Source organism: Thermobia domestica, chromosome 2 (assembly GCF_964235325.1).
Source record: "Thermobia domestica chromosome 2, izTheDome1.hap1.1, whole genome shotgun sequence".
Taxonomy (NCBI): Eukaryota; Metazoa; Arthropoda; class Insecta; order Zygentoma; family Lepismatidae; genus Thermobia; species Thermobia domestica.
The window spans coordinates 209,896,950-210,041,128 of NC_137455.1; positions in this window are offsets into that span (position 1 = coordinate 209,896,950).

The window sequence follows — 144,179 nt, forward strand, 5'->3', positions numbered from 1 at the left end:
GGTAGCAACATATCCGAGTGATTAGTACGTTCTATTGAAGTTACCATAACTAAAGCAAAGTATGAAAAGGCAATTATCAAACTCAAATTGGTCTCTCTGCGATAAAAGAAACGTAAAGTTTCTTTCCTAAATTGCACAAAGACTAATTAAATGTTCGAGCATTGTCGGAGCTATTAAATAATATGAATAAAATATGATATAGCCGCTCTTGGAGATGAGGACTACCTTTAAATAAAATGGAATCCCCCTTGTTAATTATGTCACATTTTCATTTCATATTAAACTGCATGGTACAGGAAACAATTATTCTTACATCTCCTCTGCAACTTGAGATCATTACCAGAAATATTTCATTAACGATTTTCTTTCTTGGGATTCCATTACATTAATCTCCTTTGTTCCCGTTTGCCCATTTCACTCAGAAAAAGGGAAAGATAATTATCAGTATCATGGAAGTATTGAGTTAATTAAGATATTGCCTTAATTAATTGCTATATTAACTTCATAGTATTTATTGGATTTTATTTAATTTATTATTTTAAATACTTATCTTTCATCATTTTGAAAAGTATTTTGTTTAACTAAACATGTGCAGTATTTTCTAATAAAAAATTAAAAAGTGGACTGCTTGTTAAAATACTCATTAAATGTTACATTATGGAAGATGAGTGTTATTTTAAAAATTTAAATATAACTGAATGTAGCAATATATATATATGTATGTATTAAAGAAAGCAATACAACGTTTATGATTACGGTTCAACTTAAAATAAAATCCAATTATTGCTAGGTTTAGTATTAAATTATCAACGGAATTTTGCATCTTCTTATAATATATTTAACGACTAAATGAAAGCACATTTATGAATCAATGACAATACTAGTATATAAAACGATAATGGTGATACAACTGTAATTAAAATTCGCGTTGGTGGATACAAGTACAAACGGAATATCAAATTAGATCGAAATTCATTATTAGTACTCAATTTGAATATCAACGGGGCGCGAGTCATGATGAAATTGAAGGATCTTATGAAAATATTCGTCATACTCGATGTTCATGGAACATGGAATTCGTGAAAAGTACACCGAAATAAAATATAGGCTATGCCATATATCGAGAAGCATAAACGATGGTATGATATATAGTGTAAACACATAAATGAACATAGAAAAGGGAATAAATCAAAATGGATTTCAAATTGAAACACTATAAAAAAAATACGAGAATATTAAATTTGAAGCTAATACTTTCAGGAGCAAGTGAGAAAAATATAGTACGGATAAGATCGTCAAAATACATTGCTGAACGTTAAGAATATAACATTAAGGAAAAAAGAACAGATAGTATCTGCAAATGTGGCAGACAGATAACGTACAACACAAATGTGAAATGATTATACTTACCGTTCTTTGTGGGTGCGATCGATATATTAGCATAAAATTTTTCCACTATGGATGTAAATAGCAGTTTATTTGCAAATGAGAATGCGTATATATATATATATATATATATATATATATATGTGTGTGTGTGTGTGTGTGTGTGTATGTGTGTGTGTGTGTGTGTGTGTGTGTGTGTGTGTGTGCCTGTATGCAAACATTTTAATTTTTTGCTCAACTGGATGTAAGTCTGAACTAAAAGGCCTATGGCGACGCTTGTGTATATATTCTAATACCCAACTTTGCTTATATTAATAATTAGCATGTTTTGAACTACTGGAAAAATTAAAAGTAACATTTTCTACACCTAAACCTGATAAGTGGAATCACAGGGACTGCCAAGCTAATGCCACTTACAGAGATATCTCACTTATCTAGTTCCTTACACAGTAGATTGAAATAGCAATATCGGACTTACACAGCCAATGTTGAACAAAAGATTCCTAGTAATACAGGCTTATTAATTATAAAGTTCCCACCTAGCTAGATTTGACTCTAATTGATACATTTATTTCGATACATTTTGTATGAAATAAAATTAATAATAAATTTTGGACACAGATGATAGTATCAACTTTAGATAAGACATTCATTAGATGCACTTTAGGCATACATAAAATAACACTTTTAGTTACTTACGATCTTACTGCTCGTTGCAGTTCTTTGGTAATACTTATGATATGAACACATCACTAGTTGGTGCGCGACAACTTGATTGCAACTATTTCTCACGTTCGTAGAGTTACATTTTACTTATATTTCATTTGTTTTTTTTCTAGAGTTACCTGTCATGCCTTTACACTTTTTAACAAAATAATTTCATATCAATATTTCCAATAGATCGCAATATTCAGCTATTGAAATTACTGAAGTATTTCCTACAACATTATGGTTTAGTGAATTGAACGTTCATTGAATTCCTTTTATGAAAATGCATAGTAGACTGACAAGGGATGTAGTGAGAGCGTCACCACAGCCTATTTATGTTCGGCAAAATTTAAGCACTGACCAGAATCGTCACACAATTAAAGACTATGTAATGTAAATGGAACATAAAAACAAATAAAGAAAGCAAAACGAGGAGGAAATAATATTAATAAAATAATCGCTAAAAGAATATAAATTAAGAGTTAAAGACATATGCAGGGACGTACAAAGGGGAGTGGGTCCTGGAGGTTGTGCTCTCCGAAAGGTTGACTTTTCCGTAAATTCAGTCTAATTTTATGGATGATTTTCCAAATTTTAATATAATTACCCTTATGTTAAAGGAATCCATGAAATAAATTCCTGTGTACGTACTTGAACATAAGTATACATACTTAGAACACAGCAGAAGGACATACATTAAAACCAAATTGACGTAGCTTATACAAGAACCACAATATACAAATATATCTACACTATTATATAAAACCATGTGACTCATCGTCTCTCAGGTCATAATACAATAGTTGGAGGCGTGAGGCTTAGAGGGAAAATCGATGTAACGAAAACAAAAGATATGAAAGATTTTTGAATGGGGAGGAAATAATCCTAATATGTATTCTAAAAGGGGAGGAGATTTTTTTTGCTAAGAATAGTGTATTTCGCATGTCCCTAAATCTGGAATGCTAAATCTGGGCATATAAACTACACTACAAAAAAATGAACAAGCTTTTTAGTAGTCTTTAATAAATACGCAGATAGAGGAGGAAAGGGAGCAATTTCTTTAATATTCAAATTTGCCACTATTTATTAAGAAAATGCCTAATGTAAGAATTCCAGGAGGTTAAATGTGTAAAATTCAGTATTTGATCTCTTAACAAATAATAAAGAAATTTGTGTTTCAGCGCTTTTGTTGTAAAATTTTGCTCCTAAAGAGGAAAGGGGAGAAATTCCTATAATAGTATATTAGAATTTAAGCTACTTATTAAGGAAATGCCCAAAGTAAGAATTATTTGTGATATTAGGTATTTGAACTCTGAAATAAAAATAAGGGACTTTTTGTTTCAGCGTTTTAAAAAATTCTTGCTGAAGTTTGAAGGGGACAATTCGTGGAATATTGAATTCCTATGTTAAAATGCCTAACGTTAGGATTCATTTAAGTTGGAAATGTGAAATTTATATTTGAACTCTCAAGTAAAATTAAGGAAATGCATGTTTGTGTTTTGGAAAATTATGCTCCCAAGAGGAGAAAAGAGTGACAATTTCTAAAATATTAAAATTTTGGATTGTTTATCAGCAAACCTCCAATAAAAATGGTTGGAGGTGTGAAATTCAGTCTTTGGGATTTTAATTAAAAATAAAGGAATACATGTTCCAGCATTTTGGAAATGACGCTCTGAAGTGGGAAAAGGGTTTAATTTCTATGATATTAAAATTTCCGAATCTCTTTGGGAAAAGGCCGAATCTTAGGATTTGCTTAAGCTGGGGGTCTGAAATGTGGTACAGAAACTCTTATTTATCTCAGAAATCAGGTACTATGTGTCTCAGCGTTGAAGAAAATTCCGGTCTTAAGAATGAAAGGGAAGCAATCTATACTTCCATATAGGGCTATCATACATAACGGTTTAGTTGGGACAGTCTAGAATTCATAGAATCGATTCTCCTCTTCTGAAGCAATTGTTCGGAACTCCAAATGTCCCAGTTTCCCTCGAAACCATAAGTTAAGAAGGCTATTTTTTTTAAAACAGGACGTACTTTTATTGGTAATCGATAATCAACTGATATGAATAATCTACACTTTCAGTCAACAAGATTGTACGTCTGTACATCTCTACAATGTGTATTCAACTTCAGATCTTTAGATTCCCGAAATTACTTCTTCCTTTTTACTGTCTTAGTGAACATTTGAACCCTTTTTCTTCCCTTCTAGCTCAAGTATTAGCAACCGCTAAAATACACACTTTGTTATTTTAAATGAAGAGTCCAAACATTAAATATAACCGTACCGGATTTCGACATGTGAGCATTTAATTATAATAATTGTAAGCCCCCACCTCTCTTTTTCCCTATATCTCTTCTACTCTCCGAGGACAAATATTAAAAAAAAATGCTAAAACACGTGTTAAATTATTCTAAATAGAAATTACAAATACCACATTTCACGTCTCTAACTTTGAGGAATTCCGAGGCATGGCCATCTTATAATAATAATAATAATAATAATAATAATAATAATAATAATAATAACACTGTTCTACAAAAAAAATAAAAAAGTTATATTTCTGGGTAACAAACTAGTGATTCTGAAAGGATTTTCACTCCTGAATTCAAATCTGATTTTAGTTTTTCTGCATTAGGGATAGTTTTGGAGTATTCAGCACGTAATGTTTGTGTTTGTAATCATCATCATCATCATCATAGGTATTCTGCCTTTATTAACAGGTCACTTGCCGCAGCTGAGAAGCTTCCATGCTCCACGGTCCTCCGCTAACATTCTCGTCTTAGCGTATGATCTTTCTGTTTTAATATCATCCATTTTTTGTAGTCTCTTTCGCCAACTCCCTCTCTTTCCCGCCACCATACCCTCTAGGACGTCCCTCATGATACAATCTCTTCTTAGGCAATGTCCCAACCAGTGTCTCTTCCTCTTCCTAATAATATCTTAAAGTGTTCTTTTCTCACCCACCATTTCTAACACTCTCTCATTCGTTTTCCGCTCGACCCAACTAATTCTTTCCATTCTTCTCCACACCCACATTTTGAAGGCTTCCAGTCGATTTTCATCACCTTTACGTAATGTCCACGTTTCCGCCCCATACAGTACAACACTCCACACGAAGCATTTTATGAGTCTTTTTCTCAACTCTTTGTTCAAGGTCCCACAAAACAGACTTTTCTTTCTTTTAAAGGCTTCTTTCGCCATTCCTATCCTTGCTTTTATTTCACGTTCGCATTTCATGTCATTACTAAGAACACTACCCAGGTATCGAAAACTATTCACTTGTTCTATTTTCTCCCCTCCTATTTTTATATTTGACACAGACCCCTTCGTTCCAATCACCATGGCTTTTGTCTTTCTAACATTTATTTTCATCCCATATTCTTCAAAGCCCTTTCTCATTTTTTCTAAAATTTTATTGATTTTCTTTTCAGATTCTGCAACAAGCGCCATATCGTCTGCAAATCTTATGCATCTAATCATTCTACCTCCTACCGAAATGCCATCATCATCATGTAGGCTCTTTTTCACTATTTCTTCTAGATAGACATTAAATAGTGTTGGCGAGAGGCAGCATCCTTGTCGAACTACCCTTCCAATTGCACTCTCTTCCGTCAGTTCTTCCCCTATCCTAACACTTACTTGTTGGTTCATGTATAAGTTTCTTGTGAGTCTTCTATCTTTCCATTCCAACCCTATCTTTGTTAGACTCCCAACAACAATTCCCAATTCACGCGGTCAAAAGCCTTTTCTAGATCAATAAATACAACATACACCTCTTTCCCTTTTTCTATAAATCTTTCACCGATCACCCTTAATAATCCAATAGCATCTCTTGTGCCCTTGCCTCTTCTGAACCCGAACTGCTCTTCCTCAACATCTTTATTTGTTCTTCCATATAACCTTGTGTTCAGTATTCGGAGCAGAATTTTAGCTGCATGAGATATGAGACTAATAGTTCTATAATCCTCACATCTCTTTGGGTTCGATTTCTTAGCCATCGGTATCATGATCGTTTTCAGAAAATCTCTTGGCCATTCTCCTGTTTCATATATTTCATTGCATAGTCGCCACAATTCTTTCTTTCCCTTTCTCCTATATTTTTAATGAATTCAATTGGTATGTTATCTATTCCTGTTGCCTTTCCATTCCTAATCTCGGATATAGCCTTTTCAAACTCATCCCGAAGAATACTAAATCCTTTACCATCCTCGCCTACTTCATTTTCCACTTCAACATTTAGGCTACACGGTCTATCCCTACTATCATATAAGTCTTCAACGTATTCTTTCCACCTTCCTATGACCTCATTTCTCTCGCTGACTACCTTCCCATTCTTATTTTCTACTGCCATCATAGTACTCCCTTGTTTCCTCCGAAATTCCATAGATTTCACCTCCTTGTACATCTTTTCATATTTCCCAACTCTTTCTAAGTCTTCTATGTCCTCGCATTTTCTTTTGTAAAACTCTTCCCTCGCTTTGTCTGTTTCTCTTCGTAATTCATTATTTAACTTTCTGTACATCTTTCTGCCCTCTTCTGTATCAACCTGTTTCCACATCTTACTCTCCCTCATTTTCTGCAACATCTGCTCCGTAACCCATGGTTTCTTTGCAGTTTTTGTTCGCGGTAACCTACTGTTTCTTCTGCAGCCTGCTGTAAGCAACGTTTAATATGTTCCCACCGTGCGTTACTACCTGCGCCTATCCTTTCCTCGTTTGAACATTTTTCTTCGAATTTTTCAGCGAAAAGATTTCTTATTTCCTCGTTTTTCAACTTTTCAGTATTCAACACTTTGTTACCTACTTTTCTTCTACTTTACATCTACTTTGGCCAGCACAAGATTATGATCAGAGAAAATATCAGCTCCGGGAAGGGTCTTCGCGTTCTTTAAGCTATTCCGATACCTGTCCTGAATCATAACATAGTCTATCTGATATCTTCCGCCGTCTATTGGTGATTTCCATGTATATCTTCTTCTCTTGTGCTGATTGAACCAAGTGTTCCCAATTACTAGTGAACTCTGTCTACAGAAAATCACCAGTCCCTCTCCCCTTTCATTTCTTTCGCCTAAACCATATTTGCCTACGACACTACCTTCCTGTTTTTCTCCCACAACTGCATTGAAATCTCCCATTAGAATTATGCATGCACCCTTCTTCTCCCTATCTATAATTTCTTCTATTTTCTCATAATTTTCCTCTACTTCTTCATTTGCATGCGAAGTCGTCGGTGCATATGTCTGTATCACCACTAGATCCTTCGTTTTCCCTTTAAGTCTTAACATCATAACTCTATCATCAATAAATTCTACTTTCACTACCTTCTCCTTTAAGCGCTTTCCAAGAATTATTCCTACGCCATTATGACCGCCCTTTTAATTACCTGAGTAAAACATTCTATACCCTTCGCTGTTCAATACCCCATTACCTTCCCATCTAACTTCACAAACTCCTACCAAATCTAAATTATTTTGTTTCATTTCTTCTTTAAGATTTTCTAATTTTCCTCCCTGTAACATAGTACGTACGTTCCATGTCCCTATCCTAAACCTTTTGCTCTTCCTTGTCTTTCTTTCTCTGTTTGTCTTTCCCCCAATATTACTTTCTCGTCCAATAGTCCTTCCCAAGCCATCCCCCTCCCGGAGATCCGAATGGGGTATATTTTACCTCCGGAACTACATTTTGGCCTGCGAAAGACCATTGTTCAGTGTGTTTGTAAAGCATTACTATATATTGTTGACACTATATATTACATAGAATTGTAGGTATGCGAAACAGCTGTCGACCGTACATAATGGTTTACTTTTTTTCTTTTGTACTGAGTGTATCTCTTGTATCTAATGATACACCAGCAATAGTCTGCCAGCATGGTGGGCATCCACTTCCCTTCATAGCGTTTTTCAATGGTGGATATATCTTTATGAAATGTTTCTCCGTGTTCATCGGAAATGTCACAGCAATTACTGGGGAAGCAATCCAGATGTGAGACCATGATATGCACCTTCAAGGATATTTTGCTTTTTTTTCTGCTAAATCCTGATAAGCTGCAAGCATTTCATCCACCATTTTCTTGTATTTAGGGTCCCGTCTTCTCCCAAGAAAGTTTTGGGTTACTTTCGTAAAACTCGTCCATGCGCGCTTTTCTTTCTCTGTGAGACATGCCTCAAAACCTCTATCTTTCTGCAGTTCTGGTATCTGCGGATCTACAAACACGCCCTCTCTTATTTTTGCAGCTGACAGTCGAGGAAATTTGTCAGGAAGATATGCAAAAGCTGGCCCATTGGGATCCATTGCCTTCACAAGCTGTTTAATAAGCCCAAGTTTTATATGTAGGGGTGGAACAAGAATATTTCTAGGATCTACAAGACTGTCCCGCTGCACATTCTTTTCACCAACTGTCCAATTGCGTTTAGGCCACTCCTTTTTCACATAGTAGGAAGTTCTTTCTCGACTATTCCATTCACACAAAAAGCATGCATACTTCGTGTAACCTTGTTGCATCCCTAATAATAATGCTATTACCTTGAAGTCACAACACAACTTCCACTTATGTTCACTGTACTTAATAAAGGTCAATATCTTTCTGAAAATTTCATAACTCTCTTTGGTAAAAGTGGCATATGCAACTGGGATTGAAGGCAGTTTATTCCCGATATGCAGCAATACACCTTTTAAGCTATTCTTCGAAGCATTCAAAAATAATCTCTATTCACCAGGTTCGTATGTTGTGCAAGGCTGTCACTAATCCATGAACATCATTGCAGAATGTCACGGAATTATCACTGGCAAAACAAGACCCAAAAGCACGTTCTCTGTAACTGAAGGTTATGTTGGTTGTTTCGTGAAGGTTATATTCCTGTAACCTGGTGCCTAACAATTCTGCTTTCTGTTTACTGAATCCTAAGTCTCGCACTAAATCATTTAAATCATCCTGCTGTAATACACGTGGCGTGGGCATACTTGTGCCTTGATACGGGGGATTCCTTCTTTTTTCCGGAGATGTAAGTTCTGTAGTGCTACTTACTTCACTATCACTCATCTCTTCTATATCTGTGAGCCTTGAAGGAACTGGTAAAGCTTCAGAATGTGCCACAGGTCATCTTGCTGACGGCAGATCCGGATCAACAATATGTTTTTTTGATTTGCTGTTCGTGAATCCCTGAATTTTGGTTAAGCAGAAATAACAGTCTGTCAAATGGTCCCTTGGTTCCCTCCAAACCATCGGCACAGCAAATAATGAAACATTTTTTCCTTTCCACCACTTAATTGATTTACAATAACATGTAGCACAACACATATTAGGTGACCACTTCTTATCAAAATCAACCAGCTCCGACGCCAGAGCGCTGCTTATATGCTCTCTTGATGATGGGTGTGATTTTCTTCTTGTTCCTCACGAAGGTGAACTCGCCACAAACATAACAGAAGTTGTTAGCTGCGAACTTACAACCACGAGTGCGAGGCATTTTTTTTCCTTCACTTAAATTCAAACAAAATGAATCCACAGCATTCAGTTTACATACAGTAAGTAGTACTAACACCCGATTAAATAACAGATTCACACGCTCAGTTTAACTCACAAACTACTCCCACATCACATTGCAACAACAAAACACTGTCGGGCAAGTTTTGCCAACCTCTGGAAAATGAAAGCTGTCAATGTTGCAAGGTCTTACTTTCCAAATTTCCTTTTGCCACCATATACTGTGTTTGGCATGTATATGAATATATGTAGTACATGAATGAATTACTCGTAAACTATCCCTGACGGATCAAATCGGATGTCTCATTTGAACTTCCATGTCACATTCCTTTCATAGTACAAAATTTCATTTCAGAAATACAACCCTTGTAAAACAGTGTAATAATAATAATAATAATAATAATAATAATAATAATAATAATAATAATAATAATAATAATAATAATAATAATAATAATAATAATAACAATAGTAATAATAATAATAATAATAATAATAATAATAATAATAATAATAATAATAATAATAATAATAATTGTAATCCCACCCCTTTTTTCTCTACTGAATCCACTTTCTCTTCTAGGTCAAACATGAAAAAAAACGCTGAAAGACTTGTCTTATTATTTTAAACGAGGACTTTCTATACTAAATTTTATGTTTCTAAACTTAATAGATTTCGAGTTATGGACTGTTACTATAACAACCATAATCCCTTACCCTTTTGTATCCACCCACTTTTCTTATTTTGTAGGTGTCGAATTATTTTAATTAGAAATTCAAATACCGAATTTCTTGTCTCTTACTTTAGTAGATTCCGAGATATAGTTATAACTGAAACCACCACTTCCTTTTCCTTCTCATCTCCATTCCTTACCTTCTACTTCAAAGATGAAATAAACACTCGGAAACACATGTCTAACTATTTTAAAAGAAAACTAAACATACCAAATTTTATGTTTCTAATTCTCAGAAATTCCGAGATATAGACATTTTAATATAGTAATTGCTACCCCTGTTTCCCTCTTCGACGTCAAATTCGGAAAAATCCTTTCTTAGTGGTATCGTGCCTCCCAAATCCTATATATCGTCCAAATTTGAAGTTTCTGGCCTAAGCAATTTGGCCTGAGCGTTGATCAGTCAGTCACTCAGTCATTCAGAAATTCCTTTATCTATCTATCTAGATAGATAGGTTTCAATGGGGCAGAATGGATGAGTGCGCGGTGATCCGAAATACCTACTGATACTAGAGAAATTACAACGTGTCCCCAACTTTTAAAAAAATAATACATCATAAGCTTACATATGTTCACTTCTTTGTCCAAACAAAAATCGTGGCTATGCTAGTGAATATCTAATAATTTATTTAACATTATTCTAACTAATCATTGGCGGTATTGGATATTACTAATCCAGTAACAAGTTTTAGTATTATAGGAATAATTTCTTAACATTCACTATGTTACAGCAAAATTCTAATTTCAGAAAACAAATCACCGAGAACAATATATATTGCATGTGCCCTTTAGGCTAAATGTGTCAGATGAATAATGAAAGCATGGTTGGAATAATAACGTGGGAATAAACGAGAGAACAAACTGTAATATATTTTGATTGGTCTGCTGAAATTAGAATTTTATTGTAATACAATGAATGTTGAAAAATTATTGCATAGTTCTGAAACTTTTAATTGGATTACTAACATCCCGTAGCATGGAAAAGACCTGATAATGTAAGAAATTAGAAGAGCAATTATGACAGTTTAGCACGAATATTTTTTGTCTCGTATATATATATATATTTTTTAATCCTGGCCGCAGGCAACGTATGGTTTACAGGTGTTGGATGGATGAGGAAAGTGAATAGCTGCGTCAGCTTCAAGGCAAGTTCTGCAGAAATGAAAGTGTTCAAAATGGAGACGAGCCGCCGCAGGATTGGCTGATTTTCAAAACGTGGATGCAACAAGTTGAGGGAGATGGGGAAAGAGAGAATACAAGGGGAATAGCTCGTGGTCCAGGAATCGCTATTCTACCTCTATCTCCGCATCCCTACAACGTCCAAAAACTATCGATTTAAGGCTGTTGGGGGAGACTCGACCTAAAACACGCACCCAGCCAGGAACAATGACCTCCATATTCGCTAGTTCCCCCGATGGGACCCCACAATCGTTGGCTCTGCACCTTCTTTTTATTACGAAAATACTAATGCTTTCAATCAAATCGTTTTATCTTAGTCTTTTTCTTCCTACGCCATTCAATTTCTTTGATACTCTCTTGACGTCAAAAGTAAATTACTCTCATTTTTCTTTCAACTTCATTGTTAGTTCAGACTTGAGGCATCGTTACAGAAAATCTGTCAGAATGTGCGTTACATTACGAGAAGATAGATTCCTTTATTATATGAAAAAATGAGATATGATTTACATATTTAGAAACCCATAAAGTATAATTTTTCTCTATATACGGAGGTGAAAGAACTCAGGATATAAAACTTCCTATAAACGTGTTTAATACTAATAGATCCCTGATTCTAAACATGATAATATTTCTTGTTCAGAAATTGAAATGGTTTTAACTCTGAACACAATAGGTCTGTGATAGAAAGCACACCTTTGTACAGGGCCACCCATAAAAGAAAGAGAGACAATAATCACGAATGCTACATTAATTGGACTTTTTTTTTTTTTAAAAAAAAGGAATCAAACTTGGAACTCCCTCACAGAAAATTTGTCTGAGGGCCATGCAATCTGTGGACGTCTCTGGTTTGGAGTGCAGCTTTGCAGTTCAAATTCTAATTTGTCATATAAGTTTGAGGTGGTCAACGATAGTGTATGTGTAGTTGTGTCGAAATATTCTCATTTTTTTATATTTTATCATTCCATCGTCATTGATTAGAAGAGCTTACATGAATGTAAATTCCCTGCTTCGATTCTCGCTCACACCAAGTGAAATTTGTTGTGGACTAAAAGGGTGCGTGGGTTTTTCCGGTTCTCCCGTTTCCTCACACTTTCTTCATTCCACCATTACATTAATTTCTCATAATTACTGTCTCGTTTAGCCTAACTGGCATAAACGTAAGACGTAAAACTGAAAGATTTCATTTCAATGTAAATATCATAAAGCACGTGAAGACAAATATCATTTTAAATCATTATAGTAGTTCTAGATATAGTGTCAAGCGTGCTCGATTGAAAAAGTCAAGAATATACCACAAGAAGGAAGTTTTGAATGGAAGACGACTAGGGCATTTTATTAAGTACAGCCTTAAAATCCTCATATAGGGGAGAAATATGGAAAAACTTCAATAAAAGAATATGATGAATATGATATTAAAAGATATGTATTTCATTATATAACTCATTTCTATTTCTTTACTAATTTATTTATCTGGTTTTACATAACAAAATTGCTGAAAAGTATATACCTAGGTATATATGTTAAGTATCCGTTTATTGAGCACCCTATATCATTGACATTTAATATTACGTTTGAATAATATGGAGTTTATTGTTAACCATATTAAATATTATGTGACATCATGTATTGCGTGTCACTCCTGAGACTAAGATTAATCTATTAACACCTGATTCACCGAACTATATCAAGTCATTTAGGTTTGATGTGGGAATTACGAAATTTGCAATTATAATCCCTTTTTTCAGCTTCACCACCGTCACTAAAAAATACTATTACAAATCATTCGACTTGTCAACGAGTTTTTCATCAGGCTGAATACATATTTGTTGAAGGATGGGCTAAATAAACTTTCCAGATGAGCTAATGCTATTCAGGAGGAGGGGGGTGCTAAGACCTGGTACACGTTTTTCCGATCATCAACAACACCATCGTCATAGGTATTCTGCTATTATTGGTAAGTCACTTGCCGGACTGAAAAGTTTCCATGCTCCACTGTATTCAGCTAACCTCTTACTCTTCAGGTACAACTTTTCCGTTTTGATACCGTCCATCAATTGTAGCCTCCTTTGCCCCCCTCCATTTATGGCATCCCCAAAATCTATTTAATAACGAAAATATTGTGAATAAATATTCCTTTATATAAGATATTTACATAAATATTCCTTTATAATCCTTTATATAAATATTCCTATAAGATATTTACAAGTAATATGTGCTTCACTGTTAGGATAAATAAAATGACAACGGATACGAACTGCTACTAAACGGTTTATATATGCTCTTATACAGTATATAAATTGATAATAATAATAATAAACAACTATTTTTGCAGATTAAAAACTATCAACTGCATCAGATTAAGAACGAACGACATACTTGTTAACACGTCTTAAAAAATTAGTTTCTCTCAATTTTCTCGAAAACTACACACATGAGTTCATCTCAAGCACGTTTTTTGTTTATTTCGATGTGGTCTATCGACTGGTATGTCTTGCCTGGGATAATATCATAGTTAAAGTAAATAAGAATATAAGATGATCATAATTTTGGACTATATCCATTTCGTTAGTGTCGTAATGAAATGTTTTTGTATATTTCAGAATCAGGTTCCTCTTACTAAATAACACTATTATCGTGCAGTGTAGGTTTAGGAAAAAGAAATTTGTTTTTATCGATATGTTTCGAAAACTACGCACGAGAATTCAAAATCTCCATATCATTTTATTCACCTAAATGAAATCTATCGATTGTTATATGTTTCATTTTTGAACTTTTGTTTCGTTAAACCATAATAGACTTCTTTTGTTTAATATCCAATACTTACTGTGCGATCGTTTCACGAATACCAACCTGTTAGGAGTCGTAAAGATACATTTTCTAGTTTTCCAGAAAATATACTAGCCTCTTAAAAGCTCACTTTATCGTTAACTTATTTCATGAATGCGAGTCTAAAAGTAAAATTACATTTATACAACACAAATCAGAAATTAAAATACAGTAGTTGGAGAAAAATATACCGTGAAATATCTAAATACTTACTTTTACAAAACGGCAGAATTTTTTGTGATCATTTATCAGAAGAAAGAAAATCCGAATATTCCATGTGTAATGGCTAGTTTCATCACAAAAGCTTTTTCTCTGACATGCTCCCTCTCAGATGATAGGGAGTGTACTCTTTTTCGTAAGGGGGCGCGGTGGCTCAGTGGTAGAGCATTCACCTCTGGTGCTTGGGGTCCGTCGTTCGATCCCAGCTCGCGCCGTGTGGACTTTGTGGTGGACAAACACCGTGCTCGTGTGTTTTCTCGGGGTTATCCCGTTTCCTCCCACTTTCTTCATTCCACCATTTCATTCATTTCTCATTATCACCGTATGCTTTAGCCTAACCGGCATAATAGTGGGACGTAAAACTCAAAGATTTCATTTCATTTCTATTTAGTAACGGTTTATATACTGCACATTCCATGAGAGATTCTTTTTAATTGTTTTATATTGCAGATATTCTAATAATTTATTAAGTACACTGTTTCCGTATATATTATCATACTTTTAATATATATATATATATATATATATATATATATATATATATATATAGCTTGCATTGTATTTCTAACTATGACATTACGAAATTTGATTACTCTGTAAAATTTTATCCGTCGTTTCTAATTTTGGAAAAAATACACTAACATTCGCGAAAATCAAATTAACATTACCAAAAGTTACAAGATATTGGTGTAATCTTGAATGTTAGAAGAATGTAATTCACTGTTAAGAGTGTCTGTGTCACTGTAAGAAGACATGATCTGACATTTAAGAGAGCACATTTCTTTCGTATAAAGTACATAAATATAGCTATAAACATCTGTCCCAGTAGAAATATGAATTACAATTAGCAAGAAACGACATAACTTGTAGTGCTACCAAAGTTCGTTTTTGTCGATTTTTTAAAACTGCACATTATAGCATTAAGAATGTAATTCAGTTATGCTCAATGTGATTTATGAAACTGATACATGTCTTATCATTGGATAATATTTTAATTAAGTGGAAAATAAGGTTAAGAGTTAATTATAATTTTGGACAATATTTCACTAAGCATACTACGTACGGTTATTTGCTAAGTCTCATTATGAAGAGCGTCATGAGAGTATTCTTCAGTATCAGTCTCATGTTAACAGGTTTAGTGATTTTGTTCAACACCGCTTTTTAGATTTGGGAATAATTTATTCCTCAATTCCCTAGAAAACAACGCATGAGCTTTACACTAACATAATTTTGTTCTAATCAGTAAGATCTCTCTCTTGGTATGTGATCTTAAGTCAATATGCTTTCATTAATCATTAACTATATTGTAGAATTTCTCTGGAATAATAATTCGCATAGCTTCTGAATCTTGGTTGGTGGTACTTTTCAAGGTGCGTGTAAGTTTAACTATCCTGGAATTAGGGACATATTACTGGGATCCTGTGACTTTCTTCGGCAGTGATTATTTCAGGGTGTGACCTGGGAAGGAAACTATTTTCTTGAGCTACCAAATTCACAACTCGGAGTGTGTCGCCAATTGCTTTCACAGTACTACTTTCATTCCATATATCATCATCATCATCATCATAGGTATTCTGCCTTTATTGGCAGGTCTCTTGCCGCAGCTGAGAAGCTTCCATGCTCCACGGTCCTCCGCTAACCTTTTCGTCTTCGCGTATGATCTTTCTGTTTTAATATCATCCATTAATTGTAGTCTCCTTCGCCCCCTCCCTCTCTTTCCCGCCACCATACCCTCTAGGATGTCCCTCATGATACAATCTCTTCTTAGACAATGTCCCAACCAGTTTCTATTCCTCTTCCTAATAATATCTAGAAGTGTTCTTTTCTCACCCACCATTTCTAACACTCTCTCATTCGTTTTCCGCTCGACCCAACTAATTCTTTCCATTCTTCTCCACACCCACATTTCGAAGGCTTTCAGTCGATTTTCGTCACCTTTACGTAATGTCCACGTTTCCACCCCATACAGTACAACACTCCACACGAAGCATTTTATGAGTCTTTTTCTCAACTCTTTGTTCAAGGTCCCACAAAACAGACTTTTCTTTCTTTTAAAGGCTTCTTTCGCCATTCCTATCCTTGCTTTTATTTCACGTTCGCATTTCATGTCATTACTGAGAACACTACCCAGGTATCGAAAACTATTCACTTGTTCTATTTTCTCCCCTCCTACTTTTATATTTGACACAGACCCCTTCGTTCCAATCACCATGGCTTTTGTCTTTCTAACATTTATTTTCATCCCATATTCTTCAAAGCCCTTTCTCATTTTTTCTAACATTTTATTGATTTTCTTTTCAGATTCTGCAACAAGCGCCATATCGTCTGGAAATCTTATACATCTAATCATTCTACCTCCTACCGAAATGCCATCATCATCAAGTAGGCTCTTTTTCACTATCTCTTCTAGATAGACATTAAATAGTGTTGGCGAGAGGCAGCATTATTGTCGAACTCCCCTTCCAATTGCACTCTCTTCCGTCAGTTCTTCCCCTATCCTAACACTTACTTGTTGGTTCATGTATAAGTTTCTTATGAGTCTTCTATCTTTCCATTCCAACCCTATCTTTGTTAGAACTCCCAACAACAATTCCCAATTCACGCGGTCAAATGCCTTTTCTAGATCAATAAATACAACATACACCTCTTTCCCTTTTTCTATAAATCTTTCACCGATCACCCTTAATAATCCAATAGCATCTCTTGTGCCCTTGCCTCTTCTGAACCCGAACTGCTCTTCCTCCACATCTTTATTTGTTCTTCCATATAACCTTGTGTTCAGTATTCGGAGCAGAATTTTAGCTGCATGAGATATGAGACTAATAGTTCTATAATCCTCACATCTCTTTGGGTTCGATTTCTTAGCCATCGGTATCATGATCGTTCTCAGAAAGTCTCTTGGCCATTCTCCTGTTTCATATATTTCATTGCATAGTCGCCACAATTCTTTCTTTCCCTTGTCTCCTATATTTTTAATGAATTCTATTGGTATGTTATCTATTCCTGTTGCCTTTCCATTCCTAATTTCGGATATAGCCTTTCCAAACTCATCCCGAAGAATACTAAATCCTTTATCATCCTCGCCTACTTCATTTTCCACTTCAACATTTAGGCTACACGGTCTATCCCTACTCTCATATAAGTCTTCAAAGTATTCTTTCCACCTTCCTATGACCTCATTTCTCTCGCTGACTACCTTCCCATTCTTATTTTCTACTGCCATCATAATACTCCCTTGTTTCCTCCGAAATTCCATAGATTTCACCTCCTTGTACATTTCCTCATATTTCCCAATTCTTTCTAATTCTTCTATGTCCTCGCATTTTCTTTTGTAAAACTCTTCCCTCGCTTTGTCTGTTTCTCTTCGCAATTCATTATTTAACTTTCTGTACATCTTTCTGCCCTCTTCTGTATCAACCTGTTTCCACATCTTACTCTCCCTCATTTTCTGCAACATCTGCTCTGTAACCCATGGTTTCTTAGCAGTTTTGTGTTCACGGTAACCTACTGCTTCTTCTGCAGCCTGCTGTAAGCAACGTTTAATATGTTCCCACCGTTCGTTACTACCTGCGCCTATCCTTTCCTCGTTTGAACATTTTTCTTTGAATTTTTCAGCGAAAAGATTTCTTATTTCCTCGTTTTTCAACTTTTCAGTATTCAACACTTTGTTACCTACTTTTCTTCTGCCTACATTTTTCAGTTGAATATCTACTTCGGCCAGCATAAGATTATGATCAGAGAAAATATCAGCCCCGGGAAGGGTCTTCGCGTTCTTTAAGCTATTCCGATACCTGTCCTGAATCATAACATAGTCTATCTGATATCTTCCGCCGTCTATTGGTGATTTCCATGTATATCTTCTTCTCTTGTGCTGATTGAACCAAGTGTTTTCAATTACTAGTGAATTCTGTCTACAGAAATTCACCAGTCCCTCTCCCCTTTCATTTCTTTCGCCTAAACCATATTTGCCTACGATACTACCTTCCTGTTTTTCTCCCACAACTGCATTGGAATCTCCCATTAGAATTATGCATGCACCCTTCTTCTCCCTATCTATAATTTCTTCTATTTTCTCATAATTTTCCTCTACTTCTTCATTTGCATGTGAAGTCGTCGGTGCATATGTCTGTATCACCACTAGATCCTTCGTTTTCCCTTTAAGTCTTAACATCATAACTCTATCATCAATAAATTCTACTTTCACTACCTTCTCCTTTAAGCGCTTTCCGAGAATTATTCCTACGCCATTATGACCGCCTTTTCATTACCTGAGTAAAACATTCCATATATATTACATATGAATTCTTACATTCAGGATCGAAAACCGAATTCTATAGAAGGAACATTATTTGAGATCTTCAAATGATCATATGTGTAATGAAAACATAAATATCCTATAACTATATAAGTAATATTCCTAACACTAATTTTCAACTTTTCCATCTTCTCCAACTCCTCAAGCTCTATTTTCACATACTCTTTAGAACTACAGGACAAACAAATTGGCCATTTTACTCCTTTTCTACTACTCCCTCCTGTTCTACTTGCTTGTCGAAGATGACACAAACCAGACAATTAAATTTAAGAGTGTGTTAGCAAAGATAATCAGTTCACGGGAACAGAGGAGATAAAATGGTACTTTATCTGACAGAGAAGTCAAACTCCCATTTCACTCGAAAGGAAATATAAATTGCATTTTGTTGGTTAGTGTAATTCAAGATGTGTTACATTCAAAATTCTACATAAAAAATACAGTTTTCTTACTGCGTCTTTACAAGATACCAACTCAAATTAGCTATTATATCACAGAAACATGTATTTTCCCCTCTTACAAAGTAGAGAAAAGATTCACCGATGGTAGAAAGCTCATCTCCGGTGCGAGGGGACACTAGTTCGTTCCCAGGTCACGTATGTTTTCACGAGGTTCTCCTGTTTTATCCCACATCTAATTCACTAATTATCTCATAATCATTCATTTCCATTAATCATCCGCCTCCTTTGGCCTAAGGAGCATAACGTGTGACGTTAAACTAGAAATCCCATTTGATTTTTCCTACTCTAGAATACCTAGGGATTCTAAACATAAAGAAAATTCATGACATAAATGCTGAAAGAGAAAATAGCATATTTTGCTTATTAATTATTTTAAATAGATCTACGTATATAGTTGAGCAGATTTAAACATCGCCTTAATTAATTAATTAATTAATTATTTTATCCCATATACCGTGTCTGGCCTGCTAGTGTACTTGAGCGTTCTCACACATTACGCTAGCGGTTGCAAAATATGTCTGTTGAAGATTTAAATCCCGTTCACTACATGAATGTTATTATGGAGATATTGTTTTCCACCATTCATTTAGTTACCAACATTCATTTATCATTGTTCCCATGAGTTTGAAAGGCTTAAACATGGGACACACACAATTCTTAAAAAAAGAATAAATTGTAAAATCGCTTCTTTCATTGGCTCAACCTCCACTTTTTGTCAAGGGAACATATATTGCAGACTCATAAACAAAAGTGTTAAACATGGCTTGTAAAGAAATGTGTGTAAAATCTAACGCTGTTAAATTTATAAAATTACATTCGAAATTGTTAATAATAATTCCAACGTGAAGATGAAAAATATTCCTTTATATCCGTACTTAACTTTTTCTCTTGCAATTTTTTAAACTAGCTCTATAACCATCAATGTGCAGGTGTGTATAGCCCTCCTCGCTAATGTATGTGTTTTTGGTGCACGTGGCATCATTTTAGTTCCCGGTAGGGCTCAACAAAATAATGATTTAACCATCATTCACTTTAATTACCCGTCTCTTGTAGCCTAAACAATATGACAGTTGGACGTTAAACTACATATAAAAAAAAAACATTTTATTTCACATGTGTATGTAAGTAAAGTATTTTTATTTATATAAAGCATAATTATTGTAAGATTGAACGTTCGATTGTAAACATGTTACCTGGTAAATAAGGTATTGTTAACTTAAGCCTACTCGCAACCATGACAAACAGATGAAAATACAGTAAACAAAAGAGTTTTGCTACCATGTTTTGGTGTATCTATATTTACTTGACACTTTAAAACAAAAATCTGTGTATGTATGTGTATATAAAGAAAATGATAAATTAATGTCTGAGGCTTATGTCTGAATGCATACGAAATTGGAATTTTAAAATCTAGTTGCATTAACGAAATAAAAGTGTCAATTTACTCAATGTGAATATAATTTAGTATGTTCGTTCGCGCAATGCAACATCTACCTATTCTCTTGGGATATTCTGATATTGATTAATTAGGTCATACGGAATAACATGCTGCGTGTATGAATGTGCATGTGGGATTAGAGACAAAATAAACTTTCCATGATAGAAGGATTTAAAAGTTACATTTCGAATTGGAAAATATTCAGCAGCGAGACAAGTTGATTTGTCAATATTTTCCTTTGCATACATATACATTGCAAATGTTTCCTGCCTTTATTGAACCGATGCCAAGCGAGCTTGTATCATTCGACTCAACCTGCATTTAATGTTCATCTGCTCTACAGTAGTGCTCATAAAATTTATCCGATTATAATGAAACTTGGCATGAGCTTTCCTCAAACTTTAGCAAATAAACCTGCTGTTTGTGGTTGACATTCGTCGAATAATTGGGAAAACGCAGCCCAAGTTACAAGTTTGTATATTTTACAACGCTTTCAGTGCAACTTCGCTACAAATATGAAACTTTGTCTCGATATGATGTATATTATGTTTAGAGTTCCCAATCACGATCCCATATCTTGTAGTTGAAAACAGTCAATAATAAAGGCTACGTGTATTTGGAATTGAAATTTCTGAACAACTTATGGGCGGATTTGACTCTAATTCAAAATTTAGTAAAAATTATCCGAGTTTAAGCAGCATTGGATGTGTTTTATTTAAATTTAGAATTTAAGTTATTGTCTATGGTTACTTTCTTTAAGATGTTATAATATGGTGTGTTGTTGATGTTGACATTAATCACGGACAAGAACAAATTTTGTGATCATGTTTTCGGGTAACTTTCGTAAAAATAATGAATACAGTGAGTTTCCTTGAGTGTTTAAGAACTATCTTTATAACTTCGACACCAAATATGCCTAACTTAACGCTCGGTCTTACAAGACACGTTATCAAAAGTAAGCTTTATTATCCAAACTTTTTATTTTAAGTAAGCGTAAGCAAGTTTTGTCATTCAACTGTATCGATAGGATCATTAAATGTATGTTGTCTCTCTGTTCTGTGATTCGTAAACTTTGTAAATTTTGGTGAAACTTCTAAAGTGATTTCCTCCAATCACAATAAATAATCCTATTGTTTGTATGGTTCTAATCATGAAAAAGGCGTGAAATGTAAAATCATTCTTACGTTGAAAGTTTTCACATATTCAATATGAGATTCTAAACAATATTCCAGTGAAAGTTAGTAAAAATATTCTGTTTTGCTTTAATACGTTGTGTATTTTCTTAAGTTTTATGATCACTCTATTCCTTAGAACTTATGTTGGTCAACGGTAAATGAAATATTCATCCATCAAATTGCCCGTATGTCTCATACAAGTATAATAGAAGAAAATAATATTTCACGCTAACTTTCGTAAAATGTATTCGACTTTTACGCAGCATGGGATATATATTGTATTTTAGATTTGCCAATCATAAATTGAAAGCGATCAAAATTATGGGACCAAATTCATATAATTATAAAAATAATACATTCCATGATAAATATCGTAGAACTTTTCCCTACTATAATGGAACTTAGCGACTGTCCTACTTGGAAGTGAAAACTTCTTGCTATCGTTTGGGGCTGAACTGCTTTAAAGCTAGTAAATAAATTTCCCATATCTTGAAAAACGAAATACTTACTGACTACTTCCCTAAAATAACCACGCATTCATGTCAAATAGCGTGTTCTTTTTTTTGAGGTTATCTAATGGGTTGACCCTAGAATTCAGGCAGAGAGGTAGATGGTAAATAGTCGTATAGTTAAAAATGTTTAATATATTCTATATAGTCATCATCAGATGTGCTTTCATTTGCGATTTTCCAATATGATCCAATGATTGAGGTTAAATCATCCAGGGACAAGAGGGTCTTTCTACCTCCAACTTTAAAATATCTTCACAAAAATGTAAGCTCTGTAAGAAAACAAAATCCGATTGAATGAAATTTCTCGGTAGTTTAAGAGTTATTGGTTACTGATTTTAAAGGGTGAGATTCTGAGAACTTAAACATAAAAAAGTTTTGTTCGATTCTGCAGTGATCAGCACAACTAGTTAAAAGTACTTTGGTGTAATTATTATACACATACAACGGTGAATGTCCAAATAACTAAACTTTAAAAGGTGAGTAATAACGACCAAGAAAAAAAATAACTCAGATCGTTACGAATCGCTTTGTTCTACGTTTAGTGTTCTTAGAAAGTAAAATACAAATATAAAAAAAGGAAATCAATGAAGAATAAAATGGCTAGACGTTTAAACTATGTTAAACTTAAGTATAGGAAGTCTTACAGAAAGGTTATATCCGGCCGTCTGTTGTTAGGTACTAGAGAAAAAAGGGCAGGGAATAGCGAATTGCAGTTTCTTAGAATCAATCCCAAGAAGAAGCTCTGTTTCCTTTATTAACACTCTATTCAAACCGAAAGAGACAGATATAGAACATTTTCTGTTTCAATGTTGCCCATCATAAACAAAATGGTAATATATGTAGAAATATGCAGTTTTCTAGAATCGGTTAAGCATTTCAAGAATAGATTCCACTCTTATTTTACTACCAAAGCCGGAAGTGAGGAATTTGTTCTACTACCAGCTTCAATATTCATCTGCATAGAGCAAAAATTGTAAAAAAGGGCAAGAAATTGCTTATGTTGTCGATTCATTGTCACAAGAATAAGATTCATCACGATCTTCTATTCAAACCTGAAGTGGTGGAAGTCTGCGATTTCCACCTTTAACACTAATTGCCTTTAACACTAATTGTAAATACAGAATAACACTAGCGAAAATTAGTTTTTAATATGAATTCATTACTACAAAAATATGTTCTATTCCTACTTTATTCCTTTGTTGCAACTGGAAATGGCAGAAATATACCATAACCTCCGGTTTCAATATTGATTCTGTAGAGTGGAATCGACAATAGGAAACTGCAGTCTTTTGATAAGGAATCCCAAGTTATCTCAGCTCCTATTCTTGACTGATAGAAAACGTAGTAAAACCTCTGTAAAACTAGTGCAACTTGGTATTGATTTCCGTATAGTAATAATTGTAAGACAGAGCGAGGAACTGTTTTTGATATGGATTCAGCGACTAATGAACAGATTCCATCTCTGATCCCTCTCTATTGCAACCAGGAGTTATAGATTTATTGTTATGAATTCCAGTACTGAATTTGTATAGTTTCGTAGTATAGAGGCCTGCATATGTAGCACTCAGGTAATGAATCGTAAATAAGCGAAAAGGACACATATGATCAAGCGTTGCTATACCTTGTCGACGCCAAAGAGCACAATATTAATAGGCCTCTGCGGTCTTATGAAGCATTATGGTCAGCTACGAGAAAGCAGCTTTTCCTATCGTAAAACGTTGCTCCTACAGTAGGTTATACTACGACAGTGACGTTTGTGTGGAAACAACGAAGAGAAGATAATCGTACGCAGTGGTGATCAGGAAATGTGACCATATGTGTACAACAGAATGACAGACGTATGATATATTCCACATGACTGTTACACACTGTTAATCCCGTCCATAATGTTTTCTAACACTGCAGCACGATAACGGGTGTACACCAATGGTTTGGCGATGTTCCCTGAAAGCTGAACTGTCTTTCATTGTTGCCTTTAATTAACCAAAATCATAAATTACTAACGGTATAATTGGTATATGAACACCGTCGTGGTCAGATGATTGTTATTTTTCGGAAGAATCTTGCTTCAATCTGTGCTACAGTGACTGCTACATATGCGTTATACGCTATAGGAGTAAGTGTAATCTTCCAAAGTATATTTTTGAAAATCATGTCACCGAAGACACAAGATAGTACGGAAACCTACTGCATACATCTCTAAATCTCGGCTAGTATTCATTAATGATAACTTCACCCTGAAAGTGAAGTCATACCCTTCCATCAAAACATTTCGCTTGTCATGTCAGCAAATAATACCCAGCCACATACAATCTGGAATGTTCGAAACTCTCTTCGATAAGCAACTGTTATCTCTGCATTCTTTGTCTGCACGTTTGGCTGGTATGTCGTACTCCAACACATGTAGTATATACTTGTTCAAAATCTTTCTTCACTGTCCTCCAGCAGACAGTGTCGATGTCTTATGGACTCCATAGAAGCAGCATGGCGCGTAATTTCTCAGGAACACATCCAACCGGGGAATAGAGGTTCGTCCTACACATGAATTAGCGTCTTGCATGTAACTTTGATTCTGGTAATGCATGCGGCTCTAGTAATTCTTCTGTGACATGAGGTAAACTGGGTCGGGACTCGAGCTCCTTCCTGGTTTCAGGAAGATCTCGTATTAGGTTGCAATTTGTTGTGTTGTGGTAAAACAGTAGATCGCAATATTTTATGATGTTTAGATGCCTTATGACATCCCTGGAGGGAAATGAATTTGCTTTAACGCGTTGGTGTCGACAATAGATACGGTGGTACAATTACTCGCTAAAGGAGTTCCATCCACCAGTAGGTACTACTGAAAAATAGCCTTAGACCGACAGCGTACTGCGCGTATCCTATTACCAAATTTGGAATTGTGTTAACATCTGACCTAGCAATCTTGGAAGATATGCTGTGGATATTGTTAGTAAGCACACTGCAAATCACTCAAACGAGAACTGATTGGTAGAAAAACAGTCTTCTGCGATTGAATCTTTCCTGATTACCCACTCTATAAGTTCTATGCCATCGCAGTAAAACTTGGAGTCAACAAGAGGAAATATTTTGAGGTTGCTCATTATCTCATACTAGTATTCGAGAAAACATTCAAAACCAGTTTTTTTCGATTTCCGAGAAATAGAGGTTTTACTGGTTTGTCAAAGTAAGAGGAGTTCTACAATTCTGATATTGTAATAATTTAAGTATAGTCATGTACCGAATCTAACTAACTAACTCTATGGCCTATGGAACCCGGAGGTTCAGTGCCGCGTTCACAAAAGCTCTCCACTGACATCTATTCTTAGCTAATTGCATCCAGTTTCTACTTTGTATTCCTATCTCTGCGAGATCCATCTTAATATTATCCTCCCATCTGCGCCTAGGTCTTCCTAATGGTCGTTTTCCTATGGGTCTACCAGTCAAGACTTTGAAAGCGTTTCTACTTTCTTCCATTCTAGCTACATGACCTGCCCACCTAAGCCTCCTAGACTTGACGACCCTAACAATGTTGGGTAAACCGTATAAACTATGTAGTTCCTCGTTATGAAGCTTCCGCCATTCCCCATTCTCGTTCCTCTTGGGTCCGAATATTCTTCTCAGGATCCTGTTCTCAAATATTTTCAGTCTATGTTCTTCCCTCAGAGTAAGCGACCATGTTTCGCAACCATACAGAACAACAGGCATGATTATCGTTTTATATATTTTAAGCTTCAAATTCCTCGACAGAATTCGCGACGACAAGAGATTTTCAACCGAGTAGTAACACGAATTCCCTGCTTTTAGTCGACATTTAATTTCTTCGTGAATATGATTTTCTTCTGTTAATATTGATCCTAAATATTTGAAAGTATCCACTTTATCAAAAGCATTATTTAATATTTTAACGCCTCCACAATTTGCCGTATTACGGTCCCGACGCACTTCCATGTATTTAGTTTTCTCTGCATTTACTTTTAAACCCATGTCCCTGCAAGCGTTTAATAAGATCTCTGCATTTATTTCTACTGTTCTCCTATCCTCCCCTATTAAATTTACATCATCAGCATATGCCATAACCTGGTGAATGCCGTTCAACTCTAGGCCCTGGTTGCTATCTTTGATTTTCCTTATGGCGTATTCCAGCACAAAGTTAAATAATAATGGCGACAACGCATCTCCTTGTTTCAGGCCATTTTCGACGTGGAAGCTCGTGGACAAAAATGTTCCTACCCGGACTTTACTTTGGGATTCACTTAAACATATCTTAATTAATCTAATTAGTTTTCTCGGTATTCCAAGTTCTGTAAGAACGTTGTATAATGTTTCTCTCCTAACCGAGTCGTACGCCTTTCTAAAATCAATAAATAGTTGATGTACCGGGGTATTGTATTCCCACTTCTTTTCGAGTATTTGGCGAATAGTAAATATTTGGTCGATAGTTGATCGATTTCGTCTAAATCCGCACTGATAATCTCCAATAATTTCATCCGCGTATGGGGTCAATCTTGCTAACATAATATTTGAAAGGATTTTATAGGATGTTGACAGAAGAGAAATGCCTCGATAATTATTACAGTCAGTTTTGTCGCCTTTCTTGTGAATTGGAACAATGATTGACTCTTTCCACTCTTGTGGCAATTCTTCCTTGTTCCAGATAAGGAGAATGAGTTTGTGTATCTTGTTCCACAATTTTTCGCCTCCAGCTAAAATTAACTCAGCCGGAATTTCATCTACACCCGGAGATTTGTGTTTCTTTAATTTATTTATAGCGGCTTCCACTTCTATTCGATTGGGTTCTGGAATATACGGTTCTGCGGTGTGTATCTCCTTTTCTCCACGCACGTTAGTTTTTGGCTGCGTGTTCAGCAAATCATCAAAGAAATCTTTCCATCTATTTAAGATGCTATCCGTATCAGTGAGAACTGTTCCGTCAGATTTCTTTAATATATAAGCACGAGGTTGATAGCCTTTCTTAAATTCGCTGATCCCCTTATGCATGTCCCGAATATTTTTATTTTTACTATTATCTTCAAGTTCCTTAATCTTAGCTTTCAAAAAATCTCGTTTCTTTGTTCTAAAAGTTTTGGAAGTTTCCCGCCTGATATCTGCGAAATTCTGTGTAGTTATTTCATTCGGATTTTGTAGCCACCGTAATTTTGCCTGTTTTCTCTTCTCTTCTAGTTTAATGCATTCTTGGTCGAACCATGGTTTCTTCCTACGTATTTCCGCGTGTCCCAATTTTTCTATTGCTGAACTTTTAATGCTATCTCTAATTTCAATCCAAGTATCCTCAACACTAGTGCACTCCGAGTCTTCTAAGACCGAGAATCTATTCGAAACTTCAATCTGGTATTCCTCTCTTACCTGGCTCTCTTCTAATTTCTTTAAATTAAATCTCTCCGTTTTCGGACATTGAATATTACCTTTATTCAACGATAATCTCTCCCGTATTATCGCTACTACCAGGTAGTGATCAGTGTCACAATCAGCCCCTCTAAACGACCGGACATCAATTATGCTAGATTGTCTTCTTCTATCTACTAAAACGTGATCAATTTGATTATGTGTTTTTCCGTCTGGTGATGTCCAAGTGTATTTATGAACGTCGCGATGTGGGAATTTTGTACTCTTCACGATTAGGTTTTTGGATGTTGCAAAGTTCACGAGTCTAACACCGTTGTCATTACTTTCCTTATGCAAACTTTCGTTCCCTATAATCGGTTTGAAAATATCCTCTCGTCCTACCTTCGCATTGCAATCCCCTAATAGAATCTTCATATGGTATCGCGGGAGTTGGTCAAATATCCGTTCCACTTCTTCGTAAAAACTATCTTTTATATCGTCACCCTTATCTTCAGTTGGAGCATGTACATTTAAAACAATAATATCACACCACCGTCCCTTAAGAGTAATAAAAGAAAGTCTGTCAGCAACAAATTCATGTACCGAATCAGAGGTATAAATTTATATCTCACTTACACGTGTCATTCTTGGCAATGCAGTTTTCACAAATTTGCACTACTGTTATATGCCAGTGAGTATGGTACCGTATTTGTTCACACTTGGAAAAAGTCATCCTATTTCTATTTCATTTTTTATTTTTAATATTTTCTCCCATTTCTAGCTCATTCCCAGGTAGGAAAATTAGTTCTAAACGTAAACTTTATGACAAGGCTGCTCTGAGTAACAATTATTCCTCTGTTACTACAGAATCGTACTACTATGGAATTGTATCTTCTATCTGTGCTCACTCAGAAAAGGCAATTAATCGTTGGTTGCTATCAGTGATTTTGCAAAAATCTCCTATATTAGAATTTTGTCACTAATCTAAATTTAATAAATAAAATGTCTACGAATTCATAGAAATTTTCAAGGTTGAAATTCTAACGGTTAACAAATACATGAATAAATATATTATCATCCAAAATCTATATAACACATTCATGTTTTTTGTGTTATATGTTTAACCTGCTTATACATTACATACCTTCTCAAAGTTACAAGGTAGAATAACATATATCCATTGAGTCGCCGTCCTATTGTGGGCACAGTTTTCTCCCGCAAATGTTATTTATTTTTCATGAAGACAAGCGTATATACCATTGTAGTATATTTCTTGTCAAATATTTTGTGTCCTTGTAAGCCACAGCCAAAGTCACTTTTGATATCCCATCTTACTTATTAGTCTTACTGTGGAGGTTCGCATGACTATACAAGACAGATGTTTAAATAATATCTATTACTTTGATTTAAATTTACCCAATCACTTTAGCTGTATATCATGTACCATAATTTTTAATCTGATACTGTACAAAATACATTTTTATGTTCATTAAGATGTTTTTGCTTATAAAAATACATAATTAAATTATTGGTAAGGAAATTATATCCATAATAGAATACGCTCAAATCTGAGATAATTATAGGATACGTGTTGCATTCCCGAATTCAACTGACAGAAATGCAAGAAGCTTAATTACAATAATCCAGCTCCCAGGTAAACAATCCTAGACCTTACTCATATATTGATAGTCACTATACAAATGTTCGTTTAGTGTAATTAAGAATAACGTAGAATTTACGTAATACAGGTTGTGATTAGGTCTAGTTTCTCAACAAGTCTTGGAAAATGTGTAACATTGAAATACATAATAATGACAACATAAATAAATATTATATAAACCGTATAAGAAGCAAAAAATGTAACGGAACTACTTACTTATGAGAGTATCTTGCACCAAAACATTACAACTCACCTGGAAGAAAGAGAAACATATATTGAGAATCTTTCTAAACGATAGAATACTATGATGAAGCCACATCAAGTCTACTTATGTAATAGCAAAAGGAAGTTCATCTACCGTATTTGAAATGAGCATTAAAATTCTGTTATTATACTACCTTGACATGGTAAGCAAACACCAGATAAACGAGCTTGTGACTGTTGCTACGTACCAGTGCACAAAATTAACAACTCGTCATGCTAAAATTAGTATATGGTGGAGTCTCCTTTGGCAGTACATAAAGCTTCAATTCTATTTAGCATAGTTTTCAGTAAATAACCAATGTTGTTCTCTAACAGAGTGTCTCCAGCCTCTGTTATTTCTTGGCAGGTGTGTATGGAAGTTTGTGCAATTTTAGTTGATACCGAACATTTTCAGTGTGATTATAGTATTCGCGCCGACTCGTGAAGCTTGACCTAGATCTATCGATTTCACCACCCAATAGAACGCGAGGGTGTGTTCCATTCGTCAACCCCCACCCATCAGATTTTGTCAGTGTCTTCTCTCGCGCTACACGATAAACATCTTCCAAGAGTACAGTGTTGTCGGATTGGCGCCAAGTTCCGTTTTGTTAATTGCTTTTTTATTGCGTTATATTTTCGTTGTTACTATTCGTGTTATTGTTTATTTTAGAATAATTGTTACACTGGTTAGTGTTGTGGGCTGTTATTATTGGTAATTTTTAAATGCTTTTTTTAAATATTAATTTACTATGTCTTCAAAGTTTGGCAACATTGTTGGTGAATTTCAGCTGTTTGACGTTTCCCCAAGTGTGCGCTCGGGAAGCGGCTCCACGAATTATACCGAAGTTTCGCGATGTGTTGGAGCTCAAGCAAAATATTTCTATGATTGGTTTAGAGTCCAAGCTTCACGACTGGGCGCGAGTACTATAGTATCCGGTAATTATCCGGGTCATGGAAGAGTTTGGGCTAAACTGAATCATATAAGACATGCCTCTGCTGTGCCTCGGTTGTGCCGTCGCTTCGGCATCCTGATACTGCACCAGACGTCATCCGTCTGTCTACTACACATCCCTCTGACTCACACGCAAACACAAAGAACAAATCTGGCTTAAACCAAATCGGGTGTAGCATAGGCCCTTTGCGATATTTTGTTCGATATAACTTTCACATTTATTAAGTTAGAACAATAGTTGTTTTTGCACTATGTTAATAATATATTGAACAAGTAGTAGGCTGAATTTCATATTATCGTTCTTATCTTTTTAGTTATAATTAATTGGAATTTTAATTACCCAGATAGGGATAGTTGTCTTGGACGGCACGGCCAAGAGTGCCAACTTTTCTTTAAAAAAATCGGGATGGGACAATCGGCGTTGGAGCCCCCTTCTCCCGGGACTTCGATGTGGATGGTTCATTATTGATGTTTTCTTTACTATCATCCATCAGTGTAAGTAAAAATTAACTTTAAAACTTAACGTCGAAGAACAGAATAATACTGCACAGCACAGGTTTATGTAAACAATGCGATTGTGTGTCAACCCAAAAGTGAAGCAGAAGACGCTGTCACTGGTGGCAGATCTGGCAGACGGTTGGTATCCGGTATAGCTTGCGTGGCGGCCACCAGCTGGAGTGAGTGCTAGTGTTATTGCCACTGCAGTAGCAGTCACATTTATGTAGAGATTGCAAAAACAATACTTTTAGCGGTGCATGGAATATCAGCATAATCGGCTGGATTATCAACTCAAAACATTTAAGGAATACCTATAAATTAAAGACGAGCTGCTAAATATTTTTTCATGAGTAAAATTAAAACATAAATTTGTTAAATTGATTCTATACATAAAACTGTGCGTGTAAAAGAATAAGTTATTCCTTTGTAATAATAGCCGAGTAGAATACTAATTAACTTTGATAATCGATAAACCGGGATAATTTGCGTTCCGACGAGTGTCTGTTCGGAACGCGGGACAAGTAAGTCAGGAATCGGTACAGTCTCGATAGAATCGGGACCGCTGGGCACGGTTGTAACATGGCACATCTGGTCTAATATAGCCTCTTGAACCCTATTTTACCTCTACCAGCCAGTGGTCAGATTTGTCATATGACAGATAGCCAGTGGCGTATTTAGGGGGGGGGCTTCCGGGCTTAAGCCCCCCCGAAATCTTACTTACTATAGTAAAGTATATGAAATATCTTGCAGAATTTTCACATTTTCAGGCAAAGCCCTCCCCGAAAGTTAGCAAAGCCCCCCCCGAAAGAAAATCGTAAATACGCCACTGCAGATGGCTCTCATTATTATTTGCGTGGCGTCTCGCAACAGTTCATCTGTAACAAATAAGGGTAGCAATCTATCTTTTAATACCTTGATGTGTTTCACAATACTGATGTTCCCCTCGCTAAAAATGAAATTACTATGAACACCTTTCCAAACTGCACTACCGACACTGTCGCCTTGTAAGTATAATTTATTCTAATAGGTTACATAATTTTTACGTCTACCAGAAACCATCTGAATGACTGCATGTGCTACTTGTCTAAGCAGTTTCTCTAGCTAAAATTATTTTAAAGAAACTGAAGTTTTTAATTCCTTCCGCCTTTTCACACTTATTTGAAATACAAAATAGTCACATTTTTTTCGTAAATAGTCATATCCTGATCGTCATGTTCGACAATAAGGTACTTCGGATGCGCATTGTTCCGTTCGTATTGCTTCCAAAATCATTGCAGTAGAGGCCTACAAAATTCGGATCTTGTGATACTGTAGCGTTCTTAGTTTGTAACATCAAATAATAAATGTAGTATTGTAAGTTCTCCTTTGATACGTGGATTGAATTAGAAAGATATAATGGTCTGACATAGTGCCAGTTGAAAAATATAACTTTATGTTGAGCTGGCAAAGATATTAATTGGTAGCATTGTAAGCATTGTAGAGTATTACCAATGTTGATAACTGCATTTACACACACACACACACACACACACACACACACACACACACACACACACACATATATATATATATATATATATATATATATATATATTGCATAGCAGACAGTTCATGAGAAGGTCAGGTTTAATAACACTCAAATGACAACAATCTGTTGGAACCAATTATACTATGCTTAATACAAGTCTTGTAGGAGACTACTTTCCAGCAGGATAACGCGCGCCCATATGTTACACGTTCTGTCCTTTACTTCCTAGTTGGACATAATGATTCATTGCTTCCTTTCCTTGGCCGTTGTGCTGCCCAGATCTCTCGCCGACTGAACATGTCTTGTCAATGGTTGTATATAAGTACATAATATCTTACGCGTGTGAACTCCGCCAGATACAATTAATGAGCTTTAGTATAATGTTGAAGACATCTGTCGTTTCATACCTCAGAAGGACATCCAGGAGCTCATCGTCTTGATGTCTTGCCGTACTGCAGGCATTTTGCTCGCTATTGGTTAGCCTACAGGCTACAGAACGTCGCCAGTTCTTGTTTGTTGACGGCACGTTGCACAGCACAATAAGTTTAATCATTTGCTAGTCGTACTATCAGATTTCTGCATGTGAAATTAGTCACTGCTTTGTTGTATCCTTATTGTTGCAATTTTAATGGCGAATAGTGTATAGATACAGAAACAGAGAAATAAATAAATAAATATATATATATATATATATATATATATATATATATATATATATATACGGAGAGAGAGTGAGAGAGTCCTTATATAATTTAGTTTGTTATGTACAGTGCTGAATGCATCAATCATGTCAACGTTAAAATTAAATACAAGATGGTAATTAATACAACATACTTCCATATTAGATAAGTTTTTAAAATAGTCTGTATGAAGAATAATTAAAAAGAAAATGTAACAGCATGGCTTAGGCTATGACGTTTGAGTACTTCTTGTACACAACATACATAGTATTTACTTGTTAATTCTTCATTTGTGTATGAATGTTTGCTCTTGCTCGTTAAATAATACGTCGTTTATTTTCTACGGAAATGTGTTAGTTAAAGTTACATGAAAAAGATTGTGTTAGTAACAAAGAATTATTTTAATGTAATCTGCAGAAATATGTATATTTCATTATTTAACGTGCGGACATTGTGGACGAAAACTGTTAAATTAAATCTCCCCAATTTTTCCAAATGAATGTAACCTACGTCAGCCCAATGTGGCCAATCCTTAACACACGTTGAAGTTAAAAAAAAATATTAAAATGATGAACTGTCCTATCACAAGGAGCAGAGAAAAAGAGAGAGAGAAAAAAGTTTATTTCGCCTCAGCTGCCGTGATTTTATTTGAATCCGTCCATTCCGCAGGCAAGCAAACTTACCTCCAGCTGCTGTGTTTACCAGAGCTTGAAACAACCATCCCCTGATTTCCCACAGCAGTTGGGGCATCAGGAGCTTTAAAAGTACGAAAGACAAATGCACTGAACATCTAGTCTTCAGCATATTTGTTCTTCTTCTGCTTATTAAATAAATAAACTTTAGATTCTTGTTCATCTACCAGATATTTTCTGCAGATAGTATGTTAAAAAAAAATATTCATAAAACTTTATTTCCACCTCTCGCACACCTGCACAGAAAATATATAGTATATTGGAATTAAGCATACATTCATTTCTTTGATTTAACAATGTACAGACAAAATTTTTGCAACCGCTACTATTTTTGTTTTTCAAAAATAAACGATGATCTAAGGAAGATACAGAACTATATGTTCCCCAGATTTATATAATGTATTTTACAATAAGCCATGCTCCTTCGGAATTCTGCTTGTCCGCTAAACGTCAATGTCTATTTGCTCATGTACGCGGCCAGAAGTTGTTTATGAGCAAACTAGTAAAGCAACGTCAGAGTTTCCACTTCGATATTTTTACACCATATCAAGTAGTTTGAGTGGAGCGGACTACTTATGTAACCCAATCTGAACTTCATTCAACCGCTCTTGGGAAGATTTGTATTTTTCTTCATAGAAGACAGAAATAGTGTCAGATGTTCATTATATTGAAAAATATTAAAGGATTGCTCAAGGAAGTTTAACGTCAAGCTACATTATTAAACTTTTCACGCTAATGAGTATTATAAGGTTGAACGAGGGGAGAGAGCTTAAGTTGATGGAGAAGTAAACAAGATGTTAACAAATATAACTCACAACCAGTGTTTCTTTCAGACCTATTTTTGGGGTTGCACTGGCATCCCCGGAGCTCTGAGAGTGCTCCCCTGGAGAAGACCAAAATAATAGGTCTATAATATAATAATAAATAGAATAGTATCAGCAGTTCCCCCCGGAATAGCAAGTGTGCCCCTCGGAACATTGTTTCTCAAAGAAACACTGCTCACAACTATTATTATTATTGCCATCGATCATAAGTATTGTTTTCAAAAATTCTTCTGATAGTCGAAGGATAAGCAATAACATCGTAGTATTTTCACAACTTTCAAATTGTACTTTCCAGGAAATAATATGTGGATCACAGGTGATCCACAACATGACTTCAGGTTAACGATATAGAACATGGTAATTTTAGAATCACATCTAGAAGACGTGTGTAATACATGCATAGTAATTGAATTTTGTTTTGTTTTAATTATTGTTTGAATGATTCTTTTTATACTAGGTTAGGACTGATTATTTTTTGAACAGATGTTTGATTTAAAACAAAATAGATATAAAATAGTAAGAAAAATCTAATGACAAATATTATTAAAGTTGCAATATTGGCTGTTAAATTCAAACATAAATAAATATTATTTTATCTCCTCAGAAACATATACTCTTATGTCAAGTGAAGGTTTGTTGTAGCGTAGTCAGTAAGACGTTCCGGGTTTGATTTTTGGTTGGTAGGGAAAACTTTTCTCAGTATATCCTATTTCCAATCCGGCTTTAAGGGTCGGAAAAATTAAAAGGGTACCAAGAGCATTCTGAATAAGTAAAAACGACTGAGTACAGCAATTCCATTATGTGCCGAAATAACGTGTAAGAAAGAGAGCGTGAGCCTTTACCTTTACACAGCCCCTCCATCGGTTAGACTTGTTTTTTCACCTACCCTTTACTTTTAACATGTCAAGTGAAAAGTGTTAAATGGTTAATAAAAGAGTTTGTATAACACTAGTAGACCTTCCAGACAATTTTTGAAGTTAAAGTGGAATAGTTCTAATAGATGTTTCATCCTGAAATATTTCTTATTGGGAAGGAGAATGCAAACTTTGGGAGTGCCAAGGATTGACATAAATTATATATGCTGGTTGATAGGTTGTTTTGGAGTTAGCGTCCCTTGCAGCACCAAGGCTAAATGAAACTTGGATCTACACCCAGATATGCCTACCGTCCTTTTAAAAGTACACCCTGCAATACTGACTTTAAGGCGTCCTCGTCTATGCTCTATCAATCCAATGTTTTCTACTGGCTTATATGTTTACGAGAATGTTCAAGAAATCACTTGCGCGCCGTTTTAAATATAGGTGCCGTGGTGGTCGCTTATTCTCACATGTGGTTAAAAGAATGGCAGGGAAGTATAGATGTCGTTCTAAAAGGCAAGATTTTATAAATACTATTGAATTTATTTCATTGTTGAGGGTTTGCGCTGCTTAAATAACGATGAGGTAATGTCCGTAATGATATTTATTTAATTTTCCTTTTAACGTTCTTGTAATTCAATTTGAATTCTCAGTGTCCTTTAACAAGGACAATAGGAACATAAGAGTGAAAAAATTAAGAAAATCAAATATTGTGCTTCGTGTTGTTTTTATACATTTTTCATTTCTGCTATTATATTTACATACCATTTAACTGCATAATGTGCAATATGAAATATTTTTATTAAAATAGGTGGATTAGTGTTCTCGTCAGCAGTCATGGTCATATTTTGAAGTACAAGGCCAAATATTATTCAATTATACTCCTCACAACATAATTAACTCTTACCAGCATTATTATATCCAAACTAACCTAACTTTCGCTAAGAAATTTTAATTTAGTTGTTGAATAATCAAATTGTGTTTTATTGTGTACAAGGCAGAAAATGTTACTAAACATATTCCTCACATCATGCGCAAATTTATCTATGACAACAACATTGTAGCTGTGGCTTCAAATGCCATACCAGCAACTCCCATGAATACTGCTCCCAGATTTTCCCAAAGAGAGAAGGCGAATGTTACAATCCAACAGCCTCATAACGTATATGTGTACAACACAGCAATGGGGGGCTTTGATGGTTCCGATCAAATATCGGAATTGTATCGCACTACAATTCGAGGGAAAAATTGGTACTTTCCATTGGTTATTTTTCTACTAGACGCTGTAACACAAAACTCATGGCAGTTACACAGACAACGGAGCGGAAACTTGGTCAACTGACATTTCGGAGAAGAATTGCACTGGCACTTTTGGAATCTAACAAATCCAGAGGGAAATGTAAACTCTTGCGCCCGTCCAGTCAGGGAAAGCAGACAAGGTGCCGCCTGTGCCACAAAAAAGCGTCAAAAAAGTGTGCAAAGTGTGATGTAACCCTACACGTTGGTAAATGTTTTGATGCGTACCACACGTTGACATGAAAACAGAAGTGCAAGGAAAAGGATACAACTGAAAAATCCGGATTTTGATACCACTAAAGTGTGTATTTTGAAGAATATGTAATTTTTTCTAGAGTATGTAAAAGAAGATATGTAATGAATAAATATGTGAATAGCAACTGCAAATATAGCTGGGTTCTTCGTTACTTTACTTGCATTCTTCCTTTCTTTGTAGATAACATTCCAAATAGTTGACAAAAGTTTAGTTTCCAAAAATATATTATTTTTATATGTGCATGTGCCTACTGTCCTTTTCAAAGGACGCCCCCTCCCGGTGAAACTGGAAGTGGGGGATCATCTTTTTTGCCTCTTTTTGTCATAAGGCAGTAATATGAGCTAAAATAAAAAAGATTAAAACAATTAATAGTAGAGTTTTTTTCAGGCATAACTGGGTTAAGATGGAATCCGAACCACTGTAATGCATTCAAGGCTTTCCCAAAGGAATTCAAACCCACAACCCCGGCAACTAAAGAGACGCGTGGTAACTACTGGACCAGCGAGGAGGCCTAATAATAATAATAAATATAATAACTTGAAATTATCTTGTATGCACTTATAAAACATTTACGATATAAGTGTGTCCTTACATAACATTTAGATCTATTGTGTGTCCTTTCGTTTACAAGAGAAATGCAAGAAATTATACATGCATGTCATCATCATCATCATAGGTATTCTGCCTTTATTAACAGGTCACTTGCCGCAGCTGAGAAGCTTCCATGCTCCACGGTCCTCCGCTAACATTCTCGTCTTCGCGTATGATCTTTCTGTTTTAATATCATCCATTAATTGTAGTCTCTTTAGCCCCCTCCCTCTCTTTCCCGCCACCATACCCTCTAGGACGTCCCTCATGATACAATCTCTTCTTAGGCAATGTCCCAACCAGTGTCTCTTCCTCTTCCTAATAATATCTTAAAGTGTTCTTTTCTCACCCACCATTTCTAACACTCTCTCATTCGTTTTCCGCTCGACCCAACTAATTCTTTCCATTCTTCTTCACACCCACATTTCGAAGGCTTCCAGTCGATTTTCATCACCTTTACGTAATGTCCACGTTTCCGCCCCATACAGTACAACACTCCACACGAAGCATTTTATGAGTCTTTTTCTCAACTCTTTCTTCAAGGTCCCACAAAACAGACTATATATGCATGTAGCAACTAAAAATGTTAAACGAAAATAAACTCAATTCTTTTAAAGTTTATTTTTCACTGTAGAACAACATGATTGTATTTAATTCCATTTTCTATTTATGAGTTCCATATAATACACTTTCAACCAGAAAGGAAAGTTTAAAAAGTAACTATATTAAGCAAATACAATTGTAGATCATAGTAAAATCATTAATAAACACGTGTTATCGTATTTGTGCAGACATGATTTGTAATTTAGTGTGTTTCTTGTTCGATAGTTTGTATCTCTTTGACAGGTAATAGAACTACGTTGCAGATGAAATTCTATAGCCTTACTTGCGGCAACGGTGAAACAATACTTAACAACTCAGACAAAACTGCTCTAACTACTGATGATGCCTGCAATAAACGGTATAACCTTAGTGAATTCCATGAAATAGATGTCCGTCAAGTTGGCCGGGACATTTTAAGATGGCACATATTTAAATACATTAATTATTTGTGCTTCGTCTGAGCTGAAATGTGTTCTAGTTTTAATGTTTATGCAATTAAACTAACGACGTTATTTACATTTCAAAAATCCTGGCCAACTTGACGTCAATTTGGATGGGACATCTTTCTAATAAGTAAACTTTAATACCGTTTAACTGTTTTCAGTTTTCGGCTAATAACTCAGGAACTTTCCAAAAACAATGTTTTTAAAAATGTCAATTAATTCTTCAACATTTGTGCCCGAAAATGCTTAAATTTTATCGTTTATGCAGGAGATCTAACGGCGTTATTAAATACATAACGAGAAACAAAATTCCCGACAAACCAGACGTCTGGTTGGCCGGGACATTTTAAAGTTTATTAACACCATTTAATTCACTCCGATAGCAATGAAACTCCAGCACTTTCCTGCTGGCACTATACCAGTTTTTCGGTCATATCTCCGAAACCATTAAAGCATAAACGATGGTGTTTCCCGCACAAATGAGCATAAACAATTCTCTAATCAATAGCACTAATCCCATCGTTTGTTCTTCACACGTGGAAGAAATGAAAGCAACTTTTCGAAAGAAATAGCGAAACTTCATATCCGGTTTCCAACTCTGTTTTCAATTTTCAGCTAATAACTCAGGAACTGTTGGAGCACAAACAATGAGGTTTTGTGCTCAAACGAGCACAAACGATGATCTAACCAATGACATAAATAACATCGTTTGTGCTTGAAGTCGGGCGGGGGGCGTGAACTTGGCAGTTCTACCAGTTTTTCGTTTTTATCTCTAGAACTAATAAAGCACACACAATGGAATTTTGTGCACAAACGATGCACTAATCAATGACACTAATCCCATCGTTTGCGCTTGAAGTTGGGAGGCCAGCGTCAACTTGGCCCCCTTAAAAATTTTCGCTTTTATCGTCTGAACTAATAGAGCAAACCGATGGGGTTTTGTGCACAAACACAAACAGTACACTAACTAACGACACTATTTTCATCTTTATACTTGAAGTAGGGGGACCAATTTCACGACGGCCCCATACTAGTTTTTTTTTTACTCATATCTCCGAAAGTATTAAATCGCAAACGATGGGGTTTCGTGCACAAATGTGCGCAAACGATGTGCTAATGTATGGCACTAATCTCATGATTTGTGCTTCACATGTAGGAGAAATGAAATCATTCTATTTCAAAAGAAATAGCAAAATTTTGTATCTGGTTTCCAACTCTGTTTTCAGTTTTTGGATTATAACTCAGGAATTATTGAAGCACAAAGAATGGGGTTTTGTGCACAACTGAATACAAATTATGCATTAACGAACGGCACTATTTTGATCGTTTGTGCTTGAAGTCGGTGAGCCAGTGAAAACTTGGCCTCTTACAAGTTTTTCCCTTATATCTTGTAGAAATAAAGGAGCACAAACGATTCACTAATCAATGACACTACTTTGATTGATTGTGTCTGAAGTCGAAGGAACAAGCTCACGCACCTATGCTTATGAATGTTACCATTTGGTTTTTGTTATGTATTTAATTACGCCGTTAGTTTCCCTGCACAAACGATAAAATTCAAGCACTTTTGAGCACAAACGTTGAAGAATCTATTGGCATATTGAAAACATGTTTTAGAAGGTGTCCCGGCCAACCTGACGTCATGTTGGCCCGAATTTTTGAAATGTAAGTTACGTCGTTAGTTTAATTGCACAAACATGAAAACTAGAGCCCATTTCAGCACAAACGAAGCACAAACAATTAATGTTTTTAAGTATGTGCCATCTTAAAATGTCCCGGCCAACTTGATGGACATATCAAATAGTTAGTAATTTCCTTATAGTGCTGATAATATATAATAATGCGAATATCAGCACAGGGACATTGACATAATCTGCAACAGCACAAGATTGTCAAACCAAAATAACGTTTTAATTTTTTAAATAACACTCAATCTACGTGTTAAACGGAAATTTATAATACCACTTATTGTTCAGTGTTATAAACTAAGGAAACTACAGTACCAAAAATAATCATAAACGTTCAAATTTTGGTGCCCTCTACAGCAATAATAACGAAAGCGAGGCGGCCGTAGGAATGTAAATCGAAAGTACTGAGGTGCTTTGATGCGCATTGCACAATGCGTCTCACTTGCGTTATTATTGTTGTAGAAGCTACCTAACTTCGGTTCTTTTTCGATGTTTGTGATACTGCGGTGTTAATCTGGTGGTGTTACAGAGTAAATCAAACAATATTCTCCAGTCGATATTTGCAAGATACGTCATTACACTGTTTTGTATTTATTATTTAAAACTTACAATGGTGTATAAAGAGAGAGGGAGAGAAGAAGAGGGTTTGCATATACAATATTTATGAAATGTTAAATACTGTATTCAATCCCGTAGCTAGAACAATAAGACGGGATGCAGATGTAGTTTTGGAGAATTAATTTGATATATATATATATATACATATATATATATATATATATATATATATATATATATATATATATAATGCATTCTCTATTTTAACTTCAAGTATGAAGATGTCAGTCCCATCAAGACATGCAATGTTATGCATATATTTACGTTAAAAGAAAGTTCCACGATTAGCCATACTTTTGTGTATTGTAAAATTAAACTATTCAGATACCCATATTTCGTTGATATATTTCGTTACGAGCAGCAAATGAAAATATTCCTTGAAGTATACATAAAAAGTGTAACAGAACGACTTGTGAAAAATACATGATAATTGTAAAATTCGAGATTCTGAATTCTTACAAATGGTTTATTATTGTAACAAAACATATATAACAACTTCTACGTTCTTTAGGCTAATAGAACTAAGAAAATATCAATTTGTAAATTTAACTTGTGTCGGAATTGACAAAGAATGAACGTCAGCTTTGCAGTGTATTTGTAAATCAGATTAATATTTGCAAGTTTAAAGTCACACTGTTTCGTCTCGAAACTTGCCTTTTACCATCACAGTAAAAAAACAACTGGAACGTAAGATATTAATATATTTACAATAGTTTAGTCTACACTATCTCTTTGTCTATCTTTTTTTGGTTTCACATGCAACGCTAAGATCTATTGAATTCAGGTGGATTGAATCACGCTGCTTCAATATGAAGTTATGTCTCCTCAAATCTTCCTCTCTTTGTGTATTGGTATATTCTTTCGTAATTAATCTTAATTTCAATTTTATTTCTGATTGTATCTTCAACAAAGATTAAATCACTTGATAAATATCTGGACCCGTTGAATAGAATTGTTCATTGTAACATTTATGATAGACTTCCGCCCCATTCGTCGTTCGATGAGCTACTGAGAGTTCTGAAGGCTATATTCTAGGTGGATACCTAAATAAAACGAAGCAAGCAATTATTATGATATTCTCAATGTTAACAATAATATAGTAGGCATACTTCCCACTACGAGCCAAGGACGTTAGTCTTAGCTTCTTCATTTAGAAATAGAAACTTTTCTCCATCATGACTGAACACATCTTCTCTTTCAAATGTTTCCTCAAAAGTCTCTGTAAGATTTCTTGGAAGAACTGGTGAGAGTTTATTTTTTTAGGGGGGAAATAAAGTACCTAACTTCTCTGCACTTCTTCATATACTTATGTGTTAATTACAGAGTAATTACTCTTTATTTTCTAAATTAGACTTGTCAATAAAGTCTAGGACTATACAAACATGACAAAAGAGAAAATATTTTCCATCTGATAACATTGCTTAATATTTTTGTGCTCAGTTCTGTACATTATGACAGCTTGTCGACGGCTTATCAGATAAAACTGATAAAACTGGAAAAATGTGCGCAATTTCATTGCAGCCCTCTTTAAGACAGTGTTATTATCTAAGTTATTTATTTTCATTTAGATGTTAAGTCCAATTCAATTTGTTTGAACTCTTTGTATGTAGATATTCAACTACTTCTGAAGTTCCGTTCAATTTAGCAATGGTGGCTGCAAAACCAATTCAAATATTGGATAACCTTGTAAATTGTTCATTGCAGATTTGAAAAATTCAAGATTGCTAATAAAACTGCAATTAATCATATATATATATATATACAGGGTGTTCGGTGAGGAAATGCGAGAAAGCATTTCCGTTCGAGAATGCATTTTTCCCCCCGTTTCCCGACCTAGGTTTGAATGATGTCACAGCCTGGTTCGTCTGTATACCTATCTTAAGCTCAGTGTTCCTCAGTAACAACAGGCGAATAATGAGATTGACGCAAGGTTCCAGCCCTGTCCTTACCTGCTCTTTTCTTCCCTATGCGTCGTGTAAAAGTGAAATTCATGAGACATTAATGTCGTGAAACGTATAACTTTAAATGAAATACCGAAATGAATAAATATACACATCTTTAACAACGATTACTGCAACTGGATTGTGCTGTTTGCTGGTTTATGTTTGTTGTACAAAACATACGCCTTTCGAGAGAAACAGTCGCAGACAACCTTGATTTGAAAGGCACAAACGTGAGGTATGCTGGAACACAGTTTGTTTCACAGTAAGTTAAGCAGGCTTTGCTGAAGGGTCGTTAGTAAGAATTGTAGTGAAGTATTTGTGTTGTGCAAAAGTAATACACGCTACGAATTGAGTTGTGTTGTGTGTGTCAGAAGGCTTCCATTTCATTGTAGAAGGTGGCATGTATTAATATCGTGTGTTAGTGCAGTGTCGGCTAAAGATAGCATTGTATTGGAACAATGCCATATACGAACGGGGAGGCATTTGACATGTTAATGGTGTTAGGGGAATGTAGGCAAAACTATAGAGCTGCAGCCCGAATTTATAACGCAAGGTTCCCACAGCGACAATCAATTTCCCATAATGTACTTCGACGGTTAGCAAATCGTCTGAAACAAACAGGGCACATACCTCTACAATATGGGGGTCACAAACATGCTCCAATTGTAGATGACAACGATGTCGTTATTGATGTTTTGGCTGCTGTCGAAGTTCGTCCTAATGCATCCTCAAGAGATATTGCCCGAGATCGCGGAATTAGTCAAACAAGTGTACTGTGTATACTGTGGAAGCATAAACGCCACCCGTATCATATCTCCTTGTGCCAGGTGCTAACAGATGCCGACCGTAATAAGCGCCTCCAATTTTGTAATTGAGCCCGTCAAAAATTGAGGGCAAACCCAACGTTTTTCAGTATGTACGTGCTGTGGACAGACGAAGCAATATTTACAAGTGATGGTCATGTTAACCTACACACTGCGCATTATTGGGCTGCGGAGAATCCGCACTGGACACTACAGATCGACCGACAAAGACGTTGGAGCATCAATTTGTGGGGTGGTATCATTGGAACACGTGTAAGTGGGCCCTGGTTTATTGATGGAAATTTAACGTCGGCTCTGTTCCATCAATTCTTGACAAAACATCTACCGCAACTGCTGGAAAGCATCCCACTTTGCGGCGTAATATGTGGATGCAATTGGATGGTTGTCTAGCACATGCTGCTCGTATATGCAGAGGTGCATTAAATACTTTATTTCCGCACCGTTGGCTAGGAAGAGGGTCCAATACTCCTTTCCCTCCTTGCTCTCCAGACCTTAGTGCATGGACTATTATTTCTGTGGTCGACTTAAGTTGTTTATTTACACGAATAGACCAACTACACCAGAAGATATGAGGCAACGTATAATGACCGTATTTCGAAGCATAGGAGAGACAGAGCTTGAAGCTGTGGGCTATAATTATTATCGTCGTCTGGACCGTTGCCTTGCTGTACATGGACAACAATTTCAGTAAAACGTGATGTAAAACTTACTGTGTGAAGTGCACATCTGTTACATAACGGACAGCAGCCGTCTCCAAGGTAAATATGATATATCTTTTGTACGTTATACGATGGTAAATTAATTCTTAGAACAACGTTAGACGTTTCAATATAATATGCTTACCTGTCCACCATAACGCTTCCATTTCCATACTGTGTATGTTACCAGGGTTGACTACGAGACGAGACAAGACAACACTTTTCAGTAGTGTCACGAAAGAGGACTGAACAGTCTCTGCAGTATTGTACCCGGAAAACGTATGTTACTAAGGAAATATAGCTGTTCAAAATGTTCAGGGTCTTCCCTCCAGCACAATCAAACAACTGCTAATTTGGAGGTGGACTCTGCATTGATATCTCGAACTGGTTACCGTGATATGTTGTACTTTTGAAATAATGAGACACTTATTTTTCAGTTTTTTCGTCTGGCTGCCCGTTTCAGATTTACAGGGGTGGCCATATTTTTTTATATGCAAATATTGATGACATTTTGACCCACCGCCATTTTGCATAGGGTGATCGTAGAGAATCGGGACTTGTTGTAGCTTCTTTCTTTTTAGAAGAGCTTTCAAGCGATATACCACTTGACCCCTCTTTCCATTTGACAATTTTGAGTTTGACCCCGTCTGGGCCCCTGCGGGGGACCCTGGGACGATACTTTTTACTTCGCTCTGTTGTCCTTTGCAACTAATGGGATACGTGTTTTTCAGTTTGTACATATCTCGGACCGTTTTCGATTTAAAGGCCTGGTACGGACTAACGGAATCACCCGATATATATATATATATATATATATATATATATATATATATATATATATATATATATATATATTTGTGTGTGTGTGTGTGTGTGTGTGTGTACAGTATGGCGCTAAATTCGTTGTACGAAAGCAGAGGAATGATTCCTGAAAATAAAACAAACAAAAAAGTTCCAATAAACATAGGGCGAAAACTCCATCGTTTACGTGTTATAGGCTGCCAAAAACATGAAAGAATGAATTTTAAAGGTTCATAGCTCCAAAACTATGGGACCTGCCGTTGTCGGGTCAAGACTTCACTTAGGAACTAGTATGTGCCCTATCCAGAAACGAGTGTTTCAGAATCCTGAGGTGCTTCCACAACAATTTTTATCGAGGGAGTTTGACTACGGGCCTATGATATAAAAATTGTTGCGTGAATGCCTTAGGATTCTAAAACATGTAATTTTGGGTAGAACAAATACTAGTTCCTAAGTGAAGTCTTGACCCGACTACGGTAGGTCTCATAGTTTTGGAGCTATGGACCTTTAAAATTCATTTTTTCATGTTTTCGGCAGCCTATAACACGTAAACTATGGGGTTTTCGTCCTATGTTTATTTGAACTTTTTTTGTTTGTTTTACTCTCAGGAATCACTCCTCTGCTTTGTACAACGAATTTAGCGCCATACTATATATATATATATATATCTGTGTGTGTGTGTGTTGTATATATGTATGTATGTATGTATGTATATTATGAGTATATATGTATATATATGCTGCTTCGGTCAGTTGGATAACCTTATATTATTACATACAAATCCAAACGTTACTTCAAGGTGTTCTAATTGTGAATCTTGAACAGGTGTTGTGGTTTTATGCTTTCATCAGCTGGGATAAATTATCCAAAATTATTCAAACTTTAGAGAGCTGAAAACATTAGAGTTTAGAAAGTTTCAGATCGCTTATATTTTACAGACAGACATTAATTAAATGAGAATGGCTACGTTAAAGCACATCAGCATGCGATGTAGTGACGTAGTATTACACTTAAAGTTATACTTTAATACGAAAACGACTGAGAAAAGGAGGAAAACTACAATTTTTATTTCTAGTCTATTTAAGTTAATTCAATGTAAAGAGAAATTTCTCTCTTAGTAGTCTGGAGGGGTAGAACTGAGGAACTGATAACCTCTGATACATTCGTTCACAATAGGTCGTATGAAAAGAAAAAGAATATTGAATGAAAAAGTATTAGCGCACACTCTAAAGACTCCGGAAAAGTCAAGGTGTTAGTACGTGTATTCCTTACCCGTGGAATTTCGGGTTCGATTCCCAGTGTTAACACTTGCAGTATTTCTTCCAAACATGTTTTTTTTGGGGGGGGGGCTCTTGGGAAAAGACCAAAATAATAAATTTATAATATAATAAATAAAATAGTACCAGCAGTGCCCCACTGGAATACTAAGTGTGCCCCCCGGAAAATTATCTGAAAGAAACACTGAACACATCCACGTTAAACTGTAAATATAGTCTTATACAGCGACGGAAACAAAATGTTTACCTATAATAAAAGTAATCAAACAAACGAACATTAACAGTAATATAAACATATTATACTGTATACTCGCAAAATATACAACAGATATCTCAATCTATGGGAATTATAAAACGAGTGTGTGTACTGAGAATAAACAGAGTTTCTCAACATAGTGCTCCCGGACAGAGATGAAAATGATAAATATAATCAGCAGGGCCTGGATTTTGTTGGCAAGTCAACTTTTTTCCGTTACACATAGGACAAGGCAAGTTCAAATAAAAACGTTATCCATCAACTCTAGGTTCTAAAAATATATTTTTTAAGGGTCAACTTTTGGTCACTTTTTGTCATTTTGAAATTTCAGGTCAATTTTTAATATTTTAAGGTAACTTTTAGGTCACTTATGGTCTTTCTATTCTTTTTCTTCCACATAAGGAAATCTTTAAATTAACACGGTTTACTGATGTGAAAAAGACGAAGTTGAATAATCTATTTTCTTGCTTCCTGACTATTGGGGTGGAAAAACTACATTCTTAGCAATCTAATGACTAAAACTGCAATCTAATGAAAACTAAACTGTACCTGGTTAACGAAAGGTGGGAGTTGGTAGGTGGCCAAATAGATAGTTTTGACCACAAAGGATGTGATTACGTGAATAACTGAAAGTAGATTAGAAGGCGTACAAATATTTTAAACAGGTTTTTATCCATTATTTTCATGTAGTCTACACTTGCGAACTTTTATTGTTTAAGAGTGCTTCCTAGTTTCAATTCAGGAGTGAATTGACGCTTTCAATACTTACAATACCATACAATAGACTGATCAATAGAAATAAATGATCAATGGACTACAACTAACTGAAACAAAACATTTTGAATATGAGTAAGAAATGTTAATTAAAAATCCAATGGATATTAAAAAATGTCAATGTTTAATGAAATAAACGTTTAAGAAAACGCAAGTTTTGAGGTCAATTTTTGTGACTTTTAGGGTCATTTTACAGGGATTTAGTGTCATTTCATAGGTCACTTTTTAGACAATTTTAGGTCAACAAAATCCGGGCCCTGGTAATCAGTATCTAATAATGGAAAAGTATAGTTTTATCCTGTTTAACTTTTTATTTTTTTATGTTTATTGTCAAACACATCGAAACATATTAAATAAAAGTTTTATTAAAGGATCGTTTAGAAATAACTGGTATAAAAGAGGAATGAAACTGGTGAAAACTGCATGTTTAAAGACATGAAAAACACGTATATAACAAAAATTTCACATTAAAATACAGTTCAAAATGAAGGCTACACATAAATAACACTGTAAGCTACAACAAGCAATAGAGTCCGAAAATTGCTATTTGAACCGAAAATTGGTTATCGGGGGTCACTGGCTAGAGGATTCGCCATAGGTTAAAAGAAATAGATTGAGAAATTCTGGTTTAAAATAGAGTGAGAGATTTCTGTAACACTAATAAAACATTTGCTTTTGGCAGGAACGAAATAGCTTGTGGATCTATTAAACAAATTCCTACTACAAAATACAAAAAATACGAGTAAAGTACTTCCGGCATATAAAAGAAATATCCCATTTATGCTATCAAAAAGAAAGAAGTCGATCATTTTGAAATATGTTTATGGTTGAGAAACGGCAAACTATTATAAAGTTGTGGAAAGATTTCAACAGAAGAAAAGAATAGAGAGGCACACTGTGGCGGAAAATGAGTTCCGCAATCCAATCGGGAACAAAAAATATAGACTTTTATTTCTTTCAATTGAAAAAAGTCTACGTGATCGAACTGATAAACTACAGCTATTCTACCCACTTACTTTTCGGTCAGATGGAATATACATGGGTTATGTATCGATTTGTTTTGATGCAACAGGAGGAAGCTCACCCAGTAACAACAATTCTACTAGGCCTACAAGAATTATTAAACAATCTCATTCCGCACATACCAATAGACGTACCTATATACTTTAAATACTATAGATAGAAAAGTAATGCAATATAAATCCTTTATTTTACTTACGCAAATGTCAACGAATAAAATATTTAAATGAATTGCATAAGGACTGAGAAAACTAAATACATGGAAGTGCGTCGGAACCGGAATACAGCAAATTATGGATGCGTTAAAATATTAAATAATACTTTTGATAAAGTGGATAGTTTCAAATATCTAGGATCAATATTAACAGACGAAAATCATATTCACGGAGAAATTAAATGTCGACTAAAAGCAAGGAATTTGTGTTACTATTCGGTTCAAAATCTCTTGTCGCCGCGAATTCTGTCGAGGAATTTGAAGCTTAAAATATACAAAACGATAATCATGCCTGTTGTTCTATATGGATGCGAAACATGGTCACTTACTCTCAGGGAAGAACATAGACTGAAAGTATTTGAGAACAAAATCCTGAGACGAATATTCGGACCCAAGAGGAACGGGAATGGGGAATGGCGGAAACTTCATAACGAGGAACTACATAATTTATATGGTTTACCCAACATTGTTAGGGTCGTCAAGTCTAGGAGGCTTAGGTGGGCGGGTCATGTAGCTAGAATGGAAGAAAGTAAATACGCTTTCAAAGTCTTGACTGGAAGACCAATTGGAAAACGACCATTAGGAAGACCTAGGCGCAGATGGGAAGACAATATGAAGATGGATCTCGCAGAGATTGGAATACAAAGTAGAAACTGGATGCAGTTAGCTAAGGATAGAAGTCAGTGGAGAGCTTTTGTGAACACGGCATTGAACCTCCGGGTTCCATAAGCCATAGAGTTAGCTAGTTAGTTAGCATTAAGAACTAGCATCCATTATCCGCTTCGCTGGCTTAAAATAAAAGTTTTAAATGCACAAACCCTTATCTTATGTGTTTGGTACCTGTGAAATATGCTATTTTAATTTTTAGTGATATGGACTTAAACGGCATCCGAAATATCACTGTTCGTCTAAGCAACTCTGAGAACTATGGGTTCGACACTAATATCGGTCACTTTTGATAACCTTCATATATGTATCTCCTCTCCGCCAAGCTGCGAGGCACGGAATCGGATATATATTCCCCTTCCCCCTACTTTCAACCATCAAAGTGAATAGGTAAAATCACTTCCAGGCCAGAAACCCACCTACGTCGTTAAAAATTTGGTCGACATCGATCGGGTGATTCAAGAGATTAAGAGTCACAAACATAGTCAGTTTCAAATTTATAATATAAATTATAAGTAGCGATCTTGTGCACTTGAATGAAATAAGTCATTATCATGGTCACTCATGACCTAACGCAGTATCAAGAAGTCAGGAAGTCGTGTAGCAATAGCCAGACTTTTGTTTGTGGTAGGGTTCCTGGCTGGGACGTAACGGGGGATATACAGAAGTATACGGCGTACATCACCTAATACTTTTGTAGTCCAGCGTATAGTCACCTTAAATTTACCAAAGAACAAGCGTATAGAGGGGTGGTTATACACTGTATCCTTGAAAACCGTCGAGCGCACATCTACCAGAAACTCTAATTGATCTATTGGTGATCACTGTCTATCAACTGTAATGCACCAATAGATAGACAGGGATCACTTACAATGCATAAATTCCGTACATATTTAGAAGCAGGGTGGAGGCTCCACCCAGTCAGGGGCAGTATGTTCTAGAATAGAGTCATGTGAAACTGCACCATGGAGTACACACAATTTTTAATGATTTGCCTTTTACAACTTCAATGTGGGCCATCTTCATGGAAATGATCAACAGTGCATTTGGGTCAGGAGTAGTGAAGGATATGCTGTTGGTATTAAACCTTCGTGCCAATGACACAACATTGAAGATGAGCCTCTCGGCGACCAACCAACATTATGTTCTATTTACCTCCTAAATAACACCATCGAAGCCGTCCTTCGGAAAGTGTTCGTGGAATCGCAAATAAACTAATAACATACCGTATTTCTGTAGATCGGCGGCTGCGCGCGATCGATAAGGCTACAAAGTTTAATTCATTGATGCCATATAACTTGATACGGCCAACGGAAATCTCCTTCTGAAGGTGCGCAACTTTCTGAAAGTAGGAAAATGTTCAGCATTGTTTCGAAACCATAACTGCACCCGGTGTTGTTGACAGCATGGTAGGCCATGGTGGGAATGATCCATTACGTCTTTCCCGTCGATGCGAAACAATCATTACAGATCCGAACTCCACAAAATATACTGTCAACTTGTCCATAAGCATCCAGCAATGGTCAATAGTCATGGCTTTTTCATGTTGCACGAATTCACGCTCACATGTCGCTCAAATGATTGTGCAGATTTTCCATGAGTTGTAGAATTCTCCTAAAGTCTCTTCAAACAACTCCCAGCTCTTCTGGTATCTCGATCACCAGTTAGCAAAGAACTTTCCTAATTATTCGGCAGTGTAATTAGACACAGACTGCAAAACATGTTATCATGACATGGCAAAAGTGTGCCTGAGGTCAGAAACCACTTTGACAAACCAGATATTATAGACTTCATTTCTTACCTTTGAAAATAAAACACCTCATAAGGACATTTCATTCGCATCAGTGATTGACTGGTACGCCAGATAATCGGGCGAAAGCATAGTACGCCCTAACCTCTATCGCGCCCCAAATCTATTGAATAAGAAAAATAAAATGAAAAAGGTTCCCTGAAATATTTACATTATACTATTTCTTAAATGATGCACATATAATACGAATATCTTGTGAATCTTTGTTGATAATAACTTTTCAAGACATGTGTAAGGTTAGATAATCGGAAGATATAGCTACTCGTATATTAGCAGGAAGTTGCTGTTGTGTTCTTCAATCAAATATTCAACTAAAGCAGCACTTAGGTTTGCATTAGCTTCATTTCAAAATTATATTTCATGTTATAGTTAAAATCATAGAGTATGTGATTATAGATACAGTATGGGAGACCTATAGCAACAGGTACCTATAAATGACTGAACACTTTAGTCCGATTTATTAGTATGGTGCCCTAAATATTCATACCTTTCCTTTTCATAGATCCAGTCCGCTTCTGATTAGCACATCAGTAAAAGAGACCAAAACAAAGGTATGTTTCGCCACTAGCAATTTCTGTGATAACAGTTCATATGAATATCTCCTTTGCGCGCACTGATTATTGAAGCTATTTCTTTAAAATACTACAAAATATCAGCAAACAGCCTACATGTTTAGCTAATAAAATTAGTGGCGATACTGCAGGGGTAGAATTCAAAAATTTGAAATAGTAATGGAAGATATAATAGAATATCGTTTAAATACCCAGAGAAAACAATTTTGATGCAACTATACCATACTGTGACCTATATTCAAAATAGCGTACCAAACTAAAATCGCACCATTTCACACCTAAATCAAGATGGTAAACCAAAGTCTCATAGATGATTTTGAATGGTCTTGCAAGATTTCTTACATAATAAATGTACAATAATGTCTTCATTTAAATTTTGCAAAATGGCAACAATGAAACACTAAATAGATCCAGTTTCTATTTGGTCTAAAGTAGAATAAATATCTATGTTAGCACCGTATAATTTGAAGGGGTAAGGATCAGAGAATGCTATGCTACACTTTGGCTTAAAGTCTACAAAGAGTTGCTTATGGGACTTTATACGTACAAGTATTATTAACTAATAATATACCGTATCTTTGGTAAGAATTTTCAAGAAATGTTAAGTGATAGGCTCAAAATTGTTACAAATTCGTATTGCCCCATAAATATTATTTCGGCGTGAACAGCCTATGCAACATATCGAATGAACACTGCGGAAGCTAGTACACACGTATTGTCAAGAAATTGTGCGAGAAGAAGTTGGATTATTATGAGTGTAGATAAAGAAAGTGATTTTGAAGACATACTTGGTAGTGAAGAGGAATATGTTTCTATGCTAGAGAAGATACATTGGAAGAGAACGATGTGTTAAATAGAACATTAAAAAATACAATGTGGCTTTGAACTGTTTCCCAAATTCAACATATGCTCCTTGAGGCATATAAAAATTAGCAACATTGTTGAAATGAGAAAATATATTATGAAGGCAATTTGCGACATTGAACAATGACAAGTTAATTACGACAGGCGTTACAGATTAGTGAAATATAACATGTTGGCTTAGAAATTTGTTATTCAAAGCCTACATGTAGAAGATTTGTTACATCCTGCATTAGTGTTCAAATCCCCGTTATATACCAGCGGGAAATAAAATAGAATTTAGATAGTATGGAATCAGATAATGTTTTCACCGAAGGATTACATCATTTCGACATACACTTTTGTCTTAATTTGTTACGAAAATCATTGATTGTACACAGATGGGGTGACGGTTAGTTCAGGTTTGCAATTGGAAGAACACACAGTGATCTTAATTCACTAACTACGAAAATATTATATTTTGTTCGATTGTCATGTTGCAAGATATTCAACGGATCTCTTTCTTATTAGTTTTACTTTCTTACATAATCGTACAACAAAATACTTTAATCCTGAAAAAATCAATCCCGGCATAACAATCATTATTTCCATTGGATTCTTTAAACTTTATCTGCACACACTTGGTTTAATGTCTACTGTAGAATAAAATATATATGTTAGAAAGCAGAAAATATACTGTTTTTGCGGTTGTTTTTACTTTCCACTTATTTGTTGCGATTCTTATACTCAATTTGCACAGTATTATGGCTAAGAGCTATCCTAGACCAGTTTTGTGCATCAGTCACACGATATCTAATAAGACAACTTCTCGTATAAGGTAAAAAATTTAAGAAGTAGTAGAAACAAAATAGTGGAAACAAAAAAGTAATGAATTTTAACGGTTCACTGAGTAATATTTCATTCATGACAACGATATGCGACTACCCTCATTTCCCAAAACACTATTTGTTATGCCCGATATTATTATGTGGAATAAACGTTTAATGCAACATCAAAATTGTAAACGCAGATTACAGACCTAGCTTTTAAATTATCAATTTGTTTATTTATGACTTCTTTTACGTGGCGAAGTTAAGGTTCTGCAGCCTTTTCCAACCACTTATCCACGTGCATACATTGTACTTAAAAAAGACACCAATACATATAAAATATAAAGATTTTAATTTTAAGCTTTTTCTCTTTCAAAAGTTCAAACTCTTCTTTCTAGATAGCAGCAACATTGAGCTCTTAAAGAAAGGGTAATTTGTTTAAAAGACTAGGAATCACCTCCCTGTAAATGTTTGTACTGTAAAAGCCATACGTATGGAAACTTGTATTTTAATTTGAAATAAAGATAAAGCCAGAAGATAATTCACATTGGTTCTGTTTACTTCCCCTTATAGATACAAATGTGGGGATTTCAAAAGAGAAAACAGAATTGACTCTCTCCGTAAATTCTTCTTTATACTTTCAGACCTCTGTTTATATTTCTTTTTCGGCCAAATTCCTTCTCTCTTGAATCTCACAGTAGATTTGGTTTACATGTCAAAATAACATAATATTGGACTTTATATACAATCTTTGTTTCTACCATAATTGAGAAGAGCAGAATTTATGTTTTTTATATAACCATATGTTAATGAATCTGGCTCCAGAAAGGGAAGTGGCTATTTATGAGATATAGTTTCTTCGTCCAAGGTGTTCGTTCAAATTACATTTTGGTGATGAAGTACATATGCTCTCACCAGCCAATATGAATATACGTTTACATAATTCACTTTCTCAACAACTCCAGAATAGGGACAACTTTTCGAGCACATTCTTTTGTAGTTTAAAGAAGATAGATTGATTTCAGTTACTGAAAATTGTACTAAATCCAAATTTCTCATAAAAGTAAAATAAAATTATGTGGGTAGATACTCAGTTTTTTGGTCATTACATTTAATTTATTTACTCCATCTAATCAATACATGATGTTTGGAGAGTTCTGTTCACATGCACATAGTACTTGGGTAAGATTATATAAATTCACTATGATTTACAGAGGTGATAATATAGGGAAAATATCTTACATTGTTACACATATATTTCTAGGTATTCTTTTACACTATCAAATTCTTCCTCTATGAGATACAATTTTAAATTTGTTTAAGTTTTTCTCCATTTTTATATGACTGGACAATGCATTTAATATTTTATTTGCTATATGTCTCGGGCCCTGTTGTACAGCGGGGGACACTTCTAAATGGTACACCTTAGCCGTAAATCTCCATATGGCTGTACCATTTAGAAGTGTCCCCCGCTGTACCAACGAATCTAGTAAAGTAAGACTATATTTATAATGATGATTTATCGCCTCATCATCTTGCGTTAGCGTGAAAATGGATGCTTCATATACAGTAAACAAATAGAACTATTAATAACATTGACGTTTCAAAGTACGATTTGCAGCTTATTGTGTATTGTGAGTTTGCAATAGTACGTATTGCCTGTTTCTGTTTAATAAAAATAGATTTGCTTTAAGCTGTGTTACACCAAAATAGAATGTCACATGTTATGATAGGGTATATGAACCCATAGTAGATTTGTATTAAACCTTTTAATGTTAATGTGTCTTTTAGCACCCTTAGAGCATATAGCCTCGAGTTCAGTTTATGAATAGTTGCTAATACATACATACATACATACATATATATATATATATATATATATATATATATATATATATATATACACTATGTGATCAAAAGTATCCGGACACTCCCAAAACATACGTTTTTCATATTAGGTGCATTGTGCTGCCACCTACTCCCAGGTACTCATTATCAGCGACCTCAGTAGTCATTAGACATCGTGAGAAAGCAGAATGGGGCGCTCCGCGGAACTCACGGACTTCGAACGTGGTCAGGTGATTGGGTGTCATTTGTGTCAGAAGTGTGTACGCGAGATTTCCACACTCCTAAACATCCCAAGGTCTACTGTGTCTGATATGATAGTGAAGTGGAAACGTGAAGGGACACATACAGCACAAAAGCGTACAGGCCGACCACGTCTGAGAACTGACAGAGACCGCCAACAGTAGAAGAGGGTCGCAAAGTGTAATAGGCAGAAATCTAGCCAAACTATCACACAGGAATTCCAAACTGCATCAGGATCCACTCCAAGTATTATGCCAGTTAGGCGTGAGGTGAGAAAACTTGGATTTCATGGTCGAGCGGCTGCTCATAAGCAACACATCATGCAAGGAAATGCTAAACGACGCCTAGCTTGGTGTAAGGACCGTAAAGATTGGACAATTGAACTGTGGAAAAACGTTGTGTGGAGTGACGTATCACGGTATACAATGTGGCGATCCGATGGCAGGGTGTGGGTATGGCGAATGCTCGGTGAACGTCATCTGTCAGTGTGTGTAGTACCAACAGTAAAATTCGGAGGTGATAGTGTTATGATGTGGTCGTGTTTTTCTTGGAGGGGGCTTGCACCTTTTGTTGTTTTGAGCAGCACTCTCACAGCGCAAGCCTACATTAATGTTTTAAGCACCTTCTTGTTTCCCACTGTTGAAGAGCAATTCGGGGATGGCGACTGCATCTTTCAACACGATCGAGCACCTGTTCATAAGCTACTGCACGGCCTGTGGCGAAGTGGTTACATGACCATAACTTTCCTGTAATGGAATGGCCTGCACAGAGTCCTGACTTGAATAGTATAGAACATCTTTGGGATGTTGTGGAACGCCGACTTCGTGCCAGGCCTCACCGACTTACATCGATACCTCTCCTCAGTACAGCACTCCGTGAAGAATGGACTGCCATTCCCCAAAAAACCTTCCAGCACCTGATTGACAGTATGCCTGAGAGAGTGGAAGCTGTCATCAAAGCTAAGGGTGGGCCAACACCATATTGAATTCCAGCAGTACCGATGGAGGGCGCCACGAACTTGTAAGTCATTTTCAGCCAGGTCTCCGGATACTTTTGATCACATAGTGCATATATATACAGGGTGGGCCATTTTAATTAATCCACGGAAATATCTGAAAAATGATAAAACATAGAAGAAATGTTTGAAGTACACGTTATATATTGCTAAGGGGGAAAACCATTTCCGGCAAAAGTACCTTTCCCCACCCCCCGGAAATGGGGGTAACGGGGGGTAACTTTGAAATGTCAAATGGGAACATGGGCCGAGTAATACCTCGTTCGAAAGGTCTTGGAAAACTAAGTAACGCTGTACCAAAATTTGTTTCATATGGAGCACCAGTTTCAAAATGGCCGCCATGATATAGTTCGGAAGCTCCAGTAGCCGTAGTATGAAAACCATGGGAGGTAAATGAATGGAACAAAATTGAAATACGTAAATATCATAGGGCATATCGAATTATGTGACCCCTGCGATCCCAGCGGCTTCCCTGAAGGGATCTTGTGAGCTAACTTCAAATTTCAATGTCCGACCGGACAACGGTTCAGGCGTACGCTTGACCTACCCAATGCTGTTTGGAAGGCAGACTTCAGGGATAGAGAATTAGTGCACTCAGTTAATGCGGATGGTCACAGTCAAGGGCGCCCATAAGGGGGGCAAGGGGGGCTCTCGCCCCCCTAGAGGAAATTGTGCTTCGGAATATCGAAAACTCAATAGAATTTTTAGAATAGCTACAGCAAAATTTGAAACTATATTTGAAATGTCGCTTTTTCTTGCCTCCCTTGGAAACCACAACATGGGCTCCCTTGGCCACAGTTACATTTTGATTAACTATTAGCACTCATGTCATATTGTGAGCTTGAGGGACGAAACAGTGTGTACGTATATCCCCGAAATGCTTTCCGAATAACCAGCACGCATTGCATAAAAGTTTCTGTGGCGACGGAGATTAGCAAATTCACACGTTTGTAAGTTCCAGCAACTGCATTATTCGACAACTTCTTTCGTATAACGTTCCTTCTGTTTTCGCATCAAATCATACTTAGCCATACAGATATGCGTTACCATTCAAATAAAATTTCATCTTTTTATAGTCACTACAGCGTCATCCTTACAAACAAATGTTTCAACCATACCATACCTATTTGTAAGGTAGCCTTAATTTGCGAATTAAAGTAGAGTTCTCATTTGAACTTTCACTGTTACTTTCCACCCCAGTCACATACAGAGCACAGGAAAAGATTATTTTGCAGGACTTGGATATCTCTCTATACATTATGGCAATTTTACTCTAACATTTTTATCTCTGTTGTATCATTCTCGAGCCTTGGAACGCCTCCGTGATTTTCCTATTTAATTTTCGTTATTTTCATTTATCTCTACCCGTATTCATACTATGGGCACTAGACGTTTTCTTAGACACATTTACCATGTCTTGGCGATCATTTTGAAAACGGTGTCTTATGTCGAAAGTATTCTTACAGAAGCTGTTTGATATTCATTTGTCTATGTAACATGATGTTACTCGCTTCAAGTTGCTATTTGAAATTTTCAAGTTGGCCCCGGATACCTTTCAGTGGAGTCACCCCGACAACACCTCTCGATGTGCCTTACGTCAGTTACCTACTCCACTTTTTCTTCTGTTGATTTATCTCCAATCGCTTTCATACTACGAGTACTAAACCTTTTCTCTGACACGGATACTATGTTTCGGCGGCCTTTTGAGAACACTGCCATTTCACCTCAATCGTTTTCTCCTGCAAGATGTTTGATTTTGGAAGATTTATCGAACGAGGTACCACTCGACTCATGTTACTATTTGAAATCTTGAAGTTAGCCCCCAAGACCCATTCAGGGAGGCCACTGGGATCACAGGGACCACACCATTCGATATGCAATATGATATTTACGTATTTCAATTTTGTTCCATTCATTTACCTTCCATGGTTTTCATACTACGGCTACTGGAGTTCCCGAACTATATCATGGCGGCCATTTTGAAACTGGTGTTCCATATGAAACAAATTTTGGTACAGCGTTACTTAGTTTTCCAAGACCTTTCGAACGAGGTATTACTCGATCCATGTTCCCATTTGACATTTCAAAGTTACCCCCCGTTACCCCCATTTCCGGGGGGTGGGGAAAGGTACTTTTGCCGGAAATGGTTTTCCCCCTTAGCAATATATAACGTGTACTTCAAACATTTCTTCTATGTTTTATCATTTTTCAGATATTTCCGTGGATTAATTAAAATGGCCCACCCTGTATATATATATATATATATATATATACCCAGTACTACAAATTTCTAATTTATTTCTTTCAGTATATGATCTATTAGGCTGAAAGTAGTAGTTTGGAGCTCTTTGTTATTGTTCAGAAAGCCGTGTAGTTTATTCGCTATAATATTGAGGCGTATAAGAAAATTCAATATTCTATTCTTGATCATATGTCCAAATATAATATTATACAGTATAACATAATATTCTACAGTAGTCATCAGAGATGGGCACCCTCACTCATTTTTGCCCTCAAGAGGGCCGCCCTCACCCTCACTCACCCTCATTTCGGTATATGAGGGTGAGGGTGTCTGAGGGTGAGGGTGAAAGAGACTATTGAGGGTGAGGGTGTCTGAGGGTGAGGGTGAAAGAGACTATTGAGGGTGAGGGTGTCTGAGGGTGAGGGTGAAAGAGACTATTGAGGGTGAGGGTGTCTGAGGGTGAGGGTGAAAGAGACTATTGAGGGTGAGGGTGTCTGAGGGTGAGGGTGAAAGAGACTATTGAGGGTGAGGGTGTCTGAGGGTGAGGGTGAAAGAACTATTGAGGGTGAGGGTGTCTGAGGGTGAGGGTGAAAGAGACTATTGAGGGTGAGGGTGTCTGAGGGTGAGGGTGAAGGAGTCGACTGAGGGTGAGGGTGGCTGAGGGCGAATATGAGGGAATCAACTGAGGGTGAGGGTGTATGAGGGTGAGGGTGAAGGAGTCGACTGAGGGTGAGGGTGGCTGAGGGCGAATATGAGGGAATCAACTGAGGGTGAGGGTGTCTGAGGGTGAGGGTGAAGGAGTCGACTGAGGGTGAGGGTGGATGAGGGTGAGGGTGAGGAAGTCGATTGAGGGTGAGGGTGAATGAGGGTAAGGATGAGGGAATTGATTGAGGGTGAGGGTGAGTGAGGGTTAGCAAAAATGCCCATCACCAGAATGAATTTCTGAAGGATGTTTGCTTGAAAGTTATTTGTTTGGGAAATGGTTCAAATAGCACTTCCCTGCGAACTCCAAATAGAGTAGCAACCTAGTTGGCACAGAGTGACGTAATTAGGTCATAAAACATTAGCTGGTACAGTGTACGAATTAATGGGAATGGTGAATGGGATATTCCGTGTGACAAAAATGTAATTCCCTCCCTGAAGGAATTCATTTTTCTTCTCTCTAGTATTTTTTTAAAGTGGTCATATAGATAGAAAAGATAATAACGTATTTTATGTAACGAAACAAAAATAGGCATTTATATCTGACTTGAAACATATCAAAAACATTTTTGCAGTCGTTAGAATCACACAGTTTGTTTTTTGGAATAGTTACTTATTGATGCAGAAAACTTTCCTTTTGTCAGAAGCAAACTATAGAGGCTCGAAAGGGATGCAAAGGTAACAAAAATTCTGCAATTCTGGGAAAAGCATACATTGTAAGACGTGTCAATCTCAAAAGTCGTCATAACATTCGTTGTAACGGATGATCTATAAGTTAATAGAATGACGTATTAGCCTCTCTCTCTCTCTCTCTCTCTCTCTCTCTCTATATATATATATATATATATATATATATATATATATATATATATATATATATAGATAGATAGATAGATAGATAGATAGATAGATAGATAGATAGATAGATATAGATATAGATATATAGATATAGATATATATTCGTTTTCACCACTGAACTTAAAGTATTTTAAATTTAATTGATACGTTTGAGATTTGTTTGCCTGCTTAAATGTACAGTACACATCATGTTTTGCCACTCCAATATAGAAACATAATTAGGGGTTAGTTCAACTTTAACTAATACAAATTTAAACTACTGTTACTTATTTTCTAACCCTCCTCATCGCTAGTCGGTTGCCTGTCTTTACACAAGCAGTGACACAACTAAGTCACGTCGCTCAGTGACTGAATGAGAAGGGGCAGTTACATGGGAGGGGTCCTTTCAACTGAGGGTGGCCTTCCAGTTGACCTGCTGAAAAAGAAAGTGATGTTGCAATTTTTACCGTCTTGCTTACTGATTTTTCAGTAGTTTCCAGATTTATCTAGATTTTTCGTTACTTTTGTTTTCGTTGCATCCTCCTTTTGTTTCTCTTAGCTTGAAGGGCATAGTTCTGGGATGTTAAACTGAAATATTTCATTTAATTTGAATTCAATTTGGATAGGTTTTAATGACAAGAAAAAAGAAATCAATCATTAGTTTCATGATATGTGCTTATTTTACTCTTAAATATATCATATTGTTAAAATTATGTAACTTCCACAACTATAACGCTTGTACGAACCAAACATGTTAAGTGGTTTGCCCCTTTCCTTCCCCCCCTCCACGTAAGGCATCAGTGCCGCAAAAGAGAAAAATATATAATCTTTCCTTGCCACCGCCAGAAATCCGTCCTTGACCGCCCCTGTCCATACTATTATATTGATATCCTTTAATGATTGTATTATTATAATATTATTATTATTACATAATGTATCTATTGATAATATAAGTTTAGCGATGGCAACAACGTATCACTTCGACAGGAAACACGTGCCATTTATGGCTTATTTGGAGTGTTATTTACGAGGGCGATTAGGGTAAATTTTCTGCTTGAGTACAAATGAAGCCGGTTGGGGACCAATAGAACGTCTCTTACTATTATTTGTAATGTGTGATATTTATCCACTTGAAGAGTGTGTGACATTTCAGGCTGGTTTTGGAGATAGAAATGTCTTTACCATAGATTTTCATGAGTGGTGTTTGAGACTGGCATTTGTATTTGTTGTTTTAGTAACAAATTCCATGGCATCTTTTTTTTTTTTTTTTTTTTAACATAAACATCATAGAGTAAGGAAACCTCTTGAATTTACAAGGTAGGAAATTTATATAAAGTCTTCTTTCGAAAGCTACTCTGAAAAAACGGCGTGTCGTTTCCCACAACTCGATTTTGGTGTTGTTTGTCACAATATTTTTATTGAGGATTCCTATTCCAGTAAAGATTAACACATATCTGACGAAACAGCTAATGTTGCGGGAACTTATATTTGTATTGATCCCTTGCAAAAAAAAAAAAAAAAAAAAAAAAAAAAAAAAAAAAAAGTGGTGAGTGTTCTCGCTTTCGGGATAAGTCTCATACAATCTCGCTGCTGAAAAAATATTTAGCTCCAAATGAACACGAAACATCCTAAATTTCACGATAGCTTCGTAAATTGACCATTGCATTTCTCTTTTAACGGAGTCCTTTATATTAACTCATTTTATATAATGTACTACGTATTTTTCCGTTATTACTTGACCAGCGAACGAGTGCAGGCGGCCGGTTTTGGAACTAATATGCAAGCAGCAGTGTTTCTAAGCAGATTATCTGTAATTAATCTATCACAGTTCTTATGGTCGTGTTCGTAATAAACATCTTCACGCATATGCTCAAGTAAAGACTAACAATTTCAAAAGTTATTGAAGTTATTTGCAGAACATTTTAAGTAACAAGCAAAGAAAAAGGAAAAATATATACATCCTCGATATTAACTTGCGAATAAACTGACCTCAGTATTGTACAAAAGATCAGATGCTCTCTGTGGGAAAGAAAACGAATTAAAATTGGTCGATTCGACTCGTTCCGAAATTTTTGACGATAGGATATGTAGGATGTGTACTCATTATTTTCTGGTGACTGTCTCTAGTATTTTTAAGTCTATAAAATATGCATAGGGACAAATTCAAGGAAAGTTCGGGACAAAAAATCATCGGAGGAAGCAAATTGTAGAGTACTCACAAAAAACACTAGAACTTTTGGTAGACATATGATCTCCCGTTTTCAAAACTATAGGGTATGCTTATCCATGTATATGCTCCTTCTTTCGTAAATATAAAGTGAGAAGTGAATATATATATATATATAGTATGGCGCTAAATTCGTTGTACAAAAGCAGACGAGTGATTCCTGAGAGTAAAACAAACAAAAAAAGCTCCAATAAACATAGGGGGAAAACCTCATCGTTTACGTGTTATAGGCTGCCAAAAAGAGGAAAAAATGAATTTTAAAGGTCCATAGCTCCGAAACTATGGGACCTACCGTAGTCGGATCAAGATTTCACTTAGGAACTAGTATGCGCCCTATCCAAAAATGCGTGTTTCAGAATCTTGAGGTGCTTCCACAACAATTTTTATAGAGGGAGTTTGACTACGGGCTTATGATATAAAGTATTCTCCAACTACCTCCATAAAAATTGTTAGGTGAGTACCTTAGGATTCTAAAATATGTATATTTGGATAGAACACATACTAGTTCCTATGTGAAGTCTTGAGCCGACTACAGTAGATCCCATAGTTTTGGAGCTATGGACTTTTAAAATTCATTTTTTCATGTTTTTGGTAGCCTATAACACTTAACGACGGGGTTTTCGCCCTATGTTTATTGGAACTTTTTTTGTTTGTTTTACTCTCAGGAATCACTCCTCTGCTTTTGTACAACGAATTTAGCGCCATACTATATATATATATATATATATATATATATATAGAGAGAGAGAGAGAGAGATAGATAGATAGATAGATAGATAGATAGATAGATAGATATAGATATATAGATATATAGATATAACTTGATAAGGTAATTGTATGAACCCAATAAAGATCATTTATCAACGTTTAAAGATACGCAACTCATTACACAATTTACTTCAATAATAAATATGATTTAAATGTTGTTATATCAATCTTTCGTGGACTCGTCGTAACCTGGAAGAATTCTGATAAATTTTACATGAAACTAAGACGGAAATTAGGACACTTTTTTTTTTTACAAAAATTTACAAAACGAGACGAGGAAATTTTGATTCGAGACGAGACTTTTAAAAACATTTACGACACGAGACGACAAAACCTGAATTCTCATCTCGTCTCGAGGGCAACGCTATGAGCAAGAGAGTAAGAAATCAAATATGTACGTTCATGTTCCTTTAAGCTGCACTAAGCGGCAAATATTCCCAATGTTGCATTGGAGCGGAGGGTGAGCGATTAAAGTGGGGTGCCCGATAATTGAAGGTTCCTTATAACTCCAGTGAAATTCAGAAAAAATCTCTGAATTACGTAAAAAAAAAAAAAAAAAAAAAACATTCAAAATACATTTTCAAGGCAACTCTTACAGTCATTGCGTTATTATAAGATTAATTCTACTTCTGAAACTGATTAGAATGAATATGTATTTGAATAACGAAACCCCTCTCATAAGTTTTTTCAAAGTATCAAGTTTGAGAAGAACGAAGTTTCTTTCACTGTTGTTATCTCATTGCTCATGATACCAGTGATGAAACAATTGGCCAGAAATTACGCGGCCGCTTCTTACATCAATTCATGAAGAACATGATTCCCAATATTAGGTAGCTAATTTCAGTATTAACAAAAAAAAAGAAAGAAAAAAGAAAAGAAAAGAAAAGAAGAAAAGAAGAAAACAAGAAAAGAAAAAAAAAGGCACCCAACCTCTTGCAACCATGTGTAGCACATTTTAATACTTACACTTAAAATAAAAATACAACTGGATAAAGACGATTGCCTTTGTCTTTGGATTTCATATGTGAATAACAATATAGGGCTTTTCAGATAGAAGAGGAGGAGGGGAAGGTTTTATTAAACAAGACCGTACATCTGATATGTTTAACTATAAACAGCTTGTGCTTATAGATTAAACTCAGTCCTCTGAAGTCAATCGACAAATGCCATTAAAATGTTAAAGAAAACAACGTATCAGTATTATTATATACTACAGACACAAAGATACCACTAGGCTCCCAATTTTTAAATTTATATTGTGTGTGAAAGCAGATAGTAGATTTAATTCTTTGTCATATGATAACTAGAACCTGAGAGAAATTCAGAGGGAGTCCAGGGGAAATTTCATTCCTTATAAATAAAAGTTGTGAATTTATTATGTACTGAAGCAGTTATACTTACGCTTACACTACCCATACAGTTATGTTTTATCAATACTTTTATTCAAACTACGAAGGGCTGGATTTCTATAATGATCTTAAATTAAGGATATACTGAATCAAATTTTACAAATCAATCCCGAAAGGTAAGCTATCCAATCCCATAAATCTTTAAAAAACGAAGGAAAAATTTCTTCACCTCCTTTTCCCTCAAATGATTCATTTCTCTAAAGAAAATGAAATTTCTTTATTTTAACGCCCATGATTATGTTGTTTATGCTAGAGGACGCAGGTGATTAATGAAAGTGAAGGATTGTAAAATTAAATTTTGGTCTTTCACTGGGATTCAAACCCAGAACCACGTACAGTCAAAGCACACGCACTAGCCAATAGACCAACGGAGAGGACTTCCACAGTTCTCGAGTGGAAACATATCGGAATTCTTCCCTGGCCAAAACTCGAGAAAATAATTTATTTGTCAACCAATAAAATACACTTAAAACAAACACAAGCATCGTGAGCCTTAAGCTTATTTTGATTTAAACTTACAGTTACAAGGTATATCGCAAAACTCTAAGCTATCAAACTTAAATTAACCTTTTAGTCATTGACATTGTCATTCCTTCGTTTTACAGGTTGATCCTGTTTTATAATGAAATCGAATAAAACGTAATCAATTTTTATACAATCTGCTTAATACACGGTAGAAGCTCACTGAATTGTCAATTGTGCTATGTTGTTCTTAAATTGGTAATTTCCATTCATATATCACTATTCACAATATATCTGTATTATTGCAGGAATGGTTCACTAGAACTACATAACTTATGGCTTTCTTTATTAAGCGTAAACAGATTATGTTATGTATAACATCTAAACTAAAACTTTTAAAAACCGTTGAATACACTACAGGGTGAAACTCTCCGCTCTCCTGTCCCACCGCGCTTGCCCTGGAACTGATGTAAACACAACATCAGCGCAATCCCTTCAAAACAACAATGCTATCCTGGTCAGGTAATATATTATGCAACTTAAGAACCGGCTTTTATATACTTAAAGTAATGTGTAGATGGATCGAAAAGTAGAACCACATTATGCTTACAATTCTCAAATGTATTACACATAACTTCTAGACTCAATGTGGTGCTATGAGGTAAATTTCATACTCCTAAACATCTTACTTAAGCTTTCATTAACTTCAATTTTTGTTCTTTTAGCAAAATACAGGCTATAATCAACTCGCCCTTTCAAATTTTCTATTCTTATATTCGGAGGCTGCTCTTGAGGGAACACCGTTATAGAATCAAAGTTTTCTTGCCTCAAAGTAAGAGAAAGAAGATAATCTGATCCAGTCAGAAGGTGAGGGGCACGATTCGGAACAATATTGCGGAGTCTTAGGTTCCCAAATCACTTGCATATATACACTTGTATAAGGAAAGCTTGGTGCAATATAGTGCGAAGGCACGTATTGTTCCCAGGGGCGTCATTTAGGGGGGGCAGGGAGGGACATTTGCCCCCTTCCGAGTTTGAGATGTGTATAGATTTTATCAATAGAATAGCAATAAATCAGTGAAAAACGCGAAATTTTGCTTATATCAAGGGGTCTTGCCCCCGCAAGCAAAATTTGAAATGCTCCTGATTGTTCCCAGAAGAAAAGAAAAATTCCAACTGTACTACCATACCAATTAATGAAGGCAAGAACAGCACTTATGATATTTATTGGCATCTGTCTCCTTTTTTAAAAACTTGTCAGCAGCAACGGGTCATAAGATATCCAAGGATACTAAAGATAGTTTTTTTTTTTTTTTGTTTTTTTTTGTTTTTTTTTTTTTTTACAAATTTGGCTTAGCACATAGGTGTCCAAACTCTCGAGCTCGTCACTCGCACTCAACTGAGCTCGGGCTCAATAATCAAGAGCGAGCCCGAATCCTAATAAAATAAGTCAGAGCAAACCGAAATGAGTGCGAGCCCAACTGAGAGAAGTGAACCGGAGCAGGAGCCCAACTGAGGGAACTGAGCTCGAGCGAGCCCAGTGCAAAATGACTATCTATTCAATTTATATATATGAAATATAAATAATAATATACTGTAGATATAATGTATACCTATGCATATTATTATATATAAATTTCAATCACTTGAATGAGAATAATATTTACCCTTACTTATTGTTTATTAAGTACATGAAGATAACTGTGAGTGTGAGGGAGTCTATTGATGGTGAAGGTGGCTGAGGGTGACCAGGGTGAGGGTGGTTGAGGGTGAGTGTGATTGAGTTGATTCAGGGTAAGGGTGAGTGAGGGTTAGCAAAAATGCCCATCTCTGGTATGAACCATAATCCTGCGATAAATAGTCTCGACGAAATAGCTGCTTGACTGAAAGTCTAAATTTACCTAAAAAGTAAATCTCAAACAGGTTAATAAAAAATATGTATTATGCAGTACTTCGACAGTGCTGCTGCAATTGAGTATTTTAATATATGTAATACAAATAATGTATTTTGAACTGTGTACAATACAAAATCATGTATAGCCATATTGTGGAGTGTGTACTCTCTATCATTTCATAATAAATAATAATAATATAAAAACACTAGTGCCTTTGTTTGACATGCTGTTTTCTATGACATACTGAGATTTGCCACCACGATAGATTTTTTAGAGAGTTTAGAGGTTCAGACCCTCTGTAGCAACGGCGCTGATTATTATTAGGTTATTACAAACATAATTTTTATCATTGTTATAACATAGTTTGTAGTAACATAATTGTATTATTTACGGTGAGTTTATGTCCGGTTAGCTTTTTTCCGCTTCTGCATCAATATAGGTGAGCTTATGTCCACGATCCGCCACTACACGCAAGAACCACGTAAGGATGGAAAACGTGCTAATTTAATTTCAAATATCTATATGTTAATGGTAAAAGATTCACTTTGGAAGAACTGGAAAAGAACGGATCCCTATCTCCCTTCCAGATGTTGGTGTGCAACAAACAAGTTTAAATAATTCGCCTGGGGCGTATTCCAAGTAGCAGGGATCTCTTTAGGGAAAAGCGAACTTTTCTGAATGCGCAGGTGGCGACTTGCCAGAGGGGCAAAAACACAGCCTCATAGTTGCCCTTCCGAAGTCTTCTAATCTTCCTCGTAGTGTTCATAGAACAACAGCGAAAGGCAAGATTTGATCCCTCCCCAGCACTCAACCATGCGTCAATCTGCGAGAAATCTTTGGTAACAGATTTCCAAGAAAAAGTGATGTACTTGACAAAAGGAAACATCCCATGCTGGTAGAAATGTTGATGACAAATGCAAGCGGAAACACGGTATTGAGGACAATACAGAGATTGGAAGCGGAAAAAACTTGTAGGTTGCCTTCAACTGATCCAAGTGATTTATTCAAAACAACTGGGCATTCACAAAAGCATTTGCACACGATACCGGTAATGCCGGCGCCAGCTGCGGCAATGTCGGTGACGGCCATGATTTCAATGTAATGAAATCTTAGCTTGCACACGCACCGGCATTCACTGGCGCAAATCCCGGCGGGATGAGGGGACATGTCCTCTCCAATCTTGAAACTGGGGGGACTGTCCCCCCAATAATCCGATTTGAAATGTGTATTTTAGGAAAAAATGTGATGATTTGTGTCGATTCCCACAAAGGAATGTGAGATGAAATTGATGTCCTCCCAGAATAAGCCTTAAATCTGCCCGCCTCCCAATGTTGAAGATGAAGACAGTTCTGCTCCCTGATCCTCCACAGGATTGTTTTTCAATGCAGCCGGCGTTATCACCGAAACCGGCTTTGTCGAAGGCAATGCTTCCTTCTGGGTGGTTGCACACACGGCCGGCAATGTCGCCTGGCTACCAGATACATTTCTACAGTTTAGGTAAAGTGAGTGATTGACAAGGCGCTGGGTATTCTTGTTTCGTTTCTTGTGTTTTGGAGTTTAGTTGTTTCCATTTCTTTTATTACAATTGTATATTATTATTATTATTGTCTCGACCTGCAAATCACTTTATTATTATTATTATTATTATTATTATTATTATTATTATTATTATTATTATTATTATTATTATTATTATTTTACAGACTGTGTTGGAGTAGATAATTCCCTTTCTTAAATAAAATATAACACGTGGGAAACCTGGAGAGTGTCGATTTTTAAAATTAATTTTCTTCAGAGAAAATGTGCGATATCTGGAAGATATCGATTTCCGCCTAAATAGTTATCATCAAATACAATATACGAAATTTGAATATCCAATTTTCGTTGATTATTTTCGACCCTTTTTTTTATTTTTCTTCTCTCTCTCTTTTTGATTATATCTTATTCTATCGTACTAATGCATTTAAATTTTATTATATTACAGCATTGTGCGTTTCTACAGTCTTTGAATGAATGTTATGGAAATTGGAAGTTCAGACCAATAATGTAGGCTGTTGTGTATTCCATCCTTGGATAAAGTTTTTAGAAAGAAAGACTACTAACTTTAAAATAATTGTTGTCTATATACAGTAATATATCTACGAACTGCGTTATGAACCCCTGTCCATTGCCATAAATATGTACAGTAGATATTACTTGTCCCACTCAACCAGATGCGGCTCTTAATCTATGTGCAGAATCTATCTTTTAACCTACTTTTACGCTCTCTTCATAGTGACGTCACCACCGAGACGCTTGAGCTTGTCGTCCGCTTTTCGCGTGAGGAATTACTAATAAGACAAACAACCCCTTATTTACTTTGGACTTCTTCTGTGTTCGATTTGTGTTTGCTTTCCTATGTAGAGCATATTTTTGTGGGAAAATCTTTCTGTCGTATGTTTTTGACTACTTGGACGAATGTAATTTAATAGTTAAAAAAAAAAGCTAATATCTCGGAAGATGATATATTCTTTACGTGGGCTTGACTGTACAAACGTGTGTGGTTTCGTAAAATCTTAAACTCCGAAAACAATATTGCAAGATAGTGTGGTGAGCTTGACTACATGCGTGTATGTTTTAAATGTCCTCTTGTACTGTAGCAAGTGCAGCAATCATAATAGAGAAACAAAAAGTACAGGCATTATGCACCAGTTTTCCAAAGGACTCTCTTCTTGTAAAACAGTGGGTCCACGCATGTAAAATAAAAATAAAATAAACTTTAAAAATGGGACTGTTTTTAGTAGTCTATGCATTTCACAGCAAGCCCGTAGCCAGCCCAAAAATTTAGGGGGGGCCGGTAGAAGTTAGGGGAGGGCGACCCAATCATATTATACTTCATCACCATATTATAGTTCATTTGCAAGCCTACCGTGAAACGTTTAGGGGACCAGCCAAAGTTTAGGGGGGCCCGGCCCCCCTAGCCCCCGTGGATACGGGCCTGTTTCATAGAAGAACATTATTTGCGAGATCTGAAATCTGAATTTACTTCTAGACTTAGCGACAAAGATAATTGTCAAATCAAATACCATTCCCTCAATTCCCTCAATATTCGTTCCTTTTACATGTGCTATAGTGATGTCTTAATCGTTCGTTTAGAATGTAATTCATTGTAATATACTCCTTTGACTTCTTTTTCTTTGCATATATTTCCTCATGACTTTCAGTAACGGTGGAACGTTGTGGAGGACGGCGTCTTCCTGAAATTCCACTAGGTCCAGATTGCTCTTCATGATTTGTTGCATTTTATTGTCAGACATATTTCTTCTGTGTTATCCCATAGAAGTTCACGTTCAACGAATTTACAAAAAGCAATTGAAAAGTAAAAACAAAAACAAAAAAAAAAAAAGAAATTCGCAAAGCGTAAAACAGTTCGCCACTACTATTCGAAGGCAATGAACGATCTAGTGATCATTATACGTTCTTCGTGGCACTATCTCACTTGAGTTTCGCGGGTTCAAACGAGAGTAACACTTCCTAAGCTCCGAATGAGACTTATTGTTTCCAAAATTCTCCCATCATTCCTAAAGATGAAGAGATCATGTGATGCTTGTATTTTACGGTTGAAAGCACACTGCTTAGAGGGGAGTGAGACAATTCTTGGAAATTGCTACCTATTGTCACAGAGCAGCAGCATTTTTCCACATGGTTTTGTTCCTTTGTTGTCCATATCGAAGGATAGTATGAATTAACGTATGTAGCTCGAGTTCAGTGGATTTTTTTTTTCTAATTTGAAACAATGCTATAAGCAATGAATGAAACTACAAGAGCATATAACCTTTCTTTTCTTCTTCTTAGCCAAAAACTATATAAATACTCCAAATAATTTACTTTTAAATTACGGCAAAATATTTACAATTATCCACGTGCGCCTTGCTTACACCGTGTCCTGGGTTCGATTCCTTATTAGAAGAGCCTTGAAATTTGATCGTATTACGTTGCTTACGATTCCACCTTAAATTGAAGGTCGCCGTGTCATGACCTTGATACTCAAAGGGATGCTCAGCACGATTGCAATAAGCAGTCCTATCTGCTGGTGTAGTGGCTAGCTCGTATTTTCTTCTTTGTACGTGGTTCCAGGGTTGAATCCCGGTAGGAGAGCACACAGTTTAATTTTTCATCATCATTCACTTTCATTAACCATATCTCCTTCAGCCGAAAGACCATAATAGTGCTACGTTAAATTAAGATTTTTTTTTTTATTTTGTATTTATTTAATGAGCAATCGAATATGGTTTAGTCTTTGAACTGTACACACGGAAGAATAAGAGATTTATTCAAAATATTTGAAATGTATATTTGAAGAGATATTTGTTTGTTTTCACAATCTTCTGGTAGGTTCAATATTTCTATTCATCTCTAAAAGTTATCAGAAGGTTCTACGGAGATCTGTTGTTCTATTAGACTAAACCTGAGCTTGAATGCCATCTGGACTCTCCCAATCAGCTTAGCAACTATTAAAAATGTGGATTCGACATGAATATAGTTCGTTCTTGATTAATTTTACATGTCACTCCTTCTATCCATCGCTAGGGGGACTGGAGATGTCTTATTCCTACAATATTATTTTCTGATTTTATGTCATATGTGTATCAAACTTGATTGAAATTGCTCCTACCGTCCCAGAATTATGCTTGACCATACACAACATACTCTAGGGATGATACCGAAACCGAGACTGCTTCAAGTATCTTGTTTCTCGTCTTGAAATTTCGAGACGACAATGAGTTCGAGACAGAGTTTAGTAAATCGAAATGAGACCGAGATTCAACATATCGAGCCTTAGTCGAGAGTCTGAAACAGAATCGTGAACAAGGTCGACAGTTGTATTTCGAGATATGCCGAGACAAGATCAAGTTCAATCTCGAAATTCTTGGTCTCGTGGCGAATATTAACAGAAATTACTGAAATTACATGCCTTGCCCTTTTTCTTTCTTTTTTCTTTTATTTTCTTTCTTTCTTTTTTTTACTATTATTTTATATGTTAGTTGGTGGAAGAATTGCCCTTTGACGGTCTAAGTCATAGACGTGTGCATGAGAGAGAGGGAGAAAATACCACCTCTAATAGCTAGGTAATCAGGTATAACAAAAATGTTTTAAACAACACATAATTTAAATTGGGATTCAATATATCTTATTCTCTTTCCAATCTTTGAAACAACCGAAAAACTACATTGCCAAAATATTACGAAACTTAGTTTTGTAAAACAAACATATTTTTTCAGTTTTCAAACATTTCTTTTCACGCAGCTTAGAAATTTTCCTTCGAAAGATATGTTTATTTTATTTTATTTATTACTGGAACTGCTCGTGTTGTACTAACTTTGTTCTGAAGCTAAGAATAAAATTGGTAGAGAGTAGGAATTTCAGAATAAGGCAAGATCAAGGGAAGAGGAAAATTATCTGGTTAAACAAGAGAATCGATTAAAAATATCAAGATGTAAATTGCATAGTTGGTTGGCTTGGAATTTAGCGTTCCTTTCAACACCGAAGCTATACGAGAGCTACCGTTATGCGTTGAAACTTTGCAATGACCTTCCACCAAGATTCGAACCCGGAACCCTATGCTCCAAAGGCACATGCTCTGGCTAGTAGTATATTGTCTTTCTGTCTGCTAGTCAAGAATAATGTAATGAAAAGGATTGGAATTAATTGATTTTGGTTCAATGTTGGTTTTCGATACCGATGATAACTCAAGCAAAATGTCTGTTGCTCCGTCACTTTCGAATATATCAGCGAGGCTACATCAGATGTGAACTACAACTTAACTTGGGATTCTCTTACTATCTCAAATACGATATCTAAAATATGTAACTATTTATTTAATAATAATAATAATAATAATAATAATAATAGTAATAGTAATAATAATAATAATAATAATAATAATAATAATAATAATAATAATAATAATAATAATAATTATTATTATTATTATTATTATTATTATTATTATTATTATTATTATTATTATATTTCGATTTGCTTCAGTTGAAGATTAAAGAAAGCAATTTCAAAAGCTTTTTCGATTCATTCATTGCACTTGTATTATGTTCTAAAAGACACTGGTGATGAAATTATTGTGACAAAGTTTTTGGTGACAAAATTACCTATATGGTAATATTTTGGTGACAAAATTACCGCCGCCCGTCGGACATAAGCTCACCGGTAGTCTTATATTACAGGGGCGGACAACGGCTCACCGATAGCAAACATAAGCTCCCTTCAGGGACTTTTAATAAAATCCACCGAGTATTAACAACCCCTGCTCTCGCCAAGTGAACTTTGTGGTGGACAAACACCGTGTGCGTGGATTTTCTCGGGGTTCTGCCGTTTCCTCCCACTTTCTTCATTCCACCATTTCATTCATTACTCATCATCACCGTCTCCTTTAGTCTAACCGGCATAACCGTGGGACGTAAAACTCAAAAATTTCATTTCATTTTTTTTCACCGAGTATTAAAATTTAGGCGTTGGCTACTTCCTAAGCGGAAAATGGAGCTAGTATCTTATATCACTTATCAGGTATAAAAAAAAATGTTGGGGAGTTGCGTTTATTAGACGTGGACAGGCCTTGGGGAACTTGTAACAAAATACCCTGGATATTAAAATCTAGACATTGACCACAATTACAAATAGGCCTAATAATTCAGTAGAAAGCAGAGCTACTAATGTTGTATAGCAGTTATCAGATATCAGAATTAAATAGGGATGTTGCAAGTTTAATGTGTTAAGCATGGGCTACAGTAGGCGTAATTTTTGCCCTGGAAGTTTTGGAACCAAATTTTTCTTATAGGTCGGACAATTCATCACTGCATTAAAATATTTTCATGATTAGGCATGCATACTTACATAATAGAATCTGGTTACTTAACGGGATTCATGATTCTGGTTTGTGATTTTTTTTATACGAATTCATCATACTCAGATGTATTTAGGCCTTGCTTCTTAGTGCTGTCGTCGTGTTTGCAGCCTAACACTCAAAGAAATCTCTTTCTTATTTACTAACACAAAGGTTTTTCTTTTGGTTAATAAGTTGTTTTGTTCTTAATAAATAAAATAAGAAAGAGATTCATTTGATGAGCATTGGTCTGAAAGTATTATAACAGCCTTGAACTCTGCAACATTCTTAATATTTTATTCTGATGTCTGATAACTCCTATATGACGTTAGTTATATGGCCTACTTTCTATTGAGAAGGTAGGCCTAAAAGTAGTCAAAGCCCAGATTTAAATATTTGGAGCATTTTATTACAAGTTCCTCAAAGTCAACTCACGTTTAGCACGTTAAACCCTGCAACATCCTTATTATTTTATTCTATGACAACTGATATATAGCATTAGTAGCTCTATTTTCTACTGAATTAGGCCTACTACTAGTCAAAGTCTAGGCTTTAATACCTCTTCATACCCATCATACGTTTTTTTTTTTTTAACGGGGAGAGCGGTAGCACAGTGGTAGATTTTTCACCTCTGGTGCTTGGATCCCGGGTTCCATCCCAGTCCCCGCCAAGTAAACCTTGTGGTGGACAACTACCTTGTGCGTGGGTATCCTCGTGGTTCTCCCACTTTCTTCATTCTACCATTCCATTCGTTATTCATCCGTCTTCTTTAGCATAACTGGCATAATCGTGGGACGTAAAACTTAAAAGATTTCATTTCATTTCTTTCTAAAGGAAAATGTTATATTTCTGAGTTGATTTCAGCCATAGTAAAAAAAAAAAAAAAACATAATAAGGAGACCCTTTCACCAAAATTTCGTTTACCAATATTTCTGTGCTGCAAAATTTCCTGCACCGAAAGTTTCAGCATAGAGCAGGGGTTGGATTACTTTCTTCAGTAAAAGGAAGTAGTACTCTTTTGTTCGCCCAAATCCGTTTTCGATTTATTTTTTAATATTCAAAATCTTCTTCATATTAACATTCAAAATCTGGTTTTCATTTTTGTCATATTTTCTGTTTGCCACTTTTCAGTTGTTTTTTTTTTTTTTAATATTTTATTATTCAGGTTTATTTTCCTTTGCAATTAAATTAGTTAACCTATAAATGTATTTAGTTATCATTATTGTATTCTTTATTGCATGAATTATCTTATAATGTAATTATATTATTGGTAGTGAGCTTATATCCAGTGAGCTTATGTCCGCGACCCTTTGATATTCTTTCTTGTCTTGGTGAACCCGAGCGCGAGCGATCACAGTGCAAAATGGCCATTATATATATATATATATATATATATATATATATATATATATATATATATATATATATATATATATATATATATATATATATACAGGGTGCGAATTACCGGGGGGGATGAGGGGGATTTTCCCTCTCAATCACATTTTGTTCCCCCCCAAAGAAATCAGCTGAAGTATCCCCACCGGGGATGCTCGCTTTCCCCCTCAAACTATGCTTAGTATAACTCCAAATTTCACTGATTTTTGTTATTTCTTGTAAATTTAATCTTCTGGCTGTATTTCGAAATGATCGATGTAAACTGTTCAGTTTTGGTCATTTCTACTTACCACCTAATTACCCACTATTTTCAACGTTGTTTGGTAGAACTATATTATTATGACTACGGTTGTTACTTGCAACTGTACCTTCGTACCCTTCAGTTCGTCATCGTTTGTGAATTTGAATGTACTAATTGCGTATAACAAAGCCACAGATAGATTTATAAATGTTATTAGCGGTTGGCCAAGAAGAAGTAAACAAATAGCTTCTTCTACCATACTTGGCGAAGTTCGGATATGTCATATTCATCCTCTATATTTGTATCGATTATCATCTTATTTTAATTTTTGTTATAACATGTTATTTCATTTTCCAGTGTACTCGTTGTTAGCACATGGTCTTCATTCCCTAGTAGGTTGTGTGTATGCAACTCAAAAGTTGCATTTAATTTGTAATAATTAGCATAGTAATCACTGCTTTTACAGTTTACGGAAATGAACTTTTGAAAGTGTACTCAAAATCTGAGATATAGGTATTCTCTCGTAAGTATATGTTAACGTACACGCTGGGGGATACGCTCCTAGTGAGCAGACATGTTAATGAAGGTGACTTTTAGGTGAATAAGCGAATAATTCACGATTTGTTTCAGCATTTGTTAATACGACTGGTTCTCCGTGTGATTGTCCGTGTCTGTATAAGCATTTGAACTGAAGCGGTTTTTTTTTTTTTTTTTTTTTTTTAAGTTAACCCTTCATTTTTCCATCTTTTCGCTGTACAGTTTGCTGTCCACGCAATTAATGTTGTCTGAAAAACTTCAGTGTAATGTTTTACTTTATTTGAATAACGTAGCCCATAGTGAATCAACTCATCTTCAACCAAACAGTAAAGTAATTTTTAAGTGTTGACTTCCTGTGCCCATCACGGAATCGATATTTGGAGAAAAAAAGTCGTGATGAGCACAGCTTTAGCGGGAAGTAGAAGCACAAGCTCGAAATTTGAATTAAGAGATTTTAAATATTTGGCCTTCGATTTGACCTTGATGTGAGAAATCGGGACCAGCAACAATCCATTTCTTATTTGATAGGCTAATATCTAGATTTTCTTTAAAAAAAAAAATGTCCGGTTTAACTGATAATTTTAGTGGTTTTCACAAGACTGAAGTAGGTTTCTTTTCGCAACCTGTAGGTATTAATGCAAAGTGGAAGCTTTCAATATGAGTGGAAAAATTAACATATGCTTGTGATCATGGCTATCGCTCGAGGCGAATTATTAACTAAATAAACCTTATAGAGCTACGGGGACAAGAGTGAGTACAACATTAAAACACGTTCAGAAAGGTTTAGTGGGGTGTGTGTGTGTGTCAGACAATATATATGTGCATAGTTATTGTCGGTAGAATTATTAAATTAATAAATCTCTTATTTATTACAGATGTCACACACACACACACACACACACACACACATATATATATATATATATATATATATATATATATATATATATATATATATATATATATATATATATATATATGGGGGGTAAGGCATTTATTGTCTAATTTTGAAATTTGAACCTTCAGACTATGTCCTGTGGCCTAATTTTATCCCACCCAATATAGATTATCTAATTCGCACACTGTATATATATATATATACAAGTATATGAAATATAAATTCTAAGTTTATTTAGTAAATCCGTTCTATTTCCCTTTATATTTCTTCGCTGGTATTATATTCTTATTTCAATTTTTTATCACTAATTCCGAAAAGATTTGACTAAGATATTGAACTTACGGACTTCTTCCTTTTTTTAAAAAAAAATTATAGTGCTAAACTGTGGTCTCCAGTTCCTGTTCTGTGTTCTGGTAACATTGAATGTGTTTGTCGTTGTCGAAAATTGAGTGCTAGGTGTAGAAGTGTGTGATGAAATAGATATTTTTTTTTTACGTTTATCAGATGTTTAAACATGATATATGTGACTGTTTCACAAAATGTACTATATATATATTTGTTTACTGAAATATAAATAATATTATACCGTAGATATAATGTATATCTACGTATATTACAATATATAAATTTCAATCATTCGAATGAGAATCATATTAACCCTTACTTATTGTTTATTTAGTACATGAAAGAAACTGTGTGAGGGAGTTGATAGAGGGTGGCTGAGGGTGAGGAAGTCGATTGAGGGTGAGGGAATCGATTGAGGGTGAGGGTGGCTGAGGGTGAGGGAGTCGGTTGAGGGTGGCTGAGGGTGAGGGAGTCGGTTGAGGGTGAGGGTGGCTGAGGGTGAGGGAGTCGATTGAGGGTGAGGGTGGCTGAGGGTGAGGAAGTCGATTGAGGGTGAGGGTGGCTGAGGGTGTGTGAGGGAGACGATTGAGGGTGAGGGTGGCTGAGGGTGAGGGTGAGGGAGTCGATTGAGGGTGAGGGTGTCTGAGGGTGAGGGTGAAGGAGTCGACTGAGGGTGAGGGTGGCTGAGGGCGAATATGAGGGAATCAACTGAGGGTGAGGGTGTCTGAGGGTGAGGGTGAAGGAGTCGACTGAGGGTGAGGGTGGCTGAGGGCGAATATGAGGGAATCAACTGAGGGTGAGGGTGTCTGAGGGTGAGGGTGAAGGAGTCGACTGAGGGTGAGGGTGGCTGAGGGCGAATATGAGGGAATCAACTGAGGGTGAGGGTGTCTGAGGGTGAGGGTGAAGGAGTCGACTGAGGGTGAGGGTGGCTGAGGGCGAATATGAGGGAATCAACTGAGGGTGAGGGTGGCTGAGGGTGAGGGTGAACATGTCGATTGAGAGTGAGGGTGGCTGAGGGTGAGGGTGAAAGTGTCGATTGAGGGTGAGGGTGTCTGAGGGTGAGGGTGAAGAAGTCAACTGAGAGTGAGGGTGGCTGAGGGCGAATATGAGGGAATCAACTGAGGGTGAGGGTGCCTGAGGGTGAGGGTGAAGAAGTCGACTGAGGGTGAGGGTGGCTGAGGGCGAATATGAGGAAATCAACTGAGGGTGAGGGTGGCTGAGGGTGAGGGTGAGGTAGTCAACTGAGGATGAGGGTGGTTGAGGGTGAGGGTGAGGGAGTCAATTGAGGGTGAGGGTGAGTGAGGGTTAGCAAAAATGCCCATCTCTGGTAGTCATTATACAGTCTAACACGTTTATATGGATTTCGAGTTCGAGAACTTCGAATATCAAGGTCAGTCAATAGGAGCAGACTACAGTAGAGCGTCGATTATCCGAACGTCGGTCAACCGAACGACCGCTTAACCGAACTGTGTACTCGCTCGCACCTGTTACTCTCCCACCCTACCGTCCATCATCCCCCTCACTCCCAAACCAAGTTTCCCACAGTATTCGCCGCACTGAGCCACCGCTGACGGAACATTGCTTCTAATAGGGCCTTCATAAGGCGCTGCTGACCGGCCAAGCCGCCAGTCGCTGTGTTTCAACAATCAGCACACTTCTTTTTATGAATAAATTTACTGTACAGTACTTCTTTTTGGCAAATAAACATGTACAGTTCGATTATCCGAACAAACCAGTTTTCCGAACACCCATGTCCCCCAATTACTTCGGATAATCGACGCTCTACTGGATGTGATATTAGTGAAAATGATGCTAACAATAACGGGTCTAGATAAGCACAGTACGTATATATTGTACAGGTTTCTGCACTTATTCTCATGCTGGTGTGATTTCACTTACAGTTATTTCAAATGGCAGCTGCAACAGAGAACTCTGTCAAGGGTGAGATCTCCAGTGTTGTTAGATTTTGACCATTCCCCTTACAGTCTCGACTTGGTGTCTACTGAGTTTCACGTTTTCCACAAAACGAAGGGGTTTTCTCGGTGGAACAGTCTTCCAAAGTGATGGTGGGCTTCAACAAGAAGTAGTGTCATGTCTTCAGTCATTGGCGGCAGATGAATTTAACATCTGCTTTTAAAAATTTGTGTCTCGTTATGATAAATCACAATAAAAAATTGTTATTATGTAGAAAAGTAATATTAGCTTTAATAAATACTACTTTCAAATAGTAGTACGGTTGTAAGTAAAGTTTTTCTTTATTTAAAGTCTTTGTTCTTGTTGAGATATAGGGTCTACTCAATCCTTTTACTTTCTAGACGACTATTGTATACAGTATATGATATACAATAATAAACATTCTAATATTGAACAGGTAAAAGTTTGAGTATCGCGTCACGTTAATCCTAATTAATAGGGCCGCGGTGGCTCAATGGTAGATACTGGTACTTGGGGTCCCGGGTTCGATACCACCTCCCGCCAAGTGAACTTTGTAGTGGACAAAAAAAGTGTGCGTGGGTTTTCTCGGGGTTCTCCCGTTTCCACCCACTTTCTTCATTCCACCATTTCATTCATTTCTCATCTTCATCGTCTCCTTTAGCCTAACCGGCATAACTGTGGGACGTAAAACTCAAAGATTTCATTTTATTTTTAATCCTAATTAAGAAAAAAAAAACAATCTCGGTAACAAATGTCACTCTGTGTGTGCTATTGCTGTCTGATACTAATAGATGTCGCTAATTGCGCTATTGCTGGACTATATAACGAATTCCTTGAATAATTCCATCACTATGATATGAAGTTTGGTGTAGCTTTAACTTTAAGAAAAAAAGTTAAGTGTGAGCATTTAGAGATTTTAATTAAAAATTATTTTAACCTATAGTGTAAAGCAAACCGGAAACTGAACGGAACAACTAGTACACTTAAAATTAATTTTCATTTAGTTGAAGTCTGCTTAGGCAAACTACATATATTATATACAGATACACATACAAACATAAAAAATAAACATACATATTTCAAAAAATCATCTATTTAGTTGAACTTTGTTCGTTCTGAACTTTGGTATCCCAACAATTAAAAGACTTATTAAGAAAGAGGTACAGAGGTAGCAGTTACGTAAGTATACATTGACTGGGTATCACTGTTTTATTCTTAGAAGTCTCACGAAGGGGAAAGGAAATATAAGCAAGCAGATGCGTCGTTTTGGCTGCATGGGAGCAATTGGCCAATGAGGGTGACGTAATATTATATATATATATATATATATATATATATATATATATATATATATATATATATATATATATATATATATCAATGAATGAAAATCGCGAAATTGTATTACGGAGAGCCTTGCATCTCCATAATCGTGTTAATTTAATTTGTTTTAGCGACATAATATTGTTAATTGATTAATCGACATATAAATAAATTGCAGTGTGAGTCAAAATATCGTATAACTATATTAAAACTTGAAATGTTAACTTGACACATTTCATGTTCATTGTGAGAATATGGTGAGATTTAAGAGAAACATAACTCGTACTTAATTTCAACAAACATTCGTTTACGGCAGCTGTGATTGTTGAAGCTGTAAATGACACGTACAGTCCAGTGACAACGTTCTTTCCGTTTGATGAAATTCATTTCGTAAATTACTTGAGAATGTAAGGACAATTTGAGTACAGTTTTCAGAAAATTAAAAAGAACGTTATTTTCTGTACGTTACCAACACTGTTATTCACAAAATACCAGCCATACCGCCGTTATTCCCAAAATAAATTTTACCAAACGGAAATAACTTTTGTCGCTGACTGTACAACTAAATTTGAACATGTGCACGATGGAATTTCTTTTGTGTAATCTGTAACCATGCAAAAATATCTAAACTGAAGTTTCAAAAGTCATTTGAGAGTGAGTAACGACATTTTGTAGTATAACTCATTGCTAAAATATGCTAACTACATATTTAATGTCTTGAACTATGACTATACCGCAGTTGTATATCATCAATCACTCTTAACATCCTTTTCTCTCCTTTGTTCTGAATTTTAATTTGAAAAGGAAATCTGCACGATTTTCTCGCCAACACTCAAAATAAACACGCTCTTAAATTTGTGAGACTACGCAAAGAACTGTTGTTAAAAAGAAGAGCAAATTACACAAGCTTTCTCCACATGGGATTCGTTGGAAAAGACGGCATGATTGACACCATTAACCTGGTGGTTCATATTCACTGTTCGTTGTTAGGGAAGTAGACACACTGACAAAAAGTACGAATTGTTTTATTCTTGAAATCGACCAGTTCCACTTTTGCTTTTCTTAGGAAAATTTTTGTAACTTAACGCGGTGCGAAATGAAACAGATGTGATTTTTTTTATCTTTCTATGATCAAGTTTTATCTCTCTATGATGCTTTCTCTATGGTCAAGTTTTAACAATCCTACATACGAAGATAATAAGAATATCAATACACAAGAAGGGTATAATGCTCTTAAGAACCTTCTGCCTTAAAATACTCAAGTCTATATGATGAATAAAATTGCACTAAGAAAATTTTAGTGAAACGTGAATGCTAGTTTTTCTTTTCTCTTTTAAAAACAAACTTCGTTGCACATTATTAAATTTTCTCAACAGTTAATTAAAGTTATAACTGAGTAAATAAAGTATGACCTTGCCAGTTTCTTTTCCAAATAGTTAATGGTTTTATTCATTTATTTTACTTTAAAACACGAGAAGTATATGAACATGTAATATTTAACTGGCACTACGAAGCTTTCTGTCAACAATCTTTAATATTTTATATATATAAAATTAATGTTACAGTTACCAAGTTGCAGCTCGTAAGCTTTGACATGGGCACGGTACATTTAAAATACTTTTAGGATGATGATAGAAGTCATATAAGAGAATGTAATCTACTCTATTTTTTCTAAATATCAGCTCCATTAGTTTTAGCTATACTAAATTGCTATGTCTCATTTATCTTAAAATATATAAACGTGTGATATTCAACTAGAAATTTCATTTCATTTATTTTAAATTCCTATATCAAGAGTTGAAATACTGAATATCATGTACCTTCTTCTGTATTAATACTACTTATAGTACTTTCATCCTCATGTTCTCATGGAATCCATTGAAATTATCTCCTTTCTATTTAGGATAGAGTAGATCGGTTAGTTTCTTCAATCGGAATTAAAAGAACTACAAATATTTTTAACACGATCCCACAGTGTGGGAGAATTCGCAACAAGCTTTTAGAGAGTTAAAGAAATCGATCTCTACCAAAGATACAACATACACTTTTGTATCAGTACAATACCACTAACTCAGATTGCAAATTTGAAGTAGTATTGGCATATGCCCGTTTTCATCAGCGAGGTTAATGTGGTGATGCCTATTGTTTAAAGTGAGATCCGAATCACCAGTCGGGTTTCTATCCGAGGCGGTACCTCACAGAGAATCGAACCCGGGACTAATACCATACACAGAGAAAGCACGCTCGTCAGCCTCACGGCCACAAAGAGTCATTATAATTATGAAACTATCTCTACGATGATATGTGCAAATTAAATGTTTGGTTGGTTGAATTGGAGTCTAGCGTATCTTTTAGCACCGAGACAAACAATCTAATCCAAACCATATCCCGTTTGGAGGGATTTCTCGCTAACCAAATAGCTACTGAAAAGCTCCCGCGAATTAATTGCATTGCTGGAATTGCAGACTGAAACCTTTTATGAATATTGTTAGCAATTAAGTGACAAAACTCTCCAATCCTTGATACGAGAGGTCTTTTTGTTAGCTACATTTACAACTTGTTTATATCTTTTACATTATTTAGAGCTTATTTCAATTTCAGATTGCGTGCAAGATACACATAATCAAAGTATGTGGTCTTAAGTAACATCCATGGCCGGAACTGTTTATATGCTTGATGCGGGCAACGGAGAAGATTCTATACGATAAAATGATAATAAAAAGTGGAAATATAGATGCCATTACTACTATATGTAATCACAATTCCTTCAGTCAAATATGTTACGACTGCTGAGTTGGAATCATCTCTGAAACGTTCTGTCTGATGTAATAACAAATTGAAAATATACATTTTATAAATGCTATAACTGCATTGGAAATGCAATGGTTAAAGCTGCAGGAAATCGCTCAATATTTTGCAGCTGGTGCTGCAAGCTACTTGGACTAGCTTCACCGCTTTCACCTCCACTTATGATTCACAAATAACTTTAAGCAACGTTTTGTTTGTATAAAAAGCACAAAGACGATTTATGCATATATAGAAATATTTGAAATGAGTAAGATATCATATTTCTATACTTTAAATAATAGAAAATATAAGTTAGTGAGAATACGGATAAGGTAGTAGTCAGGACAGTGGCATTGCCATTCCGAGACAAAGGTTCGATTCCCTGTTCAAAGTATATTATTTTATCTTTTATTTTTCATTGATTTCATAGTTGCAGAGAACATGGTATGAGAAAAAGCACGCTGTTTCTTTCATTTATCGTGTAACTAGTTGTTCCGCGTGAACCCACTATACACAACAGATTAAAATCTTGCATAATTTAAAACCCTATTTGTTAACCTTTAACATTTTAACGCCATAGACGCAACTACTGCGACGGAGCTTTAAACTTCAATAGTTCAGCCGTTAATTAACATAGGAAAATGATTTTTAGATACCTGTGTATTTCTGAAGGATGTAGCTTTTGGCCGGGAAACATTTTATGTATGTGCGGGTACCACGGCGGGCGAAGGAGGGTAAAGGTCGTGTATTTTGTTTTTTCAACAGGACTTTTGGGCGGGCATTTGATTTTGAGGGTACACTCATAAAAATTGCTATTTGAAGCAATGAAGTAGGCCACTACATGCTAATATCCTGTATTTGTACTTCTTGCTTATTTATATAAGCCAATTCGACAATTTTTGAAATTTCAGTTTTTTTTTTTTTTTTTACGTAAATGAGTAGAACTGACATTTTTCTACTCTCCAAAAATGAAAATATCCTTATATGTCAGATACATATTGATTAATTTACTTTTGTTTGTCACTCCTCTCAAGTTAGCTTCGATGGAGATGACTGGTTTTCGAACTCAACGATTCATTTATTTTTACGACAAACATCAATAGCTCAGTCTTTAATTACGCCTTCTATGAATATGACGGGAATTGCACAAATGTTACCTCGTTGGAATCTGTGTTCTATAAGCTTACAAACAGTGCATTAATAATGAATGTGTGTTAATTAGGGGGGAGATCATTAGAGCCCCAACGTGAGAATCTACGATTTTGTAAAAATCCCTGGAGGGCGTCTAAAGGTTAACAAATATATTATTTTAATTTTAGAGTTTGCCCATCAATCACCCCAAATTCAATACCATATTTATGCAATTATTCAAGGAGAAGCGGTAGTGCAGGTACGATATATTTTTTGAAAAGCTGCTTATTATTAGGATTTGAACGTGTCGCACGTACGGAGACATATGTCGTTTTTATTATGATAACTAAATCCAACCTTAATAGATGTTCATTAACATACATATATTGAGTTGTCCAAGCAAACGGTCAGATATCGAGTTCCGGTCGAGTCCATGTGGTCTGGGTGACTGAGTACAGACCTCGAAAGTAAATCTGTATAGCTGGTTATGGAGTTAGCGTAGTGGTTAGTTTGATAATACAGTAAAGCTAGAGACAGCACCATGGTTTTCTGTCTAGTAGATATTTTTCACTCAATGAATAGAATTACATTCGCATCCTGTAATGCAAGTAGCAGGCATAAGATGAAAAGAGGTTCGGATACCGCGTGAAACTGCAATTCCACGTCTTATATATCGTCGGTGCTGAAAGTGAAGTTAACATTCAATCAAATCCAACCCGAGAAAAGGTGTTGCAAATGTACTAGAGAGGCCACAGTGACTTAGTGCTAAAGCACTTACGTCTGTTCTGTGAGGTCCTGGTTACATTATAGTTCACTCAAAGTTTGTTTTGTGGTAGACAAACAGCAGATGTGCGGATTTTCTCAGGATTCTCACGTTTTACTCCACTTCCTTTATCCAACCACTTCGATCAATATCATCATCATCACCGTCTTCCTTAGCCTCCGAACATTATTTTGGGATGCCAAACGAAACACAAACAATTACTTAGACACAGACATTTGTAGACATAGACATCTACATAAACATTTGTAGATCGAATACTAATGTCAGTCGTGAAGACTACTTTCTTGAAGGATTCAAGAACTCTTAAATACAGCAACACATTTTGTCTAAATTCCATTTTTCTCTAAAACATTAGGGTGCAAATTCAAACCATATTATTGACTTTTAATAGAAGAAAGTATAAAAAAAATGCAAAATCTATACCAATCGATAGATCTTGTTGAACAGAACAAAACGATTTGGGCGAATGTCTATGCGTAGTTTTCGAGAAATTCTAGCGTGATTTTTTCTTCTAAACTTTAAAACTGTTGTTGTATGATAACCATGACACCTATTACCAAGAGACTAATGAGTTGTACACTAATCAAGCATGTCATTATGACATAGGCAACACGACAGTTTATGGTTAATGAAAAACTACCCACGATTATAATCTGTCCTAAATTCTGTTTCATAATGACAATGTCCAAAAATAAGACATTATCAATCGATAAATTACATAAGCCAAACAAACTGACTTCAAGATAAATTCTCGTGCAAATTTTTGAATTTGAGAAATAATATTGTAGGCACTAAGAAATATCGTAGCTTCGAGAATCAACTTAGTGTTCTTGCTTTTCCACGTAATCCTGCACTGTGTTAAAAGTGATTCAAAGAATTTAATCTCAAGCCAATGGTAAAGAATCCTAGCACTGACATATTTAATTACTCTCCTTAAACAGATACTTTTTTTTTTTTTTTTTTTTTTTTTACAGTGTGGAAACTCGCTAAGGTCAGCTCACTTCCGAGAAAGAACTACGCTGACAATATGCAGACTGCCATTCTATCAGTGTCCTTCCCGTTTCTTCTAAAGTTTTTGAATCTGTACAAGATTAAATTCGGGAATAGCTAACAACAAATAATTTGTTGGATGCATGCAGTACGCTAGTGAACATATTCCTAGTTCTGCAAGATTCATCTTAATATTGTCCTCCCATCTGCGTTTACGTCTTCCTAATGGTTGTTTTCCGATTGGACTTCCAGTTAAAATTTGAAAGCTTTCCTACTTTCTTCCATTCTGGTTTCATGACCTACCCACTTGAGCCTCCCAGATTTGATGACCCTAACAATGTTTGGTAAACGGTATAAATTAATTCCTCGTAAAGTACTACACGCCTCTGGAACAGTTTACATCAATTAATACATAATGTTTCAATTGTTGGCAAATTTTAAAAAAATGGTTGTGAACTTCCTTCTCTTAAGCAAAGATAAAGATATGAGTGGTACATGAGGCGTGTTCGTCTTACAGGTTATTAATTATCTACTAATGAACACACAACTAATTAGTGTAAGCCTTATTAATTATCTACTAATGAACACACAACTACTTAGAGTAACTCTTGTGACCCCGCGTACCGTAATCGCTAACGCTCTCGTCTTCGGTGCGAGCGGTCCCGGGTGGGGCCACTCGGTCGAAAAAGTATATAACGATTTTTCAGGCCAGCCACCCTAATGATGTTTTCCTGGGTTTTCCTGATTCACACCAGGCAAATGCCGGGGTGGTACCTAACTTATAGGTTCCAGGCAGCTTCCTTCCTTCCCTTTCCCCGGATAGTGTGCTCGCCGAGGGACGTCATCCCTCACACGTGACGGGCTAAATGGCCATAAATGCTGAAAGGCCAGAAATCTAAACCCTAAATCCTTAGTGTACAAGGGCGCCCATACTGTGGTTTCCAAAGGGGGCAAGTATAAGCGACATTTCAAATGTAGTCTCAAATTTTGCGATAATTATTCGAAGAAATCTATTGGGTTTTCGATCTTCCGAATTACAATTTCGTCTATAGGAGGGCGAGCGCCCCACCTTATTCCCCTGATGGGCGCCCTTGCTAGTGTAACCCTTGTTAATTTCTACAGCTTATATATATATATATATATATATATATATATATATATATATATATGCTATATAAAGTATTTCATTCATATCGCTCCATGTTATTTTTATTGTAGATTGTATTTTTGCACCATAAACATCTTTCTTGTTTCCTATATTGTATTTTATTTCATTTCATGTTTTGTAATTAACTATTGTCTTTACTGAATTGGTATACTCCTTTTTATGTGGTTGAAATTCTTTTATTTTGAAATTATTTATACTTTTGTGTATTAACGTTCTTTTAAACAATGTATGCACGTGGTTAAGTGCTCGGAGAAGGGTGCAGAATGTTAACTTCGCCACGCAAAACTAATAAATAAATAAATAAATAAATAAAAACAATTTGTTTGGTATGAAAAGGTATGTCGTTCGTTGCCAATGGGATGCAATCGATAGTTTTATTTTCTTGAAATGAGTTATTTCTTATTTTACATCTGAATAGGATGTACAGAAGGGAAGTTATATATATTTTCATGAAAGCAGGAAAAGGAAAAAAAATGAACATCCGACCCTGCTCTGAAGGTACATTGGCACGTGTCGAATCAGCTTGTTTGCTGTGCGATGTTTTGCTTTCAGGCGAACTACTGGCGATCGACTAGATAAGAGTCAAGAAAGAAAGAAAGAAAGAAAGGAAAAGATATGCTTATTTCATGGAGATATGCTTATTTCTTGGCATTAAGTGTTTGAAAACCAAAACTGTCCTGAATATCCATTTTCTAATTTCCATAATAAGAATAAAGGGAAATGTTAATTCTCATACATAGGAAGAAAGCATATTTCACACAGATAAAAAATAAAATATTCTACTTAACTATGCCTTGGCCTTGCGTGTTTCAAAATTGTTCACAATGTTTTTCTTAATTCAATGTTTTAATATTTTAGAGAATCGTTTAATTAGATAAATGAAAGATTATGTTATCCTATTTTTTAAATTTACTTATCCTACCTAGGTGATTAAATAAATTTTAATTTATTTATATCAATTTTGGAAACTTTCAATTGTTTGGTAAATATTGTCATTTCAGGTTTCTTTTTAATTTATTTTATTAGTGCAATTGGAAAGTAATGCTATGACAATTTCCTCCCATTGAATGAGGTGTAAGGGGAATCTTTATACACTTTTGTAGATATCTGCTAATTGTTTAGGATTGATTATGTTTCAAGTCAATTCTTAATGCTTTCAAGATTAATTATAATTTTAGTTAACTACGATATTTCCTATTGCTGGATTATCTATAGAAACTAGAGACTACGTACCAGTTCGTGTACCAGAATAGGTCTTTCAGCAGCAGCTAAACAAGCTAAAGTCAATGGGTACTAATCATCTATTGACTGAGCCAATTTAATCTTAGTTCATTTGGAGAACTGTAACTTACTATCTTTTTCATAGAGCTCAATATAGTATATCATATGCTATTATTACTATGCTCTTTCATAAAGGAGGACTATCATTGTAAAGGATCACTACTGCACCTGTTTACTCGAATATTGGATTTGCTGTTTTTCTCTGATAAGCAGACAAAAACTGATGCATGTTTTCCGTTGAAACGTAGCTTCTACCTTTTTGGAAAGATTATGATTCATTGGCTATAGTCGATGGGTTTATTGCACATAGAATGGATCTAACGTGTATAATATATATACCTTATTAAAGTACTTTTCCTTTTTGTTTTTAAGGAAAATGAAAGGAAGAGTTCAGAAAATTTGATGACCTCTATTGAATTTTATCGAGCGTAAATTATTTACGACGACAGTAACAAAATTCGTGTCAAGTCTCACAAATGCAATGTATTTTTCCTTGCATTCTGTAAAAGAGTGAGCTGGAAACAGTGAAAACAATTTCCTATATCCTTTTCCTCTCTGAAGTAAGAATTTCATAAAGGAATGAAAACAAAGATATTCTGAAATTCAATTTCATTCTTAAATATATAAGCGTCTCTTCAGCATCGACAATTTCTGATAAGTAAAAACCTATTCAAATTACGTCCTTCTTTTTCTTGTATCAAATGTTTTGTATGAATGTATTTACAAATTAGAATATTTCCTTTCAAATGAATAATTTACAAGACATTCCGAAGACGCAAGTTAGATATTTCATTTAATATAAATAAAATAAAAAGTTTGTTTGTGTGTATATCTGTCTATGTCCGGCCTGGGGACCAGATGAGTGGATCGAGAGTTACCTAATTTTGGTCACGGGTACCTTGGTCCAGGCTCCAAGTAAACACGAAGTGTATTTTTTTTAAAATTCGAAACATTGGTGCCTCAGCGGGGGCATTTACCGGGGCATGTAAAAGTAGTAGAAAATGGCCGATATTAGCGTGAAATTCATAGTTTTCGCTATCGCTGAGATCAATGGTGAAGCTCCGATCGCACTACCTTCCAAATTCACCCCATTCCGCTGCGAGTCGGCGGTAGGCACCGGGGGCGATTCCGAGACATGTAAATATAATCGGACATGACCGATATTAGTGTCAAATCCATAGTTTTCGCCGTCGCTGAGATCAATGATGACCCTTCCATTAGCTATGACTTTCAAATTCTGCCTCCATTGTATGCGGACCGGGGGTCACCTGCGGGGGGTTGAGTTAACGAGACGTAAAAGTAATCCACAATGACCGATATTAGTGTGAAATCCATTGTTTACGGGGTCGCTGAGCTCAATGGTGAAACTCAAGATCGCGTTTACTTTCAAATTTAGCCCCCATCAGCTAAGGAACGGGGGCCATAATATAGGGGTCATCAAGACATGTAAAAATAATCAAAAGTGACAAATATTAGTGTCAAATTCATAGTTTTCGCTGTCGCTGAGATGAATGGTGATACTTCCACAGGCGTTGACTTACAAATATAGCTCCATCGGCTGGTGGCCTGAGGTGTTTTTTTCATAATTGGAATCAGGGGGTCATAGGAGGCGTTTACTGGGATATGTAGAAGTAGTAGAAAATGACAGATATTAGTGTCACATTCATAGTTTTCGCGGTATCGGCTAGAGCCCAGAGGCGATTTTTTCACAATTCGAACCAGGGAGGTCTCAGGAGGCGTTTACCCGGACATGTAAAAGTAGTAAAAAATGACCAATATTTTTGTCGAATCCATATTTATCGGGGTCGCTCAGAAGTATAGTGACACTCCCGATAGTGTTTACGTTCAAATTCAGCCCCAATCGGACATCCCAATGAAAAAACATCCACACTGTTGGATACACATTCACACAAAATAGATCCCCAATTTTAGAAATGTTTATTAATTGTTCTTTCGTTGTTCAGTTTGTATACATTGATATTTCTTCTGATCCGTGCGAAGAACTGGCAAAACAGCTAGTTTTAAATATAATAAAGAAAGTATTTTCGTGTACAGAAAAGACAGTCTGATAGATAAACAAATCAAAAATACTAAACAAAGTTATTTCAGACATGCCTTTCTGACAGGCTTAAAAATAAACTGAAATTCGTTCCAAACTGTTATGATTTAATATACATAAATCAGGTCGAAGTCGAGTGTACATATAAAGACTTCATTCTTTTTACAACAAGTCTTGGTATTGAAGTGTAATTTCCTGATACGTCTAAATTATTGTAGGTTCCTATTTTATTACTATAAAACATTTTAGGTATGGTGACGTTTATTAATTTGTCTTATTCATTCAAATCCGACCCCCTGTGTTTGTGGTGGACAACATCGTGAGGTTTCTCCATTTTCTTCCCACATTTTTATTCTACCAATTACTTTTAATTATTCACTTTTATTATCCATTTGCCTAAAGGACATGTGGTGAGACATATAACTAAAACTTTAATTTCATTTAATTCATCTAATTTAAACAAATGTATCCTTAGAGATAAAAATCAAAGTATTGCGAAAGATGCTGTGGAAACAACAATGAACAATATATATAACAATGAACACACACACACACGTATATATATATATATATATATATATATATATATATATATATATATATATATATATATATATGACTACAGTAATTACTAACTTCAAAAATATTTAGAAAGATGCTACGCATTTTCTTAACAGTTCGACATAGAATCAACACAATTAGTACGACGATCACTGACATTAAGAGCATAAACCTGCATACTACATTGACGTAGGAAAGACATCCAGGAAGCAGCATGAAGAAGAGAGGAAGAATACTCTACAACCATTCAAGAAATAAAACTCGGAACAAGAATGAGAAAGACAAAAGTTTGTCTGGATTATCCAAAACTTAATCCTTGATCATCGGTAGTTATTCTATTTTATTCTACCCGCCAAATATTTTATTCCCTTTAGTTACTTTATGTCCACAGTTTTCTAATGAAAAACTTCATCCCCCTCCAGAAAATGCTGAGAAATCTCTAACTATCTATTCACTTCCGTTTTGTCCCTACGAATTGAACGGAAAACTTTGACATCTAATGTCAAATGACCTTGACTACTTTGTAAAATTTCTTTCAAAGTTCTCAGACATTTTTATTTGTTTATTCGTTATTCTTGTAAAGAATGAGCTTTTAAAATCCAATACCAACTTTTATACAGACATCGATACTAGATTTCAATTTTAATCCTTATAATAGTCTAAATTCATCGCAACAAACATGTGAAAAACCATTTCAAACACTTCAGATTTCGTTTTTAGCTTCTCTAAGGTTTAATGTCTAGAAAATAGCACTAAAACATTATAACTAAGGAAAATCCCGAAACTGTTCACTCCTTACTATTCACTAGCGAAATCAGGTCACCTTTCAAACATATTAGATTTATTTCTTGGTAATATTATACCACAAAATTCTCAAGAATAAGTTCAAACTATTCTTTTGTAATCGTAACTCATGTCATTCTGTCAATTTATATTTAGGTATACCAAAAGAATGAGCTCAGCAAATATCTCAAAACCACTGGAAAATGTTGTAGGATTTCTTTAATACTCAGATGTAACTAGTTGATTTTAAAATAAGTACAAGGAAATTTCGGCAAATTTATGATAACCTTTGACACTCTTAATTCCAAATAAAGTTCTACAATAGTAACAAAGAGAAAAGTGCGACAAACTTCGTAATTCAATGAAAACCCTATACACTTTCGTTAGCTCTATTATGTCTAGATCTATCAGAATACGAATTTCATTGTCCCCCGACAAAATCACACAGAATCGACAACCTTCTATTATTACAATTACCATAGTTCTTATATTCCATACCAGAATATTTTGGTGAAAGGTAAATCTTCTAAACTGCCATACATTGAAGGGATGTCTACTTTCGGCCTTTGCACAGATAGCAAGCTCTGAACCATCAAAGAAACCATTTTGTATCATTCCAATTTGAGTAATGATAGTTTTGAACGTCACACGTTTCTTACATCCAAACCGAAGCGTACGTAAAAGGGAAGTACCTGGTTTTAACTCCTCCCTAAACCAGATATTATGAAAAAATAAAAAAAAAATAAACGCTTACCATATTAAGATGTGAATACAAAAATCTTGAAACGCTAGAAATTTGGAAGTTTGGACCCTCTAATTGATGAAATTCAGAATACACCACTAGATCCAAAGATTATAAATGAACTATATATAGCGACGTGGAGCGTATTCTAAATTAAAATTTTACATATAGTTGTTAATTTAAAGTGTGCAATACAAAATATCTATTTAAGAATATTGCAAGAAGGAAAAGACACGCAAAAGGGGTGAAAATATTACCACTCCTTAAAACTGAGACAGAATGTAAACCGAAGAGTACTAGAACAAGACAATTCGAACCCGGACATATAGTAACTCTATCTGTTATCTCATATTCACATAGAAATTCAAAGAAAAATCACCAACAAATCTCGCCAAACAGTTAGATTTATTTATGTTAAACTCGTATTTCTGACGAAAGTCACATCCCGAGAAAGCTCGGTCATTCTTTAATTTTCTTCCTTCTTCCTACTAATGAAGATAGAAATCTACGTCAAAGTCTCGAAAGGCCTCAGTCAAACACTTGAAACTATCTTTTGTTCTTCCAAGAACGAAACTCTCGTCTCCCTAGGATGTCTGTTGACACAATTTCGACATTTTCTTAATCTCTCTTTCTTTCTGCTAATGAGTAAAATAATCCTCCACAAACCTTAGAAAATCTATTTCGACATTTTAAGATTATTTTAAATTCAGCTTTAGTTATGCAAACTTTAACCTCCAGGACCCTCTGATGCCCCCAAGGGACACCAGAAACTCTACTCACTGTTTCTTTCTTTCTTCTAGTGGAAAGAAGAAAAACTGCTGTCAAACTTTCGAAACCGCTTGTCAAATTGTTCAAGCTGCTTTCTCTTCTACATGGTTGTAAGTTGTCTCAACTATTAACTCCCATGACTGTTAGATATTATCCAAAAAAGCAGTGACGCTCTTTGTTTTCCTTTCATATTTCTACTTGCCAAAGCTTCCAGGGAAAAATCACTTGCACTTGCATGCTGATTTAACAGTTAGCAATATAAAAATTAAAAGTTGCTAATCACTTGGATTGGATATTATATTTTATATATATAATCCGGGGGCTCTAGTTTGATTCCCAGTGGCATGTACACCGCGTGAAGGAGTTTGGTTTGAATTGCGTGATATTTTCTCTATCATTATTTAAACTGGAATTGATAGTGGAATTATACCACTTCTGGTTTTAATGGAGATATTAAAGTGGAGATAAATGGAAATGAATTATATTCTTGGGACATATAACTGATTACGTAAACACACTTCTTATTGTCTATTATCGTTTTTAGTCTATAGCGATCAATGTTCAAACAGAAAGAGTTGATTTTCTGTCATTTTTAGTTGTATGGAGAGATTAAAATGGAGATGGATATTCTTGGCATGCTTAATCAATTGCAGAAAACCTTCTAGGTATTTGTTAGCATTTTCACTCCATAATGATCAAAGTTGAGACTGGAAGTGGCTCATTTCTGCCACGGCTGGTTTCAGTAGAGAGATTAGAGCTGATACGGAATAGATTTTTGGGACACTTAATTTATTACATAAAACCGGTTCTAACTTCTAACAATCAACGTTAAAACCGAAAGTAACTGATTTCTACCACTTTAGGTTTAAATATAAGTTAAGATAGAAGACGGTACCTATTCTTAGAACGCTAAATGGATTCCATAAAATCGCTTCTCTTTCGTTATTCCTTAGCATACTTACTCTGTATAAGTCAATATTGAAACAGGAAGACGTAGTGGATTTCTACCATATCCAATTTCAATATAGCCTTGAGGATGAAAATTCAATGTATTCTTGGAACGTATAACCGAATGTAGAAAACCGCATTTCTTTATCGATTACAGTTTTTTCTCTTTAGCGATGAACGTTAAAACCGGATGTGGCTACTTTTTTTTCATCACTTTCGATTTTACTATTGGATTTTAAAAAAATAACTCTTTTAATAACTTCGAATGTTTGAAATGTTCACCAAATTTGGTTACGATTGCTCAAATAATTCTTGAGATTCGTTTTGTCTGCAGGAAGGACGGGTAGGGTAAATATATAAAAGAATTTTGGTAAACCAAACTCCTTAGAAATTAAAAGAAATGAGCCTATGTTCGCTACAATCAAAACAACGAATCAGAGAATATAGTTTAATCTCGAATCTCTCGAGTATTACCTTGAGATGTGAAATTTTCTGAAAGGAAGATTTTGTGCTCTATTTTCAGAGCATACCTGTACATGCATACACGAATATGGAATTTTATATTTATTTCATTGTTTTAAAAACAAGCTGTGCGACAAAAGTAAATTAACGTTAAAAATTCTTGGAAATTAGGTTTGGCTATCAAAATTGGATACCATCTCGTACTTTATAGAGATTCTAACATTTTCAAAAACTTTCAAAGCTACTATTATTATTTATACACAGAAGTTTCCACCAGTCTAGTGAAGAAAAGTAGGGAACTATAACCACCAATCCAACATACACGTCCTATTAGATTTAAATAATGGTAATATGAACGCTACATTTCTCTCAAGTTTTCTTTCAATCCACTACAGAATGTATTCTCTTTCGTCTGTGATTCTTTCCGGATGCGCAATAACGGGGTGAATTGTGAGTCCCTAGAGTTCAATCGTCCAGGTAGAACCATCGCATGGAAGCGATATTTTGCAATTCTTCGCAACGTCAGGAGGAGGATCAGACTAGATTTACTGATGAACAAGATAAAAATAACTTTTAAATCTGGGAAGAACAATAGTAGGCGAGTTTCATTATATATAGAGCACTGACAAAATGTTACGTAGATTTATTATATACTTTTTATAGAGTAAAATTTCAAACAGGGAGAGTACTGTGACAGCAAAATTTCTATACAATTAGTTGTCATAGAACAGAAACCATCAATGTTATATGTAATGCACTTCTGACATTTTCACATCAATATCATATCATAGACGTATCCGAGTCTTGGAGGGAAAGAATAAATCACGTTTGAAATCACGTGCAATTTATTTCTAGGAAAACTACTCAGCTTTTTTTTTCTACATGCATTTCAATTTGGAGTTCCAAACATTTCTTTGCATGCAGTCACTTAGTTGACGAATTAAGTTATTTTCTGTATACATTGGCAAAGGAACAAAAAAGGCCCAATTGAATTGTACTCCCTTAGGTAACCATCTCCAAGCTACATAAGAGGACAGATATAGAAATATAACTTGAACAGAAATAAGCAAAACAATAACTTTTATCTATAAAATCAATTATGTTGTGTATCAATTAATCATAGGTTGCATTTTAAGAATTTTCAAGCTCGGTTCTGTTGTTGTAAACTTTGTCTTTTCTATGTTATTATTGTAGCAATAACAGGTGAATATGTAAGAAAAGATTCGCAAGTAAAGCAACGCATAGAAGTACTTTGGTTAGTGCTTGCTAACAGTTTTTGAAATTCTAGTTTCCTTATTCAAAGTTATTATTGATTTCTAACTTTCTTCGAAACAACTCTCGAACTTTAATCGGAGAGAAATACTCTTATCCGGGAATGAACCCGAGACTGCACTTATAGAATCCACATGTGTTACTCACACTTGACTCTTCTGCTTTTACTTTCTTCTTGCCCATTTATTATTTCGTCATTTTTATCTGTAAACCATTGATATTATATTTCTAATGTCAACTTTCAAATTACTAAAGTGAAGTTGCTTAATGAAATTCCCAGACACATGCACATACACAAGCACAACACTCTCCCACACATCTCAATATACACAGAGGGATGGTTAACTAAACTGAGATTCTTGCACTAAATAATTCACATTTTTGTTTGCTTGTCAAAATACGTTCCGTTGCTATAGCATGTGTTCGAGCTCTAAGTATCTAGAGGAAATAAGAGTTATTTTAATATAGATGCGTATTCCAAATACCTATTGATTTTCCAAAATGCCAAGCATTTACGGAGAAAGATATATAGGTTATAACAAAAATATGTCCATATAGTCTCGTATTTGCTGAGAATTTGGGAGTTGAGTAAGTTCTTTAGCACTACAAATTTTTTCGAATCATTTCGAATTATTTCTTTCAACTTAAGTTCCTATTTTGTTTCTCGTCGTTTAATCTCAAGTGGAAAATACATTCCTGGACATTAAAAGTGCAACACAAAGAAGACGTAGTTGGATCTTCTTCACATTTGCAAAATGCAGAATGAACTAACAGTAAAATTATTAGAAGTGGAGATCCGTGAAGTATTAGTGCCCTGGCCATGACCCCTGGAAGAAGAAATTCGATGCAGCATAGAGAATCGCAGTTTACTAATAGCCGTTCTAAATGGCCGAATAATACCTTGTCATTGAATGTGTCAAAATTTCGGGTACGTTTACGCCTTTCTTCACGAAAAAATTGTGGCACGTCATGACTGTAAACTATTGTTTCATGATATTGGTATCCTGATGAGCAGAATACATCTACAGTGATGTGAATATGGGATCGACGGCTCCATTAATGAGAGGACACAACAACATGAACAAATCAAACGAAAGCATCCTATCACAGACCGAGAAGACAGACTTATTGTGCCTATAGATATGGTATATCAAACAGCCATATCTTGAAGAACGGTGCTCGAATTAAGATTGTTTTGCAACAATCATCATCCGCACGAATCTGATGGTCAGGGCATATTTTCATGATGACCATTACAATCACTCTCTTTGACTGTGTGGTACTTATGTGAATGGTGCTGCGAACGTTGTTCGTGGTATAATATTTTTTCAGATGAATTCACTTTTGACTTCATCATTATGGTAGCCACATTAGTGTTTTGGCAGTACAATTATAGTGTGGAAGACGCCTCTCACGGCTAATACACGTTGACCATCCTTGACCAGAATGTATGTCGATGAAACTTTGAATTCTATTGTCGTCCCTTTATTGCAGATTCTACATGGAATTAGTTTCCAACAGGTTAAGGCTTCACCGCATGTGCCATACAACATCGGAAACTTTTTGGAGGAACTCAAATTCCCACTATATTTGCCTACAGTTTTTCTTTTCTCGCTGATTAAATATGCCTGGTCCACGGTTCCACAATGCCTCGCACAGGACAGTACATTCCAGTTATAAATTATCAGAGTTAGTAATGCGTAACAGACACGTGATTTTCATCCTCCAGAAGAACACTCAACGTCTAATTTTCTCTATACCTCCAAGTGTCTCACCTGTTCTGTACTTTGGACCAACTGACACCTACCGTTTCTCCTATGCTTTTGAGGCTATGTCACACAGCGTCATTTCTGTTTCTTTCCTTCCTTTTTTGTTATTGCTTGTACACATGCTTTTTTATTCGAAACCTAATACGTGTAAATTGATGTGGAATCTGTTTTGTATTAAAGGAAATGAAGTTGGAAAAGATTAAACCATTTCATTAATATACTTGATTTAAAGTACGAAAATAAGTTTCACACCTGCAATGATTTGGTCTGGAATATTAAACATTGTAATATTTGGAACCTTATACACTGTTAAAAGTAATATTTAAAAGCGATTTTTTTTTGCTCAAATATAAGCCTGGACAAAGCTAAAGGAGGAGCTCATTTAAATCAAATCTAAAACTCCACCTTTAAACATACGTAAATTTGCTCAATTTTGAGTGCCCTATCTTTATTATATTTTGGGCTTAATTTGATTGAAGTGACATGTAAGCCTGCTGTAGTTTTCTTGTCTTTAAATAAGCTTTTTAGTTAAAGATTGCACTTTTTAGAAGAATGATTGGAAATTAAGACGGATTATTTTTTTCATAAAAGTTAATTGATTCAAAATATGCTTAAATCCAATATTAGGTGAGAAAGTGGTATACTAATTTAATGGAATATATATTAATTACCAAAGCTTATCCTACTTTGATATGCCGATGATCAGCATTCCAAAGAATAAATAATGAAGGAGTGTCATGGAAAATCAATCATAACAATCGTGTAGAATAGGAAGCTGTCAAGCACGCAAATGTTGCAAGTGATTAGCTTGATTGATTATGCTTTCATCTATTGTAAAATCAAATCGAGAACAAATCAAGACATACAATCTGATTGATTACGATTTTTCTCAACTACTTCTCTCAACAATTGTAATTTCCTCTAGGAACAAATTATTTTGAATGTTTAGCTACGTTTTCCTTACCAGTAATTTCTTTGCGTATTTTCTTCAGTCTTTCCAAACATATGACTTTTTCAATCATCTTTCGTAGATAGTAGGTATTGGTTCTAATTAATAACATAAAAGTTGCAGATTTGAATTAAAATACGCCTTATTACTGAGTGGTATTGATATACTGTATTAACTTGCATTGGAATTAAATGACTTGACGATAAAATAAACTAAATATAGTCTAAGCAAGAAAAAGATAAAAAAAATGCGAGAGCATTCCGTTGTAATTTTAACTAGTTGTTTCCGATTAATTTGATTTATTTAGCATAAGTCTTGCAACACCAACACGAACAATAAATACTTTTTAGCGCCACAGTCTGTTTCTGGATTTTCTTTAAAAAAAATTACACATGAAAGTTTACCCTCAAAACATGTTACTTTGTTTAGCTCTATGTGATGTACCTATTGACGACATATCTCTTATCATAGGATAATATTTGAGTTAAACCAAAACTAAAATTTAAGTGTTAATTATACTTTTACGAGGGTTATATCTCATTAACCTTACAATGTATTTTTGTTGTGTTAGTATCCTAAAAAGAGGTATTGAGGCATATTTCACTATCAATTGAAACTCAGTAACTCCAGAGAATTAGCTGGATCGAGCGGAAAACGAATGAGACCGTCATAGAATTTGTGGGTGAGAAAATAACATTTTTAGATATTATTAAGAAGAGGAAGAGAAACTGATTTAGAAATTCGCTAAGAAGGAATTGTATCATGAGGGACATTTTGCAGGGTATGGTGGCAGGACATAGAAGAAGGAGCGAAGAAGACTACAATTAATGGACAATATCAAAACAGAGAATTCGTACATGAAGACGAAGAGGTTAGCGAAAGACCGTGGAGCATCGAAGCTTCTCAGTTGCAGGAAGTGACCTGCCAATAATGGCAGAATACCTATGATGATGACGATGAATATTAGCTAAGTTTATATGTTAGGATCTAATGTATTTCCTTTTAAGATCCCTTTTAAAATTCGAGAAACTGGTTAATCCAATTTGTATGTGGTTCGTAAAAGAATTATGTTCGCATTTCAAGATATCATAAAAATGAGCAGAAATTTGGCAAAAAGTTCGGAAACGAAAAGATTACTTCACATGATACTCAATATCATAAAAGTATCATAAAATATAGTAAAAGTAATTAAATCTAGATGTTTAAGATGGGTATGACATGTTTCTCTCACAGCAAGAAAGTGGCCTTTTGGTAGACGAGTAGGATATACAAAACAAGGCCTTAGAGACATATGTAAAACAATTTTAACAGGGTTTGATTGGCCCAGATAAAAAAAATAACACTTTATAGCTTATCCACTATTCTCTCAAGAATTCACCGTCTTACTTACTTGTTTCAAGTATTGTCAAGATACCAGATTGTAAACATTGTTATGAAATATTAAGGTGGATCACTATTTGTTGTCGGTACTGTGCTAAACACTGCTTGAATAGTGCGGCATTGTCAGGTAGTGTCGATTGTTTACTGGTGCCAAATAATAAAGGAAATAATCATGGAATTCTGCTTAAAATTTACTGAAGAAATTAGTTTTCGACCCTTACCGCAATTCACAGCTGGAAAAATTAGTTTTCGACCCTCGCCGCAATTCATAGCCAAGTTCCACTTCTGGAACTGCAACGCTAGAATCCAGGAATTAAACGTACAAATTTGGCAACAATACATTATGGCGTTCTACGCAAGTTTCTTCTCAAAATCTATTTCCTTAAATGTAAATTAATATTTAAATAAAATGCGAAATATGACACGAAAAACTGTCAAACAGTATATCTATTTCATAATAAGATCGTTATTTTAAAGTACTTTACACTTTCAAATAAACATTTCATAAAATTGAGCACTGCTAGTAAGATCTAACAGGAAGTGCCATCTTGTGTGCTCAGTGTGCTCGTAAAACGAATCAAATATTTTCGTTTACTTGTTACCTTTTTCGATATCAGAAGACACAACCAAATGAATCAGTGTCTTGTATTGTAGATGAAAAATAACTTTATCATATAGTACAATATTTATAGTATGTAACGTTTCATTGCGCAGTAGTTAAGGGAATGAGCTAAAATATGTATTGACTTCCGGGTGGTGATCCACCTTAAGGTAATGTGTGCGAGGATTAATGCTACTTAGAGATGCAAAAAAGCCGGCTTTTTTGAATCGATGGTTTTTTGCACATAAAAAGCCGGCTTTTTTGAAAAAAAAACACGAGAATTTTGGAAATTTTGGCTTTTTTCATTTTCATGATTTTTCTGTTTAAATAGCTTTCTTATAGTATACTCTAAAGTTAAATAAGATTCCATGACCTGAATGCCATATTTCGCTCTGGAATTCACCATCATGATGGATAGAGCACATGGTTTATGAATTAAAGTAAACATAAAGTACATAGTATTTGAGGGCAATTTTAGAAGCTATTTAACTTTATTTTAACTTCTGAATTATCGACATTTTTTCTTCTCTAGATCATTTCTTTTTAGTCATCCGTGTTTCACTTCTTAGAGCTTAGTACTCTAGTTTCTAGCACATAATTAAACTTATATTTTTCAATATATCCATCAGAGCGTACGTTTTTCAATGTGTCTGTAGGAGCGTACTTCCACATTTTCATTATACTGTAGCTGTGCAATGATTTAACAGTAACCTTCCGGACACAACCTTGAATACCATTTGATAGAAATAATCAGTATCGGATTTAGAAAAATATTTGGGAGGGTTTTTTCTGAATAATGTTTGTTTTTTCTAAAAATTCCTAACTTTTATTAAAGAGGAGCTTAAGTTTATGAGTACAGGCATAACAAATATTTCGTTTCGTTTGTATATTGAGCTATAATCTTCCAGATCCAACCTTGAAGATCATTTTATACTGATAATCAGTGGCGGATTTAGAAAAGTATTTTGGGAGGGGCTTTTCTTATTAATGCTTAGTTTTTCCCAAAATTCCTATTTTTCCTTTTTTTTTATTTGAGGACAGCTTGAAGTTTATGAGTAAAGGCAAAACTAATATTTAGTTTGTTTTAGAAATTCCCTAATTTCGGGGTAGAGGTTTCAATCCGAAAGGCATCCCCACTCTAACCCTCTTCGTAAACCCATCACTGCTGGTAATTAATAATAACAAAGATTTAAAACCGATCGGCCAGGACTCTCAGTACACGCACTATCTTTACATTCACAGATGGAATTAAGAAAAACTTTTGTCAAAATGGTCGAATGCGGGGTTGAATCCTGGACTTCTTTCTCTGTGGCCACAAAAGCTCTCCATTGACTTCTGTCCTTATCCAATTCAATCCAGTTTCTACTCTATATTCCTATTTCTGCTATATCCATCTTAATATTGTCCTCCCATCTGTGCCTAGGTTTTCCTAATTGACATTTCCCGATTGGATTTCCAGTTAAAACTTTGAAAGCGTTCCTACTTTCTACCATTCTGGCTACATGACCTGCCCACCTGAGCCTCCTAGACTTGATGACTCTAATGATGTTTGGTAAACCGTATAAATTATGTAGTTCCTCCTTATGAAGTTTCCGCCATTCCCGTTCCTCTTGGGTCCAAATATTCGTCTCAGAATTTTATTCTCAAATAATTTCAGTCTGCGTTCTTCTCTCAGCGTAAGCGACCATGTTTCACAACCATAAAGCATAACAGGTATGATTATCATTTTATATATTTTAAGCTTTAAGTTCATTGACAAAATTCGCGACGACAAAATATTTTGAACTGAATAATAACAAGAATTTCCTGATTTTAGTCGACATTTATTTCTTTGTGGATATGATTTTGGTCTGGTAATACTGATCCAAGATATTTGAAAGTATCCACTGTGTCGAAAGTATTAATTGATATTTTAACGCATTCATTACTTGCCGTAACTTCCTTGTGAACTTCCTTGTATTTATATTTCCCTGCATTTACTCATGTCCCTGCAAGTGTTTAATAAGACCTCTGCATTTCTTTGGATCGTTCTATCAGATTTACATCATCAGCATACACCATAACCTGGTGAATACCGAATGAATACCATTCAACTCTAGGCCCTGGTTTCTATCTTTGATTTTTCTTATAGCGTACTCCGGAACAAAGCTGAATAATAACGGCGATAACACATATCCTTGTTTCAGGCCAATCTCGACGTAGAAACTCGCATTTTTCTACTCGGAGTTTACTCTGGAATTCATTTAAACACTTAATAAATCTAGCTTTTTCGGTATTCCAAATTCTGTAAGAATGTTGTACAATGTTTCCCTCCTTACCGAGTTATAAGCCTTTCTAAAATCAATAAATAGTTGATGTACTGGGTAATATATGCCCATTTCTTTTCGAGTATTTGTCGAATGGTAGATATCTGGTCGATTTCGACTAAATTTACACTTATAATCTCCAATAATTTCATCTGCGTATGGGGTCAATCTTATTAATAGAATGTTAAGAGAAATGCTTCGATAAAACTATGTAACACTCATTTTGTCCTTGTCTTATAATAGTGATTTCCTGTATTGTTACCTTGAATGTGACTAGAAATGGTGTATTTTTTTCATGAAACTTGGCTTATGTAAGTAGTAGCATCGAAAATATGGAATTTGTCCTATATTAATTAATTTATATGCGCATCTTAAAATGTTTGTTGCGTTAAGTTGCATTTAAATTCGATTGAAGAACCTGCAAACACGTGAGATTCGCGATAGAATCAACATGCATTGGGCAGAGTGTTTTAAGGCTAGTTGTAAGGATTTAAAGGTATATGTATATACAGGGTGGCCCAAAAGTAGGTATTGCATTGATCAAGTATAACATTCTAATTCATGGGTGTATTTGCTTCGGCTCTTCCGAGCTTAAGATGTAAGTAAAAACACATTAAGAACAAACAAAGGAGCCAAGTCAACCTGTTGGTTAACAATAAGAAATGATATAAAATGCAATGAGGTGATCACTACGGTACTATATACCTACTTTTGAGCCAAATTGTATATTTATAACAAAAGAATATCCTATTATACTGCAATTGTGTCATAGCATGCCTTTCTTATTAAAACATTGCAGATATGAACTATTAATAGACAACCCTACTATCGTAACCAGGTTTAAATGATCTTATTCGAGATCTAAGTCTGAGTAAAGATGGTAGGTTGGAACATAGTTGATAAATCAGTAAACGCAACAGCTCAAAGGAGACGGCACGAACAGTTTTCCAAATTTTTTGTATGAAAGCTGGATTGTGGTTGTAAGTGTTTATGCTTTAAAGATACCCTGTATTCTGAAAGAGTGGCGTTCGTTTATAGACAGCTCGTATAAAAGTCTTAAGGCTGTGCATTTGCACAATGGGAAAAAGCACCTGTCTATTCCTGTGATTCATTCCGTCTCTATAAAGGAAGACTAACAGCTTGAAGACCTTATTGGACAAGTTAGAGTATACAAAATATGGGTTGCAAGTAATAGGGGACTTCAAAATTATTGCCTTACTCATGGGTTTGCAGGGCGGTTTCACCAAATTCTCGTGTTACCTTTGTGAGACAATAGTGATGCCGAACACAACGGGAATAAAACACTGTGAGGACACATAACGTAAAATACGAGCCACTTGTGGAACATATAATGGTATTGTTACCACCTCTACACATTAAACTTGGCATTATCAAGCAATTTGTGAAAGCTTTGGATAGAAATTCTGACACATTCAAATTTTTACAAGACATGTTTCTGCAGCTATCTCATGCTAAGATGGAGGCTGGAGTGTTTGTAGGACCGCAAATGATGATGATAATTCAGTCCACTGAGGTCTCCACGTTGCTAACTGAGATTGAAAAAGAAGCCTGGAGCAGCTGTGTGGCAGTTGTTCAGTGTTTCTTAGGAGATTACAGAGCTGAAAATTATGTGGAAATTATGAACATGGTGACAAACCATGGCGAAACGGGTTGGAGGATGTCACTTAAGTTACATGTTCTTGCCTCTCATCTGGACAGTTTTAAGGAAAATATGAGTACAGAGGAAGACGGTGAGCGATCTCACCAAGACATTATGACTTTCGAACGCGGTTACCAAGGACAATATAACGAGAACATGATGAGGAACTACATCTGGGGGCTAATTCATGAAAATGATGATACGCATAAACGAAAATGTAGGAAAAGGACACATTTCTAAGGTATACACAAGTACACATGGATATCTATCATGGTCGCACGATGGGGGCAGAGAGGGTCCCCCTGACTCACGACAATGTATACGTAATATAGCAAACCATGTATATTAAATACCAGAAATATCAAATGTAATATAACAGTCATGGAGATGGCTCCCTGAAAAAAATTCTTGGGGCGCCCCTGATATCTATGTATCAAAGTTAAGTATTTAAGTAGCCTACTCTTTTGATGTTATAATGGGGTGTTGAGAAACTTACTACCAAAGTCCTTTAATCAATTTAAATGCAATGTCTAATATATTTCATAGCGTTATGTTTTTTTCAAACAAATCGATGTTAAACTTACAAAAGTGAAGTTTCATGAGAATTATGCACATTTTCGTAAATGTTTAATGAATATGACTAAGGAATCAACAATAGCAACCGAAGGACAAAAATAAATAAATAAATAAATAAATAAATAAATAAATAAAATTAAAGTATTGCATAGTGTAATTATTACAATCAAATTTGTCGTCTTTCTTGTGAATTGGAACAGTGATTGATTCTTCCACTCTTTTTAAATGTATTCCATAGTTTTGCTTTTTTATATATAAAAAAAGTATCGTAACTATATGTTGAATTTTCTTGTTAAAAATTCAGAAACCTTCAGCATTGGGTAAACCGTGATGGTGATTCTACAGCCTAGGAAACCATAAAACCGTCTATTACGTATATGATCCATGAACAGAAAATTCGATACTTTCCCGATTCTGAACAAGCTTAAGGAGCAGTCAGTGCATTACAGAGATTGGAGCTTTACCGATTTTGCAGATCCGAAGCACCTGATAGGTGGTAACATATTATTACGTATGTGATCAATCAGTGAAAAATTTGTTCGAAATATTCATACAATGTATATGAAAGTTAAAATTTAACTGAAAAATTTAAAAAATGTACAGAACCACCCGAAACGAAGCTCTTGATGTGCAGATTTCTCTCATGTTTTTCTTTATTTTGCTTTAAAAAAAGGTGTGTGATATTTTGAAGTAAAAATACTACATACAATTTTGCTAGTTATTTGTATATCATTTTTTAAAGTACTTATTGTATATAAGAGGTTAAAATATTATTACATATATTGGTTAATCCTTTGGAATTCATAATGTAAATATGTTAAGAATTTTAAAGAATCTTTTTGAAATTCATGGTTTATTTTCGAGGTTTCATATTATTATCTGCATCAACCTATTAAATGAGTGTTTTTGTTGTAGAGAAGCGGAACAAAGTCTGCTTTACCAGTTTAAAGCAAAATTTTCAAAAAAGCCCAAAATTTCCCAAGCAAAAAAGCGAAGCAGAAAAAACCGATTTTTTTAAAAAAAAGCCGGTTTTTTTTCGAGCCCTTGCATCTCTAATGCTACTAGAATGAAAATTATCTTCATAGTTTTGGACACTACATAGATGTCATAAGTTAATTTAGCCTGTTCTGTGTCCAAACATACTGCTTACATAGAATACTATATGTAAAGTACAAGACAAAAATGAACGACCAATATCGTTATTAAAACTAAGTTTTTTTTTTATTATTTTTTCTATATTGTATACGAACAGCGCACATGGTAAGTTTAGCTTCAGATAACTTTGAATATCACATGATCAGCTACAACGTATCGCGAGATAAGTTTCATTTTTATTAATTAATATTTATAATTTAATGGTAATCATTGATCATATTGTAACATGTAACTAATTTCATCAACTGTAGTTAGAGCAAGTCTTTGAAGTGCTAGACGTTTTGGAATCATAGACAAACCGTGTTGAATCGCCAAGAGATAAAAAAAAAAAAAAACGCACCGGTTAAGAAAACAGTATAGAAGTGTAGGACGTTGCATACCACATGTTTGTTTACGCTAGAGGTGCGATAAATTGAAAAAAAAATGCTTTTAAAAGAAAAGATTGTTTCGCGCGACTTTACTGTCTGGGAAATTTTGGATTTTTTTTTTTTAATATTTCAAGTTTGGTCGATTTGGTGGAGGGATGATAGTACGTTTCATCTTAATTTTCAAATTATAATACAAAAAACACTTAAATATCTCATTATGAAGAGAAATTCCTTTCAAAGTTCAAGAATCAAGGAAAATCTCTCCGCCGTTAGGACAGAAGTAGTACAAATCTGTGGACGCATTCTTGTTCCACAATGCTTATAGGGCTTTGTAATTAACGTTTAATGACAAAAACGTTTTACTAAAACGTTTAATAATGTTAGCAATAACTGTTCTGAAAATCTAATAGATTTCGTGAAACAAAATTATAATTTAAAATTTATAGATGTATTTATTTAAATCATGCATATTTCTGGCCATTACCGGCATCTATGGTCTTAAACATGTAGCGTATTAGGAATAACTTCCGCCGGCAAGCACACTATCAAGGGAAAGGGGGAAAGAAGAAAGGGGTGGGAGTAAAGGAAGCGGTCTGTATGTTAGCGACGATCCCAGCATTTGTCTAGTGTGAATGAGGAAAATCCGTGAAAATCCTACTCTCGATGGCTGACCTGAAAATGCTGTTACACCTTTTCGACCGAGTGTCTCAACCTCCGGAGAAGGGGTGGAAACATATGAGATAACATAAATTAGCGAAGAGTCTGAACAATGGAAGAAACGGATAGTGCATTTGTATTTGAAAATTTGTTACAAAATAATTCATTAAAACATTTTTATTCTTTCGTCATCTGCATTTGAGTCGCCATTGTACACTACAAGATGTATAGTGGAAGTTATAGACCCTGACTTGGTAAAAGACCAGAATTGTTTAGGTTCTTGGTACTGGTATCTAAATTTTTGAAATATAACTTGATATTTGCACTTCAGTAGGTTTTCTTTTTTTTTCTTTGCATGACGTCTTAAACCAGAAAATTCTTATCAGTATGTTCATTTGGAAGTACACGCTACAGTTCCCAGATCATTTTATTTTATTACGCATTGTGCAGCGAGACTCTTCGTCATAAAGTAGTGGACATTTCAGTGTTCATATTCAAGAAGGTACAAAGTCTTTTACTATTGCATGAACAGCATCGGTTAAGAAATCAATCTCGTCTACTGTTTCTTCTAGTACAGTACAAGTATCGATGACAATGTCTGTAATATTTTACAAATTTGACCGCAGGGAGCCTTATTCCAATCAGATAGAAACTTTCTTTCAAAACTGAATCGTTGACTGTGGAGAGGGAGTGCAACGTGGAACACAGAAAGTCACTTACAGAGACTTGTGGTCTGAAATAATCAAATTTTTATAGGGAATGACAATTTCTGTGGGAAAAGTTGAGATGACATAATGTAAGTTGGTTTGCTGGTTGACATAATCATGTAGAAATTACGATTCATTAATCTCTTGTACAGTAGATTATATTGGTAAATTATATCGTGTTTTTAAAGGTATATTAATATCTATCTGCTGGGACAATGTCAACATCAAGCGCGACATCAACCTCAAAAATACAAGGAAGCATTTCACTTAACTGCAACAATTCCCTCCTGGACCCTTTACATACTAACGATTAAGTCCCTTAATGCGGTGCGTCTCTGATCATACCCTGCCCCAGATAAACGGAAATGAAACCCAAATAAACACAACTTCACATCATAAATTGTAAAGTATAACTAAGTTAACATACTTTTCAAAAGAACATGCAACTGGACGAAGAATGATGACAGTCAATCCACTTCCTTGAAAGACTGTAAACATTGAGAATTTACTTCCATCGACCTTAGATTTGTTTGCAAGATGAAAATGATTAGCTAACGTCTGTCGTCGATTTAATTAACTTTCGTTTTGAAGTGGATAATCTAATATGGTTAATTAATCTTTATCTTTGGATGTGGAGAACAAACAAATAACATTACATTTGGAAATCAAAATATCCTTAGATATTCGGAGATGAAAATCATTTCACGTTGCCATAAAATAAGAAGTAAATGTCTAGTAGCTAACAGAACTAAAACAGTCATACTTTAAAAAAATCTACTTCAACGTAATGCTATAACAAACTTCTTCTTAGGTTTTACTGGTGTACGTACGTTTATCTCCTCCCATTGATAGTCTCTTGTATTTGATGTGTTTAATTTTAAAATGTCTTATGTGAGTAAAGTTCAAAATATGATTAGGAGGTACAGGGTGGCGAAGAACTAGTTATTTTTGAAATATTTATACAACAAAATTAAGTGACAAAAACGATCGTGATAAGTCCTTTGTTCTTTGTCCGAATTAATGTGCGACCTCACACATCAGTCAATAACTAACAACTCTGGAGCAGCGTGTGCGATGGATAAAGTTTTACTGACCTAGTAATAACTTCAGTGAAATTAGGCGATGATACGTGAATTTGGACCAAGTAGATCTTCTTTAATAATAATGGTTAAGTTGAACGAAACCTTTCACAAAACATGAAGATCATCAAACTCAAATAGAAACGAAAAAAGCAGTAGGTCAATAATAGACAAACACATGCACATCATGAACTGGATCATTCCAAAGACAAACTACACTTTACATGACACTTATCGGGGCAGCTACATATTTCAGTGAGTCAAAACAGGGGATTTCGGAGAAATAACCTCTGTTCGTGTCGTCTCTGACTCGGTAACAAATTAAGCTAAAATGATACGGACAGATCCGTTCAATTTACTGAAACGTAGGTAATTAAAAATTCAAAATGATTTAATTTGAACAGTGAGTAATGTGTGTAAGAAACAATATGTCTGAATGCAACAATAGACAATTACGTTTATTGCACACATGGAAACCTAAAACGAAAAACTGAGGTAGGTAATAACAATCCGGATACGGTGGCTTTTGTTTGAATTTCATGATGCGCAGAAATGTCTTTTCTATTTTGATGGGTTTGTAACATGTAATTTGTTTCTGCTTCAATTATCAAACCATCAAGCATAGGAATATATTCTAAAATATGTAGTGAAAGTAGGACAAAGCGCCGTATCTGTGCACTCTGTATTTCTAAGTGGTTAGAAAGACATTTGCAGATAGTTGGACCGGAAGACAAAGGTCAGCAGAGTGGCCGGTCTGTTTCTAACATTTATCAATGAATTTCTTATTTTGAGAGTAACACAAGGATATGTCCCATTATACACCTGCTCCAACAGCTCGTGTTGATCGTTTTAATTCTTTCTTTCTAATTTGTCTATCATCTTTTCTCATAATTCATGTAACACAAGTCACTAGACCAATTCATCAACTGCTCCTTCCCATATTTCTTAATCCACCGGGCTTCTTTCCACTTTCTTTTCACACTCCTTTTCTACTTTTCTAATCCTTTTATTCCTTCCCAATCTATCTCATGTCCCGTTTCTTTAATGTGTTCATATATTATGTTGTTCTCTCTTTTTAGTCTGGCATCGTCCTTATGTGTTCTAATCTCTTTCCTGTTTCCCCTCTGTACTTCATATCGCACTCTTTACAATTGACCTGGTACACTACTCCTTCCTCTTCTGATCTTATCTCCTTTTCTTTCTTCTTTCTTTTCTCTCTCACTAAGTCTATTATCCTCTTTTCTTCATTCCTGTAAGTTTTAATCCCTTCCTCCCTCAACAGGTTCTTCAGCATCTCCGTTTTCTCGACTAAACTTTCAAAATAAAACCATCTCTTTCCTTCTTTCCCTGCTTCTTCCTCTTTTCTTACTCTTTTTATTTTTTCTAAATCTTCTCGTCTGTATCCGCTTCCCTTTAACTTGCACAGTATTTCTATGTCATCTTTCATTCTTTCTTCGTTGCTATCTATAATTTCTATTCTCTTTTTCATTTTCTGTATAACCTCTGGTGCATGGGGTCCCGGGTTCAAACCCTGCTCCCGCCAAGTAAACTTTGTGGTGGACAAACACCGTGTGTGTGGGTTTTCTCGGGGTTCTCCCGTTTCCTCCCACTTTCTTCATTCCACTATTTCATTCATTTCTCATAATCACCGTCCCCTTTAGCCTAACCGGTATAAGCGTGGGACGTAAAACTCAAAGATTTCATTTTCTGTATAAAATTCATCTTAATTTCCCTGTCTACGTCACTGCTCTTGTGGCAGTATATCACGGCTTCACATTCTTTCCTGTACCACCTCGTTTCGCATTTTCCTCCTATTGTACTATACTCATGTCCATGAAGTCGATTTTCCTCTCTTCTTCTATCTCCATTTCTAGCCTAATCCCATTTTCGTCGTCCTCAATTATTTTAACAAATTTCTCCAATTGTCTCTTAGTTCCATTTCATATTCCAAGGCAATCGTCTACATATCTAAAAAACATTATAAGATGTTGTCCTCCCTCTTCTTTTACTCTCTGTTCTCACCTGTTCATTACAATCTCGGACTCAGTCTCGAATCTATGCATATCCCCTCTTTTATTCTCACCAATTTTTCACCAATCATGCATACACTATTCTCCTATAACAGCTTTAGGGCCTTCAACACCTTCTCCTTTTTCCATTTTCTTATATTCTTATTTTCCATTTCTTCTTCTATTGTTTTTAATACATACTACCATTGCCTTTGCATCAGCACTGAACAATATGCTTCTCTCTCTTCTGTCTCTCATTCGTTCTAAGGCACGTTTTACCTCCTGTGTTTTTCACTCTGCTACTCTCCTGTCCTTCTCCTATCTCTTCTGCAATCTGTTTTATTTCTTCTTCCAGTGATTCGAAAATGTTGTTCCTACAATCCATCACCGGTCTTAATTTAATTTCTTTTCTATGTATTTTTGGGAACCTTACATATTCGGTATTCTTCCTGTTTTATTGATTAATTTCTTGAAACCTTCTTCTTCTCCCTCCTGAATTATTTTGATTCTTATATCATCTTTCACATCTTTATCTCCCACTACTTCATACGTGTCATCGCATAGTTTCTCCAGTTTCTTTTCGTACCATTCCTTCTCCATTACCACTGTCGCCCCTCCATTATCCGCCTGTTCTTCCAGGATGTTCTTTCTCTTCTTTAACTTTCTTAATCCTTCTTCCTTTTCTTTCTTAAGGTTTCTAGCTTTTCTATTTATGTTTTTGTTTTACTATGGCTACTGCTTTCCTCCTAATTCTTTCCCTCTGCTCTGGTTCCTTTATTTCCATAATTGCTTGCTCTACTGTGAATACTACCTCTTTTACTTCTGTCTTCTCTTCTTTCACTTTAAACTTGTAGCTTAATTCCAAACATTTCTTTTCTTGGTCGGTAAATTTTACATTTTCTATTACTACTACCCTATTTGCACTTACCTTTTCTTGCGAGGTCCATTCATGCTCCTTTCCTTTTTCTTTCAATCTTTCTCTCTCTTTCTCTTCAAATTCCTTTTCCCCACTTGTTCAGATCTCTCATTACTTCTTCTCTCACAAATATCGATAACTTTTCTTCAATTTTCGCTCTCTCTTTTTCAGTCCCTTTCTCACTGTCTTCCACTTCTTTAGCTCTCCTTCTTATGGTGTCCCACATGAATTACTTTTCTACTTTCTTAATCCACTTTTTGTATCTTTCTAACTGATACATCAATCCTTTCTTCATTATCCGAATTCCTTTCGGCGTGCTGTTCTCCTCTACACACTTTCTTAAGAACCCTATCTGCTTGTATATTCAGATTATATATAAGCTGTGAAAATTGGATATTTCTCTCATAATGTGTCTAAAGAAACCAATGTTACACAGCCGAAACCGTAACACAAATATATAATCTTTATATATATATTAGGGTGGCAACCAGTTATATGGGAAAATTTCGAAATTTATTTTAATAGGGTCTCACCCCCTAAATTTATTCCTTTTGGTTACTTAAGAATGCGCGCAAAATTTTATGGAAGTATTTTAATATTTAAATGTCGCTCAACGCGCTCAAACTTATAGCTACCTTTACATTACTTAAGCATTCATGTGAACCTCAGCGTGTCTTAACCTGCATCAGCCCAACTTTTTCTCTTTGAGGTAGTTTCCACACTTACAGTACATGACCTCCGGAGGTATTCACGATGTATTATAAAGTTTGGTGGTGATGTTTTTAGAGGTCTCATATATAGGGTGCGTGACGAGTATATTACATTGGGCGCTTGAAACCTCATTTGACTTTTTCATTTTACTTGAGATTTTCTTTTGCATTTATTACAATTATTTGACATTTGGAAACAAGATACAAGTGAAACACTTTAGGAATCGTGGATATACTCTAGAATATATGCTATTTAGATACTGAAACCAAAAAAAAAAAAAAAATGTGTTTGTGGACACTCTTGATTATCTTTTTCGATGTGGCTCATGCCGAAGTTCTTCAACTTATTAAAATACCAGAAGATCACGAATTTTTCCTGGCGCAGAGGGCTAAAGACAGGCGAGGAACGATGGCAGGAGTGGATATAAAATTGACAATGCAAGAAGAGATAAGGAAGAGACCAGGAAGAGAAAGGCTTTCAAGCAAGTGCCTCAATCAACAATGATGATGATGGTGATAGTGACAGTTTATGCGAGGCTTCGAAAATTGCGACGACTCAGGTTATGAAGGTCCTACTTCCTGAAAGCTGTCCATTACAAAGAAGCCCAAGTTGCGTCGACCAGCCAACGTCATCATACAAGTGCTGTCTTCAGCACTGGATCGCGCAAAAATCAGTGACAGAAATGCCAGTCATATTCTAGCTGCTGCAGCGGAAGCTTTGGGCCACAGCTCATGAGAAACCTGTGTTAATAGGGATCTATTAGAAGATCACGCCGAACGAGCCGCAAGGTATCGCCAATGGAATTTGTTCGTCTTTTCCATCTCTGGTCCACTTACAGTGTATCGGGATGAGAAGTTGTTACCTGATCTCACTTCTAAGGAATGAGTTAATTGCATAGCAGTTCTCGTTTCAGGGAATGGTGACACGAAACTATTAGGAGGGGCCTGCTATTTCAAATGGAAGTGGTGCCTCCCAGTCGGAAATTGTTTTTAAATTGCTGGAGGATTGGAACTTAAGCAAACTTGTACATTTCATGTACTTTGACACAACAACATCTAACACAAGGTCACAAAACGGAGCTTGTACGCAACTGGAACAGAAACTGCAGTAGGATCTGTTCAGAGTTCCTTGCAGGCATTACATAATCGAACTAATTGTGGCAGGGTTCGGCATGGTTTTCGGTGCTTCAATGGATCCACACACATAATTCTTTCACCGCTTCTCTAAGGCATGGAACTCAATTGATAAGCTGAAGTTCGACATTGGAATCCAGGACGAAGTTGTCGCAGGGGTTTTGACCCCAATAAAGTACGAACTGATATATTTCTTCAAGCACGAACTGACGCACTATCAACCCAGAGATGATTACAAAGAACTTTCACAAGTTGCTCTCATACTTCCTGGCGAAGTTCTAGGAGGTATCACAATATACGTTCCTGAAGCCTACCATCGTCGACGATGGATGACGAAATTGATTTATTGCCTGAAGATATATCTTTTCCAGCCACAGTTTCATTTACATCTCGTGAGCTGAACGGGCTTCGCCACTTCAAAATTGTCGTTGCAGTGTACTTGAAGGAATGGTATTCCTCTCATCTTGCGCTTTCAGCTCCAAGGAATGAGCTAAATATCTTAAGGCACAATCATTCCTACAAGAATGTTAATACATAAATTGCAGAAGCAGCAACGCAGAGTTTTTCACGATATCTGTAATATTTGAGCGAATCATTTATTGGTCTCAATTTCTTTGATCCTGAAGTCCACGCAAAAGTGAAGAAAGGCGTAGTTACAGCGTTAGTTAGGAATGGAAGTGAAGGAGAACACGTGCACGTAAGATATGAGGGGACCAGGAAGGATAAAGCCCTTAGTGACTTGTTTTCCAGAACAGCAGAAAGCTGTTTGAAACATTGGAGATCTCCACGGATTGTTTCTTATCAGAAAACCCTGAAACGTGGAAAACGAACGATATTTTATTTCAGACTGGAGAGTGTGTGAGAGCTCTGCATGTTGTAAATGATCTGGCAGAACGAGGAATTGCATTCATTCAAAACCTCAATGGAAAGCTGAAGAATTAGGAAAATCAGGGCCAGTTTCTTCTCCAAGTTGTAGAGCAGCACAGAAAGAAATTTATCATCCCAAGTAAATTCATTCTCAGTAAAAGCATATTTTGTTTGTGTTGAATATACTTTCGAAAACAAATATTGAAAACAATATACATTCATAAAAGGATGTTTCCAAACATATTTTTGAATTTCTTACTATTTTTATGTGAATTTATGGATGCCTTGAGCGACCACTAAATATTGTGTAATTGTTTCAAAATTTTTGTAGTAAACATCTAAGATAGAAAGAAATAAAATTTGACCCTGAGACCATTAAAAATGCAAACGTGATTTTTCGTTGCCACCCTAATACATATGTACTGCTTTAGTCAGTTTTATTAGCAATTTTGAATTTTCCAAAGCTGCAATGAATAATTTACAATTGAACCTTGCGCAAGTGCATGAAAACATATTGGTCTTTCTCCAAGTATGCCTCAATTTTAAGAATGAAGGATTTGTAATTACGTTGAATACATATACACACCTTTAGCAATTATTACCCAATACATATACATAATACTTTTGAATGTGTAACTTTTGTTTTTACTCTTAGTCTGTTTTATAGATAAGGCCTATATTATTCTAAACATTATATGACTACGTCTGTATTACCCTCTATATTAAAACTAATGGATGAGTCAAGAAATAAATTCTCCGCATGAACAATATGTGTTGCAATAAAATATGTGCTCATAAATGAAATTTAGACATCATGCAGTAATTCTTTATTTTAAGTTTTGGCACTATTGTAAACATGAAAAAGACGCATTTGGTAACGTAATACGTAAGTCTGTGGACAATACCAAAACATTTCCTGGAATTCAGTAAGAAACAATGGATCTGCTTATAAATATATATACCTTAAATGGTATTTATTTAAGCTTAAAAGTGTTTAAACTAAAACTTTAAACTTAAAAATTCCTATAGTTGTACTTATTACTAAATGAATTCAACTTTCTCACACATTATTATTATTATTTGTACGAGGATCATTTAACTCGAACTGGCAACATTGCTACGATTGCAGTGTCGTGTGGGCAGGAGACAAATGACGAAAGCAGTGTGTTCCGTGGACGTATACGAGTCAGTTCAACACTGCTGCGGTCCCATATTACGATGTGTGTGGCGAGTAGACATTGTTAAAGTGACTGTTGTGTGAAATACCGTTCTAACGCAATGTTCACGCGTGCAGAACAGCGTGCGTTTATCAAATTTCACGTGGCACGAGGGCAAAATACTAGAACGATTCACACAGGATTAGTGGAGGTCTGTGGTGAAGCTGCTGTACCGTATTGGACAGTGGCAAGATGGGTTGTAGCATTTCAGGCGGGACGACAGTCAACAATCAAAATGAACGGTGGAGGGCATATGCGAACGGCTACGGACGAAATTCATCTTGCACTACTACGCATACGGACACTACTTGACGGTGATCGGCGATGAACTTGCAGTGAATTGGCGCAGGAGCTGAACATTTCTTCCGGATCAGTGTTCCGCATGCTAACACAAGATCTTGGCATGTGGAAAATTGCAGCCAGATGGGTACCCTATGCTCTGACCGACGTTCGCATGTGACATAGGTGGGAATGTGCGCGCCTACACCTTCAACGTTACAATGAGGAAGATGATGCCTTCTTGCACCGCATTATTGCAAGTGACGAAACGTGGGGAAGATCCCACGAACCTGAACTGAAACGTCAGTCGAGTGAATGACGCCACCCAGAATCTCCGCGACCGAAAAAACTTAGTCAAGAGCCAACAAACGTGAAGGTGATGATGATAATGTCATACGACCACGAAGACATCATCCTGTCATATCAAGTTCCACTGCTGCATACTATGCTTCATACCTCAGCCATCATTTACGACCAACATTGCTTCGCAAATGTCCACACCTCCTGGAGTCTGGACCAATTCTCCTACACGACAATGCCAGATGCCATACAGCCAATCCAGTACAGACTCTCTTACGACGATGGAGTGGGAGGTACTTTAGTACTCGCCATACTCCTCGGATATGAGAACCTGCAATTTTGATTTTTCCCAAAACTGAAAGAACCTCTCTGGAGCAAACGTTTCAGAGACATTCCCAGCATTGTTCGTGGCTTAGGGCGCACTGTCAACACACTCTCACAAAGTGGGGCTTTCACAGGAATTCAACGGTTACCAGACATCTGGCGAAGGGTTCAACAGGCTGGCGGATACTACATCGAAGAAATGTAAGCTTCTTGAGGTGATTGATTTACTACATTCCATTTCACAACTATGTTGCCACTTTGAGTTAAATGACCCTAGTATATAAGATCTTCACTTATTCTCCTAAAGAATGGCATTTCACCTGCAATAGCTAAAAAAATTACGAGCCTCAAGTACTGTGATCCACGAAGTTTCTTTTCAGACTTTGACATTAAAAATTCAGTGGGTTGTATTTTTTAATTCACACATGAGGTACCATGCCTGTGTCACTCTCACGCCGTGTCCCGACAGGCTGTCTTGAAGAGAAACCCCGGTCATTTGGGATTACTTCACTGTCGAAACTAGCGTTATACGTAGTTTACTGACAGTCTGAAAAAATCATTCTAGCTATGCAGGTTAATTATCAACTGTCCAAGCAGGATTGTTCCCACAATCATGAAGTACAAGTGATCGCGCAGCCTATTGAACGCAATAATAGAAGTGATCGGGCATGAAGGTTAAGTAATATATTGTTCGTGAACGTCATACTAGAGAGATAAATGAGAAAATATGCAATATGTGGATACATCAGGCTCGTAGCTAGAGTGTTGTCAGAGATTTTGAGAATTCTTGTGACTCTCTCCAGTACCCAGAGGAGTACGAATCCAGTACCCAGAATTCGGTTTTTTGTTGGAATGTAGAGAATTTATCCCCTATACATGAATAGTGAACTCAAATAACTCCCTGAAAAAATATTGTTGGCTTCCCTGTCTTAGTAAATATTTGTTTCAATGGGGTTTTATCCGTTAAATAATTGTCTATTTAAAAGTTGTTTGTTATTTTGACAGTACAGTTTATAGTTATGTTTCGATAGTACCGATATTAAGTATTGTACCGTACAATAACATAGAAAAGTCTGCTATCAGTAGTGTCATATTTCTAAAACACATTTTATATTTTCTTCGTTATACCAGATTGTTTCTGTTGCACCATCGCACAAGCATGATCTCACTACCTATGTGCGCGATCTTCCCTATCTCTGTACAAATCATCGTGAAAAATAGTGGTTTAAAAAGACAGCCACTACTAGGAATACAATCAATTTCATCTGGAGAAGCTACTCAATTGCATACTACGTCATTCTTAATAATAATAATAATAATAATAATATCTCAAGTAGCTATTTTATGCAAGTTTGTTGAATTATATTAGAACTATCCTAATTTTCCCCTAAGATATATTGAGATGCGCTTTATTAAAACAATTTGGCGTTCCAAGAAATGATTTCATCTCATTTGTTAACCTTCTATTCTAACCAGAAGTAGTACATATTAACCATTTTCGGTTCCAACGTTGATTGCAACTCAAAAAGTTTAATTTTGAAATTGATTGAGCGTTTCAAGAAAAGATACTCTCTATTATTGAAAGCGGAAGTAATAGATACTTATTACCATTTCCTGCATCAATGTTAATCTCAATAGAGCAAAAAGGGTAGAAAAAGGAGAGATAACAAGCGCTTTTGGTTTCGAATCTGTGTTCCAAAAGTAAATTCCATATACTCCGTTAACTATATATTCAAACCAGAAGTTATAGAAATTTAAAATTTCAGGTTTCAATGCTGATCGCATAGAACAAATAAGGTAGTATATAGTGATACACTTTTTCGGAATTAACCGTCTAACGAAAATGGTAAGAGATAGAGATAAGCTGATTTTTGGATTCCAAGAAAATATACCATTTTCACACACATCTCCTTCTAAAACCCAAAGTGGTAGAATTTTAGTACTACATCCAGTTTTATTGATTGCCATAAAGCAAAAACAACTTCTGCAGTCGATTAAGCATCCAAAGAATATGTTCCATCTCCGATCTTACTTCTAGTGGAACTGGAAGTTGTAGAAATGCTGTTGTACCACTTCCGGTTAGATATTAATTATCACAGTAACAAGAATTTTAGGAATGATCCAAAAAATGAATCAAAAGATTGCGATCTTGAACAAGAATTTTACGAATGATCAAAAAAGTGCATCGAAATATTGCGATCTTACGAGAATTAGTTTTTGGATCAGGGACCACCAAATTTTTGAACGGCCTTACATCGAGTTTTCGTATTTTTGACGAAATAAGCACATCATACTGAGTAAATTGTTAGTTTTGGTTTTGCTACACGATATGTAGTTCTCCACATATAGGGCGTACAAGAAAATGTTTGATTCAATGAAATATACTGAATTTTTTGGATCAGGGACCACAAAATTTTTGAACGGTACCTAAATGGGGTTTTCATATTTTTTACGGAATAAGCACATCATACTGAGTAAATTGTTAGTTTTGGTTTGGCTACACTGTATGTAGTTCTCCACATATAAGGCGTACAAGAAAATATTTGATTCAATGAAAGATATTGAATTTTTTTGGATCAGGGCCACAAAATTTTTGAACGGTCCCTAAATCGAGTTTTCATATTTTTTACGAAATAAGCACATCACACTGAGTAAATTGTTAGTTTTGGTTTGGCTACACTATCTGTAATTCTCGGGATATAAGGCCTACAAGAAAATTTTTGCCTGAAATATATTGGTTCTTTTAATACAAAAACAGTACGAAATAACAAGGAATGGGTTTTGATATGAGTTCCGCGTCCCAAGAATAAGTTACAACTCTGTATCATAAATGAAAGGTATAAATTTACTACGACCAGTCTCAATATTAATTTCGAATAGTTTGGAAGATGACCGTATTTTCAGAATGCGAAACGAAATTTACTAGTTTCTTACTACTAAGAATGCTTCAGCTACCGTAGATGTTGATGCCAATGGAATAGTATATGTGAAAAACTGGTTTTGCTCATGATTAATTTATAACCTTGGATCTATGCAATACAACGTAGCGCATCAACTACCACAATATAAGAGCGATGCTAACTAAACTATCAGAATTAAGTTTGATTGCGACTGTTACGTCTTAAACTTATAAAATTCCATTCAAATTACATAGAGTTTCCTCGTGGCTATGTGGAAAGCGTACACGCCTTTGGCGTGAGATTTCCGGATTCAATTTCCGGCGTGAGCTCATGTTAAGATGTAGATCCACGTCTCATGTAGCCTCCCCAACGAAAGAGACGCTAAACCCAAATGAAATAAAAAAAGCCTAACTCTTACGTACGAGACATGCTTGACGCTGCTACTGGTGCACATCATCCTTATCTTTTTCAGACTTTTCTTTTCATATGGTTTTCATATTATTTGTAAGGTTGATATTTTCTGTCTGTATAAAACACACTTCTGCATAATATGAATGTACAAATAATATATCATTTTCTTGGTGATAATTATTAGAATACACAGATTTTCTTTTTAAATGTAAGTTTTTGATATATGATAGTATTTCCGTTAGTAGATAACGAAATACAGACACGGGCGCAGAATATATCTAAAATAATTTATTTCGACTTGGTATAAAGAAAATATACAGCATGAGAGAAATTAATGACATTTCACATCATTTTTCATCTTGGCAGAAGCTCCTGAAATTCTAAAACTTCTACAACTTATAAATCAAGTTTATTTCCTGATCTTCAGCCTACTTTCTTGAAGAAACTACGAAACTGGAAGAACCCGAGAAGTGGTCTTCAGCAAACTTACGGGGTAAAATCGTTTGCCACTTTCAAACCTTAGAACTTATATATTTATATTAGCGAAAATAAACTGTTATGTTTGGAAAAGCTCTAAAAGGGTTATGAATAAGGAAAGGTAATACAAAGTTTTGTTCTTAATAAGTAGGATAATATTGAAATTTGAAAACAAATTAACTATATTGTACAAGTATTTTAGCTCAAGAGTCTTCACTACGCTCCCAAGTATTTTTTTTTTTTTTTGTAAATTATATAGTAGTAAAAAACAACGTGAGAATTATTTAAGTGGAGCACTTGATAATTATAAAATGCCATTGTGTTCCGTTCAAATCTCTTTAATTTAAATTAATCGTAGGAGAGAATGTATGAATAATAAGGCAATGAAATTTCATTTAATTAAAGAAAAACTCATTAATTTTATTTCCCAACAGAAATACACTCCACATGTGCCCCATCAGTAGCACGAATAATATAAAGTTTGAATTTAACTTCTGGTCATATTCTCTCCAACATGTTTACTGTTGGTTAGCGTACACGCCTTTGGCGTGGGAGACCCGGGTTCGATTCCCGGCGGGAGCTCATGTGGTTTGGATTCCACGTTAATCAGTAGGTCCACGTCTCATATAGCCTCGCTGCTGAACGGGACGCTAAACTAAAATCACATCACATCACATGTTTACTGTTACTGTTAGAATCGATCACAGATTCGGGTTCGTCACTGGGATGTTATTCATTGAACTCCAAACACATGATCCTTGATGTAACCTCAGAGGATAATAATAGGTTTTCTCTCAGCACACCACACCACTGCCTGAGCATGTTGTTCACTAGTCATCATCTTCTTATATAGGCGACCGTGGCGCTGCTTGTGAGCAAAGGACAACTTGAAAACAATTTTTGAAAATCTAGCCTTTTATTTGGTGTTACAGTTATTTCAGAGTTCATCATACTTCGTTCACAGTAATTAATTGATTAGATTAGATATGATTTTCGCGTCCCGTTCAGCAGCAAGGCTTTATGAGACTTGGACCTACAGCTTGGCGTGAGATCCGAATGACATGGTTCCCGTCGGAAATCGAACCCAAGTCTCCCAAAATTACTATTTGAAATTTGAACAAAACGGGAGATTCCAACTGAGCATATTGTATTTTCTTTAAGACAGGAAATTTGAACGGAACACGTTGTATTTTCTTTTAAACGGGAGGTTTGAACGGAGCACGTTGTATTTTCTTTAGTTCCGTCACCCCGTAGTTAAGAAAGTTGAGACACCCACAATTATAATATCATAAACAACCAATCAAGATTTGTTGGCTATAAGAAAAGAATCACAAGCAGTTGTTAGTTAATTCAATAGTAGTTTGTAGACAATCTGGCTGAGTTTCTACATTTATTATTTTTATTATCTTTAAGTTATTCACTGACATTTAAAAAAGTAAAAGCATGGAGAGGATTCTTACAAGTTTTAACCACCTCTCAGTGACAACGTAATATTTACGTTTCTACGAAGATTTGTTAGATTGGAATTTAACGTACCCTTCAGGAGCAGGCTACGTGAGACGTGGACCAGCAGTCGATTGTGTGAGAGTACACAATGGTAAGGGTATCAGTATTTTTATCCGAGATGTACAATTTATCTTGAGAAAGATATAAGAACATGATGATTTGATGCTTCTAATAATATAAATAATAACAAATTCAGGAGTGTTTGCACTGAATCTTACTTCGCGCTACAGACATGTGCAAGTTGAAATAGTGGGTGGGCCAATCACAGACAACTTACGTACGTGCATTGAGAGCCCTTTTAATGATAACATGAATAAAACTAGTAATGATTGCTGTGCAGCATGCTACCACAAAGACTACCACCCGTGTGGTCATTGTCACGCGTGTGGGACGTAATTGATTATCACACGCGTGTGACTCGTATCACTAGCGATGAATATATTGAATATTTCATACACAACTACTATTTTTTTTTTACTTATGCTACTTATTTTTCATGGTAAACCTGTATTTCAGTATAATAAAATTTTGGTATGTAGGCTTACTGTGAAGTTTACTTATGACATCTCCTGTCTTCATAGATAACTCGGTATTATTGACTTGGGAGCACAGTATATTCTTGAACTATTTCTAAATAATAAAATTAGCTTTCCTGTTCTTACCACAGAAACAGATTCAGGGTCTACTAATTAAAGCAAATTTTCCGCGTGAATGGCGTGCATTAATTCTGTATATGTCAATATATATATATATATATATATATATATATATATATATATATATATATATATATATATATATATATATATATGTATATATATATGTATATATATCTGTCTCAGTTTCCCATGTCACATGATCTTTCGGTGGTTACACATGACAACTAAAAGATAGTCTTTTTCAATAAATATAAAGTTATAAATATGTTAAATATGGCTGTTAAAAGATGCCATCATTACTGGTTGTATTCATCTGTAGCATCGGGCAGATTGCTAACCTGTTGAAGTAACTAATTCTAGTAACGATGGTGCGCTTAAAAAAGAAAAAAAATCACCTCTTTCCAAACCAACGTGGAATCATTTTTGATGAGTATCACTCACATTTTTTCACTTTCCGGATATTTTTGGTCCCTCAATGCACAGATTGTGCCAATTCACCCCTTTCAGAAAATTGGAAATTATCATTCTCACACAAAGATTACTGAGTCTCAGGCCCGTATCCACGGGGTGGCTAGGATGGGCCCTCCTAAATTTTCACTGCCCCTTTAAAATTTTCACGGTAGGCTTGCAAATGAACTATAATATGGTTGGGTCGGGCCCCTGCTAACTTCTACCGGCCTCCCCCTACATTTTGGGGCTGGCTACTGGCCTGCTGAGTCTACAAAATTGTCAACTTCACATCTCTTCTGATTGCATGTCTTTAATTTTTGCTGAGGTTCTGAAGCTGACGCCCATAAAGTTTACACGTTGTTCTCTTACGGAGAATCCACCAAACTGTCGATTACCAGGGATCAATCTATAAACTTGCAATTGTGATGGATTTGTGGAGGATTTGGTGGGGACACTCGATCGAAGAAGGGTAAAACGCTTTTTCAGGCCAGCCACATTGAATGAGGTCCTCATTCCAACCAGGCAAATGCCGGGGTGGTACCTAACTTATAGGTCCCAGGCCGCTTCCTTCCCTCCCCAATCCTTTCTTCCTTCCTAGAGATGCAAGGGCTCGGAAAAAAACCGGCTTTTTTGGAAAAAAACTCGGTTTTTTCTGCTTAGCTTCGGAAATTTTGGGCTTTTTTCAAAATACTGCTTTAAATTGATAAAACAGACTTTGTATCGCTTCTCTATAACACAAAAAATCATTTAATTAGTGGTTGATGCTGATAATAATATAAAACATTGAAAATAAACTATGAATTTCGAAAAAAATATTTCAAACAATTTTTCTTCAACATATTTACATTATGAATTCCACAGGATTAACCAATGTATATAATAAGAATTTTTTAACCTCCTATATATAAAAGTAAGCAGAGTTGGCAAGAACCGTGGTTGTTTTTGAAAATGCCAAAAACCCCTTTTTTGGGGGATGTTTAAACCAGGCTTTTTTGGTTTAAACCAGGCTTTTTTGACTTAGATTTTTTGCTTTATGTATTTATAATACATATTCACAGAAATAGCCTAAGTTTGTTTCGCCTTGATGTTATTATGCAACAGCGGGGTTATGCCGGAAGAATTCCCATAAGCTTAAAGAAGTGCGGTCAGTAAATTTCTTAAGTTGAGAATATCCCGCCCTAGCCATTGGGAAAATCCCGTCATTACTTGAAATGTAAGACAATAACGGGAAAATCCTGTTATTGCTTTGCATGTAAAATTTAACGGTCAACGTACCATAATCAGTACGCTAAAACTGAGGTATTAAATTACAAATTTAGTACCGGTATGTAGATATCATTGAAAGTCCAATCCAAGCTAATGTTGGAAGCTACGTAGGCAATCGATAAATTTGCCAATTTCTATCAATATATTTAAGCAATATTGGCTTTTTTTAAAAACAACACGCATTTAGGCATGTAGAAATAAACAATTTGGTTTGTTTCGTATATTTAGGCTTAACATCCTTACGAAACCGAGGTTATCAAGGAGAAGACTTTCGCTTAAACTGACATCCGAACCGCTACTTGGGTTACGCATGAAAGAAGGATTGTGGTTCGACCGAGAATTGAACATGGGACACCTTGATTAAAAGGTGAAAGGGAAATAAAACTATTGCAGGTAGTTTGATATCTGGAAACGTTACCATGAAGTTCACACGATTCGCATTTTTCATTCTTTTTATTTTTGTGGTTTAAACCAGTTATTAAAAAAAAAGTTGGTTAAATCAGCCAACCCTAAAAGTAAACACTTCTTTTTAAAGAATACACAAATAACTAGCAAAATAGTATGTAGTATTTTTACTTCAAAATATTCCATACCCTCTTTTTGAAACAAAATACAATTAAAATAAAACATAAGAGAAATACTTAGATTTATATGATACACTTAAAGGCTGCACATCTAGAGCTTTTGGTTCTGTATATTCTTGAAATTCTACAGTTAAGTTTTATAGAACCACCATCACAGTTTACCCAATCCTCAAGTTTTCTGAATTTTTAACAAGAGGGATTCAACATATCATTACGGAACTCCCCCCCCCCAAAAAAAAAGACTACGGAATATATTTAAGTTAAGCTAAATACAACTGCACAACAAACATGACTGAGTGATTAGCTTTTGCGCTTCTATCGGGACGTCCGGAATTCAACCAGCATTCGACCATTCTGACAAAGCTTTTCTTCATTCCATCTGTGAATGTAGAAATAGTGCGTGTACTGTGAGTTGGGCGACTTCCTTTTTTATTGTTTTTAAATCGTTATTATTACTAATTACCAGCAGTGACGGTTTTGCGAAGGTTAGAGGGGCGGTCTTTCGGACTGAAGCCCGTTCCCCAAAGTTACGGAATGTCTGCAACAAACGAAATATCTATTATTTATGCCTTTACTCATAAACTTTAAGCTCCCGTCAAATAAAAATTACGAATGTTTAAAAAAACTAAACATTAGTAAGAAACCCTTCCCAAAATACTTTTCTAAATCCGCCACTGATTCTCAGTATAAAATGATTTTTAAAGTTGTATCCGGAAGATTATTGCTAAACATATAAACGAAAAGAAATATTAGTTATGCCTGTACTCATAAACTTCAAGCACTTCCCAAATAAAATTAGGACTTTTTAGGAAACGAAACAATCAGAAAAAACCCTCCTAAAGTACTTTTCTAAATCCGCTACTGATTATTTGTATAAATTGGTATTCAAGGTTGTGTCCGGAAAATTATTGCTAAATCACTCCACAGCTACAGTATAACAGAAATGTGGAAGTACGGTTTGACGGATATATTGAAAAACGTACGCTTTGACGGATAAATAGAAAAACGGGCAAGTTTAACTTTTGCGCTAGAAGCTAGAGTACTAAAAGCTCTTAGAAATGAAACACGGATGACAAACTAGAGAAGAAAAAAGATGTCGATAACTCAAAAGTTAAAATAAAGTTAAATAGCCTCTAAAATTACCCTCAAATACTACATTCTTCATGTTAGCTTTAATTCGTAAAACATGTGCTCCATCCATCTTGATGGTGAATTTCAGAGCGAAATATCACATTCAGGTCATGGAATTTTTATCTAACTATAGAATATACTATAAGAAAGATATTTAGATAGAAAAATCCTGAAGTTGAAAAAAGCCAAAATTTCCAAAATTATCGTTTTTTTTCCAAAAAAGCCGGCTTTTTATGTGAAAAAAACCATCGATTCAAAAAAGCCGGCTTTTTTGCATCTCTATTTCTTCCCTTTGCCCAGATTGTGTGCTCGCCGAGGAACGTCATCCCTCAAAACGTGCAGGGCTAAATGGCCTTAGATGCCGAAAGCCCAGATATCTAATCCCATCCTATCACTTATGGAGGATTGTACTCAGATGATTTTCTAACATGATTGGTCTCCAAGTCCATGAAAAAAGCCTTTGGGATATTGCTTTCATGTACTATTGAAGACTTCTCATGTCTTCTAAAAGACTACTCGAAATCCTCCTTGCAAAATCACAACGGACAGCCATGGGAACTTTGCGTGGAAAAAACGTTAAGGGGAGATTCTCTATATCGGCGTAAGAATTATCTTGATTCGTTCCGTGATTTATTTGTATTTGATTTTAACAATATTTCACGTAAATTCATAAGCCATAACCACGAGATGAGAATATGGAAACTAAGAATAATTGAGGCGGTATATGGAAAAAGGGCATATATTGCTATATGCCCTTTTTCCGGAGATCATTTTATCAAATTCTCCAGTCTTTCAAGAATATGTGGTGAAATTTTCAGCAAGATATTTAAAAAATTGAGGTTGGTACTCCTGTTTTTGTGTCGTGTGCAGAGCTGTATTTTTGCGGTAATAGATTCGTACTGCAGTCCATTGTGTTTCGTGGTGAATTTATCTTAAACCTAAACGTGAACGCCAGTAACAGCAATGATTCTAGTATTGCGGAAAGCAAAAAGAAGGGTAAGAAAATATATATTCAGCGAAGAAACAAGAAGAAAGAAGATATTAAGCGTAAGCATCTTCGAGGCGAAGAGTATGTCAATGCTAGAGGGAAACGTATCAGCAGCAAAAATTTCAGGTACTGTTCTAACTGTTGTCTTAAATCATGTTGGGAACAGTTTTCTGTGGATACACAAAACGAAATATTTGCAGGATTTTACAATCAACAGGAGAAATCATGCCAGGACTCATTTTAGCTAACTGTATGGAACGAAGCAAAACGTCGTCTGCAAAGAGGACTGTGAATCCCAAGAAGGAACGTTTGCACACTTGGTTGTATTCGTTGTGTAACGGAAGAAAAATGCCGGTATGTTAGCAGTTCATACTAAAATTGTTACTAGTGTCCGTGAAGCGGCTGCGTGTTATTCAAAGTAAACTACTGGCAAATGCAGACTTCAGGGAAGTAAGGGGGTCTCACACGAATAGGTCTCACAAACTGCAAAACAATGTGTTGGAGCTAATGGCAGAACATTTAAAACTATATCCAGTGACTGCAGTCATTATTGCTCGCATAAGACTAATCTAAAATACTTTGAGAATCCTAATCTACCGATAAAGAAACTTCATGAGCTTTTCCGCGAGTATTACAAAGAGAAATCTGGCACTAATCTGCGAATGAACTACAAAACATATTTCCGCTACTTATCCACTGAATTTTCATATGCCTTTGTTAGACCCAAAACCGACACTTGTGATTACTGTGCTGCATGTGAACTGACGTTGAAAGATAATCCCGGTGCTGAATGTGCATTATCATATGCACTTCATAAACGCAAGGCAGCAAGACGAAAAGAAATAAGGAATCATTATGTGCAGAAGGCAAAACAGGATATGTCTTATTTAGTGATGGAATTTGATTATGCTCAACATTTTCCTGTTCCACGCCTAAACGTGAACACACAATTTTACAAACGACTACTGTGGCTCTATTGTTTCAATGTGCATGTTTTCAATGATGATACATCGTACTGTTATTGTTTCATGGGAACTGATGGTAAGAAGAATGCTAATTCAGTGGCTTCTTTTTATATGACTGTTTAGTGAAGAAACTTCAAGAATACTCCAATGTCAAGACGATTGTATTGTTTTGTAATGCAACTGGAGGTCAAAATCGGAACCTTACCATTCTCAAATTCTTAGCGAGGTTTGCGAAGTCCAATGATCTTGAAATAATACAAGTATTTCCAGTACGTGGACACTAATTTTCACAATGCGATCGCAATTTTGGACTTATTAGGAAGCACATCAGCAAAAAGGAAGTCATAGGAACAGCGAAATCATATCTTACTGCGATGGTCTGCTGCAGACGCAATCCCAGTCCGTTTCAAGTTCTAATGGATAGAGATCTATTGAAAGAATGGGAGAACGGATTAAGCCATTTATTGCTATCCAAACCTTTCTCCAACCGCCACACATTTACGATTATGGAATATGTAATGATAAAGGTGAACCAATCTGGCTCTCTGCTTTGTTCCGAAAATTACCTCCCTGTGTATAAGCCATTCATTTTTTGGAATCAGAGGGCACTGCGAGACCGTATACATCTTGCCTTTGAAAGCATGCCGTATCCAGAGCTCAACCGCCTAAAAGTCAAAGATGTAAGAGCTCTATACAGATTTCTGAAGGACGAAGACAAAGAGTGGCTGGAAAAAATATTTGATCGTTAGACTTCACCTTCTGGAAGTATTTGCAATTTGATGCCATGTTTATTGTATGCAAATTTGGTAATAAACATTGTATAATGTAAGTAATTTGGTTATTACATTTGTATCTATGGAAAAAGGGCATATAAGGTATTTTTTAGATTACATCATTCTGAAATATTTTTTCAACACAGCAAGTATAAATGTCTATAATTCCATACATTAAATTCCAAAGTTTATTTTTATCATAGGTATCAAGTGAAATAAGCACTATGCATTTAAGTATTGAACAATGAAAACTTGGATAGCGATTTTCTCGAAATGGTATTTTTGCGTATATGCCCTTTTTCCATATACCGCCTCAATTATAAATAAGGAAGGCATTTACATCTCACGATTATTTACACAATTTGCAAAGTCTGTTGAACTAGTACTAGAACGCATGCCTTTGATGTACGTTATCGCGAGTTTGCTTTCCGGTGAGAGGGCATTGGATATGTATTTCATTTTAAATTTTAAGGCCAGTGAAGCCTCGATGATGGAAAGGTACGGTAAAATTCAACAAACGATTCGCTAAGTAAGAAAGTAAGATTATTGATAATTTTTAAATATGGAATTAGGTTTTATTTATCTAATTCTTTTCAAAGTCCGGAGCTCTTCATTTAATAATAACAATAAAAACCTCTATATTGAACATTTAATATCGTAACACAACCACGTTACATTGGAAAACAACATTTCAGGAAGTTAATTATAAAATACTAGAAACGCAGTCCCGTTATTAACAAAGAGAATACAAATGTATGGCACTTGTACAAAGCAAATGGAAAAATTACTGTTACAAATTCGAAATTAAAAATTCATTTCGTCATATGAACAATGAGCATACATATGTACGACAGTTACATAAATGTTAGCCAGAGAATAACACCTACGAATTCCAAATTAAAAATTTATTCTACCACACATACAGGCAGCGTAGAGATCCTGTAAAGCTATATATATATATATATATATATATATATATATATATATATATATATATATATATATATATATATATATATATATAAACTGCCATCATTAATTTAGAATAACTTTGTTCATTTTGCAGCTTGGTCGTGCACAAGTTATGGATTATGTTTTCTTTTTGTTCAGCTACATTACAAGTGAATTTCTCGTTTCTTGTTCTTCCACACAATCTTTCTTGGATTCACTCTTAATTTTGCAACAATAAACTGTTCAATATTAACAGCATTTAACGGAAATTATGTTCTCTAAGAAATTAAATGAAATCTTTCAGTTTTACGTCCCACGTTTATTCCGTGTAGGCGAATGGAGATGGTGATAATAAGAAATTAATGAAATGGTGAAATGAAGAAAGTGGGAGTGGAAAGTGGGTGGGAGAAAGTGGAAGTACTCCAAGAAAACCCACACAGATGGTATTTGTTCACCACAAAGTTCAGTTGGCGCGAACTGGGATCGAACCAGGGACACCACGCACCAGATAGGTTCTTCTAGGCTGAGACCCATATTATTCGATATATTTCATCGACTTGAACAGGGATTAGGATTAGGAATTAGTTTTCTTACCTTTCAGCATTTATAGTTATGTTAGCTTGTCACGTATGAGGGATGACATCCCTCGGTGAACACATTATCCGACAAAGAGAAGGAATAAAGCATTGGGCAACGAAGGAAGTGGCCTGGAATCTGTGTGTTAGGTACCAACCCGGCATTTAATTGACATGAATGAGGAAAATCCAGGAAAACCTCATTCAGGATGGCTAGCCTGAAAAAGCTTTTTACACTTTATCGACTGAGAGTCCCAACCGGGAATTGAACCCGAGACTGCTCGCACCGAAGACGAGAGCGTTAGCGATACGCTACTCGGTCCCACATCAACTTGAAGAAAGTGACATGATGAATATTAACCCTCATGCGTAGTTAAGAAGGTAAAATTAGAAGAAATGAACTGCCAGAAAACGTAAAATATGATACTGTATGGTAATTAGGCTATATATTAAAGGGAAACTGATTTGAAGAATACCCCCATCAAGTTTTCCATGCTGATGCAACCAAAATGAAAGCACATAGGAGAGTCAATGAGATATAGGTCAATGCAATTATTAGATCTTAAATTTTAATTTTTGTTACGTGATATTAATCAGTCAATACATCACATCAAGCTGAAGAACATGAGAAGCTCAAGGATAAATTTTCATGCTTAGGTTTCGACGAAAATGCTGAAAAGTGTGTAGTTTGTTGCCAACACTAACTGCTAGGTTTTATATTCTTTGCTCGAACAGATCATTTATTTATTTATGTTCTGATTGTTAAAAAGTACACCGTTGAGTAGCAAATTGTACGTTTCTCCCAACGATGACACACATACTAGTGAGAGTGAAATACATTGTGATGACACTCAAGCACACATTCTTAACAATGATACACGCAATTCTCACAATCACGAACATAATCCTAACAATGACAGTGATAACATATAGTATCTGTAATATATAAATACATTCGTTATAAGAAAACCAATAAAATTACCTACAAGAGAATCATGGGTAGTGTTAGATATTAAATAATTTAACATCTTGTTACCAAACCTGCATTGAATTTTTTTTTCATTGCTTCGAAATTAGAGTTATGCAAAAGTATTTATATTAATTTTGCAGTGTAAACATTCAAGTTACTTCTCTCATCTTTCCATTGAATTTTAACTTAATTCTGTAAGTCCCATTCAACTTGAATTTGTAATTACTTTCAGGCATAATTATAATTTCAATATATTCTAATACGAAAAGTGAAGACAGTTTGTTAATACATTATATTAACACGGAAACATGAATATATTGAAGTGTCTTCACTGTATGCAATGCCTGTATGCAATTATATGACAACAGGCGTACTATAATGACTATGTATATCAAGAAGTAAATTGCATATTATATTCCACGATGGTCTAGCCTTATCATTGTACTTAAGAAGGATGAGAAAAATTGAAAATGTAGGGCTTAAATTGAACTGTAGAGAATTAAGTGTAACAGTTCTTTTCTTCTTCCTATTTTTCTTATTTCTTAAAGATGAAGGAAAAGAAATATTTTGGTATAGTCAGAGTAATGGATAATTTTTAGCATTTTAAGAATAATTAAACGGAAGAAGAGCAAAAGAGTCTCAAAAACGGATGTTACCCGGTAAACTTGTGTAATTTCGTAACGGTATCTATATCGTCACTTTACTCTGTCGCCACCAACGTATTCAAAGCGTCTTTGAATTCCAGACCTGTTCCCGGAGAAAAGATCTGAAACTTCTTGCTGCAATATAAGATTTATTTATTGATATTCAACATGTATTTGCTCGTGTCATTATTGCAAGTGCTTCCCAAAAAAGAAGTACTATTTGACTGTATCATACAGTAAACTTCGCGTTCGACTCTTCACGATGACTAAAGCAGTGAGAAGGTGCAGACATGAAGATGAAAGATACGAGTTGTGAGCCTTGAACATGTGCGATAGAATTGAGGATTCTAGTAACTGTAAGCTGCGGAGCGTGATTGGGTTTTCGATTTCCATTTACCTCGGAAGTAAGTTGAAATACTCTGTCCGGAAAGCACATTTCCCTTGCTGATGAACTTAAAGACGCTTTGAATACGTTGGTGGCCACAGAGTAAAATGACGATATAGATAGCGTTACCAAATTACCCGAATTTACCGGACACTATACGTTTTTGAGGCTATTTATCTTTTTCTTCGTTTAATTGTTGTTAAAATACTAAAGAGCATCCGTTGCTTTCACTATACGAAAATGTTTGTTTTTCTTGAGTTCCGAAAAAAAAGAAAAAAGAATAATAGGAAGAAGAAAAAAAACTGTTACAGTCTTAGTTCTCTACAGTTCATTTTAACTCGTACATTTCTATTTACTAAGTACAATGATAAGACTAGTCCATTAGGCAATATAATATGTAATTTACTTCCTGATATACATAGTCATTATAGTACGCCTGATGTCATTAAATGCGTTTTAGTATTAGCCCTAGGAACACCGGCGGGGGGGGGGGGGCTCGGAGGTCCACAAATTATTTTTGTTACATTTTGTAACATTTCCAATTGCATAAAAAATCTTTAAAAAATTGATACTGTCAAGCTTGACCCCATTCATCATAAAACGTACTTGCTTAGTTTTAGTGTTTTGTTTTTTTCTATTTATAAATAAAGAAAGTGTTGTGGGCCTCAGAGTCCCCCCCCTGTTGGTGGTACTAAGGGGCTATTGACCGCATACGCTAACTGTTATATTCGAGTGTTTTCGCTATTTATTTTATTTTCCTTTGAAACAATTTTGGTATTACAACATGCAGTGGCACTCTGGGCTATTATTCTGGTGCACTGTTGCCAACTACACATTATAAAAATTTAGCATATATATTTTTTCCTCATTATTTTTGGCATATATTTCATTTTCTATTAGTTTATTCCTTTAAACATCCTAACACCTAAATATGTCACTTTATAGTATAATTACACACACACACACACACAAATATATATATATATATATATATATATATATATATATATATATATATATATATATATATATAAAGAAAAAAGAGAATCGAGTTTCAATAATGATTGGAAAGAACTATGCTGCTGCACCTCTGGTGTGTTATCAAGTATTTTTAATCATAGAATCTACAAGCAGCAGCCTACAACACTGACTGAAGACGCATATTTCATAGGAAATTTTCAGTTCGTTATTCTGTGACTGTGACTGTATATGGTAATCTGCAGCAGCACTGGAACAATGCCAAATCGAGTTCTTCACCAAAGTTCAATTCAGTAAGAACGTAAAGAACTTTTAAATTAATCTGACATAGAAGGTAGTGAACTCGAATATAGCAAGGTGGAAATAACCCTGTCAAATTTTGATGCAAAGGGCAGTGATTAGAACATTTTATTTGATAATGCAAATGGAACAAATGGAAGCAGTGGTACGTTTCTCGGAATGAATCACTTGTAAAAATATTTATGATGTTGTAGTGGTGTTAGTTTACAAAGCTGACAGACAAGTTTTAACTTGTTTGCTTATGTTTTACATGTTCATTCCATAGGTGCAAAACCTTGACGTTGTGCTATTAGAAAAATTGTAACTTACGTTGTGTTGGCAACACTGCTTCTCTGGTGATATCCCCTATAGTGTTTAATGAACGTTCCTCACACTGTTTATCTTTTCGCGGAAACAAAATTTGAAAGAATTTCGCCATTCCAAGGATAACCGTAATGGAATTACAAAATATGATTCCGGAATTCATTGGAATACTGAAGCATACCTCACTCTTCCCCATTCTACCCCACTTCACTGCACCACCACCAAAATGCTTTTAGAAGCCGCCTTTGTACACATACTATACTGTACTAAGATGCTATTGATCTATTTGATAGTTTTTCTACATTAAAAATAAAATAAATATAGCATAGTTACTGACATAAATAAAAAATGGCAACAAACACACACATATAGTTGGCAACACTGTACCTAGAACCTAGTAATAATAGAAAATAGAAATATATGATATCTTAGACATCCCAAGTTCATATCAGACAATATAAATTATTTTCCGTAAGAAATAATGACATTTATGTTGTGGTCCACAGAGCCCCCCCCCCCCGTTGGTGTTCAATGTAACCCAAAAATACCTTGGTGTTCCTAGAGTTAGTATAGTGTATTTACAAAATACCCTCACTGTTCGTATCAGAATATTAAAATTATTACTATGCCTGAAGTTAATTATAAATTCAACTTGAGTAGTACATACAGAATGAGTTAAATGTTCATGGAAAAATGAGAGAAATAACTTGAATGTTTACACTGTAAAATTAATATAAAGAATTTTGCATAACTTCGAAGCCATAACATGTACAGGTTACTAATATCACGTTCCGTATAAGATATATTTCCAGAAAAAAGTTAAAGATAGGAGGTAATATTATGTAAATTCTACGCAAAATAACTTCTTCAGAATTTCTCCGTATTAAGGTGGATCACTAGGTGTTCCCAATGCTATGCTAAACGCTGCTTAAATAGTGTGCCAGATAGTGTTGAGTGTTTACTGATGCCAGACAATAAAAGAAGTAGTTATGGAACTTAGTAGTTTGGATACTTACTAGAGAAATTAGTTTTCGACCCTTACCGCAATTCCGCTTCTCGAACTGCAACGCTAAAATCCAGGAATTTTCTTATTGTGACTACTACAGTAAACGTACAAATTTGGCAACAACGCACTATGGCGTCCTGCGCAAGTTTCGTCTCAAAATCTATTTCCTTAAATGTAAATTAATATTTAAATAAAATATGAAACATAACACGAAAAACGGTCAAACAATATATCTATTTCGTAATAAGATCGTTACGTTAAAATACTTTACCCATACAAAAGAACATTTCGTAAAACTGAGCAATTCTAGTAAGATCTACCAGCAAGTGCCATCTTGGGTGCTCATTGTAAAACGAATCAAATATTTTCTTTTATTTGTTACATTTTTGGATATCAGGAGAGACAACCAAATGAATGAGTGTCTTGTGCTGTAGCTGAAACATTACTTTATCTTATAGCACAATATTTATAATGTGTAACGTTTTATTGCGCAGTAGTTAAGGCAATGAGCTAAAATATGTACTGACTTCCGGGTAGTGATCCACCTTAAAATTTATAAATATATACCTTAGATTATAAAGCAATTAGTATAACACTATATTAATTGATTGAAAGTATATTGTGAATATATTGTGGAGTAAGGTATGTAGTTTCTGTTCATAAATCGTTTGTTGTTGATACCAATGCACAGTGAGCCGAAATTGGGAATTTTGTGCACATAATTAATGCACTATTGTCTAATGATTTTGATTCATTTCACATGTCAAGAATGAAAGAAAATGAAAAAACATAGTGAATTAGATTGATTTACTGAAAATCTGTCATTTTAACACGCAGAAAATTGTACGAGATGGGGATGAAATATGTGATGTGATGATATGTAAATGAGTACTATAAGACAAATAGATAAGCGCACTCTAGTGGTACATAAAATATATTATGAAAATATAAATTTAATAATGTTTGAAACCTATGCTTTATGTGGGCATACGTCACTCAATACCTTCACATAAGCACATGTGTTATGCAGGAAAAATGTGGATATGCAGTTTTACAGTATAAATCTATGTAAGTTAGACTGTACATACCATATTGAATTGTCACAAGTTGTTCTCACTATTATTGGGTGTTATTTCAGTTACTAATGTCTGTACTTCACTTACAGAGCTGTCGCTTTATTCTGCCGCTGTAATGTGAGAAAGCTCCACAGAAGAGCTAGTATTGCTGTTGAAAGTTTATTTCCCTTGCTTTGCTGAGGTCTGATTAAGGAAATGACAGGGTCCGATGTAGTAAGTTACTTTAAAAGCAGATTTTCGTTTGTAGCATATCGTGAGAGTTTTCTGCAATGATCTGCTTGAATCGACGCACGTCTTTATTTCGTGCTTCCTGAGCTTCTTCGCTTAATTGTCCAATGATATGTAATGCAGCAAACCCTGAAGCAAACGTTTATGCCCAGATGCAGGCATGTAGTACCACAGATACTTCTCGACGAACATCTTGGCAGTCTGAAGAGCATACCCATCGAATGCAGGAACATTTATGTCAAATCCACATGAAATAACTCCACAACACCAAACCTCTCAATAAGTACCTTATCAATCTCAGTAATTGCTGCTGACAGACTTGGATTTTGGAAAAATCTGCGTGCCGTATTGCCATTATTAGATGTCCCACTTACATCAGGCTTGGGTTTGTCCATCAAAAGACCCATCGTAGTTTTGAATTTTGCACGTATCATTTCCTTTCTTATTGTGATTTTTTATCTGCTTTCCAAACTTGCCATTTCTTGATATCAAGCCGATAAGAGACGTCTACAATGCATTCAAAAAGCAAATCCATGCGTGGAGAGTCGATAATCCAAACTTTAAAATATCAATATTAATGGGCCTCTTTCTAACTTTATCAATATCGTTCATTTGGTTTAGTGAAGCACTTGTTTTTGCTACTGTTGCTGACTTTTTGCAAAAGCAGTTATTTTCACATCCATCATCTCATGGTAGTGCCATTTGTAGAGGGGCACACATGGGCAGCTATAGTTTTCACATGTTACACCTTACACATTGCAGACTTCAACAATGCTTGTATTTCAGGTGTACATCATGGTACATTTTTTGAAAGGCAAATATTGTAACTACTGATCTTGATTACAAGAACTTGCATAGTTTCACTTACATAGCCTAGTATTCATTCTCTACATTTGCAATGTACATGATTAATATATGTAATAATAATTGCAACACTCAGTGATAGGCCATACTGATATTATATCCAAAGCTTGCCTGAATTCCTTTTGATTATTTTGCTTTTATTAGCTACAGAATATGACCTACAATTTTCTTGTGAGAAACTGATTCTTCAAGTCATACAAACACTCAGAAAAGATTCACTTTAAATGCATCTGTAAAACTAGAGGGGAAAGTCATACTTCATTCTAAGCCTTTTGGTTTTGTCAAACTATGTCAGTGTTGCTTATCACAAAACATTCACTTTGAAAAATTAAGTTATGCGCAACTTTTTAGGTCTTCTGACCCACTGTGCAATGAGTTACTTTTTCTGATTATACTTATATGGAATATATAAATATATAATTTTCCTAATGAAATGATTATTTACCTAAAAATATAAAATAACTGTCCGTATTTTACTTTCTATAGTGTATTATGAATGCATTTTACCTAAAAACGTAAAAAATATTCTTTCTCTAACCTTGTTTCTCAGTCTTTTAACATACATATATACGATTACAAGAAGAGAAGAAACGTCTCTGACCATTTATCGAGAGAAAGACTCCCATTAAACTTAGTTAATGGACCTTTCACTAGCCTACCTCTCAGGAGACAGTCTCTTTGTGACTTCCCTTATTAACTTCCATGTCGCCTTTTATAAGGAGAAATGCTCTTAGCACTCTACAATACATATCCTTTTACAGATTCTAATGTAGGTAATAATGTAGATACGACCTACTATTATGAAGTAATAAATGTCTTCCCTTTATTAGTTGGATAAAAACATATCGTTTATTGCCTGTTTCTCTTTCGTTTCTTCCAAATAAAATATCTTGAGAACAAACACAAGTTTAAAGCTAGAAATGTACCACCTGAGTTAAGAACGACCCAACATTGAAACTAATAACTTCTTTATTTTCCAAATTGATTTCAATTACACTACTTTCTCAAATAAATTATCTCTAGGAGAAAATTGTATTGTATATAATATGTTAATAGTTCCGATTAGATGTTTGCTTCAAGAGTTAATATTTTCCCTAGATTTGTTAACTTTTTAGTGGCATAGGCTTGTTTACCCTACATACTATTTCAAAGGATTTCATTATCTGTTAAGAGATCACTGGATCATACGTTAGGTATACTTATCGTTCGAACTTGTTTGCTTCTTTAAATTAATGATGTTTCAACAGAGATAATCTTAAGTCTTCTTTTTAAATAGAGGAGATTTTTAATGAAAAATACTGCCTTTCATTTAAAAGTACAGGGTGTCCAATATACAATACAACCCGGAGTTTGGGATAGTAGAACTTTTGTACCTGAAGTGATACACGATTAATGCTTATACCAAAATGAAGCCTTATTCATGCATATACACTATGTGATCAAAAGTATGCGGAGACCTGGCTGAAAATGACTTACAACTTCATGGCGCCCTCCATTGGTACTGCTGCAATTCAATACGGTCTTGGCCTACCCTTAGCCTTGATGACAGCTTCCACTCTCGCAGGCATACTTTCAATCAGGTACTGGAAGGTTTCTTGGGGAATATCAGCCCATTCTTCACGGAGTGCTGAACTGAGGAGAGGTATCGATGTAGATCGGTGAGGCCTGGCCGAAGTCGGAATTTCAAAACATCCCAAAAGTGTTCTATAGGATTCAAGTCAGGACTCTGTGCAGGCCACTCCATTACAGGGATGTTATGGTCGCGTAACCACTCCGCCACAGGCAGTGCAGTATGAAAAGGTGCTCGATCGTGTTGAAAGATGCAATCGCCATCCCCAAATTGCTCTTCAACAGTGGCAAGCAAGAAGGTGCTTAAAACATCAATGTAGGCTTGCGCTGTGAGAATGCCACACGAAACAACAAAGGGATGCAAGCCCCCTCCAAGAAAAACACGAACCACACCATAACACCATCACCTCCGAATTTTACTGTTGGTACTACACACGCTGACAGATAACGTTCATCGGGCATTCGCCATACCCACACCTTGCCATCGGATCGCCACATTGTGTACCGTGATTCGTCACTCCACACAACGTTTTTCCACTGTTCAATCGTCCAATGTTTACGCTCCTTACACCAAGCGAGGCGTCGTTTGGCATTTACCTGCGTGATGTGTGGCTTATTAGCAGTCACTAGACCGTGAAATCTAAGTTTTCTAACCTCACGCCTAACTGTCATAGTACTTGGAGTGGATCCTGATGCAGTTTGGAATTCCTGTGTCATGGTCTGGATAGATGTCTGCCTATTATACTTTACGACCCTCTTCAACAGTCGGCGGTCTCTGTCAGTCAACAGACGAGGTCGGCCTGTAGGCTTTTGTGCTGTGCGTGTCCCTTCACGTTTCCACTTTACTACCACATCAGACACAGTGGACCTAGGGATGTTTAGGTGTGTGAAAATCTCTCGTACAGACTTCCGACACAAGTGACATTCAATCATCTGACCCAGCTCGAAGTCCGTGACTTCCGCGGAGCGCCCTATTCTGCTATCTCACGATGTCTGATGACTACTGAGGCCGCTGATAATGAGCACCTGGCAGTAGGTGGCAGCACAATGCACCTAATATGAAAAACGATGTTTTGGGGGGTGTCCGGATACTTTTGACCACATAGTGTATTTTTAAACTAGAAAGCAACGATTGAAGTACACTAGGAACCACACAGTGCTGCCAGAGGTAACCGAAGGTGTAAATCAATTTTTTTTTGCAAAACATGTAAATTGACTCATAACTCATATGTATAGATGTTCTGTCGTTAATTTTTTGTTTGTTTAGTTGGAGTAGCTTGGAAACTACGGAATGGAAAAGAGGTTGTCATTTCCACCGATAACTAATCGAATGAGACCTCTGTAAGAGGGGAACTAGGGAAGTCGTAGTTTTTATAAATTAACACTCTGAATTGGCAACTTTGCTGATGTGTCAGTGCATCAAAAGGTGTGTTAAGGATCTGTTTACATTATGAAATTCCTTAAAACAATGAAAAACAAACTTTGAAATTATTATGATAAAACGTTTACTTACATGCACCCGGCAACACTGCTACTATCAGAAATGAGTTACCAGCTCTACAGCGGATGCTGAGAGTGTCCCCTGTTTTGATTCAAGCACTGGTTCACACATTTCACCAGGTTGGCAGCAACTTTACGAAGATTAAAAGTGTTAATGTTCTCAATGGCACTGCGAATGTTCGTTTCCAGGTCTTCAATAGTTCCAGAATTGTTCTTGTATACCTCTTGCTTTAAATAGCCTCATAGGTATGAATAGCGGTATTGGCGGTGCATACAAGTAAAAATTTTATTATAATAATTTCAAAGTCTGTTTTTCATTGTTTACAGGAATTGCATAATGTAGACAGATCCTTAACACACCTTTTGATGCACTGAAACATTAGTAAAGTTGCCAATTCAGAGTGTTAATTTATGAAAACTACGATTTCCCTAGTTCCCCTTTACAGAGGTCTCATCCGATTAGTTATCCGTGGAAATGAAAAATTCTTTTTTCCATTCCATAGTTTCCAAGCTACTCCAACTAAACAAACTGAAAATTAACGATTGAACATCCACACGTATGAGTTATGAGTCAATTTTCATGTTTTGCAAAATAATAATAATAATTTACACCTTTGGTTGCATCTGGCAACACTGTGTTGTTTCTAGTGTACTTCAATCATTGCTTCCTAGTTTTAAAATATATGATGAACAAGGCTTCATTTTGGTTTAACCATTATTTGTGCATCACTTCAGGTTCAAAAGTTCTACTATCCCAAACTCCGGGTTGCATTGTATATTGGACACCCTGTATAACAATATAAATTGTCCATATACGCACATTATTCAAATGAATAGAGTAATACATAAACAATACTGCTCATAAAGCTTGCTTTTAAAGGAAGAATATTTAATAGTGCACTTTTATTAAGAACTTTAATGCAAAAGGTACACTTTGAACGAAAGCGAAGTTCTAAATTTGATATTATCCCATGCACCATTAGTGATATAATGGAAAATAATCTACATTTTTGCATGTTACCCGTTTATTTATTAAAAATATGTTAGAATTAAAATGATCTACACTTTAAATAAAATTAAATTTATCAGAACTTATAATGCTTGACCTACTATTTTCTTCCTTGCTCCTGTCAGAGAAATAATAGGAAAGAATGTTTCTTTCCATTAAAATTTACCTTTATGGATTTTGCTTTTATATTTTAAAAAAATCTTAATAATCACCAGGCAGTGGAAAATTAAAATTTGTCATGGGAGCAAGAATTATTTAAATATATCTTCAACTTGGAAGAAGTGAGTAACAAAATGGGGTAGTACATCCTAAACTGCATACGTACTTTCCTGTTGTTTAATTTTCAAGTAAACGTTAGTTTTAAGTATAACAACTGTTTGTATACTGCAACATTATTATATGATATGATACTGTAGAAAGTATTTTAAAAAATACTACGACCATTCAAATGAAAGCAGAGCATTTTAATTTATAAAATAAGGAACTTCAAAGATGCGAACTGCTTTCATTTTTCGAATTACTTCCCTGCTACACTTGTAGAATAATCCCATCGTTTAAATAATGAGTGAAGATCTTCAGCATAAAAAGATCTGTCAGTATACCTGAATCATCCTGAGGAAACAGTATGCTTAACTTTCTCATGAGGGCTTTAATGTAATTATGTTATTCGCAAAGTTCTGGTTCTCCCTGTCGAACAGTTGCTTCAGCTCAGTGTAGACTTTAACTGCTTTACCCTTCTTGAAAGCGAAAAGCTGTATTGGTTCTCAGCATGCGCTTTTTGAAAATACAAATGTCCGTGAATAATTGTTTTGAGTATCCCTATGGAGAGATTATTTGTCTCTCGTACAAACTAACAGCATTTTATGCATTGATTATACCAGTGTCACCATTTAGGGAGGGCAGGGAGTAGCTGTCCTCTTGTGAGTTCGAGAAATACATGATTTTTAATAAATTGTATGCTAATATACTAATAAATAACGGGAAAGTGTCGTCGGTGGACAACCTTGTCCTCTGTTGGTAAATTCTGAAACGACGCTACTGGATTAGACCTATTCAAGTGAGTTGTTTTACACGTTGAATTTTTTCACAGATTGACTGACATGGACTTGGAACTACCGCAGTTGGGATCGTCATCGATGGAGATAGGCCATGTTTGAAACGTTTATACAATTCAAATTACTGGGCTGAATGTCTCATTGCCGTACTGTGCTTGGAGATATCTGTATATACACATATTAGCAGGCTTCTGCTTGCATTCAGAAGAAATTTTATCATCTCACGGTGTTCTATCACGCACTAAACCTGTTATCTTCTAATTACATTGATTATTAATGTCAGAATTGGCTCTTTGACTTTAACATGTGCTCCACCTATCAGCAATTCAAAGCACATGTCACATACTACTGTATGTAGTGCCACTGTTACCACGCTAGCATCATGTTCTTATTCTTATAAAATTTAAAAGCCTCCATTTGACGTGAATGCCTCTCGTACTTAGAAGTTCAGTGATTCCAAGAGGACGAAATTTGAAATATGTTGCTTGATCATTGTAAAACTGTCTACTTTTTGATGTGTAATTTAGGTTAAAAGTTCAAAATTACAATTGATTGAATACTATTTGTTTATATACTTGTCCCTCTAAAATTATAGATGGCTTTTTTGGATTCGTTGATTCACACGGAAGGAATTATCACACTTCCCAATCATGCTATTGAACTGGCTATATATATATATATTTTTTTTTTTTTGGTTATTCTATTACAAATAATATAAACTACTTTTTAATATTGAAAAGTCTTCACAATGATGTCAAAATAACAGATTTTCATCATTTTCTATAACAAAGGATAGTTCTAGCAGGGTTAAATTTTTACAAGGAGAATGAATGGTATTGCAAAGTATTGTACAGAAAAGTTACCTTGATTCTTATCTTATCATTTTCAAATTAAAGAAAATAAAATACATTCAACTTTTACATATAAACAACTTTAAGGCTGAATGCCGTGGTTACGAAAAGATAACATTTTGAAACTCATCTAACTTTAGGGTTCATACCAATTCATTTTCAACTCAATACCCTGTGACAACA